Source organism: Perna viridis, chromosome 1 (genome assembly GCF_037379345.1).
Source record: "Perna viridis isolate PV_CMFRI_1.1 ecotype Kerala chromosome 1, ASM3737934v1, whole genome shotgun sequence".
NCBI lineage: Eukaryota > Metazoa > Mollusca > Bivalvia > Mytilida > Mytilidae > Perna > Perna viridis.
In genome coordinates, this window is record NC_142445.1 from 28,947,965 (window position 1) to 29,073,206 (window position 125,242).

The 125,242-nt window shown below is 33.1% G+C and overlaps 7 protein-coding genes and 1 long non-coding RNA gene across 11 annotated transcripts; 5 read left to right on the forward strand and 3 right to left on the reverse strand.

Annotated features, from left to right (window-relative positions):
• Positions 1-294: 294 nt before the first annotated feature.
• Positions 295-8,068, reverse strand: LOC148628210 (uncharacterized). The gene is made up of 6 exons (XM_088584686.1): positions 7,525-8,068; positions 6,901-7,004; positions 4,674-4,911; positions 4,058-4,152; positions 3,656-3,788; positions 295-1,097 (listed from the first exon to the last, which is right to left on the reverse strand). The coding sequence occupies exons 2-6, from the start codon at positions 6,982-6,984 to the stop codon at positions 883-885; spliced, it is 765 nt and encodes a 254-aa protein (XP_088440812.1). The 5' UTR covers positions 6,985-7,004; positions 7,525-8,068; the 3' UTR covers positions 295-882.
• A 1,738-nt stretch (positions 8,069-9,806) lies between these two features.
• LOC148628211 (uncharacterized) lies at positions 9,807-27,942 on the forward strand. The gene is made up of 6 exons (XM_088584675.1): positions 9,807-10,101; positions 12,450-12,499; positions 19,743-21,317; positions 22,993-23,095; positions 23,843-23,912; positions 25,736-27,942. The coding sequence occupies exons 2-6, from the start codon at positions 12,472-12,474 to the stop codon at positions 25,943-25,945; spliced, it is 1,986 nt and encodes a 661-aa protein (XP_088440801.1). The 5' UTR covers positions 9,807-10,101; positions 12,450-12,471; the 3' UTR covers positions 25,946-27,942.
• A 3,278-nt stretch (positions 27,943-31,220) lies between these two features.
• LOC148628212 (toll-like receptor 2 type-1) lies at positions 31,221-34,447 on the forward strand. The gene has a single exon (XM_088563981.1). It carries the CDS (start codon positions 31,221-31,223, stop codon positions 33,759-33,761), a length of 2,541 nt encoding a protein of 846 aa, XP_088420107.1. The 3' UTR covers positions 33,762-34,447.
• Positions 34,448-50,638: 16,191 nt separating this feature from the next.
• On the forward strand, positions 50,639-52,321 carry LOC148628213 (uncharacterized). The gene has a single exon (XM_088584753.1). It carries the CDS (start codon positions 51,257-51,259, stop codon positions 52,130-52,132), a length of 876 nt encoding a protein of 291 aa, XP_088440879.1. The 5' UTR covers positions 50,639-51,256; the 3' UTR covers positions 52,133-52,321.
• A 154-nt stretch (positions 52,322-52,475) lies between these two features.
• On the reverse strand, positions 52,476-64,616 carry LOC148628214 (prostaglandin reductase 1-like). Its single transcript, XM_088584740.1, has 9 exons — positions 64,411-64,616; positions 62,272-62,317; positions 60,946-61,005; positions 60,374-60,535; positions 59,749-59,866; positions 56,102-56,254; positions 54,680-54,785; positions 54,203-54,321; positions 52,476-52,819 (listed from the first exon to the last, which is right to left on the reverse strand). The coding sequence occupies exons 1-9, from the start codon at positions 64,514-64,516 to the stop codon at positions 52,709-52,711; spliced, it is 981 nt and encodes a 326-aa protein (XP_088440866.1). The 5' UTR covers positions 64,517-64,616; the 3' UTR covers positions 52,476-52,708.
• Positions 64,617-69,165: 4,549 nt separating this feature from the next.
• LOC148628215 (prostaglandin reductase 1-like) lies at positions 69,166-80,971 on the reverse strand. 4 transcript variants are annotated; one of them, XM_088584700.1, is made up of 10 exons: positions 80,914-80,971; positions 79,401-79,606; positions 77,144-77,189; positions 76,350-76,409; positions 75,526-75,684; positions 74,775-74,892; positions 73,923-74,075; positions 71,447-71,552; positions 71,031-71,152; positions 69,166-69,635 (listed from the first exon to the last, which is right to left on the reverse strand). In XM_088584700.1, exons 2-10 carry the CDS (start codon positions 79,504-79,506, stop codon positions 69,525-69,527), a joined length of 981 nt encoding a protein of 326 aa, XP_088440826.1. In that variant the 5' UTR covers positions 79,507-79,606; positions 80,914-80,971; the 3' UTR covers positions 69,166-69,524. The 4 variants fall into 4 exon arrangements, with proteins under 4 accessions (XP_088440826.1, XP_088440853.1, XP_088440835.1 ...); XM_088584727.1 differs by having other exon boundaries at positions 79,401-79,524; positions 80,914-80,966; XM_088584709.1 differs by lacking the exon at positions 80,914-80,971 and adding an exon at positions 80,761-80,903.
• LOC148628216 (sentrin-specific protease 8-like) lies at positions 80,967-118,913 on the forward strand. The gene is made up of 6 exons (XM_088584766.1): positions 80,967-81,091; positions 92,293-92,381; positions 93,778-93,886; positions 97,594-97,709; positions 106,461-106,514; positions 108,856-118,913. Exons 1-6 carry the CDS (start codon positions 80,979-80,981, stop codon positions 109,023-109,025), a joined length of 651 nt encoding a protein of 216 aa, XP_088440892.1. The 5' UTR covers positions 80,967-80,978; the 3' UTR covers positions 109,026-118,913.
• Positions 81,210-83,889, forward strand: LOC148628217 (uncharacterized). The gene is made up of 2 exons (XR_015922457.1): positions 81,210-83,125; positions 83,337-83,889. It is a non-coding gene; the product is annotated as an uncharacterized LOC148628217 (long non-coding RNA).
• Positions 118,914-125,242: the final 6,329 nt, after the last annotated feature.

A 125,242-nucleotide genomic window follows, 5' to 3' on the forward strand; every position in this document is an offset into this window, starting at 1 on the left:
TGAATTGTCTGATTCTCATATAGACTGACACTGAAATTATGATCTAAGATCGCGAAAAGTACGTACATTAAAACTAAATATAAGTAACTTTTCATGAAAAGACTGACGTAAAGAATAATTTAAGCTTTATCTTATATGCCTCTTATTATTTGTTTTTTCGAATTTTAAGCTAATATATGAAATACAAAAACAAACTAACTATTCTCAGAGTAAATATGGCTTATTTGTCATAGCGTACTCAATTAAATATTATTTTCTACTCATAAACGGAAATCAATTTCACAAAGAAAGAGATCAAGATCTTAACTTTATTGAATACAAAAGGAAATATAACAATATTTGTTCAAATTGATATTCCTTAAATTGAACGCAAACATACAAACACAAAATAGAAATAAAAAAAAATCATTACAAAGTTGGTTGAAAAGAACAAGAAAGTACCTAATCGTACTCGGAAGACAGAGGGACAGAAACATACAACAATGTTTATTATTGATAGACGGCTTAAAATCTTTATTTATACATGTACGTGTATATAGTACTTTACAACTTTACTCAAAAAAAGAAAAAAGGACAGACACCATAATGGCTGTTCATACCATATTCAATAATTTGAAATATAAACTCATGCATGTTTATATAGTAAAAATCATTTTAAATTTCTTTTACACTATTAGGTGCAACCATTATGAACGTAAGGGGAAAGAAAAAAAAACAGCATACCTAAACGCTTATCTTATTTCTACAACAACACTTTTTCTAAATACATGATACGTTACGAAAACAAAAACAAAACCTAAACACCAAATCTCATATCAAACAAACGTTCTAGATTCTAAGAAAATACAAAGAAAGAAAAGAGTAAATAATTCAAATGAAGGTTTAAACAGTAATCCTGTTTTTAAATAGGTTCAAAAAAGAGTTGCGAATTCCCTCTAGGCTAAAACTCGATGGCCTATCTTCAAGTGCCTGGTCTTTATCACTTTCAACGCCACTTTTTGATTTAAATTTGGCAAAAAATCTGGAGATAAATTTGTTCTGTTCTTGTGGTGGAACATCTTGTCCTTCTTGTACTTCTATGGAGGAGATTTTTGTTTCTATAATAATTGATAAAAAAAAATCAAATTAAGTCTCACATGGCTCGAGTTTTTCTCTACCGACTAATGATGATTTACTCAAAAGAAATAATTTTGTGGAACGATCTTGAAAAGGAGTATTCCCGTGGGTATTTTGAATCGTGTTTAAGTGTAAGTTTTTTTAAAAACCATGCAGGCACAATAGGAAAAATCGGTAACATGCATGTCAAAAACCCACCAATCTGACGAAACATTTTCACTCAAGGGTACTTTCTCAATTTGAAAAGACCATTATTTGATCTCTTCATCACTGGATTTGCTCAGATTGAACTGTTCAAGAGAATTTAGAAAAAAATGAGGTTTTTGACAGAGTTACCTGCCCTTGAAATATTCATTTGCAGTGCATTTCAATGAAATCATATTACTCAATTTAACAAAATGATATGAAAACTCTTGTCATTGTTCCTTGATTGTACAAATAGTCAAATTCGACTTTCAAAATTGTGGGTTTTCCATACCATGTTTCACCCGCTGCTTGATTCTTACAGAGATTGACACTTAATATGTGCATTTTGATAAGAAAAAATGACACGGACCAACCTTAATCCCAATGAAGCCTGAGCCTGAGGAATCTTTGAACTTGGGAGCATGAGTGCTATCATGACGGTGTGTGAAAGGGCCAAAAAATGATTATTAAACAAATTGTACCATCATTACCATGACAAATATGAACGTTCTACAAGATATGTGCTAAATTCATACTGCATATCTGCCGGAGACGGGAGGTAAAGCACGAATTTGTCGCACTTGCACTGTGAAGTGCTCAGCTAAGCAATGAAACAGTATATACGTTATGTAAATTCTGAATAAATTAAAACCTTTTAACTGCGTCAGTTTAAATATTTTATGTTGTCTTGCCGTTTCTTTTATGCGTCAGCATACGTGTATATTATAACACCACATGGGATATTAGACAATACTTAGGAGCACATTTTAACCATTTTCTCGCGCCGTCATGAATATTACATGTCAAAATCTGTTTCACATGTTGTATTGACCCGAAACTCCTATGTCACCTCAAGGGCAACCGATTTTGACATGTCATGTTCATTATATAGTATTATTGACTAAAGTTCGAATATTAGCCTAAATATGACCAAAACTGCCAGTACAATACAAAATACAAAAGTGCGCCAAGACGGGATCCAGTCGTCCAATACGGGATTTAGCCGTCAAATACGGCTTTTACCCGTCTATAATATTATAAATTTAAACCATACTCCAAGTATGTTCTGTGAAGGGGTGCGATGTAGGTCTAGAATTGTGATATAGGGTATGCAATATAGGTCTAGGGATGTGATATAGGGTATGCGATATAGGTAGGTCTAGAGGTGTGATATAGGGTATGCGATATAGGTAGGTCTAGGGGTGTGATATAGGGTATGCGATATAGGTAGGTCTAGGGGTGTGATATAGGGTATGCGATATAGGTAGGTCTAGGGTGTGATATAGAGTATGCGGTATAGGTAGGTCTAGGGGTGTGATATAGGGTATGCGATATAGGTCTAGGGGTGTGATATAGGGTATGTGATATAGGTCTAGAGGTGTGATATAGGGTAGACGATACAGAGTTTAAACAAACACTTATAATGCATATACTAAAAAGTTATTAATCTAAATATATAATATATATACAAATATTAATATCATTAGTATTTTTGTATTCTATCGGCATTGTTCTTTTAAGAGTTACAGTTAAACGCATATTTTTATATTTCAATTCTTTCAGTATGTCAGGGTCGGAAACTCACTTAAATTCTAACCAATCCTGAATACAATTTTTCAATAAATTTACTATATGGCTATATAATTTTTTGCTAAAATTGACCAGTCCTGCCAAAAAATAGCCAGTCTCGGGCTTGCGGGCAGGCTACTATTTCTAACTCTGAGTATGGGCGATCATATTTCATTTTGAATAACTTTTAATCATTTCAGATTTTGTAAAAAAAAAATATACGCATAGGGATTTAAGATACTGGTTAGGTCCAGCTCCTGAATTTCCAAAGGTACATAAAGTCTAGACCGGAAGTGCACTGTCCAAATACCCGTATAATCCAAAAACATATATTAGAATAGAATAGAATAGGATGACGAAAGGGATAGGTGTTTCAAATCACTCGGGAGAATGCTGTAAAACATACTATTCATATAAAAATATTGCACATTTTGGGTATGCTGTACATTCAAGAAATAACCTCTTATCAGCAGAATTTGAACCAGATACCTATGAAGTTCTGAACTATATTCAAAAAGTGATCATAACCCCAAAAATGAAGCCAAATTTAGTCCCAATAAGTTATACCGAAGTTTGTCAAAGGAGGTAATCTACTGTAGCTACAAATGTACCATGCTTAAGATAAGTAATGCAGACTTAATGTTTTATGAGGTTTCTGCTAGAAAGATTGAAGGTAATGAATACGATACCCCTCGACCCGTTTACCGTGGTTGGTAGAGCAGAATATACACGTATCTCCGGACCATTGAAAATCATACATAAATAAAAGCAATAAAAACGTCACCTGGTGATTTACGGTGCGTTCGTTTAAAGAAACGTTTTCTTTTTGATTTTCTTTTCGATTTTTCTTCCTCGATAGACGGACCTGGCTCCTCTGAATTGATCAACGAAGGCCCATCAGTAGTGGATTTACTTCGCTACAAAAAATACACAGATTTATCAATACAGATATGGCCATCATCTTGGAAATTTTTACATTGCACAACTTTTTGTTACTGTTTATCTTACTTGCGTTCGTGCAAACATCTCAGTTAATAAAAATCATTGACATTTTTGTCAGTTAGATAATGCAAGTGACATTTTTTATCATCACAAAAAATTTCAGTATTTTCAAATGTTTAAGGGACAAGCGTATACTGACCAAAGGGGAGTAACTCAAGACTCCTATTACTTTTTTTTTACTTACACGGAATACTCTGTTAAAAATGTTTCGAAGTGAATTGGTTCGTGTCAGAGCAGCATGATGGCTTGTAGATCGACCCCTCAAATCTGGTTTTCTTGCTACATAACAAATGTAAACCTATAGTTGATTAGCTGAACACACTTCTAAGGAAAATTAAATAGAATAAAAAAGTTTATTTATTCAAAACAGAGAGATAGATTGAACACGGCTCTGATATCATTTTAAATTATGCACTGGCACATGTAACAAGGTAAGAAAAAGGATTCGGCGGTTACGCCGACCCTCTCATTGGAAGCAAAAGTGTTTTTTTGAAAAACCGTAAACAACAATTTAAAAATAGTTTTTGCAAAACCTATTTAAAGAGTCAGAAAAATATGTCCATACAACCCCACCGAATCCATCCCCCCCCCCAAAAAAAAAAACGGGTACAAGCCTGTGCACCAAAATTAGATTTATCATAAATGTAGCTGAATTTTCACTTCGCTTATTTTTATCAGTAGAACTGTCATTACTTAAAGAGGAGAGGGAAATAAAAAAAGTATAAAACAAATAAAAAATGACTATGTTTATAACTGCGATGAAAGTAAACTTTATACTGTGCATGTTTCGTGTATTATACCTGGTTCACACGTTTCAACGTTGGAAAATGTGACATGTAGACCCCGTTTCTTTGTTTCGCCGATGATTATATTATTGATCACCACTTCATTCTCATCATCCGAATCATCTTCTTCATCAGATTCGTCAGATTCAAAACCAGTTTCCCTAAAAAGCCTTTCTACAGAGTTAGACACATCGGTACATTTTAAGGCATAATGTATCCGCTCACCACTTTCGAATTCGTCATATGAATTATCCTAAAACAAAGTACAGTAATTCATAAATACCATGCAAAAACGGGAAAAAGTGTAAATCAAAATACAATAATACCATGCAAATACGGGAAAATTTGTAAATTAAAACACAACAACATCACTCATATAAATACCGCAAGTAGGCGTGTCTTAAGGGGTAACCTAGCTACCACCATCAGCATTGGAAACAAATGCATAGGTAGATATAAATCCAAAAAGATACAGTGTGAACACGATGTACTAAAAAACGTCGAAATGGAAGCCAAATCAAGCACCGGGAAATTCTACTAATATAAGTGCAAAACAACAAATTGAAAGCCTCGGTATGAAGTGTTTTACTAGACATTTCGGTAAATAATTATCGAATAATTAATTAGAAAGAATGGATAACCAAAATATTATCACGAGTGCCGAAGACCGCCTTGATTTAAGAGTTAAATCCTCAAGCGTTCTTGGCAAGAGTGATCATATTTTGGTTATTCACGATAACCAATTGATTATCCTATTTATTATATAGATTTTCTTCATAATTTTTCATATTTTCAAAATGAATTTTAAATTCTGTGGTTGGCAGATTGATATCTATGTTCTGACGTTTTGCAGGAGAAAGTCCGAGAGTGAAATTACCGAATTTATTTTACAGTATGAATTATCGAAATTTATTACACTGGGAACATTCGATAAAATACTGCTATCTATATAATAATCTATTATGTAAATCAGGTTGAAATGCTTTTAAGTGTAGGAAATTATTTAAGCAAATTTCCTTATTCATGTCTACGACTTGATCATGACTTCAACTTAAAGGAAAAGTTAAAAAAGTTGCTTGGCAAAAGAAAATTTCATTAAGTAGAAAAAAACCTCGATCTTTTCCGCACACCAAATTTCGCCTTTAGCGAGGGAAATCAACATACCCAGGCACTCAGGTAAAAATACATAATATGTGATATAAAAGAAGTTAAACAAAACCAATTTCACAATTCATTTCAACATGGACGGTGTAAATTTAAAGCACCTTTTCTTGCGAAACTGAAATGTCTTACATGAAATTTTCAATATTACAATTCGACACAAGTCTGATTATACGCCCAACAAAAAATTTAAAAGCTCACTGTCTGGTGTTTGCGAAATTAAGATGTTAAGAGATGAAATCTTTATAGCCGAATTATTTAATTGAATATAGAAATTAAAAGACAGTTATGCATGTGTGTGTGGCTTTTGTTAGTATAGTTCGGTTACATATATGCATTTTGTCTTCGAAATGTACATGTGTCGTGTAAACTACGGTGGTACATGTATAATCATAAAGAACACACAATGTTTTAAATTTGCATTCAAGTTTCAAGTACTCCTAACTAAAGAAATTGTTAATTTCGCCCAGAATTTCGGCAAAAATAAGTAAATAATTAAGTAGCAGTCTTTCTAAAAATCAGACGGAAGGTGATTCATGCATGTCAAAAACCCAACAAATTTAGTTTTATTTCTTGTTCAGAGACATCTTAAGACCAAATAACAAATCTTAGTTTTTCATTTGGTTGTTGCACTTTTGAGATAAAAATTATATAGATTGTACATGACATTTGCAACTTTGCAAGAGATATCTTTCCTGATTTTGCTTCATTTGGTTGCTTTTAGTAGGAGATAAATGTATGATTTTCTAAAAAGTACAAATCTGAATGCAGAAAAGGTTTTTTGTGTGAAAGTATAGCATATAGACTTAAAAAGCATCGTTTGTTTGGTGCGTTTTCCTTGACTATTAATCACTTTACTATTGGTAGTGTCTGAATTTTATGCGGACTTGTACTTAATAACCTATAACTCTCTTTTTCTCAACCCCACCATTTGAAAATCTCTGGATACTCCACTGGACTTAACGTATACGTATCTTTCGCGTCCTAAAAGGAACAACTGTGGCCAACTATGTTTAGATTTACTAATTTGTTATACTGTTTTCAGTGAGAAATACAAGAGTGGTTCACTTTACAAACTTACGATGCCCGACATGTAAGCATTAACGGTTGCACACCATATAAGGTTCTCTCTAGTGGCGACTAATCGGTGGTCCGATTCCACCATTACATCTTTTGCATTTCACACTACAATATGAATAGACAGGAAATAAACGGCTATAAAAACCCGAATTTTGATTGATAGATTTTAGTTTAATGCCTATTTCAAATATTTTGAGCATTTAAAGACGGGAATATTAAACCAAATTTAGATTTTACTCTAATTTGTATTTAGAGTATATTACACAAATATAACTATCATATTTTAATTCAGTACACACTTGTTATTGTCAATTTCTTTCTTTTTAGGTGCAATATTGAATTAATGAAAAAAGCGCATTTTCTGAAGAAAATATATACCATGCCTAATTAGAACATATTTTAAACAAATTTATGACTGATTTTACAATTCCCGCTACCAAAGAAAAAACTATCGCTATTATATTGAAAAACGTCCCCTGTTATACACTCTGGATTCCCTTCGATTAATTTGGTTATTCATTCGTTTGTTACATGTATTGGTATATCGAAGTATATGTGTATCTCTGTAATACCGTTTTAACTCTCTTTTCCCTGTTTTCGTTGACACTACAGGCTATTTACTTACCAAATGTTCCAACGTGATACACAAAGCCCTGACGGTGGAAACTTGGGCGACGTTACCATGGAGTGTAACTGACGATTTGATCAAGACTATGACGTGACGGTCTAACGTTACGTTGTGACTTGAGTTGAATCTATCCTTGTTCCCGGGACTACGTTCCAGGTATTAGCTACTAGCAATACACTCTCACGTTATATTTGTATACGTGTAACATACTGAATATTGCGGTCGGTAACCAGTCTCAGTTGAATCATATTCAGTCGTTTTACTTTGTTTAAAATACATGTACTTACATTGTACATGCATACTTTTGTTAGAAATAGGTACAGTGGACTAGCTGTCACCATAACTTGTAAACATTTAGATGTTTGTTTTTTTAAAGAAGTGTACAATATACATGTATGTATATATAATAACGTCTCAGCGACTCTATTCGCTACACTGAGACGTTGTATAATATTGATTTGTTGTGACATGCATCATTAATTTGATCCTCTATCCTACATAATAACATCTAAATGAGCTGTCTCGTACTACCATACATCGTGTACTAATTTACAGCCCTAGAAATGACCCGGCCAGCGAAAGCTATATTTTATATAGCCTAGCTGACCGAGTGGTCTAGGGTGCTGGACTTTGTGCAGGCGGTGTTGCCATAGATGTCACAGCGGTACGAGTTCTAGTTCCGCGGAGGGAACGACCAAAAATTTGCATCGCAAATTTGACAGTTCTAACATCGTTGGGAATTTTTTCAGACCGACCTACATATATATATATATATATAGATAGATAGATAGATAGATACATACATACATACATATATAAACACGTCTCAGAATGTGACGACTCTATTCGCTACATTGTTCCATCGGATCAAATCGATACAAGGAAGATATCTAAACGTATAGAAAGGTCTGAAAAATTTCCAACGATGTTATAGAACTGTAGGATAGCGGATCAAATATTTGATCCTCTATCCTACATAACATCTACAGGATATAGCTTTCGCTGGCCGAGTCAGTCCTCCTCGTAGTACGGGACAGTTCATGTAGGTGTTATTTCGCTGGCCGGGTCAGTCCTCCTCGTAGTACGGGACAGTTCATGTAGGTGTTATTTCGCTGGCTGGGTCATTCCGTCTCGAAGGATTAATCTAGGGTTGTAACTAAGTACACGATATATGGTAGTACGTAATAGTTCATCGAGGTGTTATTATACATATATAATATATGATCAAGTCTAAACTACACCGCAACTGTAGAATCATGTAAGGCTGTAACTTTGCAGTGCAAATTTGGTCGCTGCCTCAGCGGGTTCGAACCTCTTCTCTTCTCTGACATCAATGGCACCACCTGCAATAAGTCCAATACTCTAGACCACTCGACCAAGTAGTCTATATAAAAATTGGCTTTCGTTAACGAGGGATCTAGAGCACGAATATTAGCACATGATGTCACTGAATTTTGACAACCTCTGATGCTGGTATCGGGTAAGGCAGTAAGGATCTGCAACATTATACCAATACAGCCAGCCAAGTATATAATACATACTAGAAGTCTAACTCTACCAGTTTAATTGCTAGTACATAACTATGTAGATACGTAGCACGCATGCCGAGGAACATAGAATGTTAATACAAGGATGCATATATATAATATTTACTTTATATATTTATCGGTGACTTGACTCTCTCTCGCAAAAAAGATTTAAATGATTAGAGTAAACGTGCTTCAGCTCGATAGAACATTGGCATACAGTACGTGACAGGAGTCCCGGCTTTGACTCTCGGCTTGTATGTAGAGTGCATCTCGTGCAGTATTGGTAAATGCAAATCGAATTATGCATTTGAATTTCATAAAAACTCTAAGAAGAATAATAAGTATAAGGAAAAATAATAACTTGGGGAAAACCTCTTAAAACGTGGAGTTTTTATAACTACTTTTGTAAAAGGACTAGGGGGTACTGCGATGTATATAAGCTAGTTACAGAACATACATCTTCAGAGTGACGAAGCATGCCAAACGTGGCTACATTCAACAAAATATGAGCTTTAATTTCAAATAAAACATAAAAACAAGTTCACTATTTGGTATAATCACGCATTCCATTCTACCGTAACCGGCTATTATACCAACATTAAAGGTTTTATATATACCTGCGTTCTAAGGAAGTAATATCAACACACAAACCACAATTACAACAAAATTACTAATACCGTTCTTGCCTATACCGTGTAAATATGTTTCAAAGTGCCATTTTCCCCTTGACCCCCTCCGGGATCCCTTTACGACATTAAATTGTGTATTTTTGCATTATACTTACTCCAATTTGAACTTTAATTAAAAAAACCTAACAGGGAAATATAAGATGACTAAAGGTCGAAAAAAGTATTTAAGTATATCGAGGAAGCGTCAACAAGGGGAATTCATTTAAATTCATTCAGACATTGTGTTATACTTAACTTAAAAAAGGAAAACATCGTTATCTAAAGCCGGAAATAGGCATCCTACATACCAAGGAAGTCACTGTGCAGTCTCTGTTCTGGAATGCAAGTCGCGATGTGATGATTTATCAATAATTAAGGTGAGTCTAGTGATTAGAAGTTTATTCAAAATACATGTAGATTTATGTTAAATAAAAGTAGACAACGGTTCAGCGACTGTGTAAAGAATCGAATTTACAAGAGTGTGATCTAAACAAAATACATATGTAATCCTTTGAATTGACTGTATGATGTACATTTTTTCAACAACAAGTATGATTATCTTTCGATTATTAATACTTCACTAATGAAGTATTTCTACTATCCTTCAGCCGGGGAGAGAGTCCTGAAGGTTAGAAGCCCCATTTGTTTGAAAATTAAAAATTTGTTAATTCGTGCATTTTAGAGTAAAAATTGACCAATAATACATGTATCTCGGACTTTTTTTTTTGAAACTCCATTCCCAAAAAATCGTTGAACCCGTGCCTGTTTTTTTTTTTTCGTTTAATGTCCATAAGAAAAATTATCCCCTCTTTTATCATGAAAGTCGTAAGCAGATTAATATGCTAATGTCACAGAAAGGGGAAGGGGACAGCTAACCTGGTAAGATCGAAAATTGTCGAAATGAATACATGTTTTCTCAAATGATGGGGATCGTGAACAAAAACTTGATACTTCTTCAACAATCTCAGTGTATCCGCATGCGCAGCATTTACAATTTGTCTGTGAACAAAAATGATTATAATAAAAATGATTCTGAAAACAATGATAATAATCAAATCAAAAATTCAATACACCATGCATGTATCTTTTGCATTACTTACATGTATATTGCACTGTGATAAGTACTGTGAACTGTCAACATTTTTGGAATGCTGGTGCGGTTGTTGGTTAGCTCTTCACCTGGTGGCAGTACGCATTATAGACAGCAAACCTATTTTAACAAGTTGAAGACTTCGACCAAATTGTGAGAAAAAAATCTAGCCACAAACGTCTTTAGTTCTGCCATCAACATCAGATGCATGCCCTCTTAAAGTTTAATGCATCACATGACGAAATGAAAAAAAAATAAAATCTATATAGCAGTCCAAACGGGCTTTCACCGAGGTAATAAAGTAAGTCAAATCTTCCTCCCACCTGTATTCAGCAAAAACATGTCTTAAAAAGACTTAAAATGTTCTTATGTAGTCCTAGGCAGTGCATTTTGTGAATGAATGAATGAATGAATGAATGAATGAATGAAGGAAGGAAGGAAGGAAGGAAGGAAGGAAGGAATGAATCCTTATTATCTCCATCAAGACGAAGATTTACATAACAAAATAACAAAACAAAAGAAATCAACATATTTACATGTAGGGATACATGTACATAGAAAAATGCAGAAATGATTCAACCTTGTAATCAAAAGTCAAAGTTTAATTTTTTTTATTGTAGAGTTGAAGGAGGTTTGTATATTTTTCTCCTTACAACAGATACTTGATAAATCAACTACCTTACGCTTTAATAAAATATACTTTCTAGACTGTGAAAGCATGCATTCTCAGTAAAAGAAAAATCATGCAATACTCAATTATAAAAGAATCCCTGCTATCGTATTTGTTTGTTTTTTTATATATATAGTTTAGCATTTATAAGATTTATCCAACGACGAAACTTTATACCAATACAACTACACTTGACAATTTCTAACTTTCAACAAATTACATTAAACCCTTGAAAAAAATCACAAAGCGTAAATCAATTACGAGGAAGTAAATAAAATTATACATCAAACATATATTTACTTACTTGAAGGGTATTGTTCAGGTAAAGCTAATACGCTTCCACGTGTATTACATTGTACTTCTCATAAAATCTAATCTGGTACTATAGCAGTGAATGAATGAATGAATGAATGGGTGCGTGGGTTCGGAGATGTGACCCCACTTTTGTTAGAACAGTTAGACTATTTAAAATTGGTTAATTTTGTGAAATGTTTGGCAAAATTGAGAAAATGATGGTCTGGTACCCCTTTTCACTTTCTGGATCGGAACCCCTCTTTTATAATTTCTGTTCATCTGCTCTAAATCTAAAAATGGTTCTCCAGGAAATTTAGAACAAGTCTTTCGATGATTAGAACTGATTCCGCCAGTAGATGAGATCAGTTCTAACCTATTTGTTCCAGAATAGTTCTAAATCTTTCACCGGTTCTTTTTATTTTTTGGATGAGACATAGGATTTAGAAAAAAAAATCGTGTACTTTTCAAAAAATGAGCACATTTTTTTCTGCAATTTCTGTGGAACCCCCTTTTCAAATTGAAATCACTGGATCTGTCCTTGTTCTTTAGTTACTTCAAAAAAAAAAATCTTTGAAAGGTCTATGGGTAATATATATACAGGCTATATTGAACTCGATCGAAATTACTATTCAACGTAGCGTCAGAACTGTTTTTTATTTCTTTATTTGCAGTCTTTCTTATGCTGGTGTCGACATGATGATTAATATATTCAAATTCTTCAGTAAGTATTATTATAATGACGGAAGCTATTAATTTCCACAACTATACTATCATTCCATGGAAACCGAAAACAATCAAAACATACCTTAAGGTATCGAGCATGGAAAAAAAACAATCTTTTAGAAACTAGGTGGGATAATAATCGGAGCTTAATTGTCCACATGGAACTCAAATTTATGAATATATATTTGATGTTAGGAATAAACAAGTACTATCTTTAAAGATAGCCGACGCAGTAAAATTTCATATTTTTGTTTCTTAGTTTCTACATTTCTTTCAAGAAAAGAACACACGGCATACAATTACCAAGTTTCAATATATTTTTTTCGAACGCCACTAAGTTATCAGTACTTGGCCAATCGGTAAACAGAATTGCGATCAGGTGACGTGCGTTTCCATAGAAGAGCGTCCTCAAGGTCAAAGGGTAAAAAGCGAAACTATACCGACTGCGTAGGAAAAAATATTCAAGCAAATTAATGACCTCTTCTCTATCTGCTACGGTTCTTAAAATATTAGCCAAAATATTTCTGATCTTTCGAGGGCAGTAACTCCATATTGTGCGTCCTTTTCTACCGACTCACTATGTTAAATCTTTTGTAGGGCTTATCATAAGGATCATTTCATTAAACAAAAGATTCTTTTACAATTATAACTCTAAAAAGGAAGTATCTTGCAAGTTCAACCAAACTGAGACTTTTAAGGACCTTATCACAAACATCCACATCTACTGTATCGTATATCAATTTCTATTATGGTTTTCAACAGGTTTCTTTCTTGAGTTTTTCAAGGGCAATTCTTTCATAAAAAAATCTTTCATAAAGACATCTTATATACATGCAAACAAGGAAGTTTGATATCTATCTTAAGATTAAACTAAAGAAATAAATGTACACTGTGTGGTGCAAATTGTACTTGTGATACACGCTTGGATTTGTTATAAACAATATTACATTGTAAATGTACAATTGATATTAAGTGCATCTTGAATAGTGCAATTCAAAGAATAATTTATTCAAAGGCACAAAATACACTTTTTTATAATTTGTTATTTGTATGGAGAAGAATACTGTATACGAGAAAAAAATGGGTGTCATCCCAGTTGCCCCACATTTTATAATTACAGGTAAAAATGTGTGGGACAAGTGGGAATTGTGTACATGTTAATTAGTTGTTTTCACACCCTTATTACAATAGGTAATTATGTATAGTCTTTTTCTGAATATTATCTAATTGTATTATGTAGTATCTATAGATAAATTGTTCCTGAAGTATATTTATTGCTATAAAATATGTAACTTATTATAAAATAAAATAGATCTTTTCCAATCCTTTGTACTGATGCCTGGTAACAGAGGGAGATATTCCATGTGGATAGTTTGAATGCATTTTGAACTGTGCTTTTTGATGATGCTTTTTCCATATTAATATTTTTCTCCTTGGGTGATAATTGAAACAACAATAATTTTTTCTAATATTTATTAATTGCTTTATGATATATTTCAATATTTATGAAAATAACAAGATTCACAAAAATTAACAGAGAATGATAATAATGCACTATTACAGTATAAAACAAACAATAAAATGTTCATGCACTTCTACCCAAGGTGAATAAGCTGAGATGCTGCATCAGCATAATTGATAACTGTGATTTCCTCGTTGCGTAGTCTTTGTTTGAGTAGTTGCAGTCTGTTGTCAATATTTCTGTATTTGCTGCGCTTTCTTGTTGGTAGTCCCCCTGCTCTAATTTGGATGATATTTACTTCATTGGCTGACTGGATCTGCTTGAGATGAGTAATGGATGTGTAGATGTTCGGATGTGCCTGCTGTATTTGTTTCTTAATCTTGGAATGCCATCCCTCTAAGTGGTTGGTTGTTCTGGATTCATCATTGTCAAAGTGGTTCCAGATTTGCTAATCAGACTCTTCCCACTGCGTTGTTACATAGTCTGTAAATGGTTTTGTGTTGATGTTAATATCGGCATTTTCCAAGTCAGTCAAAGCATTAAACCACACATCTTCTACACTCTGCAGAGGAACTAAGGGTAGCACTGCTGCTCTGCGTACCAGTGTCTTGATGACTTCATTTTCTTTGTACTGTGTTTGTAGTCCTGATTGCTGTGTCTTCCTCCAAATACACTGCGTGAAATGAAAAAAACACCCTCGAATTGCAATGTTAGGAAAGACAGTCTTTGCTGCATTGATTGTCGCAGTCTCGAAGTCCAGAACAAAAGTTGAAGGCTGAAGTTGAAGTTGCTGGTTTGTGCAGTTGGTATGTACAATACTAAAAAACCTTCTGTAAACGTCTTCACTCTTGCCAGGGAGTAGACCATAAACAAGAGGATACATCTGACCATTTACTTTGCCATGAATTGTGTAGAGTTGAGTAAATACAGAAGGGCAGGTGAAGAATGTACCATCTCCAAAGATGGTGTCGTTATTGGCTAGTAGTTGAAGATTCTGTTGCGTTGCGAAGACCAATATGCGTTGTCCAGTGTTGTCATCTGCAAGAAGGAACTGTTCACCAGCTGATGTTTGGGTCCATTGACCTTGTAAATCTATGTCGTTGGTTGATGTTGGCAACTTTGGTAGTAGACGGGAACGTTGTCTATAAAGTATGCTTCTAGAAGACTGGAATGTTGGTAGTTTTTCAACCATATTTTGTACTTCTTCATTCCATTTAGGTGTTCTCAATTTTGCTACCTCTTCATCATAGAGTTTTGGTACAGCTGTTGCTTCTTCTCTACATCTTTTTTTTTATTGTGTTTAACACCTTTGCTGCCTCTAACTTATATGGCTCTGCTCTGTGGTTGTGTTGAGTGTTGTAACCTACTGGTATGTTGTTTAAGGTTCTTATAGTAGCTGGGCATGTTCTGACAGGACACCGCCAGTAAACCCTTTCTTCACGACGATTCTTTACCTGGAAACGGTAATTGTTGTGAACAAGACTTTGTCCACCTCTACTGTTCTCTATGAATTCTATGTTTAGCTGTGCATTAGCCATTTTGACTTGGATTCAAGTTGACATTTTTACTTTCTATATAATCCTCTTTTGAGATGTGTTCACATTGATTTCAACAAGCTGAAGTGGCATGTTGCTCATAAGCAAGCCCACTTAGAAAGAAATTGATTAGCCAATAAATGTGGTCAGTTATTAAAAGTTATTATATGACTGCTGGTTTAATTAGTTAAAATAATTAACTTCACTTATTATTTTTATTATTATTATTATTTTTTAATTCCAATCAAAAATATGTATCTACATGTATATGACTAGATGGTGATAGTGGAGTACTAGAAAAAGACTATAACTTTGTCAAAACACTAATTAATTATTTGTTGTTATAAGAATGTTGGACAACTGGGAATATAGTTTTTTCAAATGTGGGACAAATGGGAATAAACCAAAAAATGTAATGATATGATGTCTTCCTCGAATGCCAATATTTTATATGTTACCTATTCCTTGAATGCCAACAAAAATATTTCAATAGATGTTTATATTATAACAACAGGTGTTTTTTTAACAATTGAAATGTTTTTACAGGTATTTAACTGTTGAGATTAATTAGTTGATAAATGGAACATTTTATACCTTTTTTCATATGGAAAACAGCAGATTTAAAAATATGTAAGAATATAATAAACTTGAATTATTAAAAATTTGTAAAAATATAATAAAATTTTAATATTTGTTTTACTTTTTTTAAGAAATGTATAAATTATATACAAAAATATTAATGAAATTCAGAAATTTAACATCAATAAACATTATCCTACCGGTGCACCTGGTCCATGCTCCCAGTTTTTAGTGGATTCCCAGTTGCTCATTTGCTTTTGTTAATTTGTATGTATGATTTTCGTTACTTTATGTTCTTTGTTGTGTATGTCAGTTTTCCATGTCCGGTCTTTGTCCCTGGATTACATTCTTTTTATTACCACTATAACCTTGGTACCCTTGATTACTCTTTCAAACTCTGAACTTTATATTAATGATTCATTTCATTCTTTATCATTCTAGTGTTTTAACTAATTTATATGAATATATTTATTTTCTGCTATTTATGCCTCATGTGATATCAAATTATGGTAATAAGAGTATAGTCCGTAAACCACTAACAGCAAAAACTGATCTCCTACATTGTGTAGCAATTACAAATATTTTATTTAACTGAACAAAAACGTCATACTTAGTTACCTATCTGTTAATTAGTATGAGTGTTTTGATAAGCATGCACCTTTGTTGTTATAACCACTGACACCTATTCCTTGAATGCCAACAAAATTTTGCAGGTAAATAGTCGGTAGATCAAAGGATGTTGGCATTCGAGGAATAAACCAATGATATGGTTTTGATAATAAATAAGGAAATGGAGAATTTCTCGGGCTTCCTCACGACGAATTTTATCTCTCAGTGGTCTAATATATTTTATTTCTGGTAAAACCAAAACAAAAAACAAAAAACCCAAAAAAAAACAAAATACAAAAAACAAAAACAAACAAACAAAGAAGTCAAAGTCTTGTTTGGTCAGTTGTTTGTGGTGTTATAAAAAAATCAAGTCATTTCACTATATTAGCACTTTTTATGGCAATGCTAGATCATATAAGTTATTCGCGATCTTCACAGGGGATATACATGTAAATTCATATTTCCTGAGCCCTAGATAAAAATTCATGTAGAATGATAACAGGGAACATGAGACCATATCCCTTTTGAATATTTCGAATAACAATGATATTGTGCTTTGAATGTTTTTCTAGTAATGCCTTATGCTTTTTTACGTCATCAATGACTGAATACAAACAACTTTTGATATTAGTTCACATTTTAAAATTAATGAAACTTTCACATTCATTTTCAAAAAGACGCTGACATCCTGCATGGTTTCTCATATGGTCCTTTATACAAATAAACGTATTTGTTTAATTCTACTTTCTTTAAAACTATACATTTCCTGATCCGCTTCCATATCTCCAGGTCTACATCAGGGAATGATCCCATGACTAGTGGATTATAGGTCTGTATATCGACGATGTCACTGCTGATGGACAGTAGGTCGGTCCCCTAGGGTATTTACCAACCCAGTAGTTAGACTTGCCTGACCACGAAATATATATCATATATTATTTACCGAAGTTTGCCGTAGCACAGATTATACCAAGATTTCGTTCCTTGTATTAAACATGGGGCAAAATAAAGCAGAGCCTTTGAATTACAATGGTACTAGAACTTTTCTGTGATGTATTTGGATTCCTAAATGTATTTCTATTTTTCATGTTTTTATTTTGAGTACTTTTTGAATAGAATTTACTTTTCAAGCTCGAACTCAGAAATTTGGAATATTTATATAAATGGTATTTTACATTTTGAAATACCAAACGACCGGAACCGAACTTTGAATACCGGGTGAATACAGACACACAATGCAGATTATGTCGGCTTGCAATTTTGTTCTGGTCAAACTTAAGTTAGTTTCGAATCATCTATTACGTTGCACTCCATGCAAGACAGAAAAAGAACGTACAAATCATAGATTAAATTTCAATCATAATGGATAGTGGTAATTGAAACGATACACCGAAGATTCCAAAGGTTACTTTAAGTTAAAATAAGTTTATTACAGAAATAAAAGTGGGAATCGGAGTATGTATGAAAGAGACTGCAGTCTATGAGCCTCCAAATTACATCATGTTTTTGAAAAGAGTGTATTTACAGACATCAAAATAAATTGATTACACCTTTGATCATTTGTTACACTTGAACCATCGTTATTCCTGTCTTTGTTGAATAATATTAATCCACCTTAGACGGGCGTTTTCCTTTTGCGACAAAATAAAGGCCTTTTTGCGCCAGTACTCCTTTTGTACTAGTTTACTTTTCGATGTTTGTAGTTAAATTGCGTTAATGAATTTAGTATCCTTTGGCGCCAGAATACAAGTAATTATATATTTGATATTGTTTTAGTACTACATTAGATGCGTGGTGTGATTATTGTATGTTATTCACCATTTTTTTTAAATCTCTTTCTAATTGGTTGTTCATCTTATATTTTAGGTCAATCTAAATGACTGCGTTACAGTTACATCCGTAAACGAGTGAATATGGCTTTCTTTTTTAAAACAGCTACGGGACATGTTAGCGACAGACGGACGGACGAGCAATACTTTAACCATTATAAACAAAAAGAACAATTAAACCATTTACATATACATTTTCTAGTTACTTCTCCTTTCTTTTCGTTAATTTTAAAATAAAATTAAAATAAAAATATTTTTGTTTGTTGGGGTTTAACGTCCGAGCAGTAATATTTCAGCTATATTCAGACGATTAAAAATGAAAATAAAAGAAGTAAATAGTTATAATAAGTAATTTATATTTGGGTTTTATTCCGGATACGTTTTGAAATATATATGTATTTTTTATGTTTCTTTTCGTTAATTTATTTATTTCCAACTCATTTTCTTTATTTAATAATCGTTTTACTTTAGATTTTTACCTTTTTGATATTTAATTTACTTATTTGTACATGTATTAAGCGGAAAAGGTCGTCTTTTTCTAGCGAAAAAGGACTATACTGAAAATATACGATTTTTATCCAATTGACGCAAAAGAATGAGTGCACTAGGGTCATATTTAGACACCCAAATAACAACATTATTTGATATTAGAAAAGGTGTGAAAGTGATTTAAAAAAAAATAATAAAGTAGTGTGTTTTAAAAGTGAAATGATTTTTCCCCTATTTTTAAGGTGGTAAGTCCTAAGGAAAAATCATTTGCAATTTGATTTAGTGAATGATATCTGCTAGACTGTTTAGGGATTTTTTTTGTTTATTTGTCATTATATGGTGTGGTCTTTCAAAACATGAAGTATTTGAAAAGTAATTAATTACATGTTCAAAAGTATATGAGAAAAATCAAATACATCTAAAAAGTAATTGCAATGTAATGTACTTAACAAATTCTCCGAAGTAATTGAAAGTATTTAATTACTTTTAAAAGTTTTTGAACCCTTCCCTAACCCGGAGTCTGCCTTCACTTGACACCCAACCCCGAAACAGTTATACCGGCTCAGTGAGATTAAATGATAGTTTATTTTTAGTATTGTAAATTAGTGACAAACCTTCGATCATTCAAATACATGTATACCTAGGTAAAATATGAATGCGTAAATGTCAAACTTTTTTACCTTGTCAAATACATGTATGAATAACAAACGTATTTATAATACTGTTTTATTATTGCAGTCATATATGCGATTATAAAAGATAATACCACCGCTCAAAACACATCTTTACTCGACAACGGAGGAATGTCTTCCTCAGTAGTTGACCAAACATCGCAAGTACTAGAGATATCGCCGACTTTTGTTTATAATACAGGAGAAGTTGTAACTTTTGTACAATCTATTTTAAGTTCCTCCTTTCCAACAACAACTACAGATGTATTCACTTCGGTAATTACATCATTTGGTATTCAAACGTCGGATCAGAATGTTCTTACTAGCTCTTCTTTATTAGTGGATACAAATATCGTTAGTTCATCATCGGCCACAGGGTCCGAAATTTTGGAACTTCAAGACTCAACAAATACAACTAGCGTTAGTTCATCATCGACCACAGGGTCTGGAATCTTGGAACTTCAAGACTCTACAGATACAATTAGCGTTAGTTCATCATTGACCACAGTGTCTGGAATCTTGGACGACTCTACAGATACAAAGAGCGTTAGTTCACCATTGACCACAGGGTCCGGAATTTTGGAAGACTCTACAGATACAACTTATGTTGGTTCATCATCAGTCGCAGGATCCGGGACCTTGGCTGACTCTAGAACTACTTCAAGTTTACCATTGGGTGCTACCTCGAGTTCTGTACCATTGTCGGGAACTCTGGTGGATTCATCGACGACATCAACAGAATCCTTAATTCCAGCAACCACTCAGGAATTTATCTCTGCATCAGATAGTCTTACCAGCATTTTACTAGGTACACACACTACAGTTTGCATAAGCTGTGTTCAGTGGAGTTCCTCTCATACATTAAGTGCTAAAAGTGATACCATTTCAAAACAAGGAACTCTTTCGGCGTCGGCTGATTCTATCTTTTTCGCCTCTACCATGAATACGACTATTCAAGTCGCCGAAAGCTTCGGTACTAATTATAGAAGTGATTATTCATTATCAGTAAATACCCAAGTGACTGATATGGGAACTTCTTTAAACAATTATAATAGTGTAAACACACCTGAATGGTCACAGGTCTCAAACTATTTCACCTCTGATATGTTATTGACTCAATCAGCGTCTTATGGTGGAGATTCTACATTACAAAACACTACTGCCACTTCTTCAAATGTTTTGCCATCGTTAGGACCAATGTCGACTTCGGCAATTAAAAGTGAAAGTGTTCAGTACTCGGTTTCAGCGACGAAGACAATTACTGAAGATCTACAAAATTCTTCACGTTTAATTTCTATATCAAGTTTAAATGGATTTACGACGGATCAGGTAACATTAAGTTCAAATTTTAGTTTATCATCTTCCTCGAGTGATTTACCTGGGATTTCTACAAGGACGTTAATATTTCAGACCACTGTTTTACCAACAAGTGGGTCAACGCAAACCGTTACATCGGGCATCTCACCGACACGAAGCAGCTATGAACTTGGACAATCGACTACCGTTTCTTCGGCCGCTGACCAACCGAGCTTGACCACGCCCATTAGATCAGGTGTTACTTCCGCATTGGATAACATGCCTTCATCGTCAATATCACCGACGGAAAACTCCTACATAGCCGACCTACAAAGACAATTAAATGGTAAGATTAACAACCAAGGACATTAATATTTTGCGCTAGGTTGTCATTTACATTTATGCATACGTAATTTTATTTACATCTGAATGAATTAAATGCTTCAATTGTTAATTACACTTGAAGACCGAAGTCAAAATTTTAGGCTGTATTTTATCAATATAAATTGAACTTAGTTTATTTAAATATCATTTAAGATTAAGATAGCCATACCGTCGTAGTTATTACCAGATTGGATGTCATATACTATACCTTAAAAATTTCATCGCTTCATTATTATAATTTTAATGTTTTACAAAATACATGTACTCTAACACTTATTGTTTTTATGTTGGGTGGAACATACAAAATATTTCCACACCAAATCTTCAGCTTATACAATAAAATCATGATGTATAATTATAGTTCTTTTAAAATACGTTTCAACCTATGAAACTGCTGTGGTCGACGAGACACAAGACAGAGGGTTGTATGCTTAAACAATTTAGACTTTTTTGTTTTGCAACTATTTACTTCATAAACGTCTCATCATCACAGGCTTTTATAAATACGTGCAAAGGTAAACAAAATGAAACCATTAAATGATTGAATAAAACACATAGCGAGAGTATCATTCCATTGTATCATTTGTCATAGAGGTATTTGACGTGTACAATATATTTAACCTTAAAATTTACCGAAAGAAATAAAATCGTTGAACTGATATAATTCATAGTTACTACTGCTTTATGTTTCCTTCTGGAATTTTAGATGTAGAACTATTGAAATCCGAAGACCGGTCTGCATTTTATTGTTCACTTCCGGGAAATTAAAACGCTGTATCGCTACGCAAAATCTACTATTTTATGCTTTTCTTAACATTTTTATCCAGTAGAACTAGATATTTGTCATTTTTTATTAGTATTTTTTTCACAAAAAGATATTTTGCTTTTAACATTGAAGTCAGTGCTATGTTAATGACTAATCTCAATGCATTTGAATGGGAGATGAGGACCCATTCTCATGAAATCACGGAGTCACGTGACGAGACTTACATACCCTTGTTTGTTGGGGTTTAACGTTTGAGCAGCTGTATTCAGACGATAAAAAATGGCTTACATACCCTATTACTAAATTTAATATTTTGTACTTTTAAATTATACCATCTGTCATTAGTGTACTAGGTATGTAGATACATGTTGTTGAAAAGTGGAATGGATTCTGAAGCTTACATGCGCTTACAAAAGTAGAAACAATATGTTGTTGTTTTATTCGTTGTCGTCCGTGCGAGACCCCGAAGGGTATTCAAGGATGACTTTGTTAAAAAAAAACTAAGTCAGTTTTTGTTGTATATGTAGCTTAAGGAGGTAGACTTAGAGTAAGGGACATAACTCTTGAAATCATATATTGTATCATATTATATTTCACCAGAGCCTATTAAGTTTTCAATGGAAACAGAATGAAATCAGTCCAAGTTACTTTGATACTTACAAGAGATTGAAGTAAAAGGCTGAATACAAACGTTCCAATGATTTGTAAAAAATCGTGTCCTTTACTTTAGGTCTACCTCCTTAAGTGTATTTTTTTTAAACTGAACTATATGTAAATGTAGCTAGACAGTTATATGTCACAGTCTCAAATAAAATGTTTTAAACTGGTTTCAATGACGATTGAGCAGATATTTTTATGTTTTAATTTGTAGATTATAAAGACATTGAAAACTCCTATAAAATAGCAGTAATAGTTCTCTCCCTTATATTGGTATTATTGATAGTGCTTATAATAGTGTATATATACCGAAGGAGGTAAGTAATAGCTTCGTCATACATTATTCAAGTCTTTATACAATTTATTACAACTGTTATGTAAACTGCGTACTGTTTCTAACTTCCATTGACCTTAAGTGGTGTAATCAACGGGGGAGGGGTTAGAATTTGGACCCTTTGTTTGGAAACTTCTGTTAATTTTATGCAAAATAAGACTAAACAGGAGCAAATGATAGCCAGCAGGAACTCCTCCTTTTAATATCTGGATTGGAACCCATATTTTCTGGGTCCTTCCCAGGACTTTACCCAATTGCATTCTGACTTACAATGGTATTCCTCAACAGATTCATTGTATGCTGTCTCAATGACATTTTTGTTTTGGAAGTGTAATCCAGGGAACCAAGATTCTAAATCAAACGAATGTAGTCCAGGGACAAAGACCAGACATGGAAAACAGACACACTACAAATAAATAAAATAACACATAACACATACAAAGTAACAAAAGCAAATGAGTACCTCGGACTCCACTAAAAACTGGGAGCATGGATCAGGCGTACCGGTAGGGTAAACGTCCTCTGCTTGCTTTGAAACACCCGTTTTGGAACATTATTTATGATCTTGATCATCTATAAAAATTGCATAATGCAGGCTAAAATAACGTTTTTTTTTTTTACCTATTTAACTGTCTCTTATCAAAACTCCTTCCATTTACGTTATGCTGGTATAATATTGTCGTAAAAATACATTTTGTATATGTTTGAAACTATGTTTTGCGTATTTCAGAAAGTACTACCAAGAGAAACAAGCTCGACTAGGCGGAGCAATAGACGAAGATTTGTTAGACCCCCAAGCAGTATGTATATTTTAATACATTTCGATCATACATGGAAAACTCTGCATCACATCGTGTATCTTGACAAAAACTAAGACCTCTTACTAGAGGGCGTATATTGATCCAGGGTAATACGGCATGCGATACTGAAATACATTTTTGCAATTATAATGTACATTTTATAAAACATTACAATAAAAGAGTATGTCAGTATGCACGTTATTTTTCTATGATGTATTTTTTTTCATCACAATCTTAAGTTAAGGTTGATGACGTCACAGTTATAACAATAATCGGTCCATAACAGATGAATAACCGAAACTTTTATTGCTTCCTGATAGTATAGTTCTGTTTTGAAAAATCATGCCGAGAGTGATACTCCCACTATTTAATTTTAAAATACAAGTATTTTCAAGAATCGGGCAAAATGGAAAAAAATCTGAAACATGCATATCTTAAACCCACCTACAGATAATTACTCTTACTCAAAGAAGTTCATTTTATTTGAAACGATCAACATTTGGTCCCTGCATGACTAGAGGTAGTGGGATTTTTTCATAAGAATAATTGACAAAAAAATATTTTGTCAAAGTTGTCTGCCCATGAAATGTTCTTTTAGGGTGTATTAATATTTTAATTATGAAAACTGTAACTTATTTTATCAAATTGGCATGAACAGTCCTATGTTCATTTACCAATTGAAACCAAATTTGGTGTGAATGTTTCTTAGGGTATCCTGCATAACACTGATGTGGGGATTTTTGATCCGTCGAAAACCATGGCTGCTGTTACTAAGAATAAAAGATAGGGGTCAGACAGTAGTTATTCGCATATATCTTCATAACTGTTAGGTTTAGCCAAATTCTGCCAAGGATAAAAGTGTTCAGCATGATGAAGTCTATCTGTGGTCAAAATTTCATTTTTATTCTGTGAAGCCATTTTGGAATTATTGCCCTTTTTCTACGTTATTTTGCTATTTTTAATGTTATATCTTTCATTAGTCTTCTCCTCTGAAACTGCGTGACCAATTGGAACCAAAGTTAGTAGGAATTTTCCTTGGGGTATCCTGCATAGAACTGATTTTTGGATTTTTGATCCGTCAAAAACATGGCTGTTGTTACTAAAATAGAACTAAGGTGGTCAGACAGTAGTTTTTCACTTATTATATCTCCATAACCGTTAGGTTTAGCCAAATTCTTTCAACTGCTGAAATGATCATTGTTATAAAGCCTACAAAAATCACCAGGGATCAAAGTTGTCAGACGACTCCTTGTAAAAGTTGTTGCCCTTGAAGGACAAAAAATGACAATTTTTATTAACAGTTTTCAGCCAATATCTTGAAAACTATAATAGATAGAAAGAAACTCTCAGTTGCTGAAATGATCCTTATTATAAGTTCTAACCAAAGTCTTCTTGAGCCAAATTTTTGGAGAACTCTTTGTTAAATTTATTGCCCTTGATAGACAAAATTTAAGTAGATGAGCGATTGACTTGTTTTTTAGAAAGCAACCAAATTTAAATGCAAATATCTGCTAACCCCACCGTTAATTTCATTTATTGATTGGAAACATTATCAATGAGCGGATCCAGATTTTTTTAAAAGGAGGGGTGCCAGCCGGGGTTTCTCAGGAAATGGGGGAGGAGGAGGTGCTTGGACATTTTTGTCAATTTTACACATGAAAATGACAATTTTTTCAATAAAAAGGGGTGGTGCCAACCCCGCTGCACCACACCTTTGGATCCGCCACTGAATATCTGTTGTGCCTTCGAAATGGTCTCCAGTATGAAGAATGACGAACAACAGAAAACAATAGATTGATATGTGTTTTCCTTTTTTACTTCAGCAAATGAGACAAAAGCCGTACTTTGATCCACAGCAGTCTGCTAATTTACGAATAAGTGGGCGTATTAGTACAGCCTCATTGGGAGAAGACAAGGGTGGAGACGAACCTATGAATCTTTTAGGGTCGTTTAATCGGGGAAGGAAATCCGAAGACTTCAAGGAGGAACTAAGTGAAGAAAATGCAAATTACCACAAAGATGTGACATTGTAACACATAATGTTGGATTATTAAGGATCTAATTTTCTTAAAAATCACTATTTCTAAACTATTCTTACGAATTCAAGCTACGCGCGTCGCTGACTGAAGCAATATGCGCAGCTGTATGAAGTTTTTGTGGAGTTGTAACGCATGGTGTCGAATTTGTGGATTGTGGATCTCTTGAGACACACTTATACCATATTTTGAAGGCTTCCTACGAAGTCTGTTCGTTGACGTTCTATTATAAATACAAATGTATGTGTAGTATGTTAGCTATAATTTCTTTAAATTTTATGGTTTTAATGTCACGCCATCTTTTGGCTTTATATTAACTACATGTATATACTAGAATATGTTAATTGTCACTAGTAATTGTAAAGAAAATGTTAATTTATGAAATGACATATATTAATTGACTGTCAGAATAATTAGCGTCGAAATTATAGGTATTTGTATAGTCTAAGAGTTTATGACATGTTAAGGCTTATACTTACAAAAGGTTGTGATTATTTTAATTTCTAACCATCATATCATATTGAGTAATGTAAGAGATAATTTTTACCAGGCATCTTTAGTGTTACATTTTTTTGTTATGCAGTGCAATATAACGATTTTAATATAACTTTTTTGTAAGTACTTAAGGAGGGAGACTTAGTGTAAGGGACAAAACTCTTGAAATCAGTGATATGTTTGTATCATTTTCAATTTCACCACTGTCTTTCAAGAATTCATTTGAAACAGAATAAAATCAATCCAAGTAGTTTGATGCTTACACGAAATTGATGTCAAATGCTGAATTCAAACGTTCCAATGATATATAAAGAGTTGTGTCCTAAAGAAATTACCTTAGGTCTACCCCTTTAAGCCAAAAAGCAATACATAAAATAGCCTTGTTTCCTGCTACCAGCAAGAAATATTAGATGGTTGAAAGGTAGGGAAACTGTTTTATTTCAAAATAAAAAAAAATATATTGAGTTGCAATTTGAAAACAATATGGACTTTAACAGTGCTTGAGTAAAAAACTGTCATGAAATGTTTGAGGTAGGGAAACAAATTATGGTAGATAGGGTAGCAGGAAACAGACATATTATTTTTTCTTTGGCCTAATTGATATTGCTGGTGCTACATGTGCGTTATGAATGGGAAAATTTTAAATTTAAGGGGACGATTGACCATATCGATATTAAGGGGTCATCTTTGGATCTTCCATGTTAATGGTTGAAATAATTATTCATCAAAGAAAATTATTTATTTTCATATATACTTGTATATATAAAAGCAAAGTGTTTGGATCAGAATGGTTTTAAATTATCAAAATATTGTGTTCTTCTATCTTTAGATCAAAAATATTCATTTATCTTACTTCTCCCCCCTTGCAAGGAGATGTTTCTAATCGCAATATTTAATCTTTCCTTCTTGACCATTTATAAACGAAAATAAAATAAGAAAAGGAGACTTCTATTTTCATCATTACTACACATTCACGTAAAATTTAAACAGATTCCATTCAATTTTTACGGGAAAGTGTTCCACTTATTTCGCAGAAGCACCTTCTGAGCTTGCTCAAAATAGACACTTTCGTGCTAATTGCAGGGTAGTCGATGAGCATGCGTAGAGCATGCTCAATATATACTTCCGCGTAGATAATTCTTTTGTTCTGATCATGCCCTACCTCGCGGAAGTGTATATTGAGCATGCTCACCAACTTACCACAAAAGGGTCTATTAGCACGAATATTATAGGTCTATTGCAAAAACGTTTCTTTGACACGTATTATCAGTGAGTTCCTGTCAAAAGTTTACGTTTCTATATGCATTCTTAATTGTATGTTTCATGTGAACAAGTGTTGTTTGTGTTTTGAAATTTACATTTTGTTATACATGTTTTTTTTTGGTATATTTGCGTATATGTCGGATCTTCTACTTTTTACGGAATGAATCTATGTTTGTATTTAGTCAGGTATGTGATATCGATTTTTGTAATGATTAATAAAAAACATTTCATTATTATTATCATGGTGAACTATACCTACACTATGCCACTCCCTTTTCCACCCATGCACATGTGCACCAAAGACTTCAGATTTTACAGGAATGTCAATCAGAATCTAGGACATTACTTTTGATGACACTAAAAATTTGCAGTATCTTTCTTTCTACTACATTCAACCCGTTAAAAGCATACAAATATATCAACTTAAAGAAAAAATATTTGTTATAACCGTTATACATGTACTAATGTGTATTTGCAAACAAAATAACTTGGGCCAAATTTCTCGTGATTTTCTTCATTGAAAGGTAGTTGCAAGTTAAATTGCTATACTACGTCACGAATCAATTTTGTTTTGCCGTTTGGGGAATCCCAGGATTATTTGTGCTGAAACATGAAATCAAGGAAAATGTGAATTGTCTATTGATGGAAAAGTAGAAAACAGAAATTGATACCGATAAATGTCATTTATTGTTATGAAAATTTGATAAAATAAACAAAATTAAAACAATAAGCGGAGTCGATGTCGAACGAAAAACCCATATTGCACATTGTAATGTTACAGTAACGGACGCTTCACTGGATTTGTGTCTTAATGAGCAATACATGGTATTATATTCATATGCTTGGTGTTTTTAACAGGGAAATTACATTGTCATAAAATCACAAACCATTTTACACTAGCAGACAATTTGTTCTTCCTTAATCAAAGAACACTAACAACCCATTCTCTGTAATGGTTGTAAAGGTGCTACTTTGTAAATTCCTGACTTAAAAGTGTTCTGATTTAAAGCAAAAATGTCGAAAAGTCATTTTCAACGATTTTTGTTACTAATTTTGTACTTTTACTCTGATTTATTAGAAATGCTAGTATGCATTCTTATAATTCTAAGTGTATGTTTTCCTACATATCCGAAAGAATCCAATTAAAGAAATGGCAAGAATCCTTTGAAATGAATTAGCCTATTTGTAACCAAATTTTAGGAATAATGTCCATTTTATAATGTGCGGAAAAGAAATATTTCACGCTAAAAATTTTAGCTTTTTTCAATTCTACGGGTAAAGCGCAAACGCCCCCCGGACCTGGTTGAATCCGTCACTGACAGTTGTAACATAATATGCGAATAGTCATTTCATAGGGACTTGTCATACAATTATATGCATGTCAGAGAGTTATACAACTCCAAACGTTTTTATGCCGTATACTGACATGCGAGCCCATAAAAAAGAAATTGTTCCTAACCGCATACCGCCATTAAAGTTTTGCTTAAGTCAAAATCTAGGACATTAAGTATCAAGCTCACCTCCTGCATTTTTGCATTTCTCAAGAATATGACACTTTTTAATAACTTTTATCTTATGTGTCGCAGTCGCCCACATGATAGTTATATTGAAACATTTAATATTTTTGTCGTTTATTCTAGATTCTTTTGGAAATTTTCAGTGACCGCACTCATACGCTTTGCAGAAATATGTCAATTTTTAGAATTTTTGACTAAAATACAGGTATCGCAGTAGCCTGTATGATATTTATATTTACAATTTTTACATTTTATACAGTAATCTTAGATCCTTTTGGAATTTAAAAGTGCTCGCACTCGTACATTTTGGAGGAATATGACAATTTTAAAGAATTTTCACTCATATTTAGAAGTCGCAGTCACCCACATGATAGTTATATGGACAAATTTAGCATTTTAGTCGATAGTTTCAGACCCTTATGGAAATTTAAAGTGTTCATACTCATACATTTTGCAGATATATGTCAATTTTTATAATTTTGACTAAAATACAGGTGTCACAGTCACTTGTATGAAACTTATATTTAAAATTTCTACCTTTTTTTTTACATTTAAGACCATATAGGTAAATTGAAAGTGCTCACACTAGGGCGCTTTGCCCACAGAGCAACTGGGATGTGTGCCCCAGGTGGTTGAATGGGGTACCCCTGGCGTGTTGCATGCTGGGGTTGTCAGGCTATAATACGGAAAACCTGACCGCAAACCATAGTGGTGCACCGTGTTCGGAAACATGCCACGCTCCTCGCACGTTAAAACACCCTACTGTGGTATTCTCCCGGAGTAAGAACCATAGGGCTCCGCCACAGGAGGCTAAATTGTCCGACCCTACCCACCTCTCCCTATTTCCAGTGGCAATCAAAATTTGTCGATCCCATTGTCCTTGTGTTCCATCCCTTTTTCATTTCATCATCATTTCATGTTCATATTATCATCAATTTCATGTTCATCGTCTGAATATAGCTGAAATATTGCTGCTCGGACGATAAACCCCAACAAACAAACAAACAAGAGTCCGGAAAACCATATTTTTTCTGTATGTATGATTTTATAGGATTAAGCAGTGTGTATCCATATACACTTATAAGCAGCATGCACCTGCGTCTACCCATGCTTTGTAAACTGTTTATTTATGCCATTAATGGTCAGTCAAAATACCAACAAAAAATCCGAAAGTGTCAAATTACCGATTCAATTCTTCTCTCCGTCATACGGTATCATATATATTTTATTAGAATAATTCCTTTACAGCAATTAACTTTAATATCACACTTACGTTGCTCACTTTGCGCTTCTAGTACGTTGAATATCCCAACATGGACACGAACATTGACGAAGCAAAGTGCACTACCAATTTACACCACCAACAAGGGAGATACTTTAACCAAGTCACGATGTGACTCATGTCCAAATGACTTGCATTGTCTACTTCTTGTTGACCTTTGATCCTTTTTCATCTCGCTTAAATCAGCAACCGTCTGCTACTTAAAACTGATCCATGCCAAGTTTCCCCGTCTCCTTTCATCACTATTATGTGATAGACTATTAAATGGATATTATATTGGTATTGAATTTAAGTATCAAAAATCTTCAGTCATAATTTAATTTCGGAATGGTTAATCTTGTTCAAAAGCAAGAACAATAGGTATAAAACGTATCATATCGATTTCAATTGTCCTCATCTGTTTGAGGTTCAAACCAAGATAAGCCGATATATTTAACACGGATAATAAATCTGTTGTAATGCTTACTTCATTCTCAGTATGTGACACCATCCGCAAACTCCCCTTATGTATCTGCGTCTATATCATCAACATAAAGGAGAAAATTTCTTGTTAAAATATTTGTTTAAAAGGTGATTTACAATGTACATCGCTATGTGTCCAATATAGAGATAGTTCAAAATCACATATCTTCGAAGAATCCCCTGACAAAATCACTTTATTGTTTTAGATCGTGAATCATTTCATGAACCACAACCTATGATATATGCTGTGAAAATGTTGGCAGCATTTGTGCAAACAAGTTTTGCTACATTTGGACTAATCATGATTATTTGTCGGATCTGTTGTTCCCATCCCTGCAAAGTAAACGGAAAAACGGCACACTGTGCGAACAAAGATCTTCAATCAATTCCACAGGATTTACCAAAGGACATTACAAAGATGGATATAAGAAAAAATCGTATCAAAACGTTGCCAAACAACGTATTTGCAAGATACAAAGGTTTGACAAGTTTACATCTGGATAAAAACCATTTAACAGCGATTGCAACGAAGTCTTTTGATGGATTACAAAAGCTCCATTATTTAACAATATCGGAAAATTTCTTAAATATTTCTGCCGCATACGCACCGCAGGCATTTGAACCATTGGAATCACTGAAACATTTGAACTTAGAAAGAAATATGGAATTAGCTTCAATTGGTGAATTCAGCTATCCTTTTCTTGGTTGTTTACACCACTTGTTAACCTTATCGATCGATCTTGCATTGTCACCTAATTTCAAAACCGGGGGATTTAAGCATCTAAAGAAATTAAGAGTTTTGGTATTTGACACCTGCAATTTGGAACATTTTACCAATCAAACGTTTTCTGATATAACTGGTTCTATTGAGGAACTGTACCTAAAGAACTGTATGTCTGTTCGTACCGTTCAACAAGACTTCCTCTTTCCGTTTACTAGATTACAGGTACTCAGCATCTACCATTCTAACATGGAGTTAAGCACTGCTTTCAGACTTTTATACCCATTTGAAAACAAGCACATGAAGGCAATCGAATTTACAATGGTCAACCCAGGGTATAAAGATCCATTGCTAACTACAAAAGCAGTAATACTTTCAACTGAAATGGTGATGCATTTACAAAGAATATGCGTAACTTCGCTAATGTTGGTACAAAATGGTATCGTAGAGATCGAGCCTAACACAATTCTAAAATATGACTTTTCATATTGTTTGAAAGAGATTGTTTTGTCTGGTAATAGGTTCCCTCTTTTTGAAGGGTTTTCACTCTCTGATTGGTGGTCCCTTGTGTCGAATTTAACGAATTTAACTCTATTTGACGTTTCCTTCAATCCATTTTTGATGAGTAATATAAAGTTACATGAACACTTTCCTCACCAACGTGTTTACGGCTTTGATGAAGGTGACATGGATCGTGCATACAGTACGGAAAGCAAAACTACTTGTAACAGTAAAACAGAAAACGAGGAAATACTGTTTCCGTTGCCACCGAAGTTAAAGACATTGCGCCTACCTTACTATGTCAGTAATCAGAAACTTGGGTGTAAATTAAAATTCACCAACGCGTCATCACTTGAACACTTAGATTTGGAAAACTTTGGTCGTTACTTTTTCCCAGAGATGTCCATTGAAAATGGTTCAAATATCAAAAGTATAAATCTTAGTCAAATTTTCACATGGAAAAAATCGATTTCGCTGTTCCAAAAAGCAAAAGTTGTTTCGCTCAGCAGCAGTGGAATATGGAATGATATCCAGCATCATCCAACATATTTTGACTTTGCACCGGAGGTAGAAAAACTCGATATTTCATGGAATAACCTTTGGCAGCTTAGAAAAGATACATTCTTAAAAAACAAAAACCTAGAATCTCTTGACATTCATAGCAATTTGTTTGATGATTTTCCTGTTCCAATTCTGAAAATTAAATCTCTTAAGGTTTTAGACGCGCGTTGGAATATTTTAGATAACATTAATAAGACTATACGAAATTATTTCGATCGACAGCAAAAACAGCATGGCCATTTCTATCTTTTGTTAAAAGGCAATGTTTTCAAATGTGTATGTGAAACTATTGAATTTGTGCGTTGGTTGAATAAGACAAAGGTTACTTTTGATGCTGATGATTACAAGTGTATGTTAAGTAATGGTTCGGTTACAACAACAAAGAAAGTTCTTCAAGAATTTAATGCGTTATTTGGCTCCTGCAACAGCACGACTTGGCTTATAATCGGTATTGGTCTTTTGGTCGCTTTTGTGGTCTTAGCGATTCCAATTGCTCTTGTAGTTAACTATAAATGGCAAATAAGCTACTGGATTTATCGAAAGTTCAAAAAGGTCGTCGAACTTGAGATGAAAGAAAAGTTTCTCTACGATATATATGTCTCCTACACAAATGATACTGCCAACTGGGTGAAGGACACACTGGTATTAAAGCTAGAGCAGTCATGGGGACTGAAAATGTGTATTGAAGACCGAGATATTCTCATTGGTGGTTCTCATGCTGATGCGATAGCAGTTTCTATTTCTGAAAGTAGACACGTTATATTTGTTATAAACGACACATTTCTAGACAAGCATTGGGGTGGATTCGAAATGCAAAGGGCAAAGTACGAAAAGTATACTAAATCACTTCAACAAATAATCGTCATCGCAAAGGGAATTTCTGTCGAAAATTTCCCCAGTGAACTTGAAAACATTTGGAAAGACCTTATCTTGATTTTCTGGGACAGAAATGCAGAGGACGAACACGGTTGGGACAAACTTCGAATGGCTTTGTTCACAGAGTTCATCTGATCAATACTCCAAATCAATAATAGCAGTTGTAGAAAAAATGAAAATATGAAAAAAATGCAATTTGCATTTTAAGAATTAAACGCACATTACATTAAAACCAGTGAGAGACGTGTAAGACCAACATATATTGCATTTGTACTGACAGCGGTTTGGAGCCTATTATAATTCTTAAACCACACCATTCGTTAGTCAGAATTTTACCAAATCAAAAATCTAAAGTATGGAATAATCCAAAGTGAAAAAAGGAAATTGAAATGACTGGAAATGTTTGTTGATATGTTTCGAAAGAGAACTAATACACCAGTTACTTTAAACATTAAATAACCTTCATTATCAACAACCTGACTACATTTGTTATTTCAACTATTAAGAGCTAGCATTCCAGATAATGGAAAAGGAGGTTGATTGATTTCCATGTAGTCACCGTGAAATATTAGGTGACAATTCCACAACAAAGTTCAGACTTTATTTTTTCTTTGTCTTGACTATTGAGCAACATCAAATACGATTATGGTGTTATATGGGATTTGAATGAAAGACAGTCACATGATTTATTGCGGTATTAAGTCAAGTAAAAAGTGGAAATGGTGATTTACATTCACCTTTTGATACCCCCTTGATTTGAATGAATTCTATGTTCCAAACTGTTCCAACTATAAGTTTGTGTTGTTTTCTGTTAATATTATAGCGATAATTTTGTTGTATTTTGCGTTACTTGTGTTATATTGTACTGTAACCTGCGCAGTCCTTTTCTCGTGGTTTCGGCGAACAATCTACTTTCGCATAGTTTAAATTTGCGATCGTTCCTCAAATCGAATAAGAATGTCCTATGTCCCGATTGAAAGTAAAAATTATTTTAAAATTGGTATACATATGTATATCGAATGTTAATGATTATGAAAATAAACATAGTTTGACGGCTAAATTATGATGCTTATGTAGTAGACCCGAGGTACCCCAAAATTTTTCCATTTATTCAATTAACTTCCAACTTGAAAATAATTTGACGCTCAACTATAAAACTCACGGGGTTGGGTTAACTAATAAGCTAATGTTAAAGTCATTCATGGTACAAAGACTCTTCCGGTGGGAGAAATGTGGCATGACGGCCTACCTGCGTCGTAGAAGGTAGTGAGATTTAAATATCCAGTTCATAGACTTAGTTAAAGGGTTAATTCTTTAGCCGAATCGGTTAGTTTTGGCTTGTTACCGAGCGGTCTAGGGATAATTACATTAAAATAAGAGCATTTTCAAACGTAGCTTCGTGCAGCTAATGGTGCAAAACAATACCAACAGATATTCAGTTTGTGCATGAACGTACATATGATGGACACTGTCGCATGCTGGAAAGTGTCTCTTTTCGATTTTAGAAGGCTAAGAAGTTATAAAACTGGCAAGATTTTGGACTAGCTGTCCCATGGCGGGGAATATATGAATATTTGAATTCAGTATCTGATGGAATTTTGGTATGCAATAGAAACCGTCATTTCAAACATTTTCTGAACTAGTAAAACATACTTCTCAATGTATCCATTTGAAACATTTAACATTTGTACTTTAGTTTCCTAGTTTTCAAAGAGCAAAGTTGCTGGAGGCCGACATCTTTGTTCTCGAAGTCTAACCCCCTTCTTGGATTCATTTCCTTTTTACATAAATATCACTAGTACTTTGAAGCGTGGATATCAGCAGTCTTAAACGTTAAAGTGACTGAAATCTATCCAGTTGGATTACCTCCCTTACCTTAGTACTATTACCTTATTATTAGATTTATTGTAAATTATAAATACATATGTCATGAGATTATAACGACTAAGGTCATTTATGTAGTGGAGAGATTAACTTGTCGCGATCAGTTCTAGTGGAGTAAAGCAATACCGAAATCCTTAAAATCATGTTTAATAAGACATGTGGCTTTTTTAAAGCTAAAAGCTAAGGTTGTTTCGCGACAAGTACAACACCTATGGAAGTTCGGTTTCATAAATATGGCCAAAATAAGTCTACTTCTTTCCTTCAGGTTGTTCCATTGTGTTGTCTGTGCCTATTATATACTTTCATCACAAACTTTGTTGATAGACTCATTATACGAAACAATTAAACAATGAATTTTAAACTTATATTCAGTACTCGGAAAGTTAAATAAATATAATTTAATAACCATGGCAAAGTTTGTTTGGATATATGTGTCATATACTAAAATATATATGTTTCTGGGTATGTATTGTTTATTGGTTTTCACGGTTTAGTTTTGTTTTACAATATAACTGTTCAAAGATTTTAAATATATTGTTTAAATACCTCAGGGAATGTTAACTGTATATTGTTGTATTTTACAATCTCTTGAAACCTGTTTCCTTATCAGTTCCTTCTCTACATCTTTGTCTTAATGTCAAAAGTACTGTGAAGTCCAAAGTTAATAGATGTTGTCGTGATTATTCTGCCTTTATTTTTACTACATAATGTTAATTGGGTTGAGGAGTTGTATCAATTGTGATTCAATGTACTTTCTGTATGTAGGGGATTTGTCATGAATTTGTTGCAGAACGGTTACAGTCTTATCCATTTGGTTATGGTCTGCCTGGTTGAAATGTTCTGTCACTGTTTTCTTTCTTTTGTGCCAAACATCGGCTATATGTTCTTTGATTCTGTTCTGTAATGTCCTTACTGTTTCACCAACATAAATATATCTCCCACATTGTTTGCAATGTATGCTATAGATAAATTAACCTACTTGCATCCATACCTATTTTTTTTAAAATTCTGCATGTATTATATTCTTGTTCTATTTCTCTATCATCTCTTGGTATATCACACACCTCACATTTCCCTTTACATCGTCTTCTAATAAATTAAGTTGAGATAAATACTGTAATCTGATTGGTTAAAATAATTTTGTTATATCTCAATGGATAAAAAAAATATTGCCGCGCCCCTATTCAGTTAAATTCAGTGCTACTTTTCTCATGTTTAAAGATAATAATATGTTTTAAAATTAATTTATAAGAATTGGCTATTTCGTTTATTGCACTTCACGCAATAAACAATATGAACATGGAAATTTATGTTATTTTTCAATAGACAAAATTTGTATTTTTGCCAATTCTGAATTGCACTTTGATAAAATCGTATTTATATTACATAGTTTCCCCTAGATAACTATATCATTTTTGTTTCTGTGTCGTCTATATGTTGTTAGATTTGGTTTAGGGAAATATTCAATCTCTCACAGATACTTATGATGTTCGTTCTATTTTTGATATTTTCATTCAGACCAGGTAGCGGGACTGAATAGGTAGGATCTAACAACAAAAATTCTACATTCTGTTCAGATGACCTTCCTGATCAAATAATCAGGATTTATCTGTAATGATTTTGACAGCATTTTTCAAAGGAATCTGAAATCTCATCTGAACAGAGAGGAGAACGGAGTGTGGTTAGATCCTAGATGCAGTAACTGGTGGAACAAGTAATAGGTCTAATTTTAATCAGATTTGGTACTATTTGGATATTTTACTGTTTATCTCTTCTTTTTTCAGAAGGTCCCCACTCTTCAGATTATTTGCTTTCTTAAGTTGTTCTTAAGTTGTCCTCCTATGAACTTTTAAATACTTTTTAACTACATCTTAAGTTCTTGTCCTTGTATTTTGTAGTTCTCTTCATTTTTCATATTCTTCTAAATCTCATAGCAAATCTATTTGGTATAGATTTCATTACAATATTTCGATGACATGATTTTTTGTGTACATATATGTGTATATATGTTGCTTTGTTGTATAAGTCAGTATTTGGTATCCTCTTGTAATGGGGTCTGTAAGTCTCGTTCTAGTTTCATTTTCCTTACCGGAATTTCTGATTTAGAACGTATTGAAATCCGAAGACCTGTATGCATTTTATTGTTTACTTCTTGGATCTCGAAACCTGTATTACAATGCAAAATCTTCTATTTTACGCTTTTCTTAAACTTTTATGATGTGGAAGTAGATATTTGTCATGCATTTGTATTGGTCTTTTTCACGAAAATACTGAATCCAACGCTTTGAAAATGACAAATCTCTATGCATTTGAATGGTAGACTTGGACCAATTCTCGTGAAACGACAGAGTCACATCATGAGATTTCAAACCCTATTTCACTGTTGTATCAAGAATTTCATCTGGTTGTAGTGATATCTAAATTCTACTTCAAAGTTTTATCAATGGAATTAGCATACATGTGGAATTCTTGTTATTCCATTTTGCCGTGGGTCCAAATTCACAATCCTTCATCAATATTTTTTTATGTAATAATGAATTGGGTTGTATTTATCAAGTTCTTGATCCCAATCAGTGTCTCATGCACGTACAAGCAAAATTCTTCTCCAGTTTTGAGCCAATTGCCACACCTATGTTTTTAAGGGTTGTTTTATTGTTGAATTCAAAATTGTTCCCTTCTAACACAAATTTTCTCATTTTGATACATCTTTGGTTGGATTTTCACCAAATAATTGCATCTTTACATGCCTTTAAACTCTCTTCTTTAGGAATCGACGGATAAAGTTTCAGCAGATCAAAGCAGAACAAAATGCAATTTGTTGGTATTTGCTGTTTTACTCTTGATTTTTTTTCAGAAATTCATTAGTATCTTATAAAATATTTAAATGTCATTACATTAATATGATTAGATATTTTGCGTCGGATTATTTTGGCGGTTTTATATTAGAATGTGCATGTTTAAATTGATCGCATTCAAAATAATAATTGTTTTATTTTTGCGTTATCAGGGTGGAATCAAATTGTCTATTTTTTATTATCCAAAAAAGATCTAACACTATCAGTGTCATATTCATTAGTACATTGTACCTGGGTATAATAATTCATTTCAAATTCGTAAAGCATTGAAACTTCATTCATTGTATTGCATGTGGTGCTGGATTTGGGTTCCTATTTCGATATTATAAGATTTAGATCTTCTTATGTATTTGATTCAAATACTGTTGGAGAGAGGTTACTCCTTGAAAACCATAAATCTGTGCTATCTTCTTTTGGTCTCTCTGCCAAGGACGATGATTGTGATTTACCATCTATGTACTGGATTCCTAACTTCCACAAAAATCCATACAAACAACGTTTCATAGCTGGATCTGCAAAATGTACCACCAAACCTCTTTCAAAACTTTTAACTTCTATACTCACAAATGTCAAAGAGGGTCTGCAGTCCTACCACAACACTTGTTACTCCGGTAGTGGTATTAATTCAATGTGGATCCTGAAAAATTCGAAAGATCTTTTGGAAACAATTAGTTCAAGACTATTATATGAATATAATAGCATTAAAACCTACGATTTTTCAACACTGTATACTTCTATTCCCCATACTCACTTAAAATCCCGACTTAAAAACATTATACATCGTTGTTTTTCGAAAAAAAGATGGTACACCTAGATACAAATATATAGTTCTTGATAGAGATTCCTCATACTTTGTAAGAAATAATTCCAAATCATCTTCCAAATATACAGAGGAAGATGTTTACAAAATGCTAGAATTTTTAATCGACAACATATTTTTCCAGTGTGGTGGACGTGTTTTTCAACAAATGGTCGGCATTCCAATGGGAACAAATTGTACTCCTTTACTTGCTGACCTATTCCTTCACTTTTATGAGGCTGACTTTATAGCTGATCTGATCAGAAAGAAAGAATATCGTTTGGCTAGATCCTTCAATCTCAGTTTCCGCTATATAGATGACGTATTATCTTTAAACAATCCTAATTTCGGGGATTTGATACATTGCATCTACCCAAAAGAAACTGAGATAAAGGATACTACAGACATTGTGAAGTCAGCCTCATATTTTGACCTACACTTAGAAATCGATGGTAAAGGAAAGCTATTGACCAAACTTTACGACAAACGTGATGACATTTCATTCAGAATTGTCAACTTTCCTTTCGTCTGTGGCAACATTCCTTCGGCTCCTGCGTATGGAGTGTTCATATCACAACTCATACGTTATGCCAGAGCTTGCCGAAACTACGCAGACTTTTTGTATCGCGCTAGAACTCTAACAAATAGGCTTCTAGAACAGGGTTATGTTGCTACAAGATTGAAGTTTTATGGTCGTCATCATGAACTCGTGGATCGATATGGTGTATCCATCTGCACCATGAAAACTGATTTATTCAGCGGGTCATAGTTTTCTTTTCCTCGTTTGTCTATCCCGGACTTGACTTTTTATGAACAACTCGGCCGGTGTTTCTAGAAAAGCAGAGGACGCTTACCCTACCGGTGCACCTGGTCCATGCTCCCAGTTTTTAGTGGAGTCCGAGTTGCTCCTTTGCGTTTGTTACTTTGTATGTATGATTTTAGTTACTTTATGTTCTTTGTTGTGTATGTCTGTTTTCCATGTCGGGTCTTTGTCCCTGGATTACATTCTTTTGATTACCGCTATAACCTTGGTTCCCTTGATTACTCTTATTTCTGTATTAATTATAACAGTATTTAATTTTGTTATTTCATACTTATAGTTAATTTCACCGGTAAAATGCATCAATAAACAAGATAATCATATGTTATTTAACTTACTTTAGCACAATTGAGGGCATATTGAGTATAATTAACAAAATGAACCACTATGCATCACATAAAACATTATATTAACACAGTTTATTTTCAACATGTCAAAAATATGCATTGAAAGAAGCACTGCTAATCACATAAGATTTATGTCGGTAGTTATCTTGGGTGGGTCCGGTATATATTTATTTTGAGCGGTCTTTGCTTGAAGAGTGTATCCTTAAAAGGGTATTGGTAGTTACTCAAAAATCTGTACAATGTCATCGTTCTATTCGGATAAGTGATGCCTGATGATTGGTATTGGCATGAACTCTCTTTTGTACCTTTGTTTCGTCGTTGACATGCAGTTATATTCATCATCGCTCTTCAGTCGCTTCCAACCAAGTATGAAGAAAAAATAGTCCTAGAAAGCCACCCTTTCAAAGAAAAGAAATGACGCAGCGAATGGGTTTATTGTTTTGTAGTATTCCAGGGTGTTCAGCCAAAGTCAATACAAATGGGGGTCAAATTTGATTTAAAACCCAAAACAAGCCAACTTAAAATAGCAGATGGTGTAAAACTTGTTTTAATAATACGAGTCTCCTTGTCATGTTTCATTCGTGCAATTGACAGCTTAAAACAAATGACAATGCTTGCTTAAAAAGATTTGATCGTTTGAACATTAAAATCGAAGCATGGGTGCAGAAAGCTATAACTATAAATTTGTTTTTGTTTTATTATTCATTTTATTTTATAATAATATTTTAGATATTCCTTTGGGAGATCAACGGAGAAAAAACAAACGTTGTATGGTTTCATCTAATCATATTTTATTTATCATATTAATCAAAATTTGATGCCCTACAAATTTCAAAATACTAGTACCTAAAACACTGAGGCCTCAATTCTAGTATTGCACATGGTGGAACCTCTCGGTAAGTTTTTTTTGCTTTCTATTTCATACATTTTGGTTTTGAATACTTGTATACAATAATTATTTTGATTAACATCTACCTATATAGTTGATTCTAGTGCTCTGATGAGATGTTACTTCTTGAGACACGTGTACTGCATTTCGAAATATGAAATATATATGATTGGTATTTTTGTATTTACCTGGGTAAACATTTGTCTGTTGGATTTTTCGTTATTTTGGCTAATTCTAGGCGTGTTAATCTGGAGTAACCAGGCTCATCAAAAAGAAAATGAACAACTGTCAAAAAAGAGATAAGAAATAATTGTCTACCTTTCCCTTTTAAAAATGCAGCATCTGTCAGTAATATTTCCGGGCAGGGATGTGCACGTGCTGCTCGAAGAATGCAACTTTAATTGGCTTTAATTAATTAATTAAACAGGCAAGATGCAAAGTTTATATGTATGTTGGTGTTAGATATTTTATTATGAACATACAAGTGTGAACACTGGTATTGCCCGAGGGGCAAGTATGTACGCAGACTGGTATTGCCAAATAAAGCATATTTGAACATACATACATTTTGTCTTGAAAGAGTAACCAATGGAACCAAGATTCTAGCAGAGATCAAAGGAATGTAATCAGGGACAAAGACCACACATGGGAAACAGACAAACACAGCAATGAACATAAATTAACTAAAATAATACATACAAAGTAACAAAGTAAATGAAAAACTCGGACTCCACTTAAAACTGGGAGCATGACCCAGGTGCACCGATAGGATGAACGTGTTCGCATCGTTCAGAAAACTCCTCCTAAACAACTACTGATATCAATAAATGGAGAACAAATTCCACAAAGACTTGCCACAACCAAAAAGAAATGTCATATACATATTCTTCCTTGAAGGTGTACTTACATGGATGTTTTGAACTTGCTATGTCATGTTAATAAATGGTAGGGGCCATAAACTAAAACAAGTACTATCTTAAAAAAGATAGCCGACGCAGTAAAATTTTGTTTTTTTTTAAGTTTCTACACATGTTTCAAGAAAATAACACATGGCACGCAATTTCAAATTTTCGATTGTTCTTTTTTCGAACGCAATTTCAAAATTTCGATACAGTTTTTTTGAACGCCACTAAGTTAGCAGTATTTCAGGTGAATTGCGTTTCCATAAAAGAGCGTTCTTAAGGTCAAATGGTAGAAAGCGAAACTATACCGACTGAGTCGGAAAAAAAATAAATAGTAGCAATCATTAATTAGTAGTTAGTAAAATCATATCAAAATTTCATAACAATTGATCATCCATAATCATAAAGTCATCGCATGAAAATCAAGTGAGTATGGACGACAATGACGTCGCTGTCAGCACCATTTTTCAACCTTAGGGCCTAATTAGTAGTATATGATTTGCTAAGAATTTACATATATAATGTCTGTTTTTACATTAGTCCTAGTTTAACAGTTCTCTAGCAAAGAAGAATAAAACTGCATAATGGGAAAATTTTCCACTTACAGTCATATACGCAAGGAAAAACATCCGAAATTCTTATGAAACTAAAATACAATACCGGTATATAAGGGACTTCAAGGCTAAATCCACCGGTACTGACACAATAAACACTTCAAAATCAATATTTCAACTAAATCTTGTATCGAACAATTTTATCTAATCCTAAATAGTCACATACATTCGTAGCCTGAAAAATGTTTCCTAAAAAAAGTTTCCGATCACCCTACTGACCCTCCTTCAGACCCCCTACTCATAAAGTTTTTATTTAAAACTTTGAAGAGAGAAAAAAACGTAAACATTCTGTCGATCGTCTTTCAGAAAAAAAAGAAAAAAATGAACACACATGCCATGAGTGTACTCTTTGTCGTGGATAATCCCTTTCTGGAATTCGGAACTTGAGATATTTTTTGTTTTTACCACCTCCGTCAAAACAAAAAAAATTACTCATGCGCCGAATCCCAAAAGGGATTAGGCTGTGGACTAAGTCTATTACATGTTTAGTCTTTGCATATTTGGTTTTCATTGTATCTTTATTACTTATTTCATTTCAAAAATATCAAATGAAAATAGAAATTCCTACCTACCGATCCTACAAAATTTTAGAATAGTGCTCGGAAACATAACATTATTTGTTTCGGCCTTGGAAATTTCTCATCAATTGACTGGCATGCACCAATATCTGTCTTCCATGCACTGGAAAGTGTTGATTTTATCCCAAAAAAATATTTTGCTGGGTCAAAGATTCAAATGATCTAAGAAGGGCACAAACGTTCCCTGCGTTTCAAACTAAACCAACTAAAAATTCATTCCTCCCTCCCCATTTTCTACAATAAACTGATTCCACTAAAATAGCTTCTTGAAGTACAACATCAAGATTTGTACCTGTGCATGAGAAATGATTTTTTGTCATAGTTTACTTCTTTCATTTCTACGTAATCTCCCAAGAGATGCTCCTAGCAAAGTCTCTGCGATGTCGCCGACATAGTCCTTGCGATGTCCCCTACAAAATCCGCTGCAATGTCCCCAGTTCGACTCTGGGAGCCTCCAATCTCAGAATTGTATTTTCCTACGCATCTGGAGATTTTCTTTCTGTTTTATAATTGCACGTAATGGTTTCCGAATCCTTTACTTCAATTTTATGTCTTAACTTTCGATTTTTTAATATTGCACGTAAAGAAGTTGCACTTTTCTTTAAATCCTGACATGTCACTCCACTACCAAATCAAGTATATATACTCCGATGTATAAGGACATAGCAAACATATCTAAACCCAAAATCCTACAACTTACCCACGTAAAAACACCCACATAAATGCTGCTTATAGTTTTCAATGAAAACCATTCTTTGTTGTTTATTAAATATAACTACAATTTGTTAAAGAAATAAAGATAGAAGTACAATTGTTCCATGCAACGGTAGGTTCTTTTTGCGTCCATTTATGCATGTAGCATTGTCTGAGGGCATGCTCATTCGTTTTGACTCAGAAGGGTATGTACAATATTCATTTACATGGACAAACAAAAAGGCGAATCCAGTCAGAACACAACTTGTGCCAACGAGACTTGCAGAAATCAGGACATTTTTTTTTCAACTTCATATTTGTTCTTGAACTTTCCATTACCGTAATCATTGAATTTATTAAATTCAGGACTGATCTAGTTTAAGTTCACCTCATCTCCTTCATCGCCTACAATTTGATAACCTTTTGAATGGTATAATGTCAGTGTTGAAATCATGTATAAGAAGCCTTTATTAAATTTTGGAATGATTAATCATTAATCAAACGAAAAACAATAGAAATGATTTGAAAGCCTACTGTTTTTCAGAGTCTTCAGTTCTTTGAGGTTGAAGGCACGGTAAGCCGTCATACTTATGAGATAAGAGGTGCAAAGTGAAACTTGTCCCTTTGTTTGTGTCTAACATCATTCGCAATGTTGCCATACCATCATGTCGGAAAAAATAACATTGTTGTCATAGCGATTTTCCATGTTCATCGCTATGAATCTAATATATGTATATTTAAGTAACTTAATAATCACTTTTATATGAAATTTTAACACCGTTTAAACAAATACAATAAGTCATGAAAATGTTGTGTTTGCAAATGATTCTGGTTACGTTTTGAGTATGTTTGATTACGAGTCAACTTAGTGATTCTCATCCGTGCAAAGTTACTGGAAAAGCAGCAGACTGTTTTAACAAAAATCTTCAATCTATTCCACAAGACTTGCCATTGGGTATAAATATACTGGATTTAAGACTCAATTACATAAAAGGACTGGAAGACAATGTTTTTATGAGATACAGTCGCTTGACAAGTCTACATCTTGATAAGAATCGCATATCGTCCATCAAGAGAAAATCATTTAGTGGTTTAATGAGGCTTCATAATTTGACAATGTCTGACAATTTCCTGAATATTTCTGAAGCATATGCACCAGACGTATTTGAACCACTGAGGTCAATGAGACACATAAACGTAGGAAGGAATATTGAGGAAGGTTTAAGAACGAAATTTAATTATCCCTATTTGGGTGATATGCACCATTTAACGAGTTTATCTATCGATCTTGTGTCGTCACTTCTCTTCTATACATGTGGATTTCAAATTCTTAATGAATTAAGGATATTAATATTTGAAACCTGTTATTTGGAACATTTTACCAATCAAACGTTTTCTGCAATGACTAATTCTATAGAGGAAGTGTACCTAAAGGATTGTACGTCTGTTCATACCGTTCAACCAGATTTTCTCTTCCTGTATACTAGATTAAACGTACTCAGTATCTACCATTCTAACATAGTGTTAAACGTGGCTTTCAAACTTTTATATCCGTTTAAAAAAAAGAACATGAAAGCTATTGAATTTACGAAGGTTAACCCGGGATAAGCCGATCCTACAGACGCGGTCAGATTGACAAAAGAAATGGTGAAGCATTTTCAAAAAATATGCGTTACTTCGCTCATGTTGATGGAGGTTGAGCCAAATACGATTCTGAAATACGACTTTTCGTACTGTTTAAAAGAAATTGTTTTGTCTGGAAATAGATTTCCTCTTTTTAAAGGATTTACACTTTACAATTGGTGGAGCCTCGCCTCGAAATTAAGGAAATTGACTTTATTTGAAGTTTCGTACAATTCATATTCTATGGGCAATGTAAGGTTCCGTGAGAACTTTCCTCATCAGCGTGTTTACGGATTTGACAAAGTAGGTATGAATGGAATACGCAATAAAACTAGTCAAATAAATTGTGACATGAAATAAATTTTATACGATAACATGAATAAAACGAATAACTTCATAAATGACCAAGGCGAAATTTTATTTCCACTGCCTTCCAGGTTGCGGATACTACGCATCTCAAATTATAACAGTAATCAGAAATTGTCATGCAAATTAAAACTCACTAACGCGTCATCACTTGAACTTTAAGATCTATGGAACTTCGGTCCGTACTATTTCCCAGAAATGACCATCGAAAATGGGTCAAACATCAAAACTATAAAACTAAGCCAAATTTTCACATGGAGGAAATCAATATCGCTGTTCGAAAAAGCAAAAATTGTTTCAATGAGCAGTAGTGGAATTTGGAATTATATCCAGCATCATCCAACGTGTTTTTAATTCGCACCGGAAGTAGAAAAACTCATGGAATAACCTTTGACGGCTAAGAAAAGATACATTCTTGAACAAAAAAAACCTGAAATCACTTGATATTCGTAGCAACTTTTTCGATGATTTTCCTGATTCAATTCTGAATATTAAATCGCTTAAGTAGTTAGACGCGCGTTGGAACATGCTAGATAACATTAATAGGACTTTGCGAAACTATTTCGATCAGCAGCAAAGAAAATATGGCCAATTCCATATACTGCTAAAAGGCAATGTTTTCAAATGTGTATATGAGACTGCTGGGTTTGTGCTTTGGTTGAATAAGACAAAGGTAACTTTTGACGCTGATGATTACAAGTGTATGTTGCGCAATAGTTCAGTTATATGGACTAGCACCGTCATAAAAATTTCGACAAGATTTTTGGCCCCTGCAACAGTACAACATGGCTAATTATCGGTATCGGTCTTTTGGCTGCTTTTGTGGTCTTAGCGATTCCAATAGCTCGTGTGGTTAATTATAAATGGCAAATCAGCTACTGGATTTATCGCAAGTTCAAGAAGGTCGTCGAACTTGAAATGAAAGAAAAGTTTCTATATGATATATACGTTTCCTATACAAATGATACTGCCAACTGGAGAAAAAACACACTGCTGTCAAAGCTAGAGCAGTCATGGGGACTGAAAATGTGTATTGAAGACCGAGACATTCTCATTGGTGGTTCTCATGCTGATGCGATAGCGGGCTCTATATCTGAAAGTAGACACGTCATATTTGTTTTAAACAACTCTTTCATAAACAAACATTGGGGCGGTTACGAATTGCAAAGAGCAAAGTATGAGATGTGCACTAAGTCCCTTCAACAAATAATCGTAATTGCAAAAGGAATTTCTGTGGAAAATTTCCCACCCGAACTTGAAAACATTTGGGAAGACATTATTCTAATTTTCTGTGACGGATATTCAGAGGACGAAAATGGTTGGGACAAACTTCGGATGGCTTTGTTTACAGAGTTCATTTGACTGCAATATTACACGATGGTGGTCATTGTTAAACGCAGACAAAATTATGAATGGAAAATGTACATGTATTAGATGTCGATGAACCCAAATGAGCCTCTGTTGCTTTCTTTCTAAAATGTGGTTTTAAGTTGCTACAAACATGATCATATATAACGAATATTTAGAACATCTATACACTTATATAAGAAATAACGCATTAAAAAATGGAAAGTTATAATTCAAAAGTTTTATTAGAGGTCAAAGAAAGGGAAAACAAAAAGATAGTGTTAAAATTGGCAACACTCTTATTATTATTCATCAAGCTATGACCATTCATAGACTAGCATAGAAGTTTATCAAATTATGTACACTGCAAGAAAATATTTTTTTAAATCTTGTTAGCCGGCAGAAGTATCTTGCCCTTTGATTACTTTAGTGAGCTCATTGTTTCTCTAATCTAAGAAGAAGATAATCTTTGGGTATGTACGTAATGTCCATCATATTTATACAATGTACGTATTAGCATAAACACAAGTAGCGGTAATGCTTATGAGCTTGAGTTTCTTTCTGAGCACTGAAGTCTAAACTCGAGAGTTTGAATGATAGACTTTTAGTCTGTTCAACCGTAAATTACTAAATGGCCTTCTAGTTTGGTATTTTCCCAGAGTTTCTGTTGTTCGTTTTTCATGGTGTGTTTTTTTAATGTTTTTCGACTCATTCGTCGTCAGTATTGTGCAGACTATTCTATAATTCATACATTTTGTGCACGGTAGCGCAGTTGTTTCAAATTATATCCCGACAATCCTGTATACTTATAACACTTTAAATTTATGAAAATTTATACAGCAATTCAGACAGAATTTCGTACATTTTGAAGCAGTGCAATACTCGTATAATATTTATGTAGTCTACACTATATACAACCACTTCCTATCCTCCGGGTGGGAGACTCGTTCTAGTGAATTCACGCGATCACCACTCCTACCGCGTTAGCCGTATTGGCGTTGTATATTCTCGTATTAGCCTTGAATGATGACAATTTAATTACTGAGAGGGCAGTTTTACCCGTATTTAGTCAAATATATTCTAGTTAATTAATAAATGATAAATCTACCCCAGGTACGTTGTATGAACAATAGAGGCGGGACGGCGAGTCGTTCTATTTAGTAAGGGATCTGAAACATGACTATATGTGTACTAGTTTTTGTTTTGTCGCCGATTTAATGATTTACTCTTGCAAAAACACACACACAAATCTATGAATAACATCTCTCATACTTTCAAAATTGTTTATCTACCGCACATAAAATAATTCTCCCAATTCCAAGAGCTGGCAAAATGATATCTGCTTTGAAAGGCTTGTTCCCTTTTCGCCTTAGCTGTCAAATTCGGTACATAAAATTATTCCCATTTCGCCATAGTAAAATTTGGGGTGAACTACGGCGAAATGGAAACTTGTGTAAACATGTAATTTTAAGTGCAAGTTGTGTTTTTATAGCATTTAAACCTAATACATACATGTATATGTAAATCTTTATATTGTTTGTTGCAATTTTTGGTCAATTTATTTTTATTTTGTGAAGTGTTTAAATGGTATTAGTTGGGTTTTTGTCTTAATTTTTTTATGAATGGCCTTTTCAGTTTCTGATTTTAATCACCTTTTTCTTTTTTTATGGATACTACTAAAGAACAAATTCAAAATAAATATGACGGACCACTTTGATAGCGACTTGACTCAGACAGTATCAGGCTGAGGTTAGCAGAAGACAGTATCAGGCTGAGGTCAGCGGCACAATTGCTAAGGTTCATAGACCATATATAATAATCAGTGAAGCTTCAAGATGGTCTGGCTGCATCTCCTTTGTGATTTGTCTTTATGTATAAGCAACTTAACGCTCAATTATATGATGTTTAGCCTATTTCATTTAATTTAACAATTATTTATGTTCCCAAATATATAATGTCAATTTATTGAATTTGCAAATAAATAAAGAATTTGAAGATTACATATTTGTGTACATGTGTTTTAAAAAAAAATCATATCTCATTTTCAAACTTAATTATTTTTGTTTTTTTAATAGTCCCTGAATTGTGTGTGTACTAAAATATGAAACAATTTATATATATTTTATTAGTATCTTATTTAAATGAATTTTTGTCAAGACAAATCATGACTTGAAAAGTATTCAAATATTTTTTAAATTAGCGGCTTAAAAGGAAACAAAGCATATAAAAATTTATTTTATAATTATTTTGCCTTAATCATTGTAACAAGACCACAATAGTTTAGTGTTTTGTTTTTACAACATAAAAATATTAAAATTCCCATTTCGCCTTAGTACTTTTTTACCAATTTTTACTTGTAATTCACAGCTAAGGCGAAATGGGAACACACCCTTTGAAATTTATATCATGTTCCAAACAAAACAGAATAAAACAAACTATATTTTTGTCAGTAATTGTCAGTGTTTCAAAGACTCCGGACTATTTGCACCATCAGCAACAAGAAAAAAGACAAGATTTTCAATGTCACGTTGGTGCATTGAGTAATATCACTGAAATGCACAGAAAATGCACATTTCAAGGCAGATAACTCTTGTCAAAGAACTCAATTTTCTAGCATTCTATTGGAAATTTTATGAACAAATCCAGTGATGCAGAGATCAAATAATGGTCTTTTGAAATGACGAAGCATCCTTGAGTGAAAATGTAATTATTGTCTGATCGGTCAGTTTTTTTATATGCATGTTTCTGATTTTTCCAATTTTGCCTGATTCTTACAAATGCATAGTAATTATATTTTCCTGCAAATTTATATTTAACTTTCAAAATCATTCTCATGTATCATTTTTTTTTAAATAACTGTTTTATAATGTATAAATCCCACTGTGTATCATCAACTTTATCAATAGTTTACAAATATACAAGTGTACATGTATATGCTACATGTATTTTACAGATAACAATTCAAAGTTCACAGTTAAATTTGTTCAGTTTTGCTTTATTCTTACAACAATTGGATACTCGGGACTTCCAAATTTATTCACAACCCTGAAAGATTTTTTATTACAGTTTGTAGGAATTCCACAAATAAACAAATATACAAAGTAAATAGGTTATCGTATTAAAGGTAACTATTATTCTCACGACCCGAACATGTGTATTCAAACAAAATATACTGATAGATCGTACAAGAAATATCAAACGGGGATTTAACTATATTTGTAGATAATCCGTTGAATTGAGGACCTTAAAAATAGGTCTGGATATCAATCAAATGGAATGGCCTAATCTAACGAATGAATATAGTTCAATATTTATCCTGTAAATTTAATTTAGCGTTGGGTTCCCCATTAGCATTCTTTATGCGTACGTTAAAGAGTAGCAACAATTGTTCCGTAATGGATTAATAAATATGATAATTTTCCTATAGGATTATCAGATTAACTTGTACAATTAAACCGCTCGTTGATATAATTTATTGACACATTGAAGAAGTCTTAATAATTGCTACTAATTAAACAGAAGTAAATGAAATAAAAACGTGCAATCTTGCCCGTAGGTATATACTCCGTGGGAATTCGGTAATTTTGCATAACAGTTTAAAAGATTGACAGAATAAATATATGGCCGTCGGATAGACATGATTGTATATAATCCCTGCATATAAAACATATGAATGCACCATCTAGCTGATAGGAATAGTCGAAGTTTGGAGTCATACAGTACGTGATTTTTAGTACCAAAGAACAAGACATAGACGGTCGTCAGGATTTATGCGGTAACTTTTACGAAAACAATCCTCTATAACTTAAAGAACGAGTGCATGGATTAAAATTGGATTTAACTTAAAATTCCGCGGATTATTTGTGTGTACCGTTATTTACAATTTCCTTATCAGAATTGTTCGTGTATTCCTATGGATATCAACATGACTCCGTTCAAACGTCGCTATGTGGATAATTGGAGGAAAGATGTGAATAGACATTTAAGAGCGGGGACAATATGTAAAATTGTGGTTCATTCACTCTTACCCGGTGAAACGTACGATGAATACAAACAAATTGTGTCAGTTGTTTCTGATACTGTTAAATCTCAGGAAATTTCTACTCAAACTTCACCAAGGGGTACCGCTGTTGTAAATACTACAACGAATTCTTCGCAACAAAGGAGTAAGTTTGCGTACACACGAACGGACGGTGAGAAAACCATAAAAACTGAGAGACAAGAAGGAGTTCAGTGCAATGGAATTCGTAAGACTGGTCATAGGGCAAATCAGCATCGAAGTATAACACCAAATAAAAAGGAGTCTGAAGAAGAAGCGATTCCTCTCGTTATTATCGACCCACAACTCATCACACCTCCCGCTGCACAAAGCTACGATACAAGTCAGCTGGAGAAACGGTTCGCCAGTCGACCGAAAACTAACGAAAGAAACGCAAACCCGTTCAAGTTTACTTCTCTAGTGAAACAAAATCAAGCGGAGAATTCTCAGGAAAAGAAATCAGATAAATGGTCAATTGAAAATTATCAGAAAAAGAGAGATGTGTGGTCTATACGTTGTCAAGTGCAATCAAGGGATAAAAATAGCTTTGTGGTTTCTAGATCAAACATAATAAAGTATAACGGGACAACTAACCACAGTTTTCTAAATCTTCCTGCTCGATTCCAAACAGACAAACACGATCAGCAACAACCGAATTTTAAACAGGAAGTTTCGTTAGACCGGATATCGTCTACTGTACAGCCACAGAAAAGAAACATTACTGCGATGTTTGCGGTTCAAGCTTGGTGATAATGTCTCGAATTGAAAATTAAACTTAATTTGTGTTCAACAGTTTTCTTAAAAGGCAAGCAGTGTTTCCATCGAAGACGTAAAATCCGACGAAAAAAGTGCAATTAATTAAGTATTATAATTATAGTGTGCTACCTTGAATTAAAAAAAAATAATAAAACCATGATAGGGATTATACAAGTAGCATTTTTTTCTATGAAATCTTGGTTGATTTATAGACATGCAACCCTCAACTCGCTGATATACGACGAACGATTCATCTAAGGTTTTCTTTTGTGCCTTCTTGACAAAAACATCTATTTCTATCATTAGATTTCCCTTTTGACAAAGGCATCAACATATGTCATGACATCTTTTTTATATTCAGATGAAGGTTTTTTGCCTCCAAAATTTTAGTTGTATCAAAAATTACAACAAATACCATACAAAGTGTATCATAAAAAGCAAGAAACTCCGTTAAAAACATTTTTTTTCATTTTATCTTAGTTTATTTCATCTTTAGCACCGCTTAGTAATCTCTGTTTGCTGTCGACATGAAAGTTATTCCTTTAGAACAATTCATTTCTTTCATTCCATTTAGTATCTCACTATCGCCTTTCCTATGTTACCACCGCTGAACAATTGTCTGAATGCAGTATACATGTTAACGAGTCCATCTGCGATAGTTTCTCTGTATCTTATTTTACCCTAAAATATAACAGGAATGGATATGTTGAATAAGTCATAGAGACAATAACCCCGCCGGGATGAACAATGTCAGCTCAAGGTCACCAATGGGTCTTCAATGAACTACGAGAAAACCCTCACACCATAGGACGGGCTGCAACTGGCCCAAAACAACATTCTATTTAGGTACAGCGAAGTAGTTGCCCTTATTGACTACAGCAAAATAAAAGTAAACTGAAAGTGGAAAAAAAAAACGAAACAAAAACAAGAAATTCTTGACTTAGAATATATGAAGAATTTTCCATTGTTACAGTAACCGTTCCATAGGAAGAATCACATTCTTAGGCCGAAAAAATATGTGTGTTTACTGTAACTAGGGTCGGTAGGTCGGATTTTTTTTTTGGGGGGGGGAGAGTTCATGACAATTGTAGTTTCGATAAATACCGGTACCGGTGACAGAAAAGGCAGGAATTTCCGGAATTTTAGAAAATTGCTGATAAAAAAAGGTTAGGGTCGCGGCGATAAAATGAAGGTAGGTCGGGTGACAGTAAACACACATATTTTTTTTTGGCCTCACATAGTATTTCAAAAATGTAATCATTTGAACCAATTCTCGACCACACGTACCCTAACCAATGAGATAATTTAAGATTCACGTTTTAAATTATACATTGATAAGTATGTGTAAACATACTAATTTTTCGGACTGATTCGTAATACCTAACAAACCACAAATGGCAAATAACAATCTTTGCTGGAGACAAATTACAAGAAAAACGCCTTGTTTATAATATCCCAAAATACTATGTTTATTACTAGGCTTTGCTGGCTAGATTTGTAGGTCAATTAAAGTAAAATAAAACATCTTAAATGATGCTGAGTCTGTAATCAAAACAAACGAGCATTTATGATGATTTTTGTATTTAGATAATATTTCTACACTTTACCTTAAGCCTATGGTCACTGATTTAAGTTGAAGAAAATATCTTCTAGACCTATATTAGCATTGGTATATTGGTATATAATCAGGAGAATATCGATGGTGTCAATTTCAAAGAAACGGTTTCAAAGTAAGTACCTGTGACTAACGTACGAACACATTGTATAAACAATAAGTTTATTTTTAGGAATTATTCTCTGGGATTTTAGACTAGTCCACGATGACATCTTCATGTCATTCTCTACATTGGGGTAACTTCACAGCAACGTAGCTGTAAAATACGTCAAATCGAACTTCTTTAATGTTACAAATCAATGTCGCTTTTCATGTTGTCAATTTTGAACACATCTAAACATGAAAGAACTGCCTTCTAACTGAATGTCAAAGTATATAAATCATTAATAGTCACAGGTATACGTACTAGTTATACATGTACATGCAATTACAATACGTAATAGGTTTACCTCTTTTATCCAAACTGCCATTTGTTTTTCTGCTTCTGGCCATTTTACAATGGTATGATATGATTGAAATCCTTGTACAAGTAAAGGCTTCATCAGTACCGTTTGAAAGGGAAATTCGGCTAAAAAGAAATTCATGTCTAAATTTAAATGTTTTAAAAAATCAAAAAAAGTAGTATTACATGTATTTGGCAATATGGGTACGCGATGATTGTTCCCACATTATTACTGTAATCAGAGGCCGATCAAGGATTTCATTTTGTGGAATCCAAGGACTTCATACAACCATTTTTCCTCGTTATGGGGACTTGCGTCCAGAACGCATTTCCACAGATTCCCACCTGCTTCATACAAATTACACCAACTCAAAGTGACCTTACGTTGCACAAAAAGAACGATAAGTAAAATTAATATTAAAATAACTAAAGAAGTATAAATGCAAACAAAGTATTAAAAATATATAATATTCTTACATTTTACCTATAAATGGTTCGCTGTTGTTATATTGAGAGATTGCTCCAATTATAGAAATACGTCCAAATGCGTTCATATGTTTCAGCACTGTATTTGCTGTTGGTCCCCCAACCTACAAAACACGTTTGTACAAACAATAATAATTAAACATGCATTTACATATGCAGTACTGCACTAAGAGTTATATATATGTACATGTGAGTAAATGGTAATTTTTATCAAACAATGAACCAATTCAGAAATTAAACTCCCGTCCTCGTAAACAGCGTTGCGTCGTCGCAGCATCCTCGTAAAATACGTTTTGACTAATTACAATTACAATATAAAAATAAGAAATTTGGCATAATGATTGCCAGTAATCCACCAAATACCAAGCAACGAAACAATTTAACTCAACAGATCACCACGAAGTCTTCAATGATGGGCAAACGCATGTCGTAAAACAAGCTGTAATTAAAGACCCAAAAATAAATTACGTGAAACTACACATGTATACATAAAAGGCGAAAATCGACTTAGTTTATAGAAAACAAAAATATAAAACGAATAGCAATGAATATAAAAAAAACAAGAACAACCACTTAACTAAAAGTTTCCAGGCTTGGGACGGGCACATAAAATATGTGTCGGGGTTAAACGCGTTTGTGAGAACTCACCACCCCCTAACCTGGAACAATGTTGGGAAAATGTAACAATAAAACGAACTAAAGAAATCTGTCAATAAAGTAGGCTTTAAATAATTACATGTAGATATGAATTCAATATCTTCATTAATTAAAGCTATTATCCTCATCAGTAAAATATCAGTACACATGTATGTAAGCAGATACAGGAAAATGGCTTCTACTATAAGTTATGATGAGATTCATCTCCGTGGGCCAGCCGTACGTGAATAAATTCTACTGAATTTTTGTTTGAGCTAATCTAAAAAGCTCAAGGTCCAAGACCACCAAGTATGGTACATAAACATATCGTTTACACACAGGGCGTATCTTGAAAGACAAAAAAACACACATAAACTGTAACAAATGCGATAAAAGCACTTAAATGTGAAATTTGGAAGGTCAAAGGTCACCAACCTTGGTGTGCGACACATCGGTATGAAAATGTTTACATGTACACAAACAGTAAAAAAGCAAACTCTGTTAGACTAACTGTACCGCTACTGCATTATCAGTTACTACAGTAGAGGAAATGTCAACGAGGATATAATTTTGAATTGGTCGAGTACATATCCTAATTTGGATCGCAGAGTATTATTATTAGGTTAATGAATATAAATCAGATCTTCGGTGATATTGGTATATATACATTCAAACTACTTCACAAAACATGGTTTCGACAAATCGATTTCCGGGAACAAGTCCAGACGATTTAGCAGTTCTACACCCAGTAAAACAGCCATAACAGGATTTCAATCTTACGCACATTATCAAAATAACAATCGACGCCATTAGGGGCGGATTCTGTCAATGCATCATCTATGGTGACCTGTTTGTAGTTATATGCGTAGTCAAAACCAATATCCTTCAGCCACTGGCATTTCTCTTCACTTCCGGCAAATCCAATTACTTTACAACCCTAAAAATTAAACGTAATATCGTCATTTCATTTACAAGACAATATGAAAAAAATATTAGACAGTTGAATTACCTGAAACAGCCTTTTGTGACGCATGTTCCTACATAGCTAATAAATATTCATTCCCTCACACATAATTCAGGCGGGAACCAGGGGATGAACTTGGTGCACGTAACACTCTCTAGGGTTGACACAAATGGTGCACCGAGTATAAATATCTCGTTTATGACGACCGTAATACGTAAAAAATTATCATTATATTTACCTTCAAGCAAAATAATTTCTTCATGTAGATTAATGAGTAATCACCTGTTGCAAAATCATTTTTCTAATTAAAATTATAGTTCCTCCAATTTTTATTTGTTTTGCCTGAGATCTGAAGTTTTAACTACATTCCCTTATTAGAAGTTATAAAGAAGAAATGAAGAGACAGGCGTCGATGATAGAAAATTTTAGCATGTAATACATTTGATTTTTGTATGATTAATACTAGAACATGTGCTAAGCAAATGAATCAAGTAATCTTCCTGGAGAAAAATGACACAGAGACATACTTTAGGCGAGCATTGGCCATACCGTATATAGATGAACTTGTATCTGGGTAGCGAGGTTGTTTTCCCATTCTTTTTAAAAATGCAGTCATGGCACTAGTTCTCATCCCAAAAATGACTGTCAAAACTCAGACTTGCTAATTATTTTGATAAAGCCTCAACCTTTTCTCGAGTCGACTTACCTAGCCCTCTTGGTTTGCCATCAGAGATGATTATAATTATTATTGACAAATTGTCAACTTCAGCAGCTGTAACTATTAAGAAGGGAAACTCTCTTGATAACTTTAATAAAGTTTGCAACGTTTGAAAAATTGTTTGCACCATGAGTGCAACGAGTTGCGAGTATGAACGTTCAAACAGCGGAGTTGTCTTCTATGGGTCAAGAGCGTTGGAGTGGGCTAACTTCGATGCATGCATGTGCATTACAATTGATAAAATTATCGACATATCAAAGGAAGATGAAACTGGATATATCTTTTGGAATAAAATGTGAATAGGGTCTTTGTAAAATGTGAATGGAATAACTTATAATTCTGAGTTATTTTGTGTAAATTATTTTTTACAATATAGATTTGGGTGACACCACCAAGAAAATTTCTGGATCCGCCCCTGTAAATCGTCCTATACTTATATTGTTAACTCATTATGGGAAAACTGACAAAGACAAATCCTACGCATACAACTATAAAGTAACATAAAGTATACACAAAAAAAAAAAAAAAAAAAAAAAACATTACAAAAATACAGAAAAAAATTCAAAGCATACATACTAATAGAAAATAAAATCAAAGACTGAAGTCATCAAAGTCGCTAATCGTCAAATATTCACCGTCACTGATCTTGACATACTTTAAACATTCGATATGATACAAATGCGATATGCTCTAAAATCAGGTTGATGTTATTGCGTACTCTTTCGTAACCGTTATGACCCGAATGGCTATGTATAGATATCGGTGTCCTGATATTATGTATGACCTTTATATAATCTTTATATAATTGTAACAAACGCCAGTGTTAGAATCGGAAACTGGGTAATACATGTACATAAATTCAATGCTAACCGAACAATTTATCTTCTAATGTAAACTTCCCGTTCTAACACAAGCAAAAAACACGCATAGACATATGATGTTTTAAAAAAAAGGTACGTAGTAGCGATCTTTAAGTCGCTTATGATATTGACAGGGAACCAGTTTATGAACCAGATTTAGCAGCTGGTAATGGATATTCATATAGGTCTCAGTATCGTATTAATTTTCCCATAGACTTCTATAGTGAAGTGCATATTTTTAGGATTTTTTTTAAAATATGTAAATTGATTCAATAAAACTTTCACTTATGTAGCATTTCTAAGGACATGTGAAAAAATAATTTCGCGCAAAGAAAATAGGGTGAGTCCACGAAGATCGGACAGAAAAGTAGTCTCGAACTATAAATAGCCATTTTCCCTACTTTCACTTTCGTTTTGCACTCACCAAACCAACCTTTTCAGTGGAACATTTTTATGATATCATGTTAGATTTTCTTTTAAAAAAGTTCTTCATCTTACAGTGTGATGTTTGCTCTATTTTATAAGTCATTGTTCATATCTTTTGACAAAATATTAGTTTGTAGAGAGGCAAAAAGAAAATGCACTATATTTTTATAGCATCCATGTTTTGACGTACACCCGCTCATGGATATGCAATACGATACTGGTACCTATATATCGGGACGTGCTGGAACGAGATCACAATTAATTCCCCTTGACTTTTCGTTGTATACGAATATATTTCATTTTTTGCTTAGTATTTACTGCAGAAATGTAGGGCAAGGATCAAATTTACAAGATATTTTTTTTTCATTCTGTAATTTTATGTTGAAGTTGTGCAAAATTTAGGGCATTTGGCAGTGGTCACTTTTCTTGTCTCCGAAGCAAAGTTGCTAAAATAAAAATAGAGGCTATTTTGAGGACACTTCTTTACCCAATCTGCAAAAAGTTGAAGTCGCGACATATACCACTGATATAAAATTTGCCATAAATCATTTATTTTTCAACAAATTTCAGTAAAACTTTGCAGTTAGACTCAGAAATGAATAAGCTTTCCACAGATGAACCTTTATTTGAGTTTCAAAATAAGCCGATCTAATAGGTACAAGATCACAATTAATTCCCCTTGACTTTTCGTTGTACATACGAATATAGTTCCTTTTTTTAGTGTTTCTTCCTGATTTTTTTCTTTGATGTCATAAACTTTATTGCTTAGTATTTACTGCAGAAATGTAGGGCAAGGATCAAGATTTTTTTCATTCTGTAATTTTGTGTGGAAGTTAGTTGTGATTTGGTCCTATGAAAGAAGGTCAAAATTTAGGACATTTGGCAATGGTCACTTTTCTTGTCTACGGGGTCTCCGAAGCAAAGTTGCTAAAAATAAAAAATGATTTTGAATTTTTCTGGCACTCTTATAGAAATCTGCTTTTATACATGTTTCCATATTGGTGAAGTTTTATTAAGTTTGAAGCGGTGGAATTTTTTTTATATCAAGATGGGTCTGTTGAAATGCACTATGAAATTAATTGTGTCCTGGTACCTGCTAATGTATATGACCTATATAGTCTTGTTACCAGCCTCAGTGCCTGAATCAGAAACCGGGTAATGTTCAAAACTAACTGATCCTTTTATTTAAACTTCCCATTCTCATACAAGCAAGAAACACACGTTGAACACACGTGTATGATATTTAAGAGGTACATTTTACCTCATATGAAGCTAGAACTATGATGCTGTGGTGGTGAGAACGGCGAAGACCTGTTGGATAATTCGTCGTATAACTACATATTAATGCAAATCATATGCGAATATTAAATACAGAGATTACGAGTGCAAGAAGTCGCTAACACTATTAGCGACTTAAAAAGAGGTGCATAAAACCAAGTCATCGCTGTCTTGACAAAAAGTACCTTTATTTTAGCTATCTGTCCTACCAGACTTCCTACGGCACCAGCTGCACCACTGACAACAACCACCTCTCCCTCCTTTGGCTTACATACATCAAGCAAGCCATAGTAGGCAGTCATTCTATCATGAAACAGTTGGTACGTGAGAATCAAAACCTCCATTTATACAATTTATTAGCAACTCGGCTCATGTTTCTAGACTGAAAAAAAAAGACAGACGACGCTTACCCTGCGTTGTACCTTGTCTATGCTCTTAGCGTTTAGTGGAGTCCTGGTTGGTAATTTACTTTAGTTTCTTTGTACGTGTTTTTTTTTTTGTAATGTTACTATGTTCTCATTATTCTAAAGTTATGCTGCATGTATATTTTACCGTTCAAATCCTGGTTCCCTTGACCCCCTTCCATCACACGATAGAGAAGTTGTTTGGCGTGGGGGAGTTGATACGGATCGAATTATACAGAGCTCTAGTGGATTGCTAATTCTGTTGTTGTTTTGCAAAAATTAAAAAAAATAATAAATGAAATAAAATAAAGGTATTCTTTGTTGCTGTTTTTTATCTCAAAAATGTAAATATTCATGTATTAAACAAAATATTTTTTTTAATGATGGTAACTGTAAATAATAATACCCTGGCATCCCTAAAGGACCTAGAGCTGTAGATGGAGATAAATCTCCAAGTTCAGGCATTCTTTGAGACTGTTGAGCTGTTATGATAGTGTGACTTCTCCATCCAGACATGTTTCTGACTATTGTTCCGACAGGGAACATGCTGTTCTTACTTTGTATTACCCTATAAAACTTTCTACTATCAAATTTCATTCGCAAGTAAGCAGCTACATGTAAATTTAAAGTTATTGTCAATAACAAAAATTTCAAAAAATGAAATGATCTGATAGCGCAAACTTCTTCACATTGCCAGGAATGAGAGCCCTGCGAGTTACCGCTCTAAAAAATTGAGTCGTCTGGAAGGTCGACTCTCTTCAACAAACGCCAGAATTAAGTCAGAGTAAAATTTAGCATATCAGGGCTGCGCCCAACTCAATTAAGACAAATCGAACAGAACGTACTTATAGGTAAATGTTACTATAATGAAAAACATTTTCCTTAGCATAGTTGCTAAAAAGTCGTAGTCAATAGTTAGCTTACAACGTTAATGTTTGATAACGTCTTCAAATGAAGGCGCGTGTTACAATTGCTCACCGAGAAATCTGCTCACCAAACATCGTTTCACCCACTTTACCCAGCGTGGCGATGAACGACCTATTAAAGAAACAGAAAGTCAGGTTATCAATTAATAAACAATACTTTTATACTAGACTTATTTCTATGCTTACATACCTCAAGCAAACCACAGTACTAAGTCATAGAGCTGGTGTGAATGATGGATTTATTACGTGCAAGTACATCTGTAGGCATGTCATCCCATTTTTCTGAACCCGAGCCAACCAGTAATCACTCTATCCCCTTCAATACCGCGTGTTAGACGGAGTAGAAGTGACTACCGTTTTGAAGTTTTTGGTGCCACTGTGCCGCGGGGATCAAATCCATGACCTTCCGCACTCAAAGCAAACACACTAGCCGAACACCAGTTAAACCGAGGTGGTTCAGATGGTACAAGAGACTTAATGCGGTTATAGAAATGAATATTAAGTGGTGTCTGGGTTGGTCATCTTTCTTTAGTGTCTGTGTGTATTCTTTTAGTGAATAGATGTTTTTTTTTTGTGTGTGGGTTTTTCTTCGTCTAGTTTGTTCTGGGTTTTTACCATGGTCTCCTTGATTTCAGACAATTGAAACTTCTTGGTCATTTCCTTTACACTAAAAATAATCTCGGATGCAGACGCGAATCAAAATAATGTTATCAACCAGGTGGCGTTATAAAATAGTTAGATACTTTGTATCAAATATTTTTACGTAAAGCGAGGGGCTAAGAAACAAGTACTATCTTTAAAAAAGATAGCTGACGCATTCAAATTTTGTTCTTTTTTACTTCTAAGTTTCTACATTTATTTCAAGAAAATAACACATGGCACACAATTTGTAAGGTTCCGATACAGTTTTTTTCGAACGCAATTCTAAATTTCGATACAGATTTTTCGAACGCCACTAAGTTATCAGTATTTGGCCAATCGGGGAAAGAACTGCGACCAGGTGACTTGCGTAGAAGAGCGTATCCAGAGAAGAGCGTCCTTAAGTGACTGATTGACTGCGATTTTAGAAAATATTGACAGTAAGGAGAGACAACTGTACATATCCTGCAATACGGTATGCTAAGTAAGCAAATTCTCCATGCTGGAGAATTCTTCCCAAATACGATAACCGTGGAATATATATGTGTATATGTACAAGTAAAACGCAAAATTAAAGTTGATGAAATAGCGGATTTTTATATATATCATTTCTGAATGTAAAAATGAACAAACAAACAAACAAAAGCCAACTGAGAAACGTGAAATTTACGTTGATCAGTAAATAAATTTTGCTATATGCTAAATTTATGTAGTAACAAGAATTAACAATTAAATATACCTCATGTAGGGATCCACACTAAGATAAAGGGCTTCAATCAGCATTTCTAAAACGATAGTTTCAACGAAACGATATACAAGTAACAACATCTTGTACCTTAATACAAGCAAAAACTGTACGTTTGAGGAACGATAGAAATGGACGTAAAACTCATTTGAAATGACACGCCATATTGAGAAGCACAGGCGGTTGAGGCAATAATGCAGTTTTCATATTTATTTTTTTTTTTTAAATATTCTCCTCATATATAATTAACCATTTCGCTAAACATTTGGTAATTTCTTAATTCATGGATATAAACGGAATGCACTGTACTTCCGATGTAGATCACCAAATTTAATTAGAGACCATGTCAAGGTCATACATGTAGGAAGGTGAAAAGGGGTTCTGTATTGACCCTGCCTACGGTTCAACATGAATAGACGTTGGAGTATTTCGATTAGCGTTATATATAAAGTGGTCTGCGATACAAACGTCTCAGAATGTGACGACTCTATTTGCTACACTGCTCCATCGGATCAAACTGATACAGGGAAGATGATGTAAACGTATAGAAAGGTCTGAAAAATTCCCAACGATGTTGAAAGTGTCAAATTTGCATCATCTGCAAATTTTTGGTCGTTCCCTCCGCGGGACTCGAACTCGTACCATTGTGACATCTATGGCAACACCGCCTGCATAAAGTCCAGCGCCCTAGACCGCTCTATATAAAAATATAGCTTTCGCTGAGACTTCGCGAAAAACTTTTTATATAGCCTAGCTGGCCGAGTGGTCTAGGGCGCTGGACTTCGTGCAGGCGGTGTTGCCGTATGATGTCAAAGCGGTACGAGTTCGAGTCCCGCGGAGGGAACGACCAAAAATTTGCAGATGCAGATTTGACACTTCTAACATCGTTGGGAATTTTTCAGACCTTTGTATATATATCTATGTTGAGGCATACATATTAATGCTGTTATCATGCTTGTACATAATTATATGTACTATAATATCGTGAAGGAGTAAACAAATATTACATAATACATACACGTAACATTGGACATGCTTATAAGCTTAATCTCGTATTTTCTCAAGATAGATCACACATATAAACTAGATATCATGGTCGGTGGAACAGACCACGTCGGATGCGCACCCCTTTTGTAAATTATTAAACATCCACTCATAAAACCTACTGCAGACAGCGCCCAGGGGAGCCCAAAATTGTTCAATTTTCCCCCAACATCTTTGTTTGGGTTGATCCTCCCAGTCTCTGTCCTGCACTCCCTTAACTAAAACCTTCCGACGGCCTCCAATGTACATGCATCACATCAAATAGTTACCAGGGGTTTTAATGACATAGCCAAAGGTTACAAAAATTCACACGTAGGCTTCCCTCTTTTTATGAGGTTTGCAGTGTAATCACAGTTCTGTAAATGTTATCGGCTATGTATACCCATTGCAATAATTTGTTTAGGAGCTGTATCCTTTCAAGTTGTATTTGCATATAATAAATATATATCTTTATATATGTTCAGTGGCCTTTTTTGTTTGTAGAACTTTTAAAATATGAAGCAAGTTGTTAAAGAAATTGGAACAATCCATCAAAATCAATATAAAATCAATGCGTCCACTTCAAAAAGAAAAATATTTGCGAAATTTAAAAGAAAACACACATTATGGCCAATTCATATTTAAGTCGGTTGAATGTAAATAGAGACTTTGGTTCGATTATGTATAAAATCATGTGATGTTTAACCAAACTAGAACATAACTTGTGACTGGTAGAAAGAGTAATCAAGGGAACCAAGGTTATAGCGGTAATAAAAAATATGTAATACAGGGACTAAGACCAGACATGGAAAACAGACAAACACAACAAAGAACATAAAGTAACTAAAATCATACATACAAAGGCAAAAGCAAATGAGCAACTCGGACTCCACTCAAAATTGGGAGCATGGACTAGGTGCACCGGTAGGGTAAGCGTCCTCTGCTTTTCAAGAAACACCGGCCGAGTTGCTCATAAAAAGTCAAGTCCGGGGTAGAATATATAATATATCAAATATTTTATGAAGTAATCCTACAGAACATGTAAACATACATTGATTTTAGTGTACATGTATGTGTATAAACGTATGAGCGGAATACAGTTTGACAAACCTCCGTCCTTTAGATCTGGTATATCTTCTTCTGTTAGAATCAGGTCATCTTCTTTCGGTTCTCCATTGAAAATTCTGTTCACTTTCCACACTTTTGCTTTAACCATGATATTTTAAGTAATATTTAGATGATTTAAACGATCTACGACTGCATGTTATAGATAACGGAGACATGTATCAACTAATCTCTAAAATGTCAAAGGACGTACAAATGAAAAGTAAAACTTTTAAACCAAATTCAAGGTAAATTTTTTATTATTCCAATCATGGTCCACCAGGGGGCATTTATATTCAACATTAATATCCATCAGATGACATAATAAGACTTTACACAATAATACAATATAGAGACATAACATATGGTATACATATACATATACATTGTAGATCAGTTCTAACCTCTCAGAAAAGCCGGCTCTAGAACAGTCCTAAACATATCATAGAATATAGTTTTAGAGCCAACTCTTCTGACAGTTCTACTACTAGATCCTGCTCTTGTGACAGCACTACCAGTGCCGGGTCTGCGAGAACAGTTCTACTACTACAGCCAGCTCTACTGATAAAACTGTCAGAAGAACTGACTCTAGAACTGTTCTAAATTTGAGAGAAGTTAGAATTGATCTTACCTGTAACACAAGACATGTATCTTTTGTATATGTGTTGCCTAGGCGAGATGAGATGGTCTACAATTGAGAAAACTTGGTGTTTCAAGTTGAGAGATTGAATTAGAAGTTTGTCCAACATTGACAAGGGGCAGAATTCTAGCTGTCTTGAATAGTCACAATTGTTTTCTCTTTTTTTCTCTGTTTTTTCTCTCTTGTTTAGCACTTTTACGAGCGTTTTGTCGGTCCACAATGGTCACCAAGGGACGGTGCTTTAGGATATGCACGATTCTTTAGAATCAATGTATTCATCCTCGTGTCCAATGTAGACCAACAAGACATGTTATAATTACAGTGTATAAGTGTATAAGTGTATAAGCCCCGTGCAGGTCCGGGTGTTAAAAGAATAGGCCCGCAGCAGCGCTAAGCTTGTCGTAAAAGGCGACTAAATAGTGCTCAGAACCCTAGCCAGGGGCTAGAGCGCTCTGCCCACAGAGCAACTGGGATGTGTGCCCCAGGTGGTGGAATAGGGTAACCCTGGCGTGTTACATGCTGGGGTTGTCAGGCTATAATACGGAAAACCTGACTGCCAACCATAGTGGTGCACGTTCCTCGCACGTTAAAGAACCCTACTGTGGTATTCTCCCGGAGTAGGAACCATAGGGCTCCGCCACAGGAGGCTAAATTGCCCGACCCTACCCACCTCTCCCCATTTCCAGTGGCAATCAAAATTTGTCGACCCTATTGTCCTTGTGTACCATCCCTTTTTCATTTCATCATCGTTTCATGTTCATTTTATCATCAATTTCATGTTCATCGTCTGAATGTAGCTGAAATATTGCTGCCCGGACGTTAAACCCCAACAAACAAAACAAACAAAGTGTATAAGTCTGAGTCTACCGATTGGTCGGTTGTATTATCTGTCTGCAGCTCAATGGACAGTGCTTAAGGATATGCATATTATCAAATTAAAGCTTTGCATTCCTCCTCATGTCCCCCGTAGACCTACAAAATTACGACTTGGAAGTTCCTTTATTTATGTTCATAATAAGAACATACATGTACATGTTAGTTAGGCAGATCGAAAAATATCTCTTAACTACCCATGGACAAGCTCATAAGATTACTGTTTTTAAATTTGAAAAAAAATCAATGGTTCTCATATTTTTGCGATAATTCCCCCAACATATTTAGTATTCTTGCATTTTTTACATGACATCAGCCAAACAAAATTTTGTTCAATATTTCGATTAGCATCTTTTGAAGCACTGATCTGTTATGGTATTTATTAACATTTTCCTCTTATTTTGCTTAGAACACTTGAAAATAAAATGAATTTTATCTTCAATCTTGCCTCCCCCCCACACTTGGTACAAAGCCCGAGTTGTGGAGGAATACTCTGGAATCTGTCTCTTTGCATTTTGAGGTGGCGAGTTGCATGACTTGTACATGTACGTATATCGCATACATTAACTTGGATTCAAATATTTCTGAATCCAAACTTAATGTTCAAATGCGACCATACCACATTGGATCCAAAGGGGGTTACGGTGTTAAAACTCGACTTTTGGGTTAGAAAAAGTAAAATATGTGCAAAACCAGACAACAAATAAGCAAAATAAGCCTCAAGTCACCTTTTAGAAATTCCTGAATCGGATTCCCCCTTTTGATACCCTTCTGCTGTCCGATTGTTGTTCAAAAAATATTTGCCGTGATGTGGTGCAATAAATATGAACGTTAAAAATCGAAACGATTCGAGAAGCTGTATATTTAGAATTGAAATAGATCAATATAATTTTATTGAGAAAAACTGAAAAAAAATGTCCTCAAGCTTTCATCTTGAAACCACCAGAGACGGACGGACGGACGTATTCACGGGTGAAAATTAAAACCGATGAATTGCTTTTGCGCCAATTAGACTGTATAATTTGCGCAAAAAAATCTTTCATTTGCGCTACAAATCATATTTCAATCGTACCAAAAATGAATTATTGTATTTGCGCCATTTCCAAGTGATTTAATATATACTGAATATTACATGTCAAAATCTGTATCACATGCTGTATCAACCCGAGACACCATCACCAAGGACCCCCTGCTCACTACGGGGAGGTGGACTGGAAGAAGGAATGTTAAAATGGTTAAAACTCTAAAATCGCATTTACAGCATTGTCATCTTTAAATCATTATATATACGATTTGTTATCATTTTTTTCAAAATGTTTGAAGCCGTCAAATATTTTTCTCTATTTGTCTCAGATTTGGATTATGTCCATCTTGGCACTTTGAAACTTTGAGAACGTATCTTAACTTTTACATACGAAATTTTCAATTTTGTATGAGTACAAATAGTTAAAATTATATTTAACCTGCAACTAAGCTTAAAAGGTTCCGAATAACTCAAAGCTTTATTTATCCACTGCATGGTATCGTCTCCTTATTACATTTTCAGATACGACCAACGTAAAAAAAAAACAAGTTTAAAGGTGCTGTCGCCGACCACCGCGCTCAAAAAATTGCTGAAAAAAATTATTTTGGACAAATTTCGCATGTTTTATTTAGAAAATGTGGTTGCAGGATAAAAACAATACATGAACATTTCTGAAAATATCAATATATATTGATTTTTTAAGGGAACCCTCGCGATCTGACTGTTCCCAAAGCTCGTCAAATTTTGATATCTTCTTCTACCTAACGATTACCTGGAAAATATGGCTGATCTCCACTGATTTCCGTCAATTTTGAAAACAAGACTGATTTAGCCATGGGGTTAAATTTTGTATAATAGATCCTTTTGTGGCAAGTTGGCGAGCATGCTCAAGACACTTCCGCGAGGTAAGGCTTGGGTAGAACGAAAGAATTTTCCTCGCGCAAGTGTATATTGTACTTGCTCTACGAATGCTCATCTACTACCCAAACGTTAGCACAAAAGGGTCTTTTTGTAAAAGTGGTGAGTACTCGCTCAGTTCCTTATATAAACATAAAAATAAACTGAGCATTTAATTTTGTATTCAGACAACATAATGAAAGTCTATCAAAATGAAGATAATACGATACAATTAGAAACTAACGAGGAATAATACTGTAATAGTTCAAGTAATTCTTCAAGGAAAAGAAAAGTGTTCCTTGACTGCTTCTCTGAAGACATCATGACTGATGTTCCTGACAAGTGCGTTCAATTTGCTGACTATGTACTAGCTGGATACATTACAGATTCATCAATCTTTCCACCAACAATGTGGGCAGCATTTCCCGACTTGACCAGCAAAATAGCTTATAGCGGAAATAAAAAGAATGTAATCCAGGGACAAAGACCAGACATGGAAAACAGACAAACACAACAAAGAACACAAAGTAACTAAAATAATACATACAAAGTAACAAAAGTAAATGAGCAACTCGGACCCCACTAAAAACTGGGAGCACGGACCAGGTGCACCGGTAAAGTAAGCGTCCTCTGCTTTTCTAGAAACACCGGCCGAGTTGCTCATAAAAAAGTAGAGTCCGGGTAGACGAAAGAGGAAATAAAAATATTCGTGCCATTGACTCTACTTTCGCTCCACGCAGATGCGATATGGAAAACTGCATTTTGCCGTTGCACTGTTTGAATATTACTCCAGGGGAGAACAGACAAGTCAATACAAAGAACCGATTTAAAAAATGGCGCAGTTTATGATGTTTAAAAATATGTAACTGAAAACGTTAATTTTACGTTTAAACACGAACATTTTATAGTGCTTTTTGTGGTATAACTTTTATTTGGTGAACGTTTTATATTTTTACCTGAACTGCTTATTATAATTTATTATAAATGTATAATATGTATATCGCACAAACGAAACAATTAGTCTTTGGCGCAAATGAATTGCAAGCTTGTGGCGCAAATGAAATATGAATATTTCAAAAATTGGCGCAAACGCATGACGCCCATTAAAACGAAGGCTAGCATAACTTGGTCAGAAATTTAAAACAATCCTTATAATTTAATTTCTGTTGGATTGAAGTCAAAATTAAGATTTGTATATTCAGTTCGAAAATTTTTGAATTGTGGACTGCAGACCGATCTACCTTAATGGCGTCACAGTACTAAGTTAGTGTATGGAAAATAAGATACATAAACATACATGTATATGTGGCCCTGATAAAATATTAAATTATTAATCTATAATAGATTTTTATTGATTCACAATATACACTAACTGAGCGTAAAATGTATCTTTCGCCGTAATGACGGACATAATATCAGCTTACATTGCAAAACTATTAACCATATCAACGAATCACGAGAAAAGGGGGATCCAGAACCATCCGTACCCCAAGTGCGCGTGATCGTTTATTACGGCCATTATATCAAGAAGAAATTATAAGCATGATACCGTCAATGTAAAATCTGTCTTATAGAACAAGGCTCTAGTTGAATATTCCTGGTTACATCAACAAAAGAACGCACATCGGTCTGAACACAATAAGTTTGCCAACAATATAGTGACGGTTACTTCTGTGTCATCATAAATTAGCATTTAACTACAGCTTTGCCAATATTTTGGCCACTAAACAAACCACAGAATGCCGCAAACATGTTTTCTATGCCCTCAGTCATTGTTTCTCGATTTGTTATTTTATCCTGAAACATTAAAAACATTCAAAAAAGTTATTAAATGTTAGTTTATTATCAGGCAAAATGGGAAAAATCGGTAACATGCAGGTAAAACCCCGCCGATCTGACAATATAATTTCACTTTAAAAATACCACATTTACATTTGACTTGTGCATCACAGGATTGGCTCAATTTTTTTTCAAAAGAATGTTAGCAAATAATGAGTTTTTTTGACAGAGTTGACTGCCCTTGAAATATTCATTTTCAGTGCAATTTAACGAAATTATAACTCAATTTACCAAGATGATATGGAATATCTCGTCTTTTTTCCTTCATTCCTAAGTGGAAATAGTCAAACTAAACTTTCAAAATGGTGTTTTTTATACAATGTTTCACCCATTGCCCCATTCTTACAGAGATGACACATAAATGACACACAATAAGCATGCCCCATGCAGCACATCCTACAAGATGAAAATCTGATTACATGGAATTCATGTAGACAAAGTCTACAAAGATATGCATGGAAGATAAATAAAAAATTGACTTTTTTCGGGTACCTCCCTACCATAATAAGCGGAGAACTGACCTGTTATATCTTGGTAACTTAAGTAGCACTCCACATTAGAATCATGCAAAATATGATTCACGTTTGGAAAGACTACATATTTTTATTTTTGATATTTTGTTTAAAATGTTATAGTAAACAGAAATTGACATGTGGATTTTTATATAACCCTTGTTTGTGGGAGATAAAAATCATATAGAATGTACTGTAGAATTCAAAATTAAGGGAGATAACTCTGTAAATGACACTAAAATACTACAGAAGCTATTGCATTTTCCATGTTGATTATCTTCTAAGAGCAGACAGATTGAAATGAATAACTATATACATTTCATCATATAGACCTAATTAGCAACTTAATAACAAAAATAAAAAAATATGTAGCCTTTTTTTTCAGATGTATCACATATTACAGAATTTGCATGATTCTTTCAAAGACTGCTACTTGATTTTTTATTTCTTAAAAATAGCATTTTCTTTCAAATATAAATACGTTTTTGTTTATTAAAGATTGAATGCATGTACACTATATGGGAATGCCACCTCCTGAAGTACTAGAATCTGTAAGAATCGGGCAAAATAAAACAAATAACTAATCATGTTTAGAAAAAAAACGTGAATTTTACAATGTCAGTGTAGGATTTTGTTTACCCTAGAACTGTGCGGAGTTGTGTGTCCAACAACAATATTGGCATTTAATATGTTCCTGGCAGATTTTTTTTAAAGCAGCACAAGGTGAATTTGTATCTCTATCATATTTGCCTGTGAAAGTTATGTAATTATGTTTTAGTGTGCAGATGATTGTGATATCTATTTCCAACCTTTGACAAAAATGAGAGTTCTTGGAACAAACCTGTTTAATCCATTCCAACATCTGCTTTTCTCCTTCTGGGTAACGATCTATATACTTTGAAGTCACAATGAAGCCTTGAACAGTTAACTGTTTACTCAATATAGTGGAGTACGACAAAACCCCTGAAAGAAACTTTTTATGGTATCAACCTCATATAAAACGTACAGATTTGGGTAAAAAAGTCGTCCCTTCAACTTTTTTATATTTTCATAATTAGCACAGGATCGAATATCATCTTAATGGGACATATTATTCTGACTCAGTTCTTCCTTTCACCCCCCTCCCCAAGATAAAGAAAGCAGACTACCACTAGACCACAGATTTAGCGGAGTATATTGAATGTATGAGACACATGTAATAACTAGTTTATCCAACTATATCTAAAACAATACGTGAGAGGTTTGTATACACATTACCTGTTGGTGGGTCTCCTATATTGTATTCTGATATTAGCCCGCAGACCGATATCCGACCATAAACTTTCATATGTTGTAAAACAGTAGTTGTAAAATCTCCTCCAACCTACATGTAAAATTTACATATTTCGTGGAAAAGTACTTTAGTAGATTTTTACTAAACATTGTATTTATACATTTTCTTTGTGATATTTTCAATAGTTGTCTGATCCCATGTTTTATTTCTAGTAAAAGCGGCCATGTTTGTCTACAGAACATAATTCTCCATATCAATTCTAAGCATTATTCATACTAATTTCGGTTCTAATTAGTCAGGTAGTGTCTGTTTACGGCGACGACAGACGTCAAGTGAGCTAAACCAAGAACAGTTTTCATACGATCCAAGAAGTAACATCTACTACATATAAAGCTAGTAATTTATTTTTCAAGTTCATATACACGTTAGAGCTATTAACGTGGTTCATACCGACCGTACTTTGCACCATCAATATTCTTCCAGGTGAGCTAAAAAGAGTAACAACTCACATAAAATCTCTTACTTTACTCCGTCATTGGAGAACCAGGTTCCTGTATTTTACTCACTTCTCTTGTTGAACAAATTTGTTAATTTTGTACAATATATGGGTAAAAAAAGAACAAACTTAGTGATAGCCAGGAACCCCTATTTTCAATGAAAATTCATGGAACGTAATCCCCTTTTTAAAATATTCTGGATCCACTACTGTTGGATACACCATTGATACTCCGAATCAAATAAACAATTTTCATCCCAAACTGTTTCTTTCGCTAAAAGAAGCAAGTGATACAACAACTTTTATAGTCAGTACTTTTTTAGAAGTGTCAGGCGGACCTTAATAGTATCAAGGTTTCATGCCATTTTGTATGGGAAAGCATAATGAAACATCCTGAAACAGCAAGAAATTATAAATCCTTAGATCCATCAGCAGGTGCATTGTATGTCATATCATAGACATAGCATAAATACCACCTTAAAATGTGACAATGAGAACAAAGTCAGAAAGCATCCTAAATCTTTTCATATCATGTTTTACTCCAGCAATGCTAGAGGGTTGTCTGGCAAGATATTATCCAACTTTGTGCCATCTGAAGAAATGGAATTCCATTATTTAAGTTGTGAGAGTTTTCATAATCACAAGCAATATACCATGACTAAGAAAAAGAAAATAAGGTATATTTTTAAAGAAGCACCAAGGTCGGTTTCGCAACCAAAGAATCAGTTTGCAGTCTGGTACATGTATATGGATGGAGTCCATGTGTAATTATACTTACTAGTCTGTTACATGTACATGTAGATACTGTAAGTTCATTTATATTACTTTCAATGCTGGTTACAAAAATAGCAATCAGGTAATAAAATGGTCAAACAAAGGCAACAAAAATCATTTTGTCGAAACTCGAAAACCGTAATAGAACAAGAAAGAAATGCCCAAAATACAAATATCTTTTTTTTGAGAAAGTAAAATTTCAATTATTAAATTAAAGGACAAATAGAAAAAAAATGTCACATTGCTAAATTTTCAGTGAGTTCCAATTTTTGAGTCAAAGCTACGTAAGAAGTCACCAATACTTAAAAAAAAAGAAGACAGATGGAAAGACCCTTTAAATCCCCTAGCTCTCGTTTTGGTTCCAAGGATGTTATACAAAAAAACCAGGTTTAATCTGTGACTAACGTATTCCAGACGGTACTGAGTATTCTGAAATTCTTTGTATTCTAAAACTCTTAACGGTATTATTGTCTCTCATGCTTTTTTAAGTACAATTATTTGTAAGAAACAGGCAAAAAAGTGGCACAATTGTTTTCCAATTTGTTCTTTCTTGCCTCAAATGTATTTCAATGCATCTAGAGAACAAACAAAAAGCTATTTTAATTTATCCTGAAGGATTAATGTCTAGATGTCTTTTGACTGTTATATGGGGAAAAAGTGTGGGGAATTTTTCTATCCATTTTTTTCATATTGCATGTTAAGGAGGTACACCTAGGGGAAGGGACATAACTCTTAAAACCAGTGATATGTATCATACTTAATTTCACCAAAGCCTTTCAAGCTTCCATTTGAAACAGAATGAAATCAATCCAAGTTACTTAAATGCTTACATGAGATTGATGTAAAATGGTGAATACAAACGTTCCAATGATTTGTTAGAGTTGTGTCCTTATCCTAATGCTACCTCCTAACTAATTCTGACCTATCAATATCTTAAAAAAGCAAACTTGACAAACAATTTGGTGGTTATTTTTAGAGGCTATGAGATATTAATACTTGGATAATGCAATAAAATCTATTTTTCTTCATGCGCTGCACCTTACACATGTTATACACATTTTGTCTGGTTCTTAGAGAAATATTTCAACTTTGTCTTATCCAACATTTTTAGCTTCCCCCCCCCAAAAAAAAGCATCGAATTAAACATGTTCCACTGTGATAAATAATAATACATGTTTACATGTACTTACATTATCAAAGTAGCAGTCGATTCCATCGGGAGCTGCTTCCTTTATAGCATCAGATACATTGACATTTTTGTAGTTAAAAGCGTAGTCTGCTCCTAAATCTCGAATCCATTGGCATTTCTCTTCACTGCCTGCAAATCCTATCACTCGGCATTTCTGAGAAGGATTACACAATATTTATATATATAACATGCCATGTTCACTCCCGATGAATGAAAAAAACAATTATTTTAGGAACATTTCAATTTAATTTGCTGTTATTCCCAAACTTTCAAATGGGAAATGGAAAATGATTGAACGTACTACAGTAAACAATAAATGTCTTAACCAAGCAAGGACAAATTACACATTTCTGTTGAAACTGTGATCTATTCTAAAGAAATTATTACAAAACCTGACGCTTGCTTTCGCTTGTAGTAAACAAATATGCTTAATTTGAGGTATAAAAACAAAAGCTAATTTTCGATTATCATGAATTTAGATGGACATTTGTATGTTAAAAAAATGATTATTATAGACCATTACTTGATATTCTCCATATCAACCCCAGTATCATTCAAAGACCCCCTCCCCCCCCCCCTAGTATCAGACTGACTCCATAAGATCGAGGTCCGATATAGGACGAGGGATGATACCTACAAATGTAGGTCAATATGGAAAATGCCATGTAATGATCTATATATCACATATTTATAAAGAATGAGGGTCAATATGGGTATCCTGATATTTAATCTATATCAGGCTATCATAAATCCATTGAAGATCGGAGGATGATATGGCAGATGAAATCATTATCATATCAGGCATACAATACCACATGTGCTGCTATTAATGTGACAAATCATTATTTCATACCATAATTTTAGCAAGCTGGACAACTGAACTTCCAACGGCACCTGCAGCTCCATTTACAAGGATAGTCTCTCCTTCTTTAGGTTTACAAATGTCTAGGAGTCCAAAGTAAGCAGTCATGCTAAGAACAAATTAAAAGAGGTGTTATCCAAAATCTTGTAACTCAAGTCAGAGTGAGGTACCTAATTAATTAACTGGCTTGAAAAATATTTGAAAGGATTCCAAAAATAAATAATCACATGTTTATCTTTGCGTTTTAATAACAGTTTGGAGAAAGAAGTATCCTGAAACTTACTAAGTTTGTGTGTAAATTCTAAAAGTACAATTCTCGGTTATTTTATAACAAATCCAAAAAAAAAAAAACTTCAAATGCAAAATTTTAAGTAATATATATATAATAAAGTTAGTATAAGTAAATTATTAAAGTACATTGTAATTATGTTATCATCATCATAATTTTTACTTTCTCTTTACAGAGATTTACATTCAATAAACATGGTATAAGTATACAACACATATATATTCAAAACATTATGATAATCCAAAAAAAAAAAAAACAAAAAAACAAAAACAAAAATATATAAAATTAGTGTTGTGTATAAATAATAAGTATTGACTCAATTAATGTAATAATAGTAAAAACATGTATATTAATTACATATATACATACCAAATCAAAGAGAAGACGAATTATGATTTATTATTATCATCAATGATTCTTGCTGAATTAGAATTAGACTTATATAACACAAACCCAGTCATGCCAAGAATACCAAGAGCAGTAGACGGACATAAATCAGCTACGTTGGGCATATGGCATGTTGTTGAAGAGATAATAGAGTGGCTCCTCCATCCAGCGTGTGTTCTAACTAACGTCCCGACAGGATAGTCTTTGTTTTTACTTTCAATAACTCTGAATGAAAAGTGTAAGATGTAATTGTTCATTCCTTACTCGACTAATGGAATGGAAACTTCACTCTTAACTACAACTACAAATGATTTCATTTTCCTCATGAATCAAAGTATATATATTGAACATGCACAGTTCTACCTGCCTGTTATGACAAAAAGGTCTATAATATAGGTACATGTACAAGTAGTAGCAAATAAAAAGGATCAGCTCGTAACATGGTTAAAATATTCGCTCCACAGGCATATCCAGAGATTCTGAAAAGAGGGGGTAAGGCTATTATTTTGCTCATTTGATTTCCAATTAATTCATAGATTAACACTTTCCAAGAACACTTACAAGGATAGAAATAAGACAAAATGATGACAGACCCCACTTTTGTTGGAAATTTTGTTGTTGTTTATTTCGTGCAAAATCTAAGCAAAAGCAATTGCCTGGAACCTCTCTAGAATCCCCTTTCCAAAATATCATAATTCAGCAATGTCCGAAGTTTTTTTTAGTGTTTGTCTTGAAAAAGCAGGCAAATCTAAGCAGTACGCACTGTGGTGTTTTAATTGAAATAACCGTTGATGTTGCTAGGGCTTTTGAAATCATAGGCTACATGGAACTAATCAAAATTTATGTTGCATATTTGTAAATGTCAGTGTATGATTCTTATATGAAATTACCTAGCAACTTGTTCCCCAAACATTGTTTCTCCCTCTTTCCCCATATCTTTGATAAATACTCTGAAAGGCAAAATGCATGGTTTACTTAGAACATTAAATCTGTTATTAAGTTTTATAGTAAATGTACCAGACACGTGGTTATCTGAATATGGCATAAATTACTTTGAACTTCATAAGGTGTCTGTGAATAAAATTATGGACACCCATGTTCAAACCCTAAATGGACACAATAGCATTCTAAAACTGATAGCTGGACAATATTCATTCATCTAGTAAATCATGCAGCTACACTGGGTTCGTTACGAAAACTAAGTTAGACATTATTATTCCTTTATTTCATTTCAGGCCAATTTCCCTATTGTGAAAATTTTAATAAAGTAAAAAACATATATAGCTAAGCGATTGTGATAATGCAGTTTTCTACCCAGAGAAAATCATTGTCACAAGTTAAACCTTGAAACTATATTTACATTGTCACTCTCGGCTCCAACTCGAGGTAACAATGATTTTTTCTTGGTAACAAACTGCTCTAGGTCACAGTTTAAACTAAATGTTATGTATGAACTATTAAATGTAAGTATGTATTTAAGTCCTTAGTCAACGACTGGAACACATCTATTTTTCCTTTTATGTCAAATTCCGTGTAAGAAACTCTCAATTTTTCTCAATTTGATCTTTTTCGTCCCAAATGTATTAATACTAAGTCATCAAGAAAACAACAAAAAGGTAATTTATATTTATCCTGAAGCATCTTTGGCGTAGATATTTTATTAGCATACTAGACTAGTACTTGCCTCATGTATGGGTCAACTGACAAGTATAAAGCTTCAATCAGCAACTCTAAAAACATTTTATAACAATTTAACAACGATCAAACGAACAAAACAGACCCATTAAAGAGAAACAAATTCAAATTCGGATCACTTTGTGATCTTGTAGAATATTATCTTCATTAACCAAAGTCAATATAACTATAGCTTACACAAGTACAAAGAATGTTAATTCAATATATTATATATACACATTAAGGAGGTAGACCTGTGGTAAGGGACATTACTTTTGAAATCAGTGATACGTTTGTATCATATTCAATTTCACCAAAGCCCATCAAGCTTCCACTTGAAACAGAATGAAATCAGTCCAAATTACTTTGATGCTTATATGAGATTGATGTAAAATGGTGAATACAAACGTTCCAATGATTTCTAAGAGTTGTGTCCCTTACCCTAGGTCTACCTCCTTAAATAATCAGTAAGCAGAAGGCAATGATGAGCAAGTTATAACATGTCTGATCGTAGTTTCAAAGCTCGAAATACTGAAAAAAATTTATTATTTTTTCTATCAGAAATTTTTTTATCTCATAACAAACATCTCTTCTCATAACATTTGATTAATACTCTATTTACATGTATACCGCTACTATATATGTTACTCTTTTATATATCAACTATATGGGCTTTTGCCAATTATTGTAATTGTGTTTGGGCCAATAAAGAATATTAGAATATTATTATAAATATACCAAACTTGCAAAGTTCTTTAACATTACAAGAACTCATTAATTGAACATATTTAAGCATATATGGTTTCTTCCAGTAATAAGGTTTCATAAAATACGACCTAAAACCACAGTAGAGAGGACATTTTAACACAAAATGCATCTCATCCTCGATGTCATCTTTACAAAATAAACAAAGTCTATTGTTTCTAGAGATTGCGGAAAAACGATCCACTCAGTAACTATATTATGACTGCTAAGTCTCAACTTAGTAATATATTTTTATATATATACATCTGGTATAGGTTTACATAAATAAGATTGAAGGCATCAATTCTGAACCATGTATTGATAACTAATACATTTACTTGCACTTCTCAAGAGACTATCAAACTCTTGTTTCTGACAATCATATAGACGTTGTTTGATCAAAATTAAAAAAAAGCATTGCAGACCTTTTTATTCCTGAAAGAGTCCTGGTTAAAGCAAATATTACCAAGACCTATTCTGTAAAGCTCATTCTTGATAAAATGCAACAAATTAGTGCTATTACTAAGACATTTCAACAAATGTTCATATAAAATAACATAACAAGTTTTCAAAATACAATTTGAAGTACATGTATATAATAATAATTAACACATCAACACAATCCATCATGTACAGGATTGCAATTAAAACACTATTATACATCATAGAATATTTCATATATTTTTACTTTTTTGTTTCATATGTTTGTGAGACATCGAAATATACAAACCTGTCGAAATCTATTAACAGCTATTCAAACCATTAAGTAGCAGTTTTTTTTTTATAAAAATTAGAAAGGGGATGATTCGTGCATGTAAAAAAATCCAACAAAGTTTTTTTTGGTTTGTAATTCAGAAACATTTACATACCTCATTATCTGTCCTGGTTTGGTCATTCGGCCATTGCACAATTGAGTTAAAATATGACATTGGCAAGAGTTATCGTTTCTAATTTAATTGTTTTAAGTGGTAGCTGAATGTATGATTTTCTCCCAAATACTGATTAACTTTAGTCATGTAAAAATTATGGATTAAAAAGATAGGAAAAGCATGAATAACCTTCACCTTTAGATGCATCTGAATTTTCTGAATTTTTAATAGACTGAAACTTAAACAAAAGGAAAAAAGATCTGTGGAGAATCAATAAATAACAGTTATTTCAATAAGATTAAATCCACTAAACAAGTTATGTAACAACTCCTGTCGTTGGCTCTCCATGACTTTCCAGATATAATCCATGTTTACTACGTACAGAACAAAAAAATCTGACCCCGATTAGATTATGATCAAACATGAAAATAGCCATGTTTCATATTGTTTGTTTCTTTTAAATTCAGTTGGTTTTTCTTTGGTTATTCGTAGCTGATTGCAACACTATCCATGGCTACAGAAAGTGCTTTGAGTTCTAAACTAGCCCACATCTAACTATAATTAGACCTATCAAGTGTTCCATTCAATGACTGCATGTTGTCAATGACTGAATGGAATAATTACCAAGTCTGATTTTTAATTGATTGAACTTACCCCCATCTTTTATGTCTGGTAAATCCTCCTCTGTATATATCAAATCATCTACTTTAGGGGCACCATCGAACAATTTGTGAATTTTCCAAACTTTAGCTTTCACCATGGTGATTTACTTTATTGCCTATGAAAGTTAAAAACTTGATACAAAACAACTTAACGGAAAGCTGTGATCAAAACTCACTCGATGACCCTCACTCTCTTTCCTGAAAAAAAACCAAAAAAAACCAAAATTTAATCACATGGAAAAAAAGGATGTGCACAATGGCAATTTGTGATAAAGAATGTGCTAAAGTTGAACCATTGAACAGTTTAAGAAGAGGTGTGGAGTTAGAAGAAGCCCCCTCCTTTGCATGCCATTGTTTGACCAATGCCAATGTCTTTGTTTAGCATCAGGAAACCCCAAAGTCATTCGGATGAAGAAAAAAAAAAGACTTGCACAATTATAGCATCATGTGATATAGAAGGTGTGAAAGTTTCATTGAATTTCATTCAACAATTTTATATCTGAATGATCATGAGTTGCAAATTAGAAGATGTCCCCTTTGAACAAACAATGACAAAGTCCATATTTTGCCCAAGGAAACCTCAAAAGTCATTCAGATGGCAAGCATAATACAAGGTACACTATGACATCATGTGTCTGGTCATCTGATAAAGAATGCGTTAAAAGATTCATCAGTCTACATGTTCTATTCAGTGCATCCCCACTGACTTACGTGGACCAAAGACAAAGTTCATGTTTTACATCATGAAGTCCTTAAAGTCATAAATGATAGTTGCCTAATTGTATTGTGTTAAAAGTTTCATCACATTCCATTCAGCGGAATGGGAGAAGTTGTGGGTTAAGACTGAGAACATTACATTACATATATCCCCTCATATAAACGGGAGATATAGTGATCATGATGTCTTTCCGCAATCACTTTCAATGTGTCCTGGTAAAACCACTGAATTGGTCCATTAACTTGGATGACACTTGTACACTATTCTGCATCTAGTTTTGCCAAGATAAATGACGGGGTAATGGTTGTATAAATAATAGATACTGATTCTAATCTTAGAAACTTAGAAATACATTCTTTGATATAAAAAAAAATGATTTTATAAATATAAGAAAATGAATTTCTAATCATCACAAACTCATTCTCTGATTATATTGAAAAATACTTATTGAATTTAAAACAATATCTAATTCCTCTCAAGGATTTTTAAATTAAGAACCTGTCAACTCACTATGACGGATCGTAGATGTGGTGTATTCTAAGAATTGTTCGCTGCTTTTACTCAAAATCACGTGAAATCTTTAGTCCCTTATTTTTTTTGGAATTTCTAGATATTTAATATTTTTAAAAGTTACCATCGAAAGGGGAATAACTCCAATTTATTGTTTAAAACAGTTTCCGCGGCAAATGTGGAGCCATCATGCAGAAAACGACTTTTCGCAAGAATTCGGCTAAATGGACACTAAAGAAAGTGGCAAATAGTGAACTGGGGTGCTCAATATTCGAACCTTGACAAATGTGGTTGTTGCCACTGTTAGCCAATCGAGAAAAAGGAAGTGACGTCATTTGGAAAATGGCAGATGATGTTGTTCTGAGTTTCAACGACAGTTTGGTTAGACAGTCTGATGTTAAGCTCCTTGATGGTCCATACTGGTTAAATGATATCCTGATTGGTTTCTGCTTTGAGTAAGAATTCAAGTTCGCATGTTGCATTTGACTGTCATACAGCCGATCACTTAACGACATTTTCTCATGGCTCAAAGTGATTAACTTTTTTAAAACTTGTTATCGTGTTATATACATGTAGGGAGGTCGGTAGTGCGTTTATCTATATTCTTGCGAGAGCAAAATTCTCAATTTTGAGTCAACTTTAACACGTTAGAAAATGGTTAAAAATCCATTGCATGACAATAAAAAATATATGTAATTGAAGATGAGACATTTCTCTTTCTAAATATACAACTTTCATTGTTATTGGAGTTATTGGTCATTTGGTACAAACGTTTGAAGTGACGATACTTTGAGAAAAATGGCCGCCTGAAAAACTATGTGTCAAAGATCATACCTATTTCAAAATTCATTCCGCAAGCTATTACTGGACCGATTTTCTTCATTTATGGCTTAAATTTTTGGAAATATCTTCAATTTTGATAATCCGGTTGTCAGGCTAATTTTTTGGTTACAAAACATATTTTTTACGTAATTTTAAGGAAAAACATGTTGAAAAAAAATAGTTTTTGCGTACCCGGAATGCACTGACAGTCGGATTCCGAAAATTTAATCCTTTCTGCGTCCATCCGTAACCCTGGTTTCAGAAGAAAAACAATAATAGCTTGCGGAATCGATTGGATATTAGGGTGGTCAGGGCGTGGTTTTCACAAAAATTAAAGCGGGACCGGTTATCGTTCTTGCTAACCGGATGTTACTGATCCGCCATAGCTTCTGTTAAGATTTTCGAACACTCGTGGATAAATGCCTTTTACCGACTGTTTTCTGGACGGATTTTTGACTGGTGGTGCAGACAACGATGGACCTAGGCCATGGAGGCCAATCACTTACGGTAAGTACCTAAATTATGTCTAATATAAGCCTAATCGCCCTGTTTCCGTAAGGTCAAATTCTAGAATGACCTTTTATCATCTGCAAGCTTAAAAACTATATTCACCTTCTTGGAAGGTCTGATTTTCGTTTGATTCTGCATGAGCTGATTTAAAAATGATTACTCTCATTTAGCATTAGTTGGAATATGTTTCCATAACATTTTTATTAAACGATGAATATGTAATGAGGTAAATTCTCCCAACGTTTGATTGCAATCCATTCAAAATCTTTCGGACTTTATCGACTTTCCTATATTATCGGAAGTCTCTGTATTTTACCTAGCTTTTTTTCTATTGGTTGGGAGAATTTGCACATATTGCATTTAATTTCCTTGATAATTCAATTTTAATTTATATGTAGTGCCCAATTTATATGAAACTCACATGTTTAAGCATAAACCTTCTTTATATTTATTTTAACTGTTTTATTTATTCAAAATTATCATATGTAGAAAAAAAAATCAACCTTAAATTGCTTCTTCAAATGATACACAACTTTTTTTTCTGGTTTTCATTTTATCAGTTAATATATATTAATTATGACTTTTATTAGAACAATTATCTGGTAGCCCTGCTTGTACTTTACTTGATAAATAGAACTTATTTGATGAGATGTATATATGTGGCAATTGCATATTTTACATATGACCTGCATCTTCTTAAGTTTACTTTATATATTCATACTGTACAATTTTTAACAGCTAACTTACATATTCATTTTTTAGAGGATTGTAGATGCTCTACTTATTTAATATTCATATACATGTACAATTGCTTGGAAAAGGTTTAAAATCCTAGTAATATACATTATTTATCATTAAATTTTAACTAATTATGGTTTAATATTTTTTTGGCCTTTTTAGGATCACATTGATTGACTCATAATACCAATCTTTTGTTGTATGTATATGAAACATACTTGTACTATGTTTTTTCTTCTAATTATTGATTTATTTCAGAAGAAAGTATTAGTAAACAGGCTGCCTAAATATTTATTTTATTTTGTCATATAAAAAGTAAACACTGATGTAAATTTTATTATGATTTAGTTTTATTTTCTGTTTGTTTTTCATCATTTTAGTTTCATTTTGTTGAGTTCTGGAGATGTTTCGAATTCATGGTAAGTTAGTTTTTATACTTTGATTTAGTTTAGTAGCTTTATTTGTTTTAATAATAAAACTTTTGAGTCTTTTAATTATGGTAACAAATAAGCATTTACATTTGAATCATATATTACTTACAAGAACTGTCGATTAGTTTTGTGTTTAGACTCTGCTTTAAAACTGCCTCACAGTACATATTCATTGAATTCCACTACTTGTTTATTTCAGATGGCCTGAGCAGCATAGTGGGCTATGCTATGAGATGAATATGGACCGAGTCTGAGGTAGGACCATGTGGGGTACAGTAAGTAGGGTAGTTCCAGACACACCTGAACCCGATAACCTGATTGGTAAGAGAGTTCAACACTTGATAGAAGAACCAGACGGATCACGCAGCGAAATTATTCATATTAAGTTATTTAACATAACATTAATATAATCTTATAAAACAATCTTCTTGTTTTGAAATGAAGATAATTATTCTGGAAAAGGAAGTTTGGTGTTTTTAACTCCTCGCCACATCTTTTGTCAACCGCTTTGTGAGCAACCAACATCAAATAAAGTTTTACATTTTTTCAGATTGTTAGCAAACCAGATTATGATTTAATAGAAAGTAAACTAACTGTAAGTAAATTGATAAGGTAAATGATGTTAATAGGTGTAATGTCCTTATGTACATAATCTCTTTTGTAGATTTGGCAGACATAGTAGATCCTGGTGAAGAAACCCTTCTGGCCTGAAATGGAAACTTCGAAAAGTTCATTAAACTTAATCAAATGATGATATTTTGTTTATTATCATTTAATGTACATAATAGTACACATGAGGAAACAGCTAGGGCTTCAAAGTTCCATAGTGAAAGTATGCGCATTGGTTCAAGTCAATGTATTCATAAAAATTTTCTCAATTTCTTGGGAAAACAGCATTTGTTTTTGAAATTTTATTCAATTTTAACATAATAATGAGATTATTATTATATTAAAAGACCCTATTTAAACAAGAAAACATTACAAGACTAATTAGGAATCTTAGAATTGACCAGACCTTGATATAATATTATTTTGCCACTTTTTGTGGCAAAAATGTATGTTTATTTTGATTATCGTCTGGCTTCATTTAAGGTATAGGCCTAACAAATTTTCATCCACATTAAACATTTTATAGCAAAATAAGATGAAAGTATCTTCATATGATAGCTTAGATTCTAAGCTTTAAAATGGTACCACATAAGTATATGGTAGGTTGATATTTTGATAAATATAAGCATAAATATGCGTTTTTTTTTTTAAATCTGAAATTTTCAAAAATGTTCGATTTACCCCCATTTTTCAACATTTGCTTGTTGGTTTTTAAATATAATTCAATTATTTCTTGATAAAAATGTGTTTTTACATATTTAATCACAATAACAATAACTGTCATGTGCTAAAAACTGCTTTTAAATTCAAAATGTCTTTTTTTGTCTGACCTTTCGCCATTTTTTCCACTGAAAATAGCTCTAAAATTTACCCTAAAATTTAAATTTTCGACCTCAAAAAATTTTTTTGAGCTGAAAAACATGATTTTTCAAGTCAAGCAACTTTATTGCCACACAAAACAAGTGACAGAAAAAATTAAATATTTTTTTTGAATTCTTAGTAAGCAAAAATGTATTTTTTTGTTGAAAAAACGCATTTAAAAAAAAGGGGGTCTGCCGCAGTGTTTCTGATTCCAATGAAAAACAAATCAGAGGTTTTGACATAATATTTGTTTATTTATTTCTGTTTAATGGATTACTCTTGAAAGAACAGCAAAGTATCAGATTTCTACTACCTTCCAATTTCCAAATATGAATATCCAAAAATGGCACTTTAATTCACGATGCTGTTGACACATAGCAAAAAAAAACTAAGTCCAAAGTGTTTTTTTGCCAATTTTAAAAAAGTGTAATTTTCTTTGTATCTAAGATACAAGTTTCCTGAATGGCTTAAATCAAAGTATGAAATGGCTTTATTTAAATGATTAAGACACAATGTATGAATTTCTTTACCTGTTTGACTTATGTGGGCCACAGAAGTGCCCAAAATGTGACATTTTTGCCCTCGCAAGAAAAATGACCAAAATTTTGAACTTTAAATTGTAATAACTTTTGAACCCCTAGACCGATTTTAAAAATTTTTGCACCAGTAAGTTACATTTCTTGGGCTCTTTCAAACTAATATAAACTTGTACATTTTCTATATACTTCATATTTTGACTGACCTCCCTAATACATGCCTGCTGTCAAGGTCGAGGATGTACGATGTTTGCAATTAACTTAATCTATATAGTCACTGGTGTAAAGTATATCGTTGGTGTTAATCTTCGAAATTCCAATGCAGGAGATTACCCTCTCAAAAATGACAAAATTTTCTCCGTCTTACTCTTACAGTTACAGTACACTCAGACATGTCAGAGACATTTGTTTCCTTCTAACATTTAAGTCGGAATTATAAATTTGTGTTAGTCAGTGAAATACCTTGTCAGTCAAATATTATCTGGGTGAATTATGACTGTTACATCCACGCAGCTGGGGGCATTGTATATTTTGGTTGTTATTTGTATACAGAGAATCACTTATCAGGGTTGTAAAATTCACCCAGCGCGATGAAGTTATTATTATTGATCTCCACCAAAAATCAACAATATGGACATTGGTTTTGTTCTCGAGGACCAAAGCTTCCAGGTCCCAGACCTACAAAATTCATTAGGGACCCCCTTAAAAATCACAATGGGGAGTCCAGGGAACTTGTAAAAATTCTCAATTTAATTGTCGAAATCTGCACTAGTAATATTAGTCAATTATTGAATCCATGCAGTCGGCACAGTAAAATAGTGGTTGAGATGATTAGCATGTGGTATTAACAATTGACAAATATAATGTGAAAAGACAATAAGGAAATCATAAAGAAGATATTAATTGTTGATTTATACTTCATAACTGTACCATATTAAGTTATATACACTCCTTGAGACGTTTAAGTTTCCTGCACACACGATACCCAAACCCATGCTAAACGCTTACTAAACACAATAAACGAATGCTTCTATTGTGCGTTTAAACGAATGCTCCTATCGAGCATTTAAATGCATGATAAACGAACGCCCCGAATATTCTCTCCAAATAAACAATTGTGTTGACACCTGTTCAGAGTTAATTGACCATAACCATAACCAATCAAAGGTAGTTAGATCAGATGACTCTGACTCTCAATAGCCTCGGGGAGGTATCAGTCAGATGTAAATATATTATTGAGCAAATAAAACTCTCATCATCTGGTCAAAGGTAAACTCAATCATGGCCATGTGCACATGGCTACAAACAAGCTTCAAAGTCCTGTTAAACCATATGATACATTCAGAAACAGATTTACCTGAATATAACAGAATAAATTAAACCCAATTAACAATGATTATCCCATTAGGAACTGTCTAAAACACTTTGAAATGCAAGAATTGATAAATTTAGGTTACAGACCACCAATTCAACCAATGAGCATTTGGAATGTACGCAAAAATAGTCCTACACAGAAATTACCCCTGTTCCTCATAGTGCTGTGAAAAAAGTTCTCATCTTATTTAAAAAATTTAAACAGTTTCTGAAAGGAAAAACATTTCTGTACATTTTGTAGGTGAATTTTGCTTCTTATGATGTGAAGCCTAATCTCCATAATGATTTTTAAATATACCCCTATCTTGTGAAAACACTGGGATTTCCCATGCTATTTATAGACCCTTCACTTCCGGTGACCAGTACTGCACTGCAAGTCTGCTAACCCCACTAACCCCACATGCCATTCTGAGGATTGTGAGCTGACATATGTAGAATCATGCTGATATATAGTCCTCTGCAGGTTAAAGTTAAGGTAAAGTCCAGAGAAGCCATTGAATATTGTGAAATTAGCATAGAAGCCTATGGGAAGTGGAATTAGTGGTTTTTAGCCTTAAGATGTTTCTTGAAATAGCTTTAAACTACTTGAAGATCTTGTTAAGTTTGCCATGAGAGGAATACACTACAAAAATCCTTCAAAATATGTATTTTTTTAAGTTATAGGTCCAAATTATGGAAAATTGGTCTTTTTGGCTGATTTTTATGTCCTATCTTGTAAAAAGTGTAGAAAATTTAGTAAAAATATCAAATATTAAACTTTGAGGGCTATATTTACCTAAATTTGGTGGTAATAAGCACTTGAAATCAAGTTTTGTGTAGATTTGAGCAAAAATTAGGTTAGAAATGAGGAAAAACTCACTTTCATTACTGCGGTTAAGGCCATATAAGCATTCCCCTATGGCAACATGGAAAATCCATTATTGAGCACTTTTTTTGCTTTAGGTGCCCTTTACTGGTCATGTTTTAATGTGAAAACACTGTATTTACAAATTTAAAGCCAAATATATCACCTTTTGTGAAAATTTAAAGATTTAGGATTTTTGACATGTGATCAAGAAAAAGGGGAAGGCATGTCAGAAATAAATTTTTAAAAATAGACCAATTTCTCAGAAAATGATTACTTTTAAAACTATTTCTTCATTAATATTGTTAAAAAACAAGTTGTGATTGATATTTTTTATTTGAAAAGTCAGAAAAAGTTCTTTGCAAATATTTAATGCATTTAAGTATGGTAGAAAATTGTCACTTTTTTGCTCGCACAACTTGGTTACCCTATATTTAAAAATCAAATATTTAAAAAAGTGCTTGACACATTTCACTGAAACTTTGCAAATGCATTCAGTATGTGTGTAGGAAGATACCTGTGTAGTTATTTATTTTTTCTAAGACAAAAAGTGACTCTTTGGGTTACAGACCACCAATTCAACCAATGAGCATTTGGAACGTACGCAAAAATAGTCCTACGCAGAAATTACCCCTGTTCCTCATAGTGCTGTGAAAAAAGTTCTCATCTTATTTAAAAAATTTAAACAGTTTCTGAAAGGAAAAACATTTCTGTACATTTTATAGGTGAATTTTGCTTCTTGTGATGTGAAGCCTAATCTCCATAATGATTTTTAAATATACCCCTATCTTGTGAAAACACTGGGATTTCCCATGCTATTTATAGACCCTTCACTTCCGGTGACCAGTACTGCACTGCAAGTCTGCTAACCCCACTAACCCCACATGCCATTCTGAGGATTGTGAGCTGACATATGTAGAATCATGCTGATATATAGTCCTCTGCAGGTTAAAGTTAAGGTAAAGTCCAGAGAAGCCATTGAATATTGTGAAATTAGCATAGAAGCCTATGTTAAGTGGAATTAGTGCTTTTTAGCCTAAAAGGAAATGGACAACATTTGTTTACACATTAGCAATTTGGCTTTTCTTGGTGGGAAAATCAGTAAACAAATAGAATGGGGATTCCCAAAAGCTAATTAAGGAAATACTGATGGCATTAAGTCATAATATTTGGAAATCAAGCGCAAGTATAAGAGAACAAGCTATAATAAAAAAGGGACACAACTAATGATCCATGGTAGTTTGCTAGAAATTTTATCACTTGAAATGTCAAGTTTGTCGAATTTGTAGATAAAAAAAAATCAAATCATATTTTAAGATCAATTTAATTGGACCACAAAGGACAAAGATCAACATGTTTCAAAATCAAGCAGTATATGAGTATAGTAATATAAAGTCCTTAATAGAAATATAACACCTGTTTCTGGAGTAGTACTTTATTATTTTGTATATGAAAAGTGCGAAATGGTTTTAGATCCTGACTTAGAGTCTTAGACTAGAGCTAAAAACCTGCTTTATACATGTACATGCATCAAGAGTGAATCTTTGGTACATGTATGTCATGAATGAAGGGGTTATTTTGATGAATTGACAAAGATAACTCATCAGTGGACTTGAAACTCATATTTCATTATATTAGAATATTTTTTTTTTTTGGCATCCATTTTGGCTCTAATTTCTGAAAATTGGTAGCTGGCAATTTTTCTGGCAACAGAATTTTGGAAGCCAGAGCAGCCCCTGAAATTAAATGCGTCCAAAATGTTTTTTTTATAATAATTGTAGTAATTTTATCAATTTAAAAGTGCAGAATTGAAAAAAAAAATCAGAAGATTACTTTATTACTTGATAAAAATACGAAATAATATTTCTACATGATTTCTACGTTTATGTAGCTGTAAATAAAAAATAACTCATCATCAAATTATAAACATGTACAAAATAAAGAGAATAAGAATGTGTAGAATTTTTGATGACTTGACTAAATATTTATCCTAACTGGAGTGCTCTGAATTATCAGAGAATTAACACCTGAGTAACAGAAACAGAATATACATTGTATCTTATAAATAATTAATTCCCTGTTACGCCTCCTTGAATTTTATGATTATTACAATATACACACTGGTTGGTGTACTGTGTTTGCTTGGTGAAATCTTGGTGTAAAACACTGAATATGTTGGTGTAACACCAAGTTTCACTCAGGTCAGTCTTAAGTGTTAGGGAACCATTCTACTCTTAGTGTAGTGTAGTTTGAGTTTAGCCGTTAGGTTTTATTAAAGTACATTGGATGTTTAGTGAGAGTATGTTTTACCTTTACGGTATTAACTTAATTCCAATTTCACTGTGAGAAATTTTCTTCTGACAACCCCTTCCCTGAAATTTGACACTCAATGTTTCCCCATACTACAATGATAATAAAATAGAAAGGTTCTTTATCACAAGCTCCAGATCAATTTGTTAGGACAAAAATTGAAGTACAGTAAGATATTATGATGATTTCAACCCTACTATTATTATGATTTTAAGCAGAAAATTGAAATGAGACAGGAGAAAATTCTGCATGTGGCTAATTCTATAACTTTGACCCAGGCATGTAAGCATGGGATTGTTGCATTTTTTAAAGAATATTGGGAAGTTCTAGCAGAAAATGGAAGACTTAACACTTATATTTTAATTTTATTGAGAACTTTACGATTTAATTTATCACAAGATGCCATTTTTATGCTTCGGATTATAGACATTGGCAATCCCACTAAAAAATTGCAAGGCCTAACATACAAGTTTGCAAATGCCCCTCTTGAGCAGTCTCCACGGTAAACTTTAGTAAGCATAAACATTGCAAACCTTTGAAGTTCCAAAAATTGAAAGTCTGAACTATATTATAACACTGGCCTGAAAAAAAGGATATAAAGTTTAAAGTACAGCTAACCCTAGGTAGCTTGAACTCCAAGGGACAATTAAAAAGTGTTCAAGATATCTGGAGTTCGAGAAATCGAAGTTCGAACATTAAGTGATATCCATCATGACATATGTATTTCTTGTAAAGAAAAATACTACTGTCAACACAAATTTTCATTTCTCCACTCTCCACTGTGAGAGGAATCAACAGTGTCTCCATTCTCCACAGTGGAGTCTAACAGTGTCTCCATTCTTCACCATTTCAAAAATTGTTTGTAGTTGACTATTCATGCCTCTATACTAAGGTATTTTAATGGTTCTAGCTGTGTAATAACATTTCTCAGTTATGGACAAAAAAAAATTAAATAGTAATGAAATGGAACAATTTCATCCTAGTTTTTACTTAGGTGGAATCACAACGGAGGACATGAGTGACTCCACAGTGAAGAGTAAAGAAAATTGAGTGGACAGTAGCGATATCCTTGCATGAAGGCAATAAAGCATTCAAGTGACCAAAAATAGCGTGTTTTTTTTTTTTTTGCATTATATTTTTTTATTTGAAAATGTTTTTTTATGGGTAAGTTTATTTTATATAGAGCAAAAAGATTCTTTGCACTTGAAAAACTTAAAGATAAATCATTCTTCATGAAACATGTAACATAGGTTACTGAATGAAATTTCCTTTTGTAATAGCCTATTGGTGGAAATTTACATGGAATTCATACTTTGTTATACTTTTTAGCTTTTTAAACAAATTATGTCATAACTGGTGAAAAAGGATACATAGTATTACAAAGAAGGGGAAGAAAGTTTATCAACAGCTTAAGATATGTTTATAAGGAAAGAAAACCTGTACTTTAAAGTAGGTGTTCGAAAAATTCTTTTTTTCATTTTTTTTTCATATGTTCATAATGTTAACTTTTCCCTGAAAAACTGTAGTGTTCTGTTCACAACAGTAACTTACATGTGCTTGTATCTTTGGAAAAAAGAATAGAAGTTAATCAGAAATATTTTCTATGTGCCATCTGTAGCAGTTTAGAAAATAACATAAGAGAAAAGCATTGCCTTGTGCTATTTTTGTTTAATCCACTAGACAAAGCTCATTGTAATGTCCGCAACGCTCACGATTGTCCATCACTCTGTCTTTCCAAACTATTTTCTAAGCAGCTTGATGCATTGTTATGAAACTTTGTGGGATTCAATTTACCCACATGGAGATGTGTCAGGAATTTATCATGTTTATTTTGGGACAAAAACTTTCAAATTGACTTAGGCATTTATCAGCAAAACTTGATCTCATGTGTTGTCTGCAACTCCTCCTTAAATGACTTGTAGGATTGTTTTGAAACATAATGGGGTGTTAAATTATCACATGGAAATGTACATATTGTCAGAATTTACAAAACTTGGACTAAATTGTGATGTCCATAATTTGTCCTCAACAACTTACAAGATTGTTTTCAAACCTAATTGGGTGTTTAATTACATGTACCATATTGGGATGTGGATAATATTGTCAAGAATTTATGTTTGGGCAAATATTGTAGAAATGATGCTATTGGACTTTTTCAACAAATTGCAGGATTGTAATGAAGCTCAACAGAGTGTTATATTACCTTATTGCGGTCTGCATATTGTCAGGAATTTATTTTTACAGTAACTTTGCAGTCATATTCTGTTACTGTGTTGTCAACAACATAAAAATATTACTGATTTCTGTTTGGAGTTGGGTGTTTTAAATTGGCAGCAAAATTGCATGTCAGAAGTGCTTAGACCTTAGTCTAGCTATTCCCCATAAATATTAAGTCCAATAAGAATATAGGTCCACATTGGTCCCCAAATGTACAGGGTTTAACAGACTACAGGGGGAATTAACCCTGTTTGGGGCAAAGTGTAGTTTTTTTTCTGGAATATTTCCAGGTCGAGGGTTTTGAGTCTACTCTAAAAGTTGGTCAGGTAGCAGGAAACAATATTTTTTTGCCTTATTTAGATCCAAAATCTGTATTGTGCATGTATATTTTTTGTATGTTTCAGGTACTTTGAGAGAGAAAAGTTCAGTCATTCTGCAGACAGAGTTGGTCTGATTTCACCTGATGTGGCTCAATTTATTAAACTAGCAGCTGGTAAGATTGTTTTTACAGCACGTGAACAGATATGTACAACTACAGATAAGATCAGTTCTAACCTCTCATGGGAACTGTCAGAAGAGCCGGTTCTAGGACCATTCTAAACTCTCATGGGAACTGTCAGAAGAGCAGGCTCTAGGACAGTTCTAAACTCTCATGGGAACTGTCAGAAGAGCAGGTTCTAGGACCGTTCTAAAATTGTCATAGAACAGTTCTAGAGCCAGCTCTTCTGACAGTTGAAGCAGTGCCAGCTCTCTGCCACTAGAGCCAGCTCTTCAAACAGTTCTGCCTCTAGAGCCAGCTCTTCTGACAGTTGTAGCAGTGCCAGCTCTCTGCCACTAGAGCCAGCTCTTCAAACAGTTCTGCCTCTAGAGCCAGCTCTTCTGACAGTTGTAGCAATGCCAGCTCTCTGCCACTAGAGCCAGCTCTTCTGACGGTTGTTGTAGTGCCATTTCTACAAGAACATTTCTACTAGTAGAGCTGACTCTACTGCTAGAACAGTCAGAAGAGTTGGCTTTAGTACTGATCTAAGTCTGTCATAGAAGTGTTCTTCTGACAGTTCTAGGACAGTTTTGTGGGAGGTTAGAACTGATCCCATCTGTATAATTGTGATCTGTCATCAATAAGTTTATGATAAGTTAAAGATAAGTCATTTTTTCTTCCAACCAATCCATAAAAGCAGTAACCCCTTCCAATTCTTTGCCATGTGACTTCAACGGTACATAATTATATTTTGTGGACTTAAATGATCTGTTCTTTTTTTTTTTCATTTTACACAAATTTAAGAAGTGGTATAAGAGTAAGACATTAACTTAATTAATTTTCTTTCATATATGTTTTAAGAAGAAGTTTATTTTATTAAATACAAAACATGTAGTTAATATTTTAAGTTAACGGTAAATTTACAATAGAATTATAATTTATAGTAGATTCGTTCCAATGAAAATTCTGAAATTTTACATGAATTTATTATTAATTTACAAAACAAAACTGCATGAGGTTAAATATGGCATCTGTTATTGAACCTTGAGATATAAGGCAATAGAAGGTCATTGTTCCAACCAGTTTTTACATAGATTGGTTCAGGTACTGTTATACATGCACAGTTTGCACTGAAAAACTTCAGCCATTTGTCAGGTGCATAAATCTGAACATTTTTTTCTCTGTCTTTAAAATATAACTTTTTGTTACATGTTTTACATGCAAAAGTAAAATGAAATGAAAATGTTCCCTGGTCCAATTTTCTGGCTTTTCTTGGCTGCAAATACATACATAAAAATTTTATATGTAATGAGATGATTTTATGCAAAAGCAGCATTTAAGATGCAGTTTTATTAAATAGATTTTACTTTTTAGCGAATAAGATGCTCAGTATCTTTTTTTCTTTCCATAGCTGAAGATTTGTCATCTAGCCTTGAAGCTTTAAATCTTGGTAGCAAGCAATTTGTATTCCTACCCGTAAATGATAATGAAAGTTTTGATAAAGCAGGTGGAAGTCATTGGTGAGTAACACGTTCTGGTTAAAATTAATTATGTTTGGGGAGTTTGGGAACATATTATTTCTACATCTTCATTCTCCTATTTCTAACCACTGTCTTGTCCGCAGGACTCCTCTGTAATGATTGAATGGATTTAAACATATTCGGCACAAAAATATACCACTTAATGAAGATGTGCACAGACATACTGAAATTTCAGATATGACTACAAAATTGAAAAAAAGATGGAGGATAGCATACATGTGCTTGAGAACAACAATTGCATATATCTCCAAAACCATTAGGTTTAGCCAAATCTTGACTGAGTAAAAGGGTTCAGCATGACAAGATCTATCTGTGGTAAAATTTTGGTTTTAATCCTTTAAGCCATGTTGGAGGTATTGCCCTTGTTTGACATTTTTTGTTATATTTAATGTTATTTCTTTAAAAAAATCTTCTCATCTGACACTACTTGACCAATTGGAACCAAACTTGGTATGAATGGTTCTTGAGGTATCCTGCATAGATTGATATGGGGATATATGATTCGTCGAAACACATGGCCACTGTTACTAAAAATAGAGTACTGTGAAAGCACTTTGATTCATGGAGACCAATTTTCTTGGATTAGGGAAGAAAAACAAGTTAATGGATTCTTGAATTCATGGTTATGAGGTTTTCTATGTACACTTCAATGGAAATCTCCTTTTCGTTGGGAACCAAATTTCGTTGTTTGGCCTACCAATGAAAACCATGAAAATTGGTACCCTATGAACAATAAAACTTTCACAGAATATGGGTCAGACAGTAGTTTTTCGCATACATGTGTATCTCCGAATTGGTTAGGATTAGCCAAATTCTTCTAATTGCTGAAATGATTCTTATTATGGGGCCTACAAAAGTCTTCAAGGATATAAGTTGTTAAGTTGTCAGACGACTCCTTGTAAGAGTTTTTGGCCTTTAAAGGGGAAAATTTTTTTTTTTTTTTTTTTTTTAGCCAATATCTTGAAAACTATGATAGATAAAAAGAAACTTTCTATTAGTGAAATGATCCTTATGATAAGTCCTACCTACTTATTGTTGGACAGATTTATTGCCCTTGAAATGCAAAATTCAGCCAGGGGAGTGATTCAGGTTCCTGGGAGCCTCTTCTTTAAAATATGACAGTATCAAGTCCACTGGTGAGTTATCTTTGTCAATTCATCAAAATAACCCCTTCATTCATGACATACATGTACATGCACCAAAGATTCACTCTTGATGCATGTATAAAGCAGGTTTTTAGCTCTAGTCTTTGTCATGTTAACTTATTTAGTACTAGTCCAGAAATAGGTGTTTTATTTATGTCAAGGACTTTATTATACTATGCTCATATAGTCTCTGATTTTAAATCATGTTGACCGTTGTCCTTTGTGGTCTAATTAAATTTATTTTAAAATATTTTGATTTTTCATTTATAAATTTTCAACGAACTTGAATCTTGTTTCAAGTGATAAAATTTCTAGCAAACTTCCATGGACCATTAATTTTGTCCCTTTTCTCTTGTACTCTTGCTTGATATCTAAATATTATCACTTAATGCCTTCAGTATTTCCTTAATTCGATTTTTGGAATCGTCATTCTATTTGTTTACCGTTTTTTCCGCCAAAAAAGCCACAGGGCAAAAGTGTAAACAAATGTCATCCATTTTCATTTTGCAATTCTTGTATTTTGGAGTGCTTTAGACACTTCCTGGTGGTATATTCATTTGTTAATTGGATTTAATTTATCCTTTTGTAAGGTGAATCTGTTTCTGAATGTATCACATTGTTTATCAAGGCTGTGAAGCTTGTATGTAGCCAAGTGCACATGGCCATGATTGCGTTTACCTTTGACCAAATGATAAGAGTTTTGATTGGCTCAATAACATACTTACATCTAATTGACATCTCCCATGAGGGTATTGTGTGTCATGGTCACCTCGACTAATTATAATTGATTGGCTTCAGTTGTAAATTGGTTATGGTCAATTAACTCTGACCAGGTGTCAACACAATTGTTTATTTGGAGTGAATATCTGTTGCTGACAAACTTCCTGTCAATTTTAATATACAAAACCTAAGTGCCAAGAAAATTGCCAACTGGTTATTTTTGCACCAGATCAAATAACAAATGGCAAATTGTGACATTGGCGAACGCTAGCACGATCCCTGACAACTGTTAATTAAGCTATTACAAACATATACTCTTACTCATGAGAAGAGACTTTTACATGATGTTTCTTTATTTAAAGATGTCTGTATGTTGGATACAGTTTTTACTTGCATCACAGTATTGAGATACCTACATTTGTTTCATACGTGATTCACAGCTCTAAATGTTTTATCCAGTTGAAAACAGATTTTGCTTTTCTAATTGTAATTTACCAAAATCTATTTCTTTCTTTCTTTTTTTTTTTCTTACTCTGCTTACTTTTGATTTCAACAATTTCCCCATTTTTGTAGCCTGTAGGTTTCAAAAAATCATTTCTGAATTCACGAAGTATTGTACCAAGTTAACTTTGCACAATGTTTATATACGTTGTACATAATTATTGAAGATGTTTGTCTCCTATAGTTAAGTAATTTGATTCATTTTAGTTTATTGGTTGAAAGGTACCTTCCGTGTGTTATGTTTAACTTTAAAGTGTGGAACCAGTATTATTCAAGCATTCTAATTATGCAGTATCATGGACCAGTCTGCAAATATTGAATATATGAATTTCTGTCTGCATCACCATCGGTGAGAGCAGGTCTAGTTTACTGTTTGTTTGGCAAAAAATACTATCATAAGTTAATTAAGTAAATTCTGTCCTACATTTTGACCTACATTTTTAGGCCCCCCCCCCCCAAAAAAAAAAAAAAGAAAATATATATATATTTCCGTCTTCTGATTCCCTACCTACTATAGTTTTTTTGTGTCTACCCTAAACATTTTATGACACTTTTGGTTCATGTACTTATAATGTCTTGATTGTTTCCCCATTAACTTAATGTCAAATGTTTTTTTGTCAATTTGAAAAATAACATAATTTCCCCCCAACTACTATGTACCTACCCTGTTTTTTTCTTGCTGGTAGCAGGGAACAAGACAATAGTTTTTTTGGCCTGACCATAATTTTTATTTTGCTCAGTGTTGATATTTAAATGCTTATTTTTATATTTATATAATGTTAATATTTATTTATTTTTTATTTATATCAATAACATTTTAATGTAGAACTACAGAAAAAAAATAAAGAGGAAAATAATAACTGCTCCATTTTTCCATAAAAAATGAATTAAAAAAAAAACAAAAATGAAATAATTTCAGTTTGAAATTGTTTTGTTTTCTGTGGTAATACATTGAAATGTGATTTATTTACTATCTGCCAGAATTTCCAAGTTACAAGGCTATGAGTTGACAATCAATGCACACGATTGCATGCCTGTACAATATATCCCTCCTGTTAGGTGGGAAGACATATTGTTTTTGCCTTTTTCTGCCTGTCTGTCATGAAACTTTGTTGGTAGTTAGCACATGATAAGTATATGTAGTTGTGCATATTATCAGGAAGTTAGGATCCTTTGAATTCTGTGGGAGTTATACCCCTTTGAATTTTGGAACCTGGTGTGACATGTTTTTGAAGGCAAAAATATAATTTTAAGTCATACATGCATCTAAAAATGCTTTACTGTTCATGTTTTGTTTGCATGTAATTTACTGTATTTCAGGAGTTTATTGGTATATATTAGAAGCAGGCAGGAGTTCCGCCATTATGATTCTAGTAGCAGACATAATGAAGAAGTTGCCAAAAAATTAGCTTATAAATTGCAACCTCATGTTCATGGTGAGTTCATTTACATATAGCATGATTTTGGATAGAGGTGTATCACTTTCTGAACAAAACTTGATGCACAAGAAAATGATAAAGAATAAAGTCTTGTATGATTTAGTTGTGAATTTGGAGACTTTAATCCATCACAAAAGAGAAAACATGAAGGCTTCTGATTATTCTTGCATTGAAAGGACAGAAAAAAATACTTAAAGTTGACCAATTTTCAGATATTCTGCCAAATTTTGTACTTTTTGGTCACTTTCTGGTAATATTTTTGGCAAGGTAATATTAATATTGTCCATGCCCAAGAACCATCTTCAGATTTTAGTGAATACAATCATTAATACATAATTTATCATATGTGAAGATATGAAGTTGTCTCTTGTGTATGGACATAGTTATCTGGATGTATATATGTCCAAAAAACGTCAAATTTTGCAATTTTCAGCCATTTTTGCTTATGAGTAAAATTATGCCACAAAATATTATTTTTCCCAGTATTTATACATTTTACAATGTTATGAACAACTTTCATGTTATTACATTAAAGTTGATATTTATGATCCTCTGAATTTTGTGGGAGTTATATCCCTTTAAACTTTAGAAAGGGGAACTTGAATTACTTATTTGTATTGTCATTTAAATGAAATAAACAAAAAAAATTACCACCATCATAGTCTTTTTTCCTGGCTTTAAATAATGCAGTTTTTTTTTAATGGATTCTCTGTAGTTTTTATCATTACATTCTACAGACTGTTGACCTGTCCATTGTTCTTACATAAATATATAAAACTCACAAAATTCATATCTTCAGGATCATCTTCATAAAGCACAGCAAAATTTTCAGATTGTCATAAAGTGTAGTAAACAAGTATACAGCATAGTTTTCTCTTTGTTTTGAGCAACAAGAAGGTACAAATGTAAAAAAAAAAACAAATATCTCGCTCCCTATTGGTGCTATAGTGCAAAGTTTTCACTATGTTTTGAGCAATAAGGAGGTACATACATGTATGTTAAAAAAAAACCAAATACCTCCCTCCCTTTTGGTGTTATAAAACATAGTCTTCACTTTGTTTTGAGCAATACAGAGGTACAAATGTAAAAAAAAAAAACAAATACCTCCCTCCATCTTGGTGTTATAAAGCATAGTCCTTACTTTGTTTTGAGCAATAAGGAGGTACAAATGTAAAAAAACCCAAATACCTCCCTCCCTCTTGGTGTTATAAAGCATAGTCCTTACTTTGTTTTGAGCAATGAGGAGGTACAAATGTAAAAAAAAAACCAAATACCTCCCTCCTTTTAGGTGTTGAAAACCAAGAAATTTGCCACAATTTGTAACCTTAGTCATATTTGTCATTATTTTATTGATCAGGACAGACTTGATATGCCCCTTCCCTCATTTGGTTGGGAAAATTAATTTCGATTTCATAAATCATCTGTATTGTCTATTGATGAATTATCTGGTAAATTGTGCTTCGTTTAATAATGTAATAAATGAAAAATTTAGAATTTCCCTTATAAAAAACTAAGATTAGTGCAAAATTTTTGGTAAAAATTACTTTATTAAAATATTTCTATGAAGAATACTAAATACTTGAATTTTCGCTCAAAGTTTGCATTTTATGTTAAAATTTTCATCATGAGACAATGCTAATGGAGGAGAATCTCTACGATATTAATGACAAACCTCCTAGTCAAATGTCCTGTTAACCATAGGCAGTTATACAAATGTACATAAAAGTTATCCTTACAGCCATAGCAATTTGGTCCTGTATACATCTTCTTTTGAAATTTGTTATACAAACCAGAATTTATTGAATTGGATCCTTGATTCGCAGGTCTAATAGCTTGTTCCTCTTTTATCTACCCTGGACTTGACTTTTTATGAGCAACCCGGCAAGTGTTTCTAGAAAAGCAGAGGACGATTATCTGCCAGTGCACCTGGTCCATGCTCCCAGTTTTTTTAGTTAACTCTGAGTTGCTCTTTCACTTTTGTTGCTTTGTATGTATTATTTTAGTTACTTTGTGTTCTTTGTTGTGTTTGTCTGTTTTCCATGTCTGGTCGTTGTCCCTGGATTACATTCTACTAGAATCTTGGTTCCCTTTATTACTCTAGCACTCAATATTTCTTTTTATCTCATTGTCTCATAATGCAGACTGTTTATCTGTCCACAACCTAATTTTTTTTCGTCACAGTTATTAGAGCCACTAAATATTTATATAGTCCTTTTTCATATTCCTGTCTTTGGCTTCCTTTTTTCGAATTTTAAGCAAAGGGGAATAACTTTCTTTAAATCTGTCATCCGACAGACTGGTTTACTGTCAAATTGGAGCAATGGACAGCAGTGGACTGTAAATGCAAATATTCAATTTATTAGAGCTGCAGTAAGTACTTCAATGCTTTTAAATCCAATGTAACTTATTTCAAACCATTCAGGTAATTACCAAAGTGAAAAAAGTTTTAGTTTCCAGGAAAAATTTTTACTGTTTTCCCTTTCCCCTGTGAGACCGCCAACCAAGGTGTTGGGTGTTGGTGGGTAATGTCCCTTTGACAATCTTGCTAAAATGACTTGCATTCTGTAAATATGAACGCCATTGGTATTCCATATGCCCAGATGTTATTTTGACCATGTGAGTTTTGCTTACAGTTTTTATAGGGCTGCAAACAATCTATGGTTGTATATTATTATGATGCTGTCATTGTTGTCGTCCGTGTTATCATCCGTAGACACTTGGTGTTTATGTGACAACGTGAGTATTAGTTGGTTGATCTTTATAAAACTTTATAACCTGATTACAAACTACAAAAAGAAGGTTGGTATTTGATTTTGGGGGTGATGGCCCCAAAAACTTTAGAATTAGGGGCCTAAATCGAATATTTCATAAAATTCATCTACCAGTTTATTAATTGAGTAAATCCTAGGGATGTCTTTAGTATTATTCTACAATAATCTATACCACGATGGTCAGACTTTGATTGATTTTATGGGTAAAAACTTGAACTGTTAAGAAACTAGGGGTCAAAGGAAAGAGGGGGTGGGGAGAAACATGCTCATTTGCTTTTGTTACTTTGTATGTATGATTTTAGTTATTTTATGTTCTTTGTTGTGTATGTCTGTTTTCCATGTCTGGTCTTTGTCCCTGAATTACATTCTTTTGATTAACGCTATAACCTTGGTTCCCTTGATTACTCTTCCTGATATGCAGACAATAACTTGACTATTATTTTAATTTCTGTCCAAATTCTAAATATTTTTTTAGATACCTTATGAAAATCTGTGCCTTCATATTTCAATCAGATGTCAGATACCTCTTATGGTTTTTGAGTTATAAGAGGTCAAATGGGCCACACCCCAAAAAAATCTACTTTTTTATTTTTTCTCCAACATAAAAAAGAAAAGTAAGATGTATTTATTTCTTCTTAAAAGTCTGAAAAACATTATCTACATGTATATCCCGATTTTTTATTTTGTGTTTATTTTTTTTATTATTATTTGTTTTTTTTTTGTTTTTTTGATGGATATGAAATGAAACACAACTTCTTAACTTTTTTTTATGATAATCTTAAAACATCTGTTCTACTAACCTACATGTTACCTGTGTCTAGACTAAGGGGTCCTGACCTTATCTAATATTGTTACATATGGAGATGGTTCTTTTCTCTCCTAATCCCCAGTTGTTTTAGTGCAACTGCACTTGAGTTTTATAGACCGTAAAAAAATGGCTGTCTTATGTTATGTTGTTGGTGTTGTTGTCATTTTTGTTTTGTTTTTGTCTGTGCAATAAGTTTAGTTGTAGTCAAGCAGATGTCATGAAATGTCTATATTATGTTAATTGATACTTGAGGAAGCTTGCTGTTTAGAATGGGGTAACTGGCCCTATAGTTTTGCAAACAAAGTGGCAGAAAGGAGTAAAATAGGCATTTATTTTGAAATTATGTGGAAGGTTTTAGATATATCTCTATTGGTAAATGAGCTACTTGTCACCAAAAGGCATCAGGCCTCCAAAAATGACATTTGTTATTTAGTCTGATTTTGATTTTTTTTCTTAAGATTCCTTATGAAAATCTCTGTCTGCATTTTTAAATCATATTTCAGATATTTCTTTGAGTTTTTGGGTCAAAAGGGACCAAAGGAGGCCATACTTCTCTATTTTTGGTGGGATTTTGACTTTTTTTTATTGGGTTCCTTTAAAAATCTCTGCCTAATACAAGAGCTTAGCAAATTCATTCCATAAATTACTTTTTTTTTATTAAAATAAGGTACAAAGTGATCCATGAAAGCACTCTTAAGCAGAACTTTGTACTTACATTAAATTGAATTTCAAAATATTGTGCAATATTGTATCCAAATGAGTTGTGTCCATAATGAACTGTAAGTCCCTATGATTAAGTGTGTCAAAAAATCATATAGTGTCCATATTTTCCCCTAGTCAATTGTGGTCTTATGATGTTGCACTTGGTGATGCTGTTTATGGAAACTTCTGTCTGGAAAAAAAAAATTCTGGTCCCGAGAATTGCAAATTTTAAAGATTTTTATATGAAACATATAAGAGATATAGTAATATTTCTTTTAAAATAGAAATTTCCACTTTAAAAAATTTGAAATTTTGTGTTCTAATTTGATTTTTTAAAGACGGAATAGAAGGCTAATGTGGACTTCTTTGGACTCGAAACTTCAGCTTCTATGAACTCTGAATTCAGAGTTAAAAAATTCCAAACTAAGAATTATATGAAAGTTTGAATTAGACAATTACCGGTACTCACCAATTGGCACAATCATTTCAGAAACTCAAAATTTGAAAGATTTATAAAATTTGAATCATAAGCTTGTCATAACAATTAGGGACCAGCCACGAAATGTGGTGGACTTAAGCTTCCTATAATGATCAATCTGTTGTCGGTTCTTCTGTCCATCCATCTGTAACAAATTATGTCCAGGCTGTAACTTTTTTTATCTCTTGGTGTAAGCTTTTGATATTTGGCATGAGGGTAGACCAGCTGAAGAAGATGTGTCACATTCCATGGTGATCTTTGCTCTTGAACTTTTACCACAAGGTCAATTAAATGATTTTTGTAAAACTGATTTGTGTCTGGGTTGTAATGAGTTTTGCATTCTAAATTGAATTTGCTGTGCATGGCTGATTTACACAATTTTTACCACAGCCGGCCCACAGAGATGAATTCCATCTCAATGGTATTTAGCATTTTTTGCTATTCAAGCTTAAAGTTATCATCATCTACAATATTCAAGGTAACAACAAGAAACTGAAGAAATGTTTTTTAGGGACAATTGACCTGAAGATTATAATTTGAACAGAATTAAAGTAAGTCTCATTCAGCCCTTAATTACTTAATTGGTTCCAGTTATAACCTCTTAAATGAATCCCAACTGTTACCACAATCAAAAACCAAAGTTGTATCAAGTTTGAGTTGTGTTCATAGTTGCCCCATCTACTTAGGATTTGACCTCTCCTGTCATATCAAGCTGCTGTACATGAAGCATTTTATTTTATATATATATATATACTGTCAAGTTTAGTTTCAAACAGGGTATGAAATTAAAGGCTGTCCTAGTGCCAGGAATAAGTAAAACTGACACTCAGACAAATAAAACCTCTATAAAACTTCAATGATATCTGCCCAAAGGATAACTAAAATTCTCGATTTTCAGCATGGATTATTAGTAAAGGACAACCTAACCTTAATATTGAGCAAAAGAAATTTTATTCAATCTGCCCAATATTACCAGGCTCTCAAAAAACGTCAGTCCCTGTAATCAAATACTAAAGTGCTTTTAAAACGTAGTGTTGCACTTGAGATGTATAGAAAAAAAAACTGTTAAATTATATATATATATGTATATGTATATGTATATAGTAATTCCTGAAGTTGTTCTTATATTGACAATTTTAAAAGAAATTCATTTAATTTATTTTTAGCTGCCATAATCTAAATAAGAGAATTCTTGTCAGTTGCTTTTAAATCATTCAAATTATGTTGATATCTGGACTAACTGGTTTGATTTATTAGCTCTGTGTAAATAGTGGTATTTAAACTATAGTATATACATAATTCCTTGTGACCTTTTATGTCAATTACACATGCATACATTAATGTCAACTGTTTTAGCTTACTTCCTTCAGATAAATGCTGACTGCACATAATACTTTATTTATGAACAGTATCAGTAATTATACCCAATATAGGAAACCACCTGTCTGCCTGTCAGTCCATCTGTTCACATTTCTTGTTAAGTGCAACTCTTCCTGAATCACTCAAATGATTTTGATGCAACTTTGAGGAAGGTATGGCATCACATGTTAATGTGTATAATGGATAAAGTTACTGATGGGGAGCTCTGAATGGAGATAATCCAACTTAAGTAGTTACATGTTAAACTTCTTAATTGCAACACCTATACTGCTCAAGAGATTTTAATGAAATTTGATAGGAAGGTTAGGCATCATACACTCCTTGAAACGTTCACATTTCCCATTTTGCATTCCTGCATCATTTATCATTTGCTTACACATGAAAATGCATTTATTTAACCACACAATAGAAGTATTCATTCAATTGCACAATTTAGCGTTTGTTTGGATGCATGATAGGAATGTTTGTTGTAATGCACGATAGAAGCATTCATTTATTATTTGTGCATTCATCATTTTCTTCATTCAGCTATGATTATTTTTGTATTTTTTACTATTACGTGTATCATTTTTTGTATTTTTATTAATTCTATTTTCTATTTCTGTCTTTTTTCATTAATGATAATATTATTATTATTTGTTGGTCTATTGTGCGTTTTAAGGCATGCTCAGAGAGCATTTTAATGCACACTAGGTGTGTTTATTTATGGTGTGTTTGGTGGGCATTTACTGTGTGTTTAGTTATCATGCTTGCGGGAAACCGAAATTCTTCAAGGAGTGTATATAGATGTGCATGGAGTAACATAGTTACTGTCAGGGAACTGTTGAGAGAGATAATCTTACTTGAGGGTTTTACATGTTAAAACCTTGTAAGCGTAACTCCTCCTTAACCGCTCAAGGGATTTAATGAAACTTTAAAAGGAGGTAAGGCATCATATGTGAGTATGCGTGAAGGAATATATTTACTGTCAAGGAACTCTTAAGGGGGATAATTCCACTTATGGAGTTTACATGTTAAAACCTTGTAAGCACAACTCCTAAACCACTCAAATGTTTTTGATGAAACTTTATAGGAAGGTCAGGCATTATATTTAGATATGCATGAACAAAGGAAGTTACTGTCAGAAGATTCCAAAGGGATAAAATTGAACCTACAGGTTACACATTTGATCACATTTGAAGTGGGGGAGTATTCTGTTTGTGGGCTCACATAATTTCTATATTAATTTGGGCAAAGAGAATTAAATTTTCACAGGTTCTTGTGGACAGGATACCTTATATGGTAATTTTTGTCATTCTAACCTCATCAGTAAATTACAAATCAAATTTTTTTTTTCTTGAAAACATAAGTTTGTGGTCTCAAATGGATACAAATTTTTTTTCGAAATAAAATTTGGAATGAAACACCCACTGCCTTGGTTTGCTATGATACCCTCTTGAAATGCTTTGTGGTACTGTGAGTGTACTTTAATTTGTGGGTACCAATTTTAGTTTGGTTTAGGGGAAAATGACCCGTTCTTAGATTCTTGAATTCGTGGATTTGAGAACTATGAGATATCATACAAAAGAATGGGAAATTTCCTTTTCGTTGGGAACCAAATTTCATGGTTTACCAAACACACAAAAGCAATGAAAATTGGTACCCCATGAACAATAATACTGTCACAGTATCTTATTTTAGCATGACATTCCTCATCCATTTTTATTGATTTTTTTCTCAGCTTCTACTGAGCAAAAACATTTTACATTTGGTACTTATTTATGGGTTTGCCATGTGTGAATTATCATAAGTCTTTCCTTTCCAGGTTTCAAGCACATTGAATTCTTGTTTAGTATCAAATAAGGCCAAGAAAAAACACCTGTGTTTCTGTTAACATGCTCCTTGATTTGCATGAAATTATGTGCAACCTCTTGTTAATATTTTACTGTATTCAATCAATTACAGCTTGTTGTGTGGTACAACTTACCTTTTTTACACAATTATTTTTAATTAATTATTTTTAATTACTTATAAAATGTTAAAAAAAATTGTGTAATAAGTGTATCTACAAAGAATTAAGAAAGTGAACATGTTTATGGTTATTTTTACTAATGAAATTGTACCCGAGATACTTATGTTCTTATTTTTATTTTGAATCCTTACTATATTTGTAGACATTTTAACTACATACTTTCTTCTGGATTTTATTCCACACAAACAGATGCATTTATCATGAAAAAATAATTGTTTTTACAAGCATGTAAGGATTTTGTGAAAATGGTAAGTTGTACCTATAACAACTGTTGCAAATTGTCATAGTTGATTGTACAACACTGTGTACTTTATTGCTTAAGGAGGTAGATCTGGACTAAGAGACATAACTATTGAAGTCAGTGATATGTTTGTATCATACCCAATTTCACCAAAGCTTATCAAACATTTATTTGAAACATAATATAATCAATCCAAGTTGCTTTGGTGCTTGCATTAGATTCACGTGAAATGGTTTACCAGTGATTTGTAAGAACTGTGCCCCTTACCTTAGAGATATTTCCTTAAGTGTCCTTAGCAGGTATACCTAGAGATAGATTTAAAACCTTACTGAAATTAGATATAATAATCTTTTTCAGCGCCTATGGGACGAATGAAGTTTATAGAAATGGATGGTCCACAGCAACAAAACAGTAAGCAGTATTATATTTTATTCTAAGTATAAAAGTAAAAAAGACCAGTGAGCCAGTAATGACCAACTGAGCCTTACCTTTCTTTACAGTCATTCATTAATCTGCAACAGTCATGGAAGATGTGTTGACTGTAAAAATAGATTGACGCTTTGTTCCAGACACTTGCAATCTGTTCAGTGGTCTGCAAACTTCTATACTACTCAAGAGCAATGAATGAGTGCATTATTTGGCTATACTGCAAGTATGAAGTTGTTATGGCCTGATCATACTGAGTAACTCTAATTTTGATTACCTTCAATCCTGTTTGGAATGCTCTCTTAGTTATGTACATGTACATGTATGAAAATATCCGAATGTACTAAATCCTAATGGAGGACATGATTTATGATGGTGATCTTTGATTAAGTGGGATGATACTTAATACCACACCTATTAATACTGTAATGTACTAATTTTCGTGGTTTACAGAAAACTGCGAAAAATAGCACACACGAAATTCATTTTTAACACTATATAACTCATATCTTTTTTTTTAAACGATAAAATTGATACCTGTAAATGTGTTCACTTGACAGAATCCATGAAAATTAATACATTTACAGTATTGCATCCTATGAGAACTTATGAGGCAAAAAAAAATAAGTGTGTGTACTGTCACATGCTGAAAAAAATAATAGGGTCGGTAGGTCAGATTTTTTTTTTTGGTGGCCATTGTTGTTTAATATGATAAATACTGGTACCAATGATGGAAAAAGCATAAATTTCCGGAATTTCCAGAAATTGCCAATAAAAAAATTGGGTCATCGCGATAAAATAAGGGTTGGCTGGGTGGCCATAAACACACATATTTTTTATTTTTTTTTGGCCTGATCTATTGTGTTGTGTACAATGGTGCTATTTGAAGTTACTTAATCAAATCATAATTTTATCAAAGTGTAACAAACTATGAATGTCTGTCATTACCTTGTATCCAAACTGAAAACTTTAAGTACTTCTGTGTCTAAGAATCTGTACTGTTAACATATTAAGTAGCTGTCTTTGTAAGAATCATGCAAAATCTGAAAAATGTGATACACCCCAAAAAAGGCTACATATTTTTATTTTTGTAATTAAGTTGTTTTATGGGTCTATATTACGAAATGTGTAATTATTCATTCAAATCTGCCTGCTCTTAGGAGATAATCCACATTGAAAATGCAGTAGATTCTATTGTATTTCAGTGTCATTTATAGAGTTATCTCCCTTACTTTTGAATTCTACAGTGCATTCCATACAATTTTTATCTCCTATGAACACGGGTTATATGAAAAACCAAATGTTAATTTCTGTTTACTAAAGCATTTTAAACAAGATATCAAAAATAAAAATATGTAGGCTTTCCAACCATATATCACATTTTACATGATTCTTAGCTGGAGTACTACTTAATTTTTCAGATGTACAAATTTTTGCAATTTTCCTGGTGAATAGAAAAGCGTGAAAAAACAATACTTGCGAAATTGATTTTAAACACTTTACAACGCTAATTATTTTTGTTTTAAACTGCAATAATTGATATTGGCAAATATGATTATTTGACAGAATACGCGAAAATTAGCAACCGCCAAAATCCATATTTTTACAGTTGAAGGTGTGGAATTTGAGGGAAAAAAAATGCAGATATTTTATTGCATTACTAAGTATGCTTACCTTTTAACATTAAAGATTAACCATTAAATTTTTGTTAGTTTGTCTTCTCAAGATTTTTAGGTCAAATTTACTGTGAAAGTACTTTAATTTGTGGATACTAATTTTCGTGGATAAAGGAAGAAACGCAAGTCGGTGGATTTTTTAATTTGTGGTTTTAAGATTTTCAGTATACACATCAAGGAAATTCTCCTTTTTGTTGGGAACCAAATTTCATGGTTTGGCCTATCCACGAAAACCATGAAAATTGGTACCCCACGAAAAATAGTACTTTCACAGTAGTTAAAATGCATGATGTAAAAATGGCTTAAAAATTTTCAACATGTCTAGAATGAAGATGCTTCGAAGTTAATTTTAATAGTTTTTCAGTTGTTTTCTAGCTGCAAATATTTGAGGCAAAAAAGACCAAATTGCAAAACTGATGTGCCACCAATTGCCTTATTCTTACACTGAGTGTCACCTAAGAGAAATTCAACAATATATGTATATATATATTATCAATCCTTCTGTGAATAAGATACCCCTTTTCAACTAAACTACTCCAATAGTTTTTCAAAAAACCATCAGTTAAGACAACGTAATAATATCACAAATCATATTATGAATGTTGCATTATCTTCAGTGATATTTTTTTTATTCTATTTTTTTTTTTCAGGCTATGATTGTGGAGTGTATGTTATAGCAACTGCAGAACATTTATGTAGGGAACTGTGTGAAGGCTATAGCATTGGTTTGAATGACTCAGTAACTCCTGACATAGTCAACGATAAACGTAAACAAATTAAGGACCTTATTTATCAAGTAGCTGATGAGTTCAGAAGCTGAATTGTATGTTGTCTGTAGTATTGTTTAAACAATATTAAAGTGGAAATGTTTGTACCATACAAACATAATGTGTATTGGCTCATTAAGAGAGTGTCGATAGAAGAAGAAGGCAATGAGTGGAATATGCAGAATTTTGTTGTGAAAAAAAAATGTTCTTCCATTAGAGATCAGTAACTCATGTTTTCTAATTTAATAAACATTGGTTTGTTATTTACAGAAATTGAATGAAAGAAATTAACTACATAGAAATTGCTAGAACCTTTCAAATAGTGGCAAATTACTCATTGGTCTGTTTATAATTGTGTGGATTTGTTAGGGAATTTTAGAAATACATTCTGAGTCGTCCACTTTTGATACAAGCAGTCTTTGTTTTTCTATGACATCATAATAAGTTGCATTGTAACCAAAAATGAAATTATCCCATATCAAATATCTGCCAGGTTTGTACATAATAGTATAGTATGCATATGATCATTGTTCTGTACAAAGTGTATTTGGTAACCAGTATTGGTGGATTTCTTGCAAAATGCAAGATATATTAAATGGGTAGTTAACAAAATGTAATTGACTAAGAAAGTGTGTAGCTAACAGTTTTTGTGATTAAGTCAAGATATTTGAATTAAACCCAAATGCTAGGTAGTTTTTTTGTTTTTTTTTTTTTGCTTAATTTCAAATATGAGAAATGGAAAGAAAAGAGTTACTTCAAATATTTATTTCAAATTTGGGTGTAGGCTCAACATATGCTATACCCATATATTGAAATTTAGAAACATATGTACACAACTAAATATGCCACTTACATGTATGACCATCATATGATTATTGTTAGAAATACTTATGACAATTGTATGATTATTATATAATGAATAACGTATGATGATTATCATGTGATTATTATATGCAGACCAAAACATGTTAATCATATCACACTTGATTCATATGGTATAAATCATATGTTGAACATCATATAATCCTCGTGTGTGGCACTTTTGGTTTTGTACTCGGAGTCATACCATTGATTAATGGGGGGAGGTAGAGGGAGGCACTTTTTAAATCTATATATGTGTGGTTTTTCAGAACTCTTGACAAATTGAATGAATTTTACAAGATAAGCTCAAAATTTCTTCTCTTGGTGAGTCCTGTAGAAATAAATGCCTTCCCCAAGTACTTTGAATGTTTTAATTGAATAACCCTCAAATGTTTTGGTTAAATTAGAATAGAATGCATACTATAAATTCATATGGACTTTCTCTCGTTAAACCATTTTACGTAATGTCTATAGACCTACTCAGGGGATGAACTTCTTCCTTTTCCATGAATTAAAATGTCTGTTGGACTTATCTTAATTGTGTTATATCAGTTCTGCATGTATTTCAAAAATTGTCAGTATGTATTGATTCCTTACGGGCCATGAATGTATAAATGACTAGAGTGGGCGACATACCAAACATTCATTATTGATCTTACCATTTATTGGCCATACAAAATCCGTACTACAAACTCCAAAAATTACATAATACATGGTCTCAGTAGGGAACTCACATTTACAAATTTAAATTAGAAAAAAAAGCCAAAAAAACAAAAACAAAAAATAAGAAAAACAAAACAAAAAACTGGTGCCTAGGTTGATTTTTTAATAAAAGGATGACAACAGATTTATTAGTCTTTTGAACTGACTACATATTTGTTTTTAACTAAAGGTTGACTTCAGATTTTTTGTTAATGTAGTTTTTTTTAAAATTAACTACAAAAGTGATAAAAATCTCCTCTAATCTCCTTTTTTTGTATTTTAGTATTTTTGATGATGTTACATACATGTATGTTAGATTTTTTTTAACTTTATTTTTTATTATTGTGAATTTGAAAGGGGATAAACCAACTATGTTCTTAAATTGGTCAAAGAAAAAAATTCTCCCCTCGTTAACTTTATTCAGGGCAAAAAGCATTTGTAAGTTTTTAAAATGCATCTAACATAAAGCTTTAATTCCAGGGATGGATCAAGAAATTTCTAAAGAAGGGGGATTCTGATTGTGAAAGTGGAAAAAAAGGTTCCTGGCAAAAGTTTGCTTCCTTTTACCAAAATTCTCTTCATAATCTGTTCAATGAAAAAGGGTGTCCCAATCCCAGAATCCTTACCTGGATCCATTACTAAGCTCTACCTTTATGTACTTTTGTATTGTAAAAGGCAGCACATTGACATGTTTATTCTCTTTTTGAAAAAAAAAAAACAAAAAAAATAGATATCAAGTGTATCAATTTTTAAAAGGGATGCTATTGTGAAAATTGCTACTTAGGTGCTTTTTGGAAGATCACATTTATCACCATATGTATGAGAATTTGCATAAATCTTTGCAGTATTACAGTGAAAGAAAATAGAGACTACTGTATAAGTAAGTTCCTTTACACATAATACTCAGTTTTAAAGGTATAGAGTTTCTTACACCAAATAACCAAACAGTATTGTTAATAGCAAGTTCGGTTTTTTTTTTTATTCAATCTGAAATTTTAAATAAGATTTTTCATCAGTAATTGTGTTTAGTACAGTTAAACATATCTCAAGGTAGAGCAAAAATTTGAACACATAAAACAGGTGGTCATTGTATACAGTTTAATTTCAAATAGATTGGTCTACATAATGCATTTTGTAAAGTTAATAACAAAATTACCCAACCCATAAACATGGGAAGGGAAACATTATGGAGTTTTCCTTATAAGAATCATGCTAATTCTGTATTATGTGACCCCCCCCGAAAAAAAAAAAAAAAAGTTTTTATTTTTGTTGCTTTATAGGTTTATATTATGAAATGTATAATTATTCATTTTATTCATTCCAATCTATCCGCTCTAAGGAGGTAATCCAGATTGAAAAGCCAACAGTTTCTATTATATTTTAGTATCATTTACAGTTATCTCACTTTCGATTCTACAGTACATTCTATATAATTATTATCTCCTATGAAAAAGGGTTATATGAAATGCCACATGTTAATTTCTGTTTACTATAACATTTTAAACAAAATATTGAAAATAAAAATGTGTAGACTTTCCATTCATGAATCACATTTTGCATGATTCTTATCTGGAGTGCTACTTAAATAGCATATGTACCAGCAAGGATGAAAAGGGATAATATACCTGCCCATTATGTTCCTTACTTGGTACATGTATCAGCATTTAATCGTAGTCTTTTCAAGATAGGTCATTGCTGAAAATAGTTGGTTCTTTAGTGAATCATTGCCATATTAATCAAATTTAAACCCCAACATATGTTCATATCATTTCTTGAAGTATACTATCCATGAAAATTGACCATACTAAATTGTATGGCAATCAAAATGTACAAAAATGCGTTGCTCATCATTTTTTAACAGAATGGTCTTAAAACCAAAGGAGACATTTTGAATTATTTTTTTTAAAATTTAATCTGAGTTTTGTATATGAGATACAAAAAATGTACTTTAGGGATGAATAATTTGTTGAATTCTTTATTTAAGAGAACAAATAATTTATAATCAATACTTATCCAAATTTTAAAAAGTACAAGCCAAAAATTTCAAAATAACAGAATTTCTCAGGGTTTTCCTAATGTTGTGAAACTATGCTGGTAATGTGTGTTCTATTTTCATGTAACCATTGCTTTAAGGAGGTAGACCTAGGGTAAGGGAAATAACTCTTTAAATCAGTGATGTGTTTGTATCATATTCAATTTCACCAAAGACTTTCAGGCTTTCCTTTGAAACAGAATGAAATCAGTCCAAGTTAGTTTGATGCTTACATAAGATTGATGTAAAGTTGTGAATACAAACGTTCCAATGATTTGTAACGGTTGTGTCCCTTACCCTAGGTCTACCTCCTTAAGAATATAGGAATAATTTGTCTGTAGACCTATGATCAGTATTCCTTACTAGCCATGAAGAGTATTTGTCTCCCTTATAATGCAGTGTTATCTCCTCTTAAAAACAGATATTTTGTTAGGTACATGTCCATCTGGAATTGGGTAGGCTACATCAAATGAAAATGTGGAACTTGGTATTGCTGAAATGCATTTAAATAGCACTCCTGCTAAGAATCATGCAAATGCTTGGAAAGCCTATGTATTTTAATTTTTGATACTTTAAACTTTTTGAGTATAGTAAACTGAAATAACGTACTGATTTTCATATAACCCTTTGTTGTAGGAGATATTGATATTAATTATAGCTTTCTACAAAACTGCTACTTAACTTAAATGGTAACACATTCTTGAATCTGTTAAAATACCACAATCTACACTGAATTTTAGAAATTATCTGAGGTGCATTTGAATGTTTTCCACCATGAAGAGTTCCACAATTTCTGATGTACCATTGTTTAATGTTGCTTAAGAATCTGCCTTATTCTTACACAGATTTGTTGTTAAAACAACCGCAAGTAATATAGTTAATTTCAGGGATTAGGGTTAGATCAGAATTACTTAGCCATTTCCACTGATCTTTTGTGTACAAGAAAGACTGAGTTGTTATGATTCTGATTTTTTTCTGGCATATTGGGTTTAGTCTATTTGTCCAAAGAATGAATACATGTCTGAATTCTGATAAAAAAGATTCTGTTGTAGGAATTTTCAGTACCAACTCAGGCAGCTTATTTTGCAAAGCTTTCAAGATTTTGAATTTAAGTATTGTCCCGCCAAATAATTATGCAAAAGTAGAGAATAAATGACTCATGCACATCTCTTGCACAACATGTTTTGACAGGAAACCCATCAGAATGCCTGTGGGCGATGTTTTCTGTGTGAAACCAGTCAAAAGTTATCTCATGATAATCGGTTTTCCTATAACAGCAAATTGAGTTTATTTGGAAGGTTGATTCACTTAAGATTAAGGATGTAGACCTAGGGTATAGGACATCTTATTCATTTATTTAAATGTTTGTATTCAGCATTTTACACCAATCTCATGTAAACATCAAAGTAACTTGAACTGATTTCATTCTGTTTCAAATGGAAGCTCGAAAAGGTTTGGTGAACTTGAATTTTATACAAACTTATCACTAATATCAAGAGTTATATCCCTTATCCTCGATCTATCTCCTTAAATTAAAAAAAAATGTGATGAATTAGTAACTGCATGATTTTACGACAAAACCTTTGAAATTATACCCCTACTCAATAATATAGTGGTATATTGGAATAATCTTATCTGTTCTTCATTCCGCCCATCCATCCGACTGAATTTTCGTTGCAATTATATTGACTATTTATGGATGGATTGATTTAAAATTTCGTGTGTGGCTTATATACCTGGGGTGTATGTTGTAAGCAATTTTGGTTGCTCTACGATATCAACTTCCGGTGTGAGTTGGGATATGCATATCACGACCATGTGTGCAACCACATATTTGATGTGTATTTAGTTATGTGTATTGTAACTTGCTTTGCTTCTGTAACACTGTTTTAATTCTTTTTCTCTCTAAAACACATTAACTTTCCATAAAGTTTCCTTCATTGTGCCACCCATTGCCTGATTCTTACACAGAATGGTACAAAAATATTTAGGGACCAATCTGTGTAAAATTCAGACACGCTTATGATATTGTTGATTCGTGGTACAGAAAATTTTACACAGAAAAAGATTCTGTTTTGGTCTTCTGTATAATGATTTGTATATTCGAGAAAATGATACATTCATCTCTCATTTAGATCAACCAAAGCAAGAACAACTCGACTTGCTAAGTACCTGTTTTAATTACAGTCTATATGATGTTCATGTAACTTAGACTGGTTGTATGGTATGTGCCAGTAATTGTTCCTGAAAAAGAAATATAAGTGAATTTCATTGGTTTTTGCTGGAATCAGAGCCGGTCTGTAGCAGTCCTTATGAAAATTTACTTAAATAGCAGTCTTTATCAAAATCAGACTGGTGGTAATTCTTTCATGTGAAAAACCCACCAATTCATTTTTATTTCTTGTTTAAAAACAGTGCTTAACCAGTCTTATTTTTCCATTTGGTTGTTGGGCTTTTAGGAAAAAAAAATTACATAGGTTGTACATGAATTTTGCATTCTGTAAGAGTTATTATTCTTGACTTTGTTTGATTTAAATTTTAGTTGGAGATAAATGTATGATTTTCGCAAAAGTAGAGAACTGAATACAGAAAGGACTATTGTTACTCAAGTATAGTATGTGTGGATAAAAAAAGCATGATTTATTCGATGGGTTTTTCTACACCATGAATCGCCTCTACGTTAGGCCGTGTCTGAATTTTATATGGACTGATACTTCAATACAAGCTTCCAGATAATATAATTTAACAATAAATAACACAATTGATGTACAATTATGAAAATACTAAATGGTCAATTACATGAATATATATTGTATACAAGTTCTGTAAATGTGCATATACACATACAATTGTATATGTAGAACAAGTGCAACTGCTGTTAAAAAATGCATTTAGAGGTATACTGTTAACGTATTGATTTTCGTGGTTGCTTATATTCGCGAATTCTGTCTAGTTAAAATATTTGCAGGTATCAATTTTTGCGTTTTGAAAAACTAATTAGTGATACTCAGTGTTTAAAAAATCAGTTTCACAGGTACTTTTTTTATTTTCGTGCATTTGGAAAATAGCAAAAATTGGTACACTGCAAAAATTAATACAGTTATAGTAATTGGTGACAAACTATGTCGAAAGTATTACAAACCAATTTTTTCAAATGGAACTATATTCACAATTGTAACTGTAGTCTAAATTGATAAACACATCATGTTTTATGAATTCAGCAAAAATGATTATTTTATAGTAGGATAATGCATGCTTAGCAACAATTATAAGACATAAACTTTCTCAGGACCTTGCTTTAAATGTTTTTGTTTAAACTGTTACTACTCACTGTGATTATTCTGTTTTAATTTGCGATGTAAATGTAATAAAAACTGCATAGTCACAAAAAATTATAAAAGCTTTGTTTTAGTTGCTTCAGCTTCGTGCAGAATTTGGCCAGCTAGAAGTCTTGGCAATCTTATTATTCTCCAGCTAAAGAGAAAAAAAAAATCAAAATTTTGATCAAGCATCTGACCAATTTAATGGTAATTCCAGTGTTCTTGTAGTCTTTATTATTGAAGGGATGACATGGGTTTGTTACTTTAGTCTGTCTTGTTTTTAAGTTTTTTTGTAAGTTTTTTTCCGTTAAAGTAATAGTAAGAATAAGTATCAATATCTTTGATATTTGTTTTTACAGGTTAGTGTACTATTTACTATATATATATAGAATAGCATATGCTTTTTTTTTATTACATGCCATAAAATCACAGGGACACCGATATTAATTCAAGAGTTTATATGGTTTGTTATGAATCTTATATTGTTTTGAAATCATGCAATTGAACAGTTGAAGGAGTAAAGTCAAATTGTTTCATTATCTTTTCATTTCATAGCTGACAAAATTATGAGCATCATAGACAAGACAAGAGTACCAAAAGTATGTCTGTTCAAGTTAAGTTGGCAAATTAAAATTAGTAAACAAGTAACAAGATAAATACTGTTGTAACAGTTTTTATCGATGATTATGGCCAATTTCCATTTTTATTTAATAGGAATGATCTGACCTTCATTTTGGCTGACATTAATAAACTGCTGACTAAATCATTGTATTATGTAATTATTATTTAAAACATCTTAATAAGATGAGATAATGAGTGAATATATTAAATCATTTTTGTTTATTGTTTTCAAAAAGGCTCATTGAGTCAGAAGTGCATGGGTTCAGCTTTTTAGAAAACAATGTGTGCTAAAAATCATGTGTTAAAGTAAAATGCTGACATTAGTTTCATGTTTCATAAATGCTTGTAAATATTTCACTATTCATTCCACTGCAAACTAGTCTGTGCCTTGAATTTCAACCAATTTTAATTCTTGTATATATAAATGAAGTCTTGCACTAATTTATTTTGTATGATTATGCACTTTAAAGCCTGGTTATTTTTTCGTTATGAGGAAAATAGGTCTCCTCTTTAGAAAGATTCGATTTTTCAGGCGCTGAATAACCGAAATAGAAGTTGCGTGATTGTATCGCATTGCCTATAAAATCTCATTGGTCGAAAATGATTGCGACATTTGTAATTTTGTTCTCTCGTAAAAACTGTTGACGTCCAAGACATACGATAAGTAGAATTTCCGCCAGATGACACAGATGCAAAATGATGCCAAAATGTGTTTTAAAAAATTAAAAAGGGACAGAATGTACAACTTTAGGTCGTCGATCATAAAATGTCTTATATTTCAAAACATTTTTTTTGAAGTTTTGATATATTGTCAAGCCTCGATATTAAAACTGAAAATTTATTTCTCTCGATGAAAAATATTTTCATGATCAACTCGCTATCGTTGTAGGTACTATCGTTCACTAACTCTTAATTGGAGTGATACAAGTATTGGCAGTTTCTTCTGGGTAATGCACCACTTCTCTTATACAATTTAGTTAGTAACAGTGAACAATTTATTTTGCTCCTTAGTGATTTTTAATGTGAAAATGTTTTATCATACTTTATGAAAACAACAAAACAAAATATTGTTGTGTTGCATCATTAACCTTTTTGAATTTTGCGTTGGTTGATATTTATTAAGTTAGACCATATTCTTAGTATAATTCGACTTAAAAATCATGTAAAAGTTGTTTATAAATGATTCATTTATTTTTGCACAAAACATATTTTGACTGTTTACCTTTAAAAATGCCCCAATAAACAATATTTTGACTAAGAAAATATCATTGAAAGTTCAGTGGCCCTTTTCACAAAAAATCGTAAGAGTAAAGTTAGTCGTAAGTTATGAAGTCACAATACTTTTATGTACTATGACGTCATCCTTACGACTGATTTTACACTTACGATTTTTTTGGTGAAAAGAACCGCAGGTTTGTAGATATTTATAGCTTAATTCTAGTTGAAAAAGTGTAGAAAAGTTTCCGCAAAAAATTGTACAATGTACTCATTTTTACACTACTTCTGCATGGTTTATGTAGGGCAATACTAATAGATATATATGAACTTTTCCAATTATTCAAGATTCTTTGTACTCTTTTATTTCTATATTTGGTATGAACAACTTGAGTTCAAATTTTGATATTCAACTATCACTCATTACGAAACCTTTTTCTCTGTGATTGGCTGCTTGACATGTCTCCCATTGCGGAAGTTCTATCAACCGGCCGTTTATCAAGTCACCAGAAGATCAACGTAAACAAAAAACGTTACAACGACGCTTTAGGCCACTCCGATTTGATAGACAATGCACTATAATCACAAAAGCAAACTTATTTTATATCATTTGTCCGCATCACATGGTCCATGGTGTGATATCGCAAAAATATATAGCCATCCTAGGAGACGAAACAACCAAATCATTGAGAGGATTTGGACTTCAACAAGTACTTATTGTCCCATAGTTGGGTTAAGAGATAACGACAATCTAGTTTTTAGCTGTTGTTTGTTTTCTATAAATTAATATTCTTTTCTTCACAGGTGTCATTTTCTTTAGAAGACATAATTTTAAGATTGTTTAAGCCTATTGATAATTTTCCACGTTTGCATTCTCTTTGAATACTGTCGAAAGAAAATGTATCCAGCAAGTTTTTCGTATTTCAGCTGTATTAATTAGCAAAATGATATATGTGCATGATTATAGAATATGTGTGTACTCTGCTATTTACTGTATTCAGGATTTCAGGACAAAAATATTTATGAATACTTTGTATTTTAATCATAGTAGATATAAATTGCGTGTCAGTTCTTGAAATGCATTGAGTGAAATGTTGATTTTGTTTATTATCCATATTTTATGACTTACAATTATCCATTTATACTCATTAATAAACCATGTTATTGCTCAGAATAAAGTTGCTGTTGAATTCAAATCTTATTTTTGAGTGGTCCTTTAGTTTAGAAATACATTTGATGTAAGGAAATTTAGTTTTTGTGAAATGTGTCAAGAAGAATTAAATGTGTTAAGCATGTTTTATTTAAAATACTTATCAGTCAAAATCTTGATTCTTTCATCAGTATTGTATAAATGATAAATAAGAAGTGAAGAGCAGGAATTTGCGTAAAATTTGCGTTCGTCATTCATAAACTTAACATTTTTAGCTCACATGGCCGAAGGCCACGTGAGCTATCGCCATCACTTGGCATCCGTCGTAGTTGTTAACAATTTTTCAAAAGTCTTGTCCTCTGAAACTACTTAACCAATTGGAACCCAAGTCGGTATGAGTGTTTCTTGGGGTATCATGCATTGGACTGATATGGGGATTTTTTATTCTTAGAAAACCATGGGCGCCGTTACTAAACATAGAACATAGGGGTCAGACAGTAGCTTTTCGCATATATCTCCAAAACGGTTAGGTTTAGCCCATTCAGAAAGGGGTAAAAAGTGTTCAGCATGATGAGATCTATCTGCGGTCAAATTTTCATTTTAATCTATTAAGCCATGTTGGAATTAATGCTCTTTTTCGACGTTTTTTGCTATTTTTAATGTTATTTCTTTCAAACATCTTCTCCTCTGACACTATTGTTTGAAACAAAGCTCGGTATAAGTGTTTCTTGGGGTATCCTGCATAGAATTAAAGAGGGTTTTTTTTATCCGTCGAAAAACATGGCCGCTGTTACTAAAAATAGAACATAGGGGTCAGACAGTAGTTTTTCGCTTATATCTCCAAAACGGTTAGGTTTAGCCAAATTCTTTCAATAGCTGAAACGATCTTTATTTATAGGCTAAAAACCACTAATTCCACTTTCCATAGGCTTCTATGCTAATTTCACAATATTCAATGGCTTCTCTGGACTTTACCTTAACTTTAACCTGCAGAGGACTATATATCAGCATGATTCTACATATGTCAGCTCACAATCCTCAGAATGGCATGTGGGGTTAGCAGACTTGCAGTGCAGTACTGGTCACCGGAAGTGAAGGGTCTATAAATAGCATGGGAAATCCCAGTGTTTTCACAAGATAGGGGTATATTTAAAAATCATTATGGAGATTAGGCTTCACATCACAAGAAGCAAAATGCACCTATAAAATGTACAGAAATGTTTTTCCTTTCAGAAACTGTTTCAATTTTTTAAATAAGATGAGAACTTTTTTCACAGCACTATGAGGAACAGGGGTAATTTCTGCGTAGGACTATTTTTGCGTACGTTCCAAATGCTCATTGGTTGAATTGGTGGTCTGTAACCTTTATAGAACTACAAACGTCTTCAGGCATAAAATTTGTTAGTCGACTTCTTACAAGAATTATTGCCCTTGACAGGGGGAAATGACAGGTTTTTTTTTTTTTTACAGTTTTCAGCCAATGTCTTGAAAACTATGATAGATTTTGACTTTCATGTACTGAAATGATCCTTATGATAACTCCTATTAAAGTTTTCTTGAGTCAAAATTGTTGGATAACTTTAATTTATTGTCCTTGAAAGGTAAAATTCAAACAGGTGAGCGATTCAGGCTCCAGGGAGCCTCTTGTGATCAACTACACGAAAACCTTTAAACAAATTTTAACCAACGCATGCAGAAGCTACAAAATTTACGTTTTTAGTCCTGCTTGATTGAACAAGATGGCCACCAGAGGGTATTTAAGCTTAAAATTGGCTAAAGATCAACTCCTCCGAAATCATAGGCACCTATGATTCATAACTGGATGAAATAAATGACCCCAATGCTCTCCACAAACGATCCACTTATCGTGTTGCTCAGCGGGTGGCCACAGCCACTTGAAGTTGCCATTGAAACCCTTTGGGGAAATAAATTTCGGCTTTCATGTGGCTCAAGCGGTGCATTTCAGAAGTGATGTAGGTAAACCCTATTCTTATCCGATCAAATGATATGATCATATGGTTTCAAATTATGAAGTTGAGCGATTATGGAGCCTCCAGTTTTGCTACAAGATGAAAATGTTTTTATTTTCATGAACTCGTCGATCGATATGGCGTAAATTTGCAGAATGAAATTCGATTTGTTTACCATTTCATAATTTTCCTTTCTTCTTTCGTCTACCCCGGACGTGAAAGTTTATGAGCTACTTCGTGGGTGTTATCTGAAATGCAGAGGACTCTTACCTTATCGGTGCACCTGATCCATGTTTCAAGCATATAGTTGAGTGCGGATTTATTTTATTTTCTCTATACGTGTTGTTTTGTTAATTTCATGTTCTTTGTTGTGTGTGTCTGTTATCCTTGTCTAGTCGTAGTCTAATCCTGGTTTCTTTGATTTCTTTCTCAAAAAGTATACTACTTATTATACTTGAAATCTCCACTTCTCTTAAACTGCATTATATGATTCAGAAGCTCTGCTTCTCTCAATTAACACTTTACCAGTAAATTTACAATATTAAAAAAAAAACTTAGTTCGACAGGTATTGAAAATCTATGCAAGGAAAACACAATTTCAATGTCTTTGCTTTACTACCAAAATATATATGGTATTACGAATGTTATTGCGTTATTGAAAATGGTCAGGGGCCGATTCAGACACTTTTATAAGGAGGGGTGTCAGTTAGGGTTCCTTAGAAAAATGGGACGGGTGCTAGGACATTATTTTCCATATTTTGTCAATTTGACAAATTTTCCAATAAAAAGGAGGAGCGTTACCCCCTTGATCCGCCGTAGAACGTCACCTTTATCCAGATTTTCGACCCTATTATATAGTCATATCCAAAGATATTCAAAACTACATAATTTAACGATGAACAAATTCAGTGCCCCTTTTGATTGTCTTATTTTACCACAGACCGATCCCGGTATCTATCCCTGAATACCGTTATTTTGGTGTATAAGGCCTTGAAAATAAAACTAGATCTTCTAACGAACCTGCATCGTTCACCTGGAGAAATTGAAATAAGTTAATTTGAAGCCTGCTGGTCCATCTGAGTAAAACATAAAAGGGATCATTTGTATATAGCATCGAGGTCAACAACCTTATAAGGTTTCAAAACATTGACACTTAAAGTTTCTTTCAGAATTGATCTTTCAGAATGAAAATATCAAAACACACAGAACACCAAAAAGGGCAAAAACTCGAACAAATGGTCCACACATTTTCACGGCAACAACACGACATTTTTAGCAAAGTCAGAATCTGTCTAAACCAGACGGTTATTGAGAAATTTGCAAAGAATTGTTTTTTTCAAACACCAGCGATCTCTTTTAGTAACTGCAGTCATTGTTAGCCAACGGATATAATATACTCACACCAGTTCTGTGCGCAATACATCGAGAAACAAATTTGCAAAATTTGGTGAGAGTAGTCAAGGGAACCAAGATTCTAGTGGAAATCATATAATGCAATCCAGGGACAAAGACCACACATGGAAAACAGCCACGTACAACAAAGAACATAAAATAACCAACAAGATACGTACAAAGCAGAAAAAGAGTAAATGAGCCACTCGGACCCCACTAAAAACTGGGAGCATAGACCAGGTGTCCCGGTAAGATAAGCGTCCTCTGTTTTTCTAGAAACACATGTCTAGCTACTCACAAAAAATTCAAGTAAAGGGAAGACGGAAGAAGAAAAGAAGAAAAGAAAACTATGACACGTTGAACAAATTTGTTCTCATGGTACAGATGGATACACCATAATAGTTCAGGAGTTCATAAAAACGACCATAAAATTTCTGTAGTGATGATTTAATATCATTACACAAGAAAATAAGTTTTAATATACCAGTTATTTTTCAAAAGAATGCACTACACAGGGATGGTATAACCATAGTAATTTCAGACGAGTTGTTGCTAGAAACAGGTAAAATGAAGTAATACATCCCATGTCGTCCGATAATATCGGGTAAAATGCAAAAGCAGGCGCATTTGTTATGCAGTTTTGTTCCCTTCACCTTCAAGGATAAAAACGTTACCGATATTTCTGATTGTGTTTCTCATCTGTAGTTTTTATTCTGGTTGCTTCATGGGTACGACGCTTTACTGCTGCCCAATTATGCGTACTTAATTAATTGCACAGTCACACGGTACTTTTGTCGCTTTTGTAGGATTTTGTAGGTTTAAGCCGCGAAAAAAATATCAAAACACCTAATGGGAAAGTTTTTAAAATTGTGTATATGGACTACAGCTCCTGCAACAGCTTGTTTGCTATAACTAGTATTTATATTTTTTGTTTTTCGTTTCAAAATCTCGTATTCTTAATGACAGTAAAGAAGGGAAAGTGATAAATACAGATAAAGAGGTGAGAATATTGGTATACACCCTGCAACCCTTATGGAAAGATCGCGGGGCCAAGTAAGCATATGTAGTATCTGCTCCAAGGCAAACAAATTCACGTCAAAAGATGACAAATTTGTTTGTTCATATTCCAAAAAGAAGTCTGCATGCAGTACCTTAGTACAATAGACAGTCTTCGAACCTCAACAAAAATAATCCAAAGGTCTTAGCAGTAGTTTAAACGTTCCTCGATAATGATAAATGTAATGACCCTTTTAACATTTTTTTTTCAAAGTTCATCTACGTTCTTTTTATCAACACTATTATTGTTGTTGCCTATTTTAAAACTCGACTTGTTATTTTTTTTTACATTAATTTTAATATAACTGCCCGACATTAATAAATGGGTACACGTGTCTCTACCGATAGCGTATGTCAAGGTACAGTATCCTTGTTGATGCCTTTCCCAAACGTGTGGTTATATTCAAAAAAGGCACGCCTGATTAGTGATCTTTAATATGTATTATGGATCAACGTGGTGTTATTGTGACCATCACACCTTTTGTGAATTTAAATATCAGTACAAAGGATTGATAACTGATTTTTGTCTTAGATATATCAAAAGTTTTCAACAATGGTGGAACACAACGTGTAACAATGGCTCAAATTGCATATTTGGCACTATTGTTGTCCAAATTTTTCAGAACAATCATAATTTTTGCTCATTTTCCATTTTATATTTATTTCGACATTTCATTTTTATTTACGATCCTTCATCCATTACAAAATTTTCATTACTCTTGCTGATAAAGCACCACAAAACAAACATTGCACTTGCATGAAAAGGTCACTACACTAATATTTGTGCTCTACAAGGTAAATTAACAAATCAACAACGCTTTCAGGATGAAATCGTAGACTTAAAGCAGTGGTCTCTTTTTCCTTGAATTTCCACCTAAATTGTAATACTTCTGATACAAGGAGTGGCATTAGCCACAAGTGTATTTTAAATCCCTCTTAATTAAATACTTCATCGTCTCAGAATCAGGCAAATTGTGTATAAAATATGGCACATGAAAAAATACCGCAGACATTTTATTGCATTATCCAAGTTTTTATACCCTATAACCTCCAGGAATTATTATCAAAGTGTTTGTAAAGTTTTCTTTTTTAAGATATCGAGAGGTCAACATAAGTTAAAATACACTATGGAAAGATGGCAGAAAATTTTCTTGCACATTTCCCCTTTTTAACCAGTCGAAAACAAAAAAGTCACAGATGCTTCTGAAAAAAAAGCTTTTCGGCAGTTTTCTAGATGTATTGAAAATATTTTAGCAATAATGACTGAATTGGGGAAAAAATGATGTGCCACCCATTGCCCGATTCTTACTCAAAATCGTACTTTAAGATAATCTTAGATAAAATCCATTAATACCTGAATCAAAACCCGTTTTTCACACAATTAGGCAAATGCAGGTAACGTAAATTGTCAAATGTCACGAAAGAAAATATTTTGTGAACAAAGTCCGTGTACAACAACACAAAAGCAGAGGATTAAATAACACCTATGTGGAACTCTTTCATTGGTGACAAATGTGTGCAGGAGAAACAACTAAAGTGTTTCAATATACAATGTGCGTCTCGAATGAACCAAATCAAGTCTTTCCACTTGCTGCTTTTCGCAACAATCTTAATTGACGGATTTAATCTAACATTTCCTGAAAAAGTACTCAAGTTTTGGCTTTTTACATATATGATGTTTATCGCTTAAAGGGAAAGATCACATTTGCATTTAGTCAGGCAAAATCATACATATGTAAACAAAAATAAATAACCTTTAACCTCGTTGTTCGTCATCGTTGTCTGACAATTACTTACTCGTTGTGCCTCAATCTCTTATTCTGTATATTTTGGGTTGAAATTATAGAAGAAAAGTCCGAAATTTGCGCTTTCTTCGGACTTATTATTATAGTAATCGATTGTCTATTTACTTCCACTTTACAAACCGATTTCGTGACGTCACAGCTAAACC

Bases quoted from the DNA above. Each gene is read 5' to 3' on its own strand.
- LOC148628214 (XM_088584740.1), bottom strand. From the start codon at position 64,516: ATGGTTAAAGCAAAAGTGTGGAAAGTGAACAGAATTTTCAATGGAGAA. The intron at 59,867-60,373 runs GTATTATTATTT...GTTTCATGATAG, and splicing joins GGTCCTTTAGGGATGCCAGG to AATGACTGCCTACTATGGCT. The intron at 56,255-59,748 runs GTACTTTTTGTC...TTTAATTTTTAG, and splicing joins GACAGATAGCTAAAATAAAG to GGTTGTAAAGTAATTGGATT.
- LOC148628213 (XM_088584753.1), top strand. From the start codon at position 51,257: ATGGATATCAACATGACTCCGTTCAAACGTCGCTATGTGGATAATTGG.
- LOC148628215 (XM_088584700.1), bottom strand. From the start codon at position 79,506: ATGGTGAAAGCTAAAGTTTGGAAAATTCACAAATTGTTCGATGGTGCC. The intron at 71,553-73,922 runs GTAAGTACATGT...TTTTACATGTAG, and splicing joins TCGACTGCTACTTTGATAAT to GTTGGAGGAGATTTTACAAC. The intron at 69,636-71,030 runs GTTTGTTCCAAG...TTAATGTTTCAG, and splicing joins TGTTGGAATGGATTAAACAG to GATAAAATAACAAATCGAGA.
- LOC148628210 (XM_088584686.1), bottom strand. From the start codon at position 6,984: ATGGTGGAATCGGACCACCGATTAGTCGCCACTAGAGAGAACCTTATA. The intron at 4,912-6,900 runs GTAAGTTTGTAA...ACTTTGTTTTAG, and splicing joins ATGCTTACATGTCGGGCATC to GATAATTCATATGACGAATT. The intron at 3,789-4,057 runs GTAAGTAAAAAA...TATTTTTTGTAG, and splicing joins TTTTTAACAGAGTATTCCGT to CGAAGTAAATCCACTACTGA.
- LOC148628211 (XM_088584675.1), top strand. From the start codon at position 12,472: ATGATGATTAATATATTCAAATTCTTCA. The intron at 21,318-22,992 runs GTAAGATTAACA...TTTAATTTGTAG, and splicing joins CCTACAAAGACAATTAAATG to ATTATAAAGACATTGAAAAC. The intron at 23,096-23,842 runs GTAAGTAATAGC...TGCGTATTTCAG, and splicing joins GTGTATATATACCGAAGGAG to AAAGTACTACCAAGAGAAAC.
- LOC148628212 (XM_088563981.1), top strand. From the start codon at position 31,221: ATGTTGGCAGCATTTGTGCAAACAAGTTTTGCTACATTTGGACTAATC.
- LOC148628216 (XM_088584766.1), top strand. From the start codon at position 80,979: ATGGCAGATGATGTTGTTCTGAGTTTCAACGACAGTTTGGTTAGACAG. The intron at 81,092-92,292 runs GTAAGAATTCAA...TGTATGTTTCAG, and splicing joins CTGATTGGTTTCTGCTTTGA to GTACTTTGAGAGAGAAAAGT. The intron at 106,515-108,855 runs GTAAGCAGTATT...TTTTTTTTTCAG, and splicing joins TGGTCCACAGCAACAAAACA to GCTATGATTGTGGAGTGTAT.